The following is a 144179-nucleotide window of genomic DNA, read 5'->3' as shown; positions in this document are numbered from 1 at the left end:
ACTATATCCTTATGGCTGGACCAGACAAGAACAACTTTGTGTCCTTTGTTAAACATTTGGATGTTAATTTTTGCAAAGCTTGCCCAGTGCATAATTTCTTCCTCTTAAAGAAAAACCCCAACAAACCCAATACCTGGAGATTTCTCTGCATTACAGTATCTTGTCATCAATTTTGTTCTGCAGCACCCGAGTGACTCTTTTCTGGAGTATCCCAGTTACCACACAGACTGATTAAACTTTAGGTTCATTGTCCCTGCCCCTTTCCCTAACAAAACATATGGTAGCTGTAGGGTGGTGTTTCTCTGTGTGTGCAAAGCTCCACCTGCTTTGCTGAAGGTTTCCATATCTGTTTGCTGACAGTGGAAACTGAGATCTTAGATCCCATTCTTGATGCTGAAGGAGGTCCTGCAGCAACTGCAGACTTCTGCCTGGTTCTTATATGTTCCTAAATTTGGCTCTTCCACTTTGTCTCTTCTATTGCCATCACTTTTTTTGATTCCTTCTGTGAATAAGCATCTTCCTTCTTCTTGAATTCAAGAAAGTCGTGCTCCCTGACTTCAGCTCCAGCTCCCAGATCAAACAGAATGCAAGAGGAAAGCTTGCTGAGCCCCCGTTGCCTAGACATGGAGCAAGTTCATTTGTTCACTGATTCATATATACACATTAGTCACAGGAAGTAGCTGTGATGGGATGGAGCAAGTCTAAAGAAAATGCTCATGAGGGTTTTTTCCCCAAGGTCAGTCTTGAGTAGTTTTAGATAATTAAAATCAGAGCCCTGATTCCCAGTGTTTCCCCACCCAATTTTGATCCTTAGGTTGTCTGCTGTAACTCCCACATGAAACAGTTTCAAGAGTTTTCCTTTAGCAACAATAGCAAACACTGCATGTCTAGTCTCACTCTTCAAGAGACCTAAACTATTTTTGCCACAGCTATTAAAAATTTGGTTTAGCTGGCACCCAGGAAGCTAAGATACAATCCAGTGATGAATTTAGCATGGGTTATAAACAATGAAAAGCAACTGAGAACAGGGATTTATGATGGATGTTTCAGACAACAGATGCCAGATGGTTTTAATCGTTGAAAACATAAACACAGTCCGAAAGTGCATTCCTTCTTCAAAGAATTCAGAGTCAATGCTTCAGGTAGTGAGCTGACAAAATCTTTGCATGAATTTTCACAAATTAGGCAAAATAAACATCTAAAATGTGATAATATTCCCAGAGCTTTCTTTTGCTTTTAATAAGTCTAACACTATTAGAAATAATGTGATCTTGGTGATTAGGAAGAAACAAGGTTTTTCTGTGTTTATTCATTTCCAGTTAAAAAGTAAAAATAATACTGATTTTTAGAATTATTCATAATTTTTGTCAAGAAGAAGTTCACATGTATCAGCAGAGGCATCCTCAAAGGATGTTTTCATCCTTCTACTTTGTATAAAAGCCTGAACTTGACTGGGACAGGAGGTACATTCCACATCAGACTGTTTGCTAGAGTGAAAACAAGCTTTAGAATTTTGTAACTGAATAAGAGCTTCAGACAATCTAGTTGGACTCCAGTTATGGCTTAGGCCACTAGACTCTATCCACCAAACTGCTAATCTCAATCATTTACTTATTTATTGAGTTCCTCAAGCTGAGTTGACCAGATGCAGTCTGTTCGTGAAAAGACTTTAAAATGTATTTGAATAAACTGTCTGAACATAAAATTTTGTTACATTTAATTATGCCTTCCCAGTGTCAGGTTATGATGCTAGACTTCATAAATCATCTTAATAGCTTTTACTTACAGAGTATGTTAAAAGCCGTGAAGTTTTGTTCGAGGTACCGTACACCATATCTGGCAGATTAATCACTCTTTTGTCCTAGAAATCGACTTGCAAATTTGGAATAAATTTGACCCAGAATGCACCTTAAATTCTCAGAAGCCATCTGCTATATTTTCCCAGCACACTGCAAATTAAAATGAGAAGAGCACTTGTGTTTGCATTAGGAACACCAAATGTCAACAAGTACTGTCGACTGATGAATTTCAGAATTTAATTCTTTAAAGGACAGCAGGAAGCAGCTTTAATTTGCTTCTCCACAAACACCTGTTTTAAAGATCTATTCAAATATGTAATATTCTTTCAAGACCAAATCAAGATCACTTTAACTCTGCTGGAACAATTCTGATGGTTAATTACATCATTATCCAGATACAGCTTCACTGTAAGGCTCAGGTTTGCCAGTTTCCTTTGCTAAACATGCTTTTATTGCTGGGAAAGACTGGAGATCTAAAGGAGCTGTAAATCATAAAAGAATTTTTAGAGTTTTATTGCACAGATCACAAATGGGAAGAAACATGGTTAGCTAAGTAACAAACACAAATTTGGTAGATAAATCACTTCTAGTAAAACACATGGGTCTTTACTGAGAAACTTCAGCAAACTTATTTATCTGATAAAGAAAATGTATTTGATTTATATGGTCATACTGAGCTCAAACGCCAAACAGAAACATTCACTTTTTATGACAACTGATGTATCATCTTTTCTAATTATGATAGATTACTTTTAAACAGACTTTTACCCTAAATTACAAAAAAATGCATGTTACAGACACTACATAGCAATACATAAGACAGTAAATATATTCCCAGTTGGCAAAGAGTATTCTTTAACTGCAATGAAATGGGAAACTTACCAGGATGTTTGGTCTCCATGCAGTTTTCCAGAAGGTGACACCACATCCTCAAGAGTGCCATTTTGATATATGTTAGTGACAGCAGAGATAACATACTGCCTGTCCTCTTTGAGCACACTGCATCGTTGTGTCAGACTTTAAGTAGGTCATGTGAAAGAATGGCTGCTATTTTGAACAGCAGATCAGAGAAGAGAAACTTTATGACAGAACTCCTGAAATGGATATGAGAGCATGTATGTTCAGTTCAGCAGAGCTCATTTAGCATGGCCTCCCCCAGCCAGTACGAGAGATACCATCAGACAGTTCTATGAGTTCACACAGAGCTGAATGCTTTGAAGGGCGCAGTTTCTTCTACATAGCTCACACATGCTGACATTTTTTGTTTCAACATAGTTAAAATGAGTAATTACCTACTCATGTGTTTGTGTTGTCTTTGTGGAGTGCCTGACATTTGAAACATTGAACAGGTAAGCAAGCCCAAGCATCTTTTTTCTTGAGAATCACGTCACTATGATGCTTATTACTCTACTGAGATATCTTTACATTACTTACTGTATGTCAGCAAACGTAGCTAATGATACATCCCCTTCGCTTTGATTAATCAGAACTAGGAGCTTCTTAAATACATTGGGTAAAGGATGTCTCAGCACCTGAAACATGTACTTCTGTCAGTAATAATCATGAAGTTGTTCATTTTATACCAAACATTTCTTTTTCCTCAAGTACAAAAGCAAATTAATTGACAAAGTAGGAAATAATTTACACATCTTTTATAAAACTAATAACCTCCTATCAGAGGAAATCTGTGAGGATCCAAATCCAACAGCTGTATATGAACAACTCTAGCCATCAGCTTGCTAATCATCCCAGAAATAGTTGTTAGATGCATTAATGTCTCTTGCTGACTGCGATACAAAGTAATAATTTCTAAAACAGCAAATGACAAAAATATGCTTTCAGACACTTAAAGGCTAATAACAATTATGTTTAAAACATTTTATTGAAAATACAGACAAGCAGAGCTGTAAACAGATGTCTATGTATATGATATCCTAGACAGAGTGGAGCAGCACTATACCTTCTGCAGACTATGATTCTTGGCTTCACTAGACAGCTATTTCCACATGTACTGATAGGTGGGGAGGTGTAACTGGTGCTGCCCTGGATAAGACAGCACAGCCCTGCTGAATTTTTAATCACAGCAGAAAAATAAACATGCTACAACATGAACCCAATCGAGAACACTTAGCTTACCTCTTAAGATACATGAAGCACTAGAATTCTTTTCCTTCTACTGTGTGAAAAGAAGATGCAGAGGAAACTAGATTAGACCATATTCAGTCATGGGATAGTCTGAAGCACACACCTACCCCAAGTGAAAACACACCACTGAAATCCCTAAACTGAGGAGGGTCTGGAAAATGCAAGGATGCCTGATTTGAGATGGTCCCTGTTAAAATTCACTATCTTTCCCCCCTTTTTTAATGAAAAAGAAAGTATTTTTAAGGGAAGGACATTCCTATTCTGAGTTGTTCTGGCCTACTAAAATTTACTCATTAGAGAGGAAGGCTCCCTCTTTTTTTGTTTTTTTACTTCAAGACTATTTGAAAATTTTCCAGTACAAATGGTGATTTCTGTCAGGAAGCAGACTCAGCCAAGCTGTCAGTTTGTACTCCATCCTGGTTTGAAAGTTCAAACCTTGATGCAAGAGGTACAGTTATAAACCCCTGATCACGATTCTTGAGAATCCCTGCTGTACCTAATGTTTTTTGTCTAGATAACAGTCCGTTAGTTTTGATTGCCCACAATTCAAATCCCCTGTAACGAATAAAAAAAATCTTGCAATAAACTCAGCTTTAAAAAAGACAACTCAGCAGATTATTTAGATGGTGATGAGAGGACCTGTAACCGAGGTGACACCCAAAGCTGTGACCTGGAATGCCCCTGACCCCCTCTCCCAAAGAACACTGCCTGCTTCCCAGGTACGTGCGACAAGGTTCGCGAGCAATTCAGGAACCATTCACAGTTCCCTGATGCCTGCGGACACCTCACGGAAGTGGAAAAAAACCTCACCAAAGAGCAGCAAGAAGAAATAGCGTAGTTTTCTATATCAACTGTTAGCTTTACGCCTTTACTTCAGAGCCGGCCTCTTCCTTTCCAGGCACACTTAGAAACCCGGGCTCTAACCGGGCCTGTGCAGCCAGCTGCAGGCACGTATCGCGACCCACGCCCGTACCAAGGCCGGCGAGCTCCCGGCCCCACCGCGCCAGACCTGAGGCCGGCCTGAGGCGCGAGTTCCCCCCGCCCCGTCAGAGCTACAGCAGTGCTAGCTAGTTCCGCTCCCCCCAAGGCGGCTGGGCAAGGCTTCACCCCGGCTGACGGTAACACCAGCCATGCCGTCGCCAGCCCACCCCCGTCCACCACAAAACAAACGAGCGGAGCCCCGCTCCCGATCCCCCGGGAGAAAGCCCCGGAAACCCCCACCGCACCGCATCGCACCACCCCCTGAGGAGCTCGGCCCCCCAGGGCCCGTGACAGTCACAGCGCGCTTGCGCGGTGCAACCCCTGTGGTAACGGTGACGGGGGCGGGCCTGGGAGCTGCAGCGGGTGACGTCATCCCCCCTGTCCCGCCGTCCGCGCCGCCTCTGCCCGGCGAAAGAGGGCCGGGACTTGCCGGCTTGCAGGCGCCGCCATGGCTGCCATGTTGGGGAGGAAGTGAGAGCGGGAGGCGGCGGCGGTGGCCAGGAAGCAGGCCTTCCATTTTTCCTCCTGCTTCGGCGGACGCAGGCTTCCCGGGAACGGCGGTTTGTGAGAGCCCCGGAGCGGGCGGTGTAGAGGCGGCAGCGGGTGGTGGCGGAGTTGAGCGCCCCGGAGGCGGCGTTGGCCTAAGATGGCGGACCCGGCGGAGTGTAACATCAAAGTGATGTGTCGCTTCAGGCCCCTCAACGAGTCCGAAGTGACCCGTGGCGACAAGTACATCGCCAAGTTTCAGGGCGAAGACACCGTCGTCATCGCGGTGAGGGGCCGCCCCGGACGGGAAAGGCGGGGGAAACGCCGGGGGAGGGGGTGTCAGGGGTCGGCGGGGTCAGATACTGCGGGGATGGGTGCGGTGTGAGGAGAGAGGGCAGGGCTGAGGCTATCGGGAGCCCCCGCGGGCGGGGACGCCGCGGGAAGAGGGGTGGCCTTTTTAGAGGGGGCTGAGGGGGAAGGGAAGGAAAGGAGGGCAGGCAGAGGTGGGGATGAGGCCAGCCAGCCTGGATGGGGCAAAGAGCAGAGAGCTGGTGGGGGCAGAGGTCCCCGGGCAACAGGCGTTGGGTTGTGGGGGCACGTCAGAAGCACCAGATCAGGAAACCTCTGACAAAGGCTCTAGCGGAAGGCTTGCGACTTGCGGCGAAGCGTGAGGTTTCGGTGCCGAGCCCGAGCCACAGGGCACGTTTCAGTGTGCCCGCAGAAGACGCGTGAATTGCGAGGTGGAGAGTAGCAGCGGAGTCCTGCAGTGTGTCACCTGGCTGAGCTGTCTCTGATGTTGGCGGTGATGGGTTTGACCGCCTAAATACGGGCTCAAAATGCCTGCGCTGGGGCTACCATCGAAGTAATTGTCTACAGAGAGTTTTTTGGGACGAAACCGCAGAACTGTACTGCAGGCTTCGGTTCAATGGTGCTTGTGATCTGTAAATCAGTCTTCGGCTAATAACTTTGTTTTCAGTCAGAATAAACAATCAGTTTGGCTTATTACATGTTTGTAAATGTATTTTAACCGAAGTCACCTTGCAAAGTATGAGGCCTATTACAAAACAATCTGGATGTTACAGGGATAAGATAATCCTTTCCTTTTTGTTCAGTGTTTCATATTTAGCTACAAAGTGGAGCTGGAATATAAAATTGCAGTAGTTTATTGCCTGGTCTAGTCTGTATTGTGCAAGCACACTTCTTCCCAGTGTTTGTTTTATTCTTGCTGACTTCTAATTTGTGTTTTAATGTAAATACTTTTCTTTCTGGAGTCAGTGGTGGCTCTGCATTGCTGAAAGTAACTTAGATGTCAGTTATACATCTTCAAATTTTGTTTTTTATATTGTTTCTTGAGGCTACCAGTAAGAGCTTTTTCACACAGTATCTGAAGTTGAGGTGATTAAATAAAATACTTTTTTTTTAGTGTGACTTACTAAATAGTAGTACTCCAGCCTGTAATTCAGCTGACTTTGTCAATAAAATATGGAATTCCATTAGTCTGGAGCTGCAAGAACGATAGCATGCTTGTGAAATGAGCTAATTTGGGTTTATTTCATCTGGCAAGTGAGTATCTTGGAGTACACCTCTTCTTTCTGAGGCTGTACAGGTAAGCTCCTCAGAGTAAGTAACCAATTCTGGAACATGGAAAATTTAACCAGAACAAATGTGCTCACTTCCATCAGTGAATACCCATTCATTATGACGCTGCATATTCTGTTTAAAATACACAGTTAAGTTTAGAAACTTGATGTGTTTTTGCTTTTTAAAAAGAAATTTTTCACATAATCTTTCATTAATTCTAGTTAAAAAAAAGCCTTACATTGTTTAAATACTCGTTAAATACACTTAAAAATATCTAAAATGTAAATTGGGCTGAGGTGGTGCCATGTCTGAATATGACAGTCTGATGGCACCTCCTGTGGGATTATGGAGGGCTTGGGGTTAATATTTAGTGTTACAACTGTACTTTGGTGTTTTTTGCATTGGTAAAAATGACAACAAAAAGTCCTTCAGTGTTCCTAGGTCCAGGACTTGCTGTGTCTGGCTTTGGGAAAAATGGCCCCAGAAATTATATTGGGTAGCAGTGGCAGTAATTGTGTTCTGTTTCACAAAATCTTAAGAAAGGATTGATGTTCTGTGATCTTTGTTTTTATAACCATAGGTATATGACCAGATCGATGTTCTCGGTGTTATGATTTGATTCTCTAAAACTGTTGAGACAATTACTTTAATTTGATTGTTGGGGTTTTTTTGTTGTTGGCTTTGGGTTTGGGGTGGGTTTTTTTCCATTTTTATGTTTAGCAAGCTGAGTTTTTACAAAGTTGTGGACCTTCCAACCTGAAGATGTAGCCGGCCACCTCATGTGTTTGTGTGCATGTGTCTGTGTTGTAGAATTGTCCGAGGGAGGATAGAAGCAGAAACAGCCTGTCTCATGAAACAGTTTCTAAAAACATTCCCCAATAAGCTGTGTGTTTGGTTTCTTTCAGGTTTTTGATTTCTGCCTTTATTGCTGCATGTCATTCTGACTGCCTGTTGAACAGTAATTGAGGCACTTTTTTTTATAGCTGCTTTCCTCAGCTGCCTGCAAGGCTCACACCCTCTCTGTGTGCCTGGATCTGTGCTGAAACAGTGAAGGCGTCTTTAATAATACTTGGGAGTTGCCTGTAATGGTAGATATGTGAAAACTGGGAGAGGGTGGAAGCAAGGCTTATACCAGACTGCAGATTTGACTCTTCTGTGGAGGAGGGTGGGAAGGGAAGTCAATGACTGTAACCAAACCCTGCTTCTTCCTTGACTCCCCTGTCATCTCTAAGCTGTCTATCCTCCCTTCTTTTCCTGTCTCCTGTGTAGGAGGAGTCACTGGCATGATTGTCTTTCTGGACAAGTGAGTCCTTTTGATTTGTGTTAGAGAAAATACTTGTTTTGATTGTAGCTAGTGTGGAACAGCAGTTTGAGGGGATGTATAGTGCTGGTCTGTTTTAAAGAGCAGACTCTGAAAATGTATTGTACTTCCTCAGGACAAAACTTTTTTAACTTGTAAAGAGCTTTTAAATTATTAATTAATGGTAGCTTCTTTCCAGTTTAATATTTATTTCCTTTTCCCTAATGGTTCTTTCTGTCAAATAAAAATAAGGGGTTTACTAAAACAGATAATAGGATGACTTGTTATGAGTACATGGATTTTATGTTAAACATTATAAATGTACCTGTTTACAAAAATGAGTAGCAATTTGCTCATCGGTTTCAGGCTTTTGCAAAAGATGAAACGGGGAAGAATAGAAAGCTTATAATATATATATGTCCTTTATTTTTCCAGATATAAACCTGCTCGTAATTGAGTGGCTTTATAATTCTGCATAACATCTCTATACTTCTTTCTTAAAGACATTCCTATACCTAGTCTTCCTCATCTTAAAACTGTCCAAAAGATGAGGTAGATTACTGAATACAGTGGCACTCAAGGACTCCGGGCTGAAGCCTCAACTCTGAACAGTACTATCGAATGACTGAAATGGTGAGGTATTACGGCCATTCACACAAATTGGTAGTATTCCGCTGTTGTCCAAATCTTTCTAGTAGTTATCATAGTATATTCCTTAGCTCTATGGCTTTGAAGAGAAAATCGTGGCTACCTATTTCTATTTTCATATTGGTTTAGAGATTGGTTTTTTTGTTTGTTTTTTCTTTGTATGTAGGTGTAACCCCTGTGATCCTGGAAGTAACTTGAGACATTTAGCTTTCTTTTTCATCACCTTTTAAATTAGTATTTGATAGTAAATGAATGCAAGGTTGAAGTCACATTAGAGTCAGGTTAATGAAGATCACTTGTTAATGCAACTTTTGGCAGCAGGATATTGAAAAGGAAAACCTAATTCAAGTGTGTTGCTGAGAGACAGGCTGTGCTGGACTGTATGAATGCAAGAAGCAAGGTGCACTCTTAAAACAGCTTTAGGTATTATTTGCTAGTGAAGAAAAGCACTTTTTAAAATCAGAAACACAAGGGAAAATGCTTCATGGCTACAGTGGGACTTTAAACATGCATCAGAAATTGCAGTCTGTAGCTGAAACAATAGTCTTAATTCAGTGTTACTCTAATTTATATTATTTTACTTCATCCCATGATATGATAGGTAATAGGGACATTTTACAGGTGATACTGATAAAATGATTTTAAAGAAAGCAGCTATTCTAGTTTACAGTAATGCGTAAAGGGAAAACTGTACTCCTTGACTGCTGCACCCCTTGCTTAGAAGCGCCTCGATCATATTTGGCTTTTGTCTAAAATTCAATGACATTTTTTATGCCAGAAGTGCTTGCTTTTCTCTTTAGAAGAAATTCAGTAAGTAAGTAAATATTGGCTGAAACTCTTGTTCCAAAATTCCTCTCTTGTTTTGATGCTGGAAATGGAGTTTCTAGACACATTTTTTTGTTTGTTTTTTTATAAAATTGCAGGGTTTCTGTAACAGTAAATAACTGCTGTAAAAGTTGATACAGGAGTTGTAGTATTTGCACAGAAAAATATGACAGAGCTGCATTCTGCATTGGCTACAGTTTTGTGTGTGTAGAGATATGACAAGAAGAAAATCTGTTTTCATTATCCTAAAAATAAAATACTAATTTGGAAGAGTGCCTTTTCACTCACTCATGGTGTTGGAATCCATTAGGTGTGTCAAAGCAGCAATACCTTAGCTTACTAATAGGAAGAACTGAGTCAAGTATTTGACGTAATACTTTCCAGAGATTTTTTGGTGTGCAGTTTTTCTTTTAACATATTTCATGCTAATAGGAAGAATGCTCTTTAACAAAGATGCAGAACTTTAGAGAAAGATAAGCTCATTACTTACTACTTCAACCTCTCACCAGGAATAAGCTAACTTGGGTGGTGTAACACTGTTTTAACTGTCCATTCTAGCAATAAATAGCAAAGAGCATCTGGGTATGTTGTGGCAGGAAAACACACTACTGATTTTTCAAGTAAATTTTCATTACTGCCTTTGCTGCAGATACTAATGCATAAAAAAATAAGGGGAATGTAGGTAATGATAGAGATAACCAATTCTGTCATTTATGGAAACTTATAACAGTAAAATAAATAATTTCTGTGGAAATAACTTTAAGTGTTTCTTGGACTTCTGAGGTAGGATTTCAGTCTAGTTTTCATCACGGATTTTTGTGCAGAGATCCTTGAAGGTACTGTACAAAACCTAACTTTCACGAAGAAACTCATGCATGTTCCAGTTCTTGTATAATTTAGATGAATTGAGCATCCTTTTATATAAGGATAACTGGTAACTAGTATTCAAGTTCACTGCGGCACTGTGTTCTTGAACTTAAACACTTGATTAAGATTCAGTTTTGACTACTGAGAAATCATGTTGGCAGATGCCCTTTTTTGAGGGCTGTGAGAGTGATTGTAGTTTTTGCTGTGGGATCATATCCCTTCAGTACAAGCAAGTGTAGGAGCTGAAACTGTCTTGCAGTTGGTTACTGGCTACTCAAGGAGTGAATGTAAATGTGGAATTTTCTCTGTTTAGAGAGAGGAAGACAGGTTCTGCTTGTTCATTTGGTATTTTGTGTTGTTTATGTCATGTGTGTTAAATTGTCATTAAGATTTGAGCAATGCAGTAAACTTCTGGAGTGTCTTAGAGCAGCATCATGGTAGTGACACTTGCTACCACCGTCATAAACACTGTGTGGTAATGTTACTTGGACCTTTTGTGTTTTCAGTTCATAGTATCTGATTGTTTACTACTTGGGGAAGAAAAGGCATCTGGTATAGAAAAAATACCTGATGCTATAATCTTTCTTGATTAATCTCTTAAAGGTAATGAAGAGGCTTTCTAGGGCTGGGTAATCTGTAATACTGTTTTAGCTTTGTTTACAGCAGAAAGTAGACTGTAAAAAGAAGTGGTAAGACTTAGATGTTGTATGTCAGATGTGAAAGATGTGAAACCATGCTGAGTGGAAGTAACCTGTATTCTTAAAACATAATTATCTTGGAACCTGCTTGGCTAAACCTACTGATTCAGAGATGGTGGAGCAGGGACATGCCTCTAATGTGGGTTTTCATAGGTGTGATAAATGAACTGTGACCTGGGATGGGAGGGAGATACATAATTGGGTTTTTGAGTGCTTTGAAATTGTATTGTGGCTTCATCTAGGAAGGTATAATAAAAAGGGCATGTAAACAAATATTCTACTTTCCACCTGCAAGGGATGGGGAAGTGACAACTGGTGTAAACATGACCCCTCTGAGCATTCATTGGCCAGAATTACTAAGTTTTGTGGGTATGTTGATAGCAATTGTTAGCTTGAGGGAAATTGGAATTTGTCATGTGCCTAGCTGCTTTCACTGTATAAATAAACAAGATCAATTAAAGGCATTACTATATGAGTGAAGGCCTTGCAGCTTGGGTTTCTGTTTTTACTAGTCCAGGGCATTCTTCATATGTGCTATTCTTTATATTAACATTTTATAAAATGGGAGAGGCTATAATTATATGGGATACTGTATTTTGGCTCTTTTCTCTCATGAAGACATTTAAATGGTGAATGGCAAGTAGATAGTCTAAAAGTATTAGTTGTTTGTGGATTATTCTCAAATTAGTAAACAATTTTCTTTTAACACAGATAAAGAAGAACAGTTCAATTTGGGCAAGCTTTGCTTGGCAGAAAAAAAAAGAAATCCCAACCCTCTAAACAGTGTTTCATATTTTGGAGGAGGAAAACTTTTTGAGAACCTGCTGCAAATACCTGCAGATTGCAGGCTGTTGCAGGTTGAGCTTACAGTTCTTTCTAAACTGCTCTACCAGAAGCTAGGCCTTAATAATTGATTTATTTATTAAGTTGGATTTTGTAGAACAAATAAAAAAAATCTGCTGCCTGGCATCAGAAATATTCTGTAGTAATATATAAGTACAAAGCAATGTATGTATCTACACATTCAAACACATACATGATGCAAAATAAATTGTGTGTTTTAATGTACTTTTCTGTTGGGAACAGCGAAGATCAGATATGTGATCTGTGAGAAATAGAGAGTGTTGTTAATACTTGCTGCATAGACTGTCAGAAGAGCGTATCCAGGAACTTTCCCTAAGTCTTCAAAAATCAATTGAATTGTAATAATTGTAATCTGAAACAGTAATTTGGAGAAGATCTAAGTCTTGCAAGTATAAACACACAGATTGCTAATGCTACAGAGATTGTTTGGTGTGACTTTGACCGCTTGCTTTTCTTGCTGCATTTTTCCAATGTGTTATGGTAAATATGATCCTCCAAAATGGCATTATTTCAGTGCATGTAAATATGCACTTGAGCATGAAACAGATCTGATTAATGTTTAGTGATACAGAAGTTTCAGTGTGTAGCATAGCTGATTGGTATTTGTGAAGTTGGAAGCTTTTTGGAACTCCAGCTGCTAGTGAGAAAGAAAATGTATAGCTAGTGTTATCTTTTCTAGAATCACCTTTTTATGTAGCATGTTTTCAGTCTTTCATTTTCTTACCTCAGGTTTACTTGAACTTATTGGTTGTCTACTAGTGTATGTGATGGCTTCAGTTCTACCTGTAGAGCATAGGAATTTGAGGTGTATTTGAAGCTAACATGAGTAATCAAGAAGGCTTGTGATTTCCCTGCTCTGAAACAAGCATTCTGACAAACTTCAGCACCTTAGGGGTAGTTTCTGCCTACTGAGTCTTGTGGTTTCTTGAGTGTATTTACACAGTGAATGCTGTAATTATTTTTTTCCAGGAGGGAGCTCATCCACATGAATTCAAGCCCTCTCAGCAGATAGATATGTGTTGAATCTAAAAAGCTTTCTTCTGTGTTACACTAGACATTATTAAAAGACAAAGGGAAGGTCAAGCTGGGGAAGGGAATGTCGTGGGTGGATGAAAGATGGAAACTATACGTGCTTCTTTGCCAGAGAGGCAGTTCCAGAATATACTTGAGGGAGGATGATAATGAATTAAATTTAGGCAAAATAGAGCACTTAACAGTTGCAGTGAGTTTAGCTGTGGTAACTGACCTAGGTCCTGTGTAAACTTTGCCTATCTGCTTGCCTGCCTACTAAATCAAGCTCTGAAAATGCTACAAAAATTTGAACTTCATAAGATGACTGTAATAATTCATATCCTAATGGATGGTCAGCTGCTTAGAACTATTCTGGCCTGCATCAAAAGGAGTGTGACCAGCAGGTCGAAGGAGGTAGTCCTGCCCCTCTGCTCTGCTTTTGTGAGACTTCATGTGGAGTATTGTGTACAGTTCTGGTGTCCTCAACATAAAAAGGATATGGAACTGTTGGAACAAGTCCAGAGGAGGGAGATGAAGGTGTTCAGGGGGCTGGAGCACCTCCTGTATGAAGATAGGCTGAAAAGGTTGGGTCTTTGCAGCCTGAAGAAGAGAAGGCTGCGTGGAAACCTCATAGCAGCCTTCCAGTATCTGAAGGGGGCCTGTGAGGATGCTGGGGAGGGACTCTTCATTAGGGGCTGTAGCAACAGGACAAGGGGCATTGGGTTAAAACTTAAACAGGGGAAGTTTAGATTAGATATAAGGAAGAAGTTTTTTACTGTGAGAGTGGTTGCCCAAGGAGGTTGTGAATGCTTCATCGCTGGCTATGTTCAAGGCTGGGTTGAACAGAGCCTTGGGTGACATGGTTTAGTGTAAGGTGCCCCTGCCCATGGTAGGGGGTTGGAACTAGATGATCTTAAGGTCCTTTTCAACCCTAACTGTTCTGTGATTCTGACTACATTATGGAAATCTCTTCTATAAAGCAAAGCTGAATCTAACGTTCCTGTCAAAAGCTATATCAGAGCATTCTCTTACAGTGTCTCCAAAATGAGTCTTCTATGAAAGGTTTCCTTCTTCCAAAGTGGCCTTTTCCTTCTGCTCATGGAGCTTTATTTTAAGCATATCATGTATGGGGAAATGGTTCTTGTGCTGACTAGAGATGGTCTGAATGTTTTTTCTTGGTTCGAGGTTTTTAACAAGTATTACCAAGATAGTCTATGTGATGTAGTATGAGCTGGTTTTAATAATTTGGGTTGACCAGAGTAAACCTGCTGCTAGAGTAGAAGAGAAGAGCAGATTCTCAGATGTACAGATTTACTAGGCACTGGCTTGCCCTGTAAATCAAGTAAATTGAAGTCATGTGGCAGAGTAGTTTTGGAGAACTATTTAGATAACACTTTGAAAGCAAATATATTTAAGACCTTACTTATAGGCAAGCACGTGAAGATTTAGGCAACACTGTATAAGCTGATTTCCTTGCTGCGGTCTTCAAGTGCTTAAAATAAAACAAAAGATCGGGTTGAGATAGTATAGGCTACTTCTGTATGAACAAACACCTTCCAGTTCTACTTTTAACGTTTAGGTTTTTTAATAGCTCTTCTGCGTTTGTTTTTTTCCAGTCCAAGCCATATATATTTGACCGAGTATTCCAGTCAAACACATCACAGGAACAAGTATACAATGATTGTGCTAAGAAGATTGTCAAAGGTAAGATGAAGAAAAAACTTTAACAATAAGGAAATGTTTCCTATTCATATGGATTTCAGTGTTGAAAACTGATATGTCTATTGTTATCCTTTACCCTCTGAATGTTTAATAAGAGTCAACATGGATCATAGCACTATAAAATTATCCTGTAGTTGAGCTGATAAATTGTGCCAGATCTTAACAACTGTTCGTTGACTGAAAAAGCAAGTTTGACAGTATTTACCTGTCATGTCTTGGTTTTTTTTTTTTTTCAGTTCTCTGCAAAAGATTGTTTAGAACAGTTTGTCAGTAACAAATCAAAATAATTCTTATGAATGAATTTTTACTTCCCTCCCCCCAAATTTGTGGGTGAAAACATTCCACTTTAGTTTGTTTGGAGGACTATAAGAGGAGAGAGATCTTTTTATATCACGTATATGCTCTAGGTCTTTTCTACACTTGTTTATTTAATACACAGTTGAGGAATGTTTTAGTATGATTTTTAGTTTCACAATTAAAAGTTTAAATGTGAATTATCATTGTGCACATCACGTTGTGCTGTTTCTCCAAACCTGAATTGGCCTAGTAACTTTAAAAAAATCAAGTCTCATCATAAGGAAGGTTATTCCACTGTATGTTGCTGTAGTAAGCTGTTAGCTTGTTTCCTGAAGATAAAATTGATTAATTTCTGGAGTTCAGTTTTAAGTTCTAACTGACACAGCTTTCAAAACAGCTTTAACACAGCCTTGTCAGAACCCCCTGAAATATCAACTATTAGTGACAAGAGAAGATGAGATAAATGTAGGAGTCTTTTGATCATTATAAAAGTGAATTACTGTGTAAAATCCATGCTGCTGCAAGTGTTTAACCCTTTAGTGAGTTAAATAGTAATCTAGGATTAGAAGTTTGTTCCTTAAAAACAAGGAGGTAACTAAGAGTCGTAATGCTGCCCCCTTTCTCCATCTTAAAATCTGATCTCTCTTTCTCTGTGCAGTGTTTCTAGGCCATGCTGCATCAAGTGGCAAATGAGCTCTGATGGTAGAAATGGATGATGGGTGTGATGGGGTGGCAAAGACTTCCTCATTTGGAGTATCTCATGGTTATATTTGGAAAACAGAATTTTTGGTTGCAGGATGTGATTCTACAGTAACTGACTCCTAAACAAATCAACCCACCAGCCCCTCACCCCTTAATCTAGAATTTTGGGTTGGCTCTTTCATAATTTGAACTATAAGCTTATGGCCAAAAGTTTGCAGCTTGAAACTTACAGCATAGCCCATTCTCTTCACAATTAGATGATGAAACTTTCCCAAAGGCAGAAAATATTACTGCGTTCTTATGTATGGTTTGTGCTTAAGAGTTATCAAAGACTGCCTGTTCAGCCTTATATTGATTTCAGTTTTGTTCCTGAATTTGAAGTCCTGATTTTTCTGGTTGAAGGAACAGAAGCTTCTTATACAGTAAGCTTCTAAAACACAGTCAATGGTGCACTAAAAGGGGTAGGGAGGAACACCCTCCTCCCTCCCAGCTTTAGCACAGAGCTCCCAAACACTGAGTGATTTAACTTGCTGAACATTTTAGGAACTGCTTACTTGCATTCTATTTCATTTTACTTTCCTTTAGAAGAAGGAAATGAACTCTAATGAAAATACTCTTTCTCTTTAGATGTACTTGAGGGATACAATGGTACAATATTTGCTTATGGGCAGACATCGTCTGGAAAGACACACACTATGGAAGTAAGAAATCTTAAAATAATTTTCCTCTTCATGTCACTGTTACCTCTTTTTTTGTCACAGTAGTCTTATCTTTCTCAAAATAAAGATGTCTGCTTGATCTCATCTTGCATTTGTAATTTTCTTTCCCTTTCCATTGCAACATTTTGATACCCACAATGGTGTGGTTTTTTGGGACTGATAATGGCAATTATTGTACTTCTTCAGCCCTAGGATAAGAAATGGACCGGTAATGTTAATAGTACATTTTCACTTTTAGTAGTTCAGGGGATTTGTGAGGCAGTTCTTTTCACCCCTGGCAAATGCTGGGGCTAAATTGGTGGTCAGGTCTTCCTTTTATAAATAAAGTAAATTGCATTGTACCTGTCAGCATTTTAAAACTAATCTATCTATTAGCTGTTTGTTTTGCCTTTGTATACTGTTTGTGATGTTGGATTCACTATGAATGTTTTATTTTTATTGTATCCTTTTCTAATAAGGGGAAGCTTCATGACCCGGATGGAATGGGTATTATTCCAAGAATAGTGCAAGATATTTTTAATTACATTTACTCTATGGATGAGAATCTTGAGTTTCATATTAAGGTAAACTTTTCCTCATTATTACTTATTTAATCTATATTGAAACTGGATGTAGTCTGTGGTTAAATGGATGTTCTATATATGTTTCAAATGCCTGTAATTTGGAAATGTGATAATATGAATTATTTCTGATGTAACTCACTTTTCTTAAAGAAGAATTATGTGAACATTTTAATTGTATTTCTGTTAAACACTGATGCTAGCTATCTTGATAATCTGTAGCAGTGCTGATAGTGTTTGAAGCTTTTAATCAGAATTTTTTCTTATTAAGGGTGTACTTTAGTTCAGCACTAAGGGCTTGAGCTAGATGTGTTATTATGTGGGAGATCGTAGTAATCGTGCTGGATCCCTGTGATCGAAAAGCAAAGCAATTTTGCTTTCTGATGCTGTATCTTTATTCCTCTTTCCACTTGCAGGTGTCATATTTTGAAATATACTTGGATAAAATAAGGGACCTTTTGGATGGTAAGCCTTTTATCGATATTGAACATAGAAAACAAATTGTTTTGGAGAGAGATATTAAAAGCAAAAAAACGTTATCATGGTATTAAGATAGGTATGCAGTATGCTAATCCATAATAAGGGTACATCAAAATGGGAAAGCATGGAGGTAATCTATATGATACTGCTAAAGCTGCAGTAGTGGTTATTTCATGTATATTAGTATATACAAGAAAGTGTTGCTAAGAAATAATGTCTGTGACTTGGATATGTACTGTGCACAGCTCATTCATTTTGCAAAGAAATCATACATACCTTAGCTTTAGAACTTCTTCTCTTCCAGTTTCAAAGACCAATCTTTCTGTTCATGAGGACAAAAATAGAGTTCCTTATGTAAAGGTGAGCATCGATCTGTTATGCTTTCATCTTGTGCTTCTCTAGCATACACCATTTACTTCTGGCTTGTTGGTGTGGTGATGTTTTCCCTTTGCTTTTTTTTAAAGGGTTGCACAGAGCGTTTTGTATGTAGTCCAGAAGAAGTTATGGATACTATAGATGAAGGAAAATCAAACCGACATGTAGCAGTTACAAGTAAGTATTATCTTTCGTCACCTTTCATGCTTTATCAGCTTGTTTCTGGTATGCCTTAAAAAAAAAAAAAAAAGACATAAAAAGGAAAGATGAGGTGCATGCAAAAAATACTTCAGTTCTTGGCAACTGAATTGACTATCGGAAATCTCTGAGATTGTGAAACTTCACAATCTTCCAGTGTCTGCTTCTTTATTCAGGAAAAGAAACAATATACAGTCATCAGGAAAATAAAAGATTTTTCTTCTCGTTTGTTTGGTTAAGGATTGAAAAGAAAAATATGATGTTCCTTTTAAGGAATGACTGAGTCTTGTGCTTCCACTTCATTGCTCCTATATAGTAAGGTTCTGAAGTGGGAACCAGACTAATGGAGGAAATAGCAGAAATTTGGATGAAAGGATATTATTCTATATTGAGTTGCATTTGTGGCATCAAAGAGCTGGTCCTTTTAGGCTTGTGAGGGAATTATCATTAAAAGCAAGAAGAAATAGGCAGATGTTCTCAGTCAGCTTAAACTGCATTTAAAGAAAGATTTTAATTCAATGTCTTGTTTATTCTGCATGTTTCACAGCAGAAGGGATAGTAGGCATTTAAATGAAAAAGGGCTGAAAGTTTATGGCCATCTAGTTCAAGTTTTAACTGGAATAGGATAAAATGTATTGTAAATCTACCAAAAATATATATATATTCTGGTATCAGAATGTGAATGTACTTTCTATTCTGATAAAGTAAATTGTGAAATACATAGTTGACAGGCTAGCAAATCTTGTCAGTGCGCTTATGTGGTATCAGTAGAAGCCCAAGGGAAACTAGATCTTTATTACTCAATTAGACGATACTGTTGGGTTTGCTGTCTCTAATTTTATTGTCATTGAGAGATTACTCTATACCACTTCATTACCTTTAGATCTCTCTCTTCACTGTGGAAAGAGACATTGTTTTAATAATACATTTTAAAATACATTCAATAATTATTTTAAAAATAATGTACAATTATTTTTGACTATTTATATGTTTTGGATTATAGATATGAATGAACACAGCTCCCGAAGTCATAGTATTTTTCTCATTAATGTAAAACAAGAGAATACTCAAACAGAACAGAAACTAAGTGGAAAGCTTTACCTTGTGGACTTGGCAGGTAGTGAAAAGGTAATTCTAAATTTTCTTTTCTGCTCTGAAAAAACTTCAGTTATTATTTACAGTCAAGTATTTTACATTAATACTGATTGTCCAGTTGTCATCCCTGATGTGTTTTAATTTTGACTTTGGAATGTGGTTTCTGAATCCTAGTCTGGGTTGGCTGTTAGATACTACCTGTTTAAATGGCTCTGCATTTCTGCAGCGAGGGTTTGTAAATAGGGAATAGGGTGGGGAAGTAGGCTAGAGTTCAGTCAATGGTATCTGTGAGAGCAAAGCGTACAGGTATCTCAGCTACCCAGGTACTGGAATAGAGTGAGTTTTATGGATGTGGAATACCTGAATTTTTTTATGTAATGGTACCAAGTTTCTGAATTTGAAATTCTGAATAACATTGTTTAAAATGACAGCTTGTTTTCCTCTGTCAGTGACCTAAAGCAAGGAAGGAAAGATGTACTATTTTGCTTATTCTTGTATCACTTATATACTGCAGTTAGCCTTTTTAAGAGCTGCTTTTTTGACATTAATTTTCATCTTTGCTTCTGGGTTTATTCTTCTTTTTGTCTCCAGTTTTTTTCAGTCCTTTCTGCTTGCTGTTGTCTTTCCTTGCGTCATTGTTCTCTGGCCTACTGTTGTCTCTGTTCCTGTGTTTTTTCTGAAATGTGTTTCTTAGTAATGGTCTTTTTTTCTTCTTTAATGAGTATGAAACTAGAAGCATTAAAAGTCAGAAAAAAGTTAAAGGGCTGGGTTGCAGGTTTCCTTTCTCTGTAGTTTTTTTCCTTTCACTGTTTATTTCAAACTTCTGCTTCTGTGTTTCCCTAGTTTGGTTTGGTTTTGGTTTGGTTTGTTTTGGGTTTTTTTCTTTGAAATACATGAGGTTTCCTGATGCCTTGTTTTGGGTTGATTTAAACATAGGCAAATAGAATTGCTTAGCTGTAGTCATGAGCTCAGCTTGAGGAGAATAGTAGAGTTTATAAGTTTATAAGTCAAATTTAGCCCTTGAGGCAGAAGAGCTAAGGTAAACAGAATGGTGTCAGGGTAGATTTTTGTCACATTACTGCTGATATCTAAGTACATTTCTAGAGCATTCTTGTAGGTTAGATTCAGCCTCTAAAATCTGTTCTCACAAATTCTTGCCAATAAAGACTCTGGTATGTTTTTCTGAGCAGGCGGTGTGTCTTTTGGGTTTTGATATGGGGCATTTGAGACTACCTCAAAGTCAGGGAAACTGACTTGATTACTTAAGATTTATACTGAGTGTAGAAGGTGTCTTTTGAAGATGCATTTAGTAATTTACTGCAATATTGTGTAGGTTAGTAAAACTGGAGCAGAAGGTGCTGTGCTGGATGAGGCCAAGAACATCAATAAGTCATTGTCTGCTCTTGGAAATGTCATCTCAGCTTTGGCTGAAAGCAGTGTAAGTATTGTCTTTTGTATTTTTATACAAGGTTAAAGGCTTGCATCTCTGAATGTGATATTGCGCAGGAATACTGTACTGATCTCAGAGATACGCATGGAGTCCTTGAAAGTAATCCAGTTGCATCAACACATTGCAAACGGCCATTACTCTTATACTGTGTTGAAACTGATGGTCAGTAAAGTTACATTTAATGTTGAGTGACCTAAGCATCATACTGAAAGTTTTCTTGTTTTAAAAAGCTACCAGACCTAGAAGTACAATTTTATTTCATTCCATGTGTGTTCATTCTTATGATTTATAAACTAAAGTAGAATTTAATGTCTTTCTAATGAGGTTAAACCTAACAAAAGTTTAGTTCTTATTTCAACAAATTGAATGTGTCTGAAAAAATGTGACTGATTCATTTAACCATCTTCTTGATAGACTTATGTTCCATATCGTGATAGCAAAATGACCAGAATCCTTCAAGATTCACTAGGGGGTAATTGCAGAACCACTATTGTTATTTGCTGCTCTCCATCATCATACAATGAATCTGAAACTAAATCTACTCTTCTGTTTGGCCAAAGGTGAGTAAATGACATAGTATTTTGTACTTACTATGCTCAGAAATAAATGCAGAATGAGAAATAAGTTACAGTGTTAAGATTTTCAAACCAAATCAGAGTGTTTTTCTTTCTGTAATTCTTCTGTGTGTGTGTGTGTGGTGAAATGTTGTGATCTGTCCTATACTGTATAAAAAAAATTATTACATCATGTGGTCTGTTTCCTGTATCTAGCATTCCAGTACCATTTAAGCTAGTACTTCTACATTCCTGTGTCATTTGTAATTGAATTTATAAGTACGCATTTAAAATTGGGTATTTTGTTAGGTATCTCTTCTTTACCACTCTATTATTAGTGTTTCATCATAATACTCCAGTTCCTGACCACTAGGTCTAACCACTTAATTTACTGGAACACGTTACAGAGGCTGACAGCATTTTACTTGGTTCATCTGGTTATAGATGTTAGTATACCTAAATAACTGTTAGTGTAACTAACTAAGTGGAAGCACTATAGTTCAACAACATAGTTTTTTACTGGTCTTTCTGGATAAGTTGTTTATTATGGCAAGTAGACTAGGTGACTTCAGAAGTTCTTAAAAACCTGGCAGAATATGGGTAATTAGTGGGTGTGGAGTAACGACTGCATTCTGCAACAGTGGAGGTTTATTGGTCTCCTTTTAAAGTCTAGGTCTTTTCCTTTCCTTTAAGTATTTCTTGAATGAGCTGCTGAAAAATGTCTTCCAGCTGTAGCTCTGTAGTTTCACCGTCTCATGCTCTTGACTTCTTCAGGAGTTAACAGAGTGCTCTTCTATCTCAAGCACTGTAATTAGTCTACTGTATTAATTCAACCTTCTAGGGATGTTGAATTTATATTGAAACCCCCAGCTTGTAGTAACTGAAGCCTACGTAAATATCACATAACTTAGCAGAAAATCATGTGCCTTTTAGTAGTCATCAAGCCCAGTGAGGCTTTGCAGAAAGGTGCCTATAGGGGTCGTAATGGGGGGTGGGGGTGTGTGTGGATTTCAGACTGTCATTAAGCTTTTTACCCCTTCTAATCTTTCATGTGGGGTATTTGTTAGCTGGAGACTGTACAGAAAAATTACTGAGGTGAGGTATGACACTAAAGTAAGACCTATATGTTATCTTCAGGAATACATGTTCCTAGTGTCTGTAGTTTCATCTCCAAACCTAATGTCTTTGAATGAGATCCACCTGATTGAACGCAGACAGTCACATCTGAACTTTCTACCTTGTGACACCTTTTTGGTTAATGGAGATCTAGTAACTTCATGGATTTTTAGGTTAAAATGAGCAATTGTATCAGTCCAACAGAAAGAATAGTAAGTTGACAGGGAGTAGAAATAAGCCTTTTGGAAGAGGTGGGAATGTTTGCACTTTCACTGGTGCTCTCTAGAAACATTATTAAATAGACTTTACTTCGTTTTTTTAAAAATGAGGTTTCAGATCTTTTTGCTTTTTTCTGTGCAGAGCAAAGACTATTAAGAACACAGTCTGTGTCAATGTGGAGCTCACTGCAGAACAGTGGAAGAAAAAGTATGAGAAGGAAAAAGAGAAAAACAAGACTCTGCGTAACACTATACAGTGGCTAGAAAATGAACTCAACAGATGGCGGAACGGTAAGAAGCAATTCTGCTTTTCTTCTGCCAACTTTAAGCAGGGCAACAGGCACTGAATTAGTCTTCCGGGTACTAAAAGGACCATACAAGATAGTAATAAGAATATTAAGCCAGGATATTAAGTTGACATTGGAACTTCATATTTTTCACTACATTGCAACTGGAACAACTTCAGATAATCACTTAATGGCACAAATGTTTGCAAGTATATTTGTGTTAGGTTGATCAACGCTTGGTTTTCTAGCAGAGCTAGAGTTACATACATTATAAAAAAAATATTATTGGGGAGAAAGAATGATATTAATTGCAAATGCATAAAATATTTCCTCTTGTTCATTTTTCTAATTCAAATTAATATCATAAGATCTTGTCCTGGTTTAAAACTCAGACATGTTAGTGAGCAAAAAAACTCACCCAAACCCCCAAAAGCGCTGACAGCACAAAATGTGTGCCCGTTCTTTCTTTCTGAATAATTAATTTCTGATCGATTCAAGTGTCGGAGAAAATGCAAGTTAAATATGAAGCCTTAAATTCAGGGAAGGTGGAATGTAGGTCATTTTTACAGATGTATTCTGGAGTTTGGCAGCTGTAGAAAATGATCTTGCAGTCTTGCAGACAACTGCACATATCCTGATGTAAGGCTGAGAAAAATGGGCTTACTTAAACAAGTTTAATAGATGTGGGGTTCTGTTTTATTTGATTCTTCCTGTCTGGTTGGTTGGGTTTATGTTGGATTTTTGTGTGGTTTTATTTTTTTCTTTCTTTTTGGTTGGTTTTGGGTTTTTTTTTCCTGTTAGTTATTAAAAATCTTTTATGGAGATGGTGTGAGGCCACACCTGAAATGTTCAGTATCTTGTGTCAATACTCTAGAAGAACTACACTTGAGTGTTGGAATGAGCTCTAGAGGAGTGCATAAAATATTTTGTAATAAGGCGCTAAAGAATTTAGTTTCGTTTACCAGAGAAGTGCCCTGATAATCGTGTGGTATTTTTTCTATGTGAAGTTAGTAAAGTGTTCTCATCAGAAAAGGCTTAATGAATATAAATGGGTAAAAGTATAACTGAAAAAAAAATGAAATTAGAAGCAAAGCAGTTTAAAAGTAAATGTGATTACCTAGCAAAATAGACTACCAAGGGAAAAGAAAGGATTTTCTGTCTTCAGGGCAAGTTAGGTGCCTTTGTAGAAGATAGAGTTTGAAATTTAGAGCTCGTAGCAGAATAACTGTGTGAAATAAAATGTTCTGTGGTAAGCAGGAGATGACTTGGTGGTAGGGTTTTTATCATCTAATCACATGAAGTCAACTGCATGTTAAATGTGGAGCAGTACTGTTAGTAGGAACTATGTAATATTTCTCAAGGCTAATGTTGTGGAAGATGCTGCATGGCTGATCATACTAAAACTGAGTATGTTCGTTTCTTTAAGGGGAAACTGTACCAGTTGATGAACAGTTTGACAAGGAGAAGGCTAACTTGGAAGCTTTTGCAGTGGACAAAGATATTACTGTTGTTAATGATAAGCCAGCTACCACGATTGGAGTAACTGGCAATTTCACTGATGCTGAGAGAAGAAAATGTGAGGAAGAAATCGCCAAACTGTACAAACAACTGGATGACAAGGTATGTCATACTTATTTAATGTAAAACCTCTTGGAAATACATCTTGAACTACGTTATGTAATATTTAATTTGACAGTCTTCCATTTGTTAGTACAGCTTACTTAAGTATTTACTGGGAGTGCCTGCTCCAGTTCTGAAGCTCTGATTAAGAGAAATCAAAGTTGTCTTATCTGGCGCTACTAAAATAATGTCCTCAAAGCTAAAGTATCAGTACATTGGAAGAAAAGATAAAAATGAAAGTTAGGAAGGAAAAGCTAATGAGAATCTTGAATGGTATTTCTACTTTCTGGGTGTAGAACATTCTTGACTTTTGGAACAATACTTTACCAGAAAGGAAAGTAATGAGAAAGCAGGGACATATGTAATTTGAAAACAGCAGGTTTTTTCCTTCCACATTACACGTATTTTATTTGAACACAATTTTAAATTTAAGCAATGGTACTAAATTTGGAGGGGAAATGAATGTTTTAGTTATATCTTCATTCTTTCTTGGAAGTTAGAACAACTTGGAGAAAACTTGCAAAAGCACAGGTGTAAGAGTTCTCTGTCTTTGACGAGTTTTTGTCTTTGTTGAGACATGTGCCAGGTTAAGAACCTAATGGATTAGCCAGTGAAATCAAAAGGGTTTACTTTTATTGCTTTCAATTGTGTAATTGTCTCAGAATATGGAAAAGTTAGATGTCTAACATCTAGTGTCTCTTGGATTATTTTTCATGAGTGGTATTTGTTAGTTTATCGAACACAGTCTTACTTGAACTGCAGGATGAAGAAATTAATCAGCAGAGCCAGCTAGTAGAAAAACTGAAAACACAAATGTTGGATCAGGAAGAGGTAAGTTTCACTCTTGCATCCTTATTTGTCTTTCCTTTAAAGAAATTTGAGATGTTGTGAGTAGGTCACAGTTCATAACCAGGGAGTAGGATGATGGCTTACTACTGTACAATAGTTCTCTCTTATTCCTTATCTGAATGCTCTGCCTGTTAATTCTTCCCACTTACTCTGTGCTAATAGCTAAACTTACACCAGTTTTCTTGACCATGAAGACTGAGGGAATTTTAAGTGTTTTATGCAAAGATACCAGCAGTTCTTATTCCCTATGCAAAGTTAGCAGTTTGTCAAAACTGAATATACCTTGATTTACTATAAGAAATCCATTTCAGGTTTTACTTTTGGTCAGTTGCTGTACAGAGAGAAAGGAAATGTAATGGCCTATAAAGAAAAACAAAGTATTCATGTGTTATGTTAGACCATACTTGCTAAAATATTCAAATGATTTGTCTGCACGTGTTGTCAGTGATGTAACTTAATTAAATGGGGAAAATACCTATTAATAATGAAACTATTCATTTCCTTTAGCCAAGATACTAGAAAAAAATAATTCTGTCTAGCACAAACATTATAAAATTATGATCTTTTTGTGCATGGCAAGAAGAAAATGGGTTGAGGACTTGGGAAGTTGGACCTACTGTTTAATCTTATTTAAGTAAATTAATCTGCCTCTTTACCAGCTGTTCCCTTTGTCCAGATATTCTGGAGCATCTAGTAGTTAAAATGCTGAAAATTTAGTCCCTAGCCTGTTGACAATTTCAGCCTCATGAGTAGCATGGGTTTTTTTGAGAACTTGCAATATTGCATGTGCATTTCCAGTTGCTGTCCATATGTGTCTTGATTTTTTTAATCACTTTCATTTTGAAAATAGTTAATATAGATGATAAATTTAATTGTTTGTGATACTCACTTTACCTATCCTTGGCATCCTTACTGCATAATGCTAGACACTAAAAATGTAGATATAAGCTATTGTAGTAGCTACAAGCATTAATAAGATTCAACTTATACATAGGTTTTTCCTTATGGTTATTCATTGTTGTAATTTTAAATAAATCTCTCTCAATGTTGCAGCTGCTAGCATCTACCAGACGGGACCAAGACAACCTGCAAGCAGAGTTAAATCGCCTTCAGGCTGAAAATGATGCCTCTAAAGAGGAAGTGAAAGAGGTCTTACAAGCCCTTGAAGAATTAGCTGTCAATTATGATCAGAAGTCTCAGGAAGTAGAAGATAAGGCAAAGGAATACGAACTGCTTAGTGATGAGCTCAATCAAAAATCGGTATGAAATTGGCATAAGAAATTACTGACAGTCTCCAATATAGCTTTTCTTGCCTCACCTGTATTTCTTGCTTGAAGTCATTTAAAGATTTTTCACAAGGGGAAAAAGGGGAGCTGGAGTCTAAAACTCCTTTATTTTTAGTGAAGGATGCCGTTTTTCAAAACCAGTAAGCTTCAGAAGAATGCGCAGTGAATGTTGACCTTGATAGCTCTCATCTTTTTAGCACCTGTAGCATTTTACGACCTGAAGGGTATTCAGACAAATCCTAGATATCAGAAGTTAACTCTCTCATTTACATGCAGGTGATCTGACTCCATTTTTTTTTTTTTTTTTTTTTGTCTTTCTGGTGCAGGTGAGGTAATCCTCACTTAAGAATCTGCTCCTTCCAATCTTGAAATTGCAGTGAACATGCTACAGCTTTTCTTGAAAGGAATGTGTATTTGCATGCTGCATTTATGGCACCTAAAATACCTTAATCTTGATGCCTTCAAAAATAGGCTGTTTAGTCTATCCTCTGAAAGGAGTAGTCCTGAACATTGCAGATGTATTCAAAAAGATTGGTCAAAATACAGATGCAGCACCAGTCACACAGGGTGAATACCATATGCTTCCTTACATACCTGCATAGGTTCCGAATTTACTGACAGTTTTGGTAGCCAGTTATTTGGCAGACCTCAGTCAGTTTTAAACAGTTAATACTCTACCCACAATTCTAAAACTCTAAGTACTGGAAAGTATCAGTATAGTTATTGGTATTGCAGACAGAGTATGTGATGGCACAAACTTCTTGAACTCTGTTCTTGAAGATGAAAATTGAGTGAGTCTGGGTCTCCCTAGTGAGTGTGTCTTTCAGTTTTCAGTTAGTAAGATTTGACTAGACAGAACACTGGCATTAAAGCGATGTTCATGAGATCATGAACTTCTCTTTAAACTTCTAAGTATTTTGAGCTGTGTAATCTTCATTGGTAATTTACATCACTTGAAGGTTGGCTGAAAGTCAGATCGTCTCTGGTCTTACTGCGAGCAGCATTTAAAACTTGGTGGAGTAGGCTAGTGGTATGTGTGTATCATTCTGAAGTGTGATTTGTTTTTTCTTGGTGTTGGTTGTTTGTATGGTTGTTTTTAATTAGTTTATAGATAGTCAAGTGATTCTAGATACTACAACTAATGTCCACTGTGTGTCATGAGTAACTCAGTCCCCAAGAAAGCAACAGCTGTTCTGAGATGTAGTAAAATTAAGACATTTTTGTGTTCTCAGCCTGTCACAGCTAAACCATGCAGCAGTCATCCTTTGGTATCATCACTGGCTGAAACTTTTCTGCTGTAAAATTTCTGGCATGTTTTTAAAACTGGAGAACAAATACCAGACAACTTCTGAGTATGCAAACTGCTCAGCTAAAGCCGTTACAACCACAGCAGGTCAAATGAGTTGAAAAATTGCTCTAGAGTAAGTGTAGTGATTATGAATTCTTGGAACTGGATGCCTTTTTGTCATTTGAAATTAGGAGAGAATTAAAAGCGCTGCAGGAAAAGCTGATATGATTCTTCTTCACCAAAATACAGTGAAGAGTGTTGGACTTGCTATCCATGTACCTTTTGCCTAAAAAAATGCAGTTCTTCAATATTTAGCTGTATATAACTCTGCTGTTAAACAATGTTGACATGAATTTTGTTGCAGAGCAGTAAGATTATATTTCGTTAGCTGAAGGTCTCTGACTCCAGCACTTTTAGCAGTATTTCTTCTGAATGAAATGTAACTCCAAGACTGCTAAATTTTTACTATATGGTATGTTCACATACGTCGTTACCAGCCTGGGTTTAGGCATGAAAACGGGATATTTCAGTAGGCAACCATATGTTGCTATATTTAATTAAAAAATATGAAGCTAGTTCTAAAAACAAGAGCGTGTTTTGTTTATTGAAGTGTAATTTCTTTCTTTCTATAGGTTACTCTAGCCAGTATAGATGCAGAGCTTCAGAAACTTAAAGAAATGACCAACCATCAGAAGAAACGAGCTACAGAAATGATGGCCTCCTTACTGAAAGATCTTGCAGAGATAGGAATTGCAGTAGGAAATAATGATGTCAAGGTAAGGATTAGTCAGTGTAATTTTTAATGCCATATATTACACACATACATTATGGATATGTGGGGTCAGTTTTTTTAGTGTGGTAAAAACCACCATAGGAAGCCTGATGTATGTTAATGGTTTGAACATAAGCTTATCTGTTGCTTATGCTGTGACTTAATTCACGTATCAAGCAGACAAGAGCAGGTATGATTTTTTTTCTGAAGTAGTAGTTTTATTCATATTGTTAAATTGCTGCATGAAGTGGTCATAATCAACAGTATCATCTTGGAAACCTAATGCTGAGCTACAGTAGCAGAATAGGAAACTGAAATATAAGTTAAATCTAGATCACTGCAGGACAAGAATGTAAGCAATGTTAGAAAGCCGTAGTAAACAGTATTTCCCTCTTTACATGACTCATTACCTTTATGCAAACTTCTCAGTAATCAATCTGAAAATTACGTTTTTGTGTTTAAATGCTCTGTCAGTCAAGGTGGGGGATGTGTATTGGGTGCAAAGTTGCTTCAGCTCACCTTTGTTTTCATTATCTGATCTCTCTAAACGTGTCATCCCACACTTTTCAGCAGCCTGAGGGAACTGGCATGATAGATGAAGAATTCACAGTTGCAAGACTGTACATTAGCAAAATGAAATCAGAAGTAAAAACAATGGTTAAACGTTGTAAGCAGTTAGAAGGCACACAGACTGAAAGCAATAAGAAAATGGAAGAAAACGAAAAGGAGTTAGCTGCATGTCAGCTCCGTATCTCACAGGTAAATGTTTCTTTACAAGAGACTTTCTGAATGTCCTTAGGAATTCATTAACCTGCTGAGGAAAAGAAGAAAGTTGCAATTTCTTTTTGACACCTAACAAAGTATATTGTGATCAGCCATACATTCAGCTGTATTTTCAATACTCTTTTTGATTTGAATGCTTCTGAGTAATAGTGTGACAGGAGGTCAGAATTTCTGCAGTATGTCTGTAGCCTGATAATACTTTTGTAGCACTTGTATTAAATATTAGGGTCCACATGTTCTCCATCACAGGTTTCTTTACAAACACAAGTCTTACAGAAGCAGTGACTAGTGAGCACTCTGCCTACTAATACAGCAAGTTGGAAGTGGGAGAGATGGCAACAGCACAGTAACAGTAGTCTTGCATAGCACATTAAATTTACTTCTAGTGCAAGAAAGGCCTTTTTAATGTAATTGTTAGAAAAAATCGGTAATGTGACTTCTAACACCTCTGAAAATTGTGAGCTACATGTACTATTTAATTTTTCTGTATTTTGTTTTACATACAGATGGTCATCTCATTTTTCTAAATGAGGAGATGCATATTTCAGTGTCCTCTTCTGAATACAGTGGGCCTCTATTTAGCATTTAAAACAGTCAAAAATGTATTTCATTCCTATCCAGAATAAAGACATTGTCTTACAGGCTGCATTACAGATCTACTTGAGTAGGCATATACTTAAGGTTTAGTTGGTACCATTTTTGTTTTGAGATCAAGTTACTTGTTTAAAAATAAGTATGAACTGTTCATGCAGATGTAATTCTGTGATAACTACTTCCAAAGTAAATGAACGTTTCTGTTCTCCAGCATGAAGCCAAGATCAAGTCTTTGACTGAATATCTTCAGAATGTGGAACAGAAAAAGAGGCAACTGGAAGAGTCTGTGGATTCCCTTAGTGAAGAATTAGTTCAGCTCCGAGCACAGGGTAGGGATTACCTCCTTACACCACACCCACCACCATCTTTAAAGTATATAGTGGTAAATAGGCAGTTGTTCTATTTAGATTGAAGGGAATTAGTACAAAATGGCTTTTTGCTGCTGAACATGTAGAATTAATCAACAGGAAAATGCTGTTGGAAAGTACTGCTGTGGTTAGGGTTAAATTAAAGATGGTATTGATTTAATCGATCTTTGTAGTGGGAGAGGACTTTTCCCAATTTTAAGGCATTGGGAAGGGAGAATTAACTCCGTCTTCCCTGTGATAGCCTAACCTGTTTTCTCTCCTCTATCCCTACTAGAAAAAGTCCATGAGATGGAGAAAGAGCACTTAAATAAGGTTCAAACTGCAAATGAAGTCAAGGTAAGTTAATTTCATTGGGTTTTTAGGGTGGTTTTCATTCTTTTTTTTTTTTTTTATAGTTTTAAGTATGGCAACTTCTTAAAACATATAGCACATACTGGTTTTTTTCCAATAGCAAGCTGTGGAACAGCAAATTCAAAGCCATCGTGAGACACATCAGAAACAAATCAGTAGCCTAAGAGATGAAGTTGATGCAAAGGAGAAACTTATCACTGAACTTCAAGAGTAAGTAATTGTCTTTATTTTAGTAGTGCCACATGTCTTTGGACTCTGTCAGTATAGAAGCACAGTGTTGTGGGAAGGAGTATGGAAGGCACACTCCTCCAACAGTCTTTTTCTGACTTCTGTTGCTTTAGTGAATGTGATATCTGACAGGTTCAGCTGATTGATATATACATATATATAACATAATTTACTTTCTGTGTTCAGCCAAAACCAGAAGATGATGCTTGAACAGGAGCGTCTTAGAGTTGAGCATGAGAAGTTGAAAGCAACTGATCAGGAAAAAAGTAGAAAGCTGCATGAACTTACGTAAGTGAAAATGGTGCATAAAACAAGTGTGTGTGGGAACACTGACATTTTAAAAACTCGTAACCTAATAGGATGAAGTGGCTATCGCTGTATGATATACATATTAAAAAGAGAACCTTTACCCTGCCTTCATATTTAAAACTGGACGTAAAATTATGAGGTCTGGAAAGTTGATAGAATGCTGAGATATTCTTTAGAGTATTACCTTAAATATTTAATGATTTAGCTGTGATCTAATAGTGGAACTGGCCAAGTGAGGAGAAATTTCAAGAGGAAAAGAAGGCTTTTGGCTACTTAGCAGGAATGCTTCATTTTCATGCAGTGCCTGGCCCTCCTATTCCAACCTCGAGTCATAAAGAGTCCATTCTTTTTATGTATCTTGTCATCTGAGTAATTGCACTGCCTTATAATTCTAAGGGAGAACATCAGCAGTGCAGTAAATGCTTTCACAGTAGGAAGACAGCAGCTCTGTGAAGTGATCATTATTAAGGTTATATTCCTGTAAACTGAGATTTTTTTCATGATGCTAGCTTTGACAGCTGTGTTGGGGTGAGGTGGTAGAACAAAACAAAGGAAAGGTTCATAATCTGTCATGAGATGCTTGTCATCTCAGCTGGTCAAAGCTAAGACTTATATAGGGCAAGTTCTCCCACGTATTCACCTAGGACCTGCATCTGAGAGTCTTTCTTTACCTACTCTAGAAATTTAAAATTTATGCATCTGGAGGTACTTGTTTTTATTCCTTAAAAGTACACTTCCCTCTTTCTATCCTGCAGTTCCCTGACTTCTGCCCCAACTCCACATGGACTTCTGAGGGTCATATCGTCTATTGGCTACATCTTTAATTAAGGACTTCAACTAAAAAATATTTTTCATTTGTACCATATAGCATTCATCACTCTAGTCTCCTAAAACATTAAAACTTCCAGTTTTGTTCAAATGTTTCAGGATGAATTTATTCTCTTTTAGGGTTATGCAGGACAGACGGGAACAAGCAAGACAAGACTTAAAGGGTTTGGAAGAGACTGTGGTAAGATAGAATATATTCCAAAACAATATTTGTTTGGGTTGGTTTGGGTGTTTTTTGATTTGTTTTTTGCTTGTTTGTTTTTGTTTGCTTGGTTATTTTTCCTTCAAAGTTATTTTTTGGGTTTTTTTTTGGGGGGTGGAGGGGTTTGTTGTTTGTTTGGGTTTTTTGGGGGGTTTGGTTTTTTTTTGTGGGGTGGTCCTTTTTTTTTTTTTTTTTTTTTCCAATTCTTGTTTGTTTGGGTTTTTTTTTATTTCTTGTCCTTAACCGTAGGCAAAAGAACTTCAGACTCTTCACAATCTCCGGAAGCTGTTTGTTCAAGATCTGGCTACTAGAGTGAAAAAGGTAATGTGGTGCTGTAGTTAAACTTGGTGTTTCTGAGAATGCTACAGAAATTTTGGTGTGGAACTAAATTGGAATTGATATTTATGCAGTGTAATTTTTCTGGCTTGATCTTAATATGCAAGTTCAGATTTGTACTCAGCCTCCTCTCTCCCCATGTCTTTGTTACTGCAGAGTGCTGAGATTGACTCAGATGATACAGGAGGTAGTGCTGCACAAAAACAGAAGATCTCCTTCCTTGAGAATAATCTTGAACAGCTTACAAAGGTTCACAAGCAGGTACAATGAAGCTTAATTTCAAGTTTTAATTAAAAACAAACTACATAAGGTGCTTTATTATAAAGTGACCAAATACATATTGGTCATAAATTACCATTTATAATTAAATAGTTCTATGTCTTGAGTATGTCTCTTGATAAAAAAAACAATAGGCTGAAGTTTTCCTGTAAATTAGTAGCTAAAAGTACGTGTGGATATGTAACAAAATAGCTGCTTTTAAACTGAAGAAGATCCAAGTTAGCATTTAGAGCTAGTATCAGTCTTGGGGATGTCTGGTTGAAGAATGTAGACATTTATTGCCTATGTTGGCTAGCATATTCTTCCACAATAACTGATTTTCAAATTACAAACTTACTGGTGAACTATTAGATTTATTAAAAGCTTAGGCAAAAAAAATGCAGTAGCCCTACTGCTCTGCCTGCTTAAGTGTGGAAGGGTGTTTTGTTGAAGAGAGATACCAAGAAAATAATTCCGGTTTTGTAGCTGGTACGTGACAATGCAGATCTTCGCTGTGAACTTCCTAAACTGGAGAAGCGACTTAGAGCTACAGCTGAAAGAGTTAAAGCTTTGGAGTCTGCACTGAAGGAAGCCAAAGAGAATGCTTCACGTGATCGTAAACGGTATCAGCAAGAAGTAGATCGTATAAAGGAAGCTGTAAGATCCAAGAATATGGCCAGAAGGGGACATTCTGCACAAATTGGTTAGTAAAGAATCCCATGCCCCAAAAGTTTCATCTGTGTCCTTTTTTTTTTTTTCATCTTTATGCATGTGCGCATCTTTCAGTGTTAGTTGGAACTGCATGCATGAACATGATCTGTCTTCTGTCATAGAATCGGAGAATAGCTAGGATTGGAAAGAATCTTAAGATGATCTAGTTCCAACCCCACTGCCATGGGCAGGGACACCTCTGTGGGTCTGCAAAGAGCTGTTGCAGAATAAAGCTGTTAACGCTTTTCTTCTTGGTCATTTCAAGTGGTGGTTCAAAGACAACTATTTTCCTGTCTTATCTTTTTCGCAAGTGATCTCTAAGAAGACAAACAGAACTCTCTAGGGAGCTTACCACAGGCATAAAGCCTTTTGTACTTAAATATCTAGATGAACTACTTATGTCTTACTGGAGATCAGCTTTCCTATAAGGCAGAATTTGAGAAGTGTTTCTTTGGTGCAGTTGCTACCTGTAGGTACTTTATATCCCCTCTTACCTGCTGAAACTTTAAATGCTTGTAATATTACAGAACTTTGTAAAGTGATACTGTTGTGCATGTCCTGTTAAAGGCTAGTGCAAAATGGATTGATACATAGTTTGTTTATCAGAGTATATTGCAGCTTGTGAATTACTGTCAAAACTGGTTTTTTTTTAATTCTGTAATAGAGCAAGTTTTATTTTTATATGGTTGCAAGAAGTTGAGAAGCAGTGTTTTCTGTGGAGTAATCTGTATGCAGAGCTACTTACAGAGCAGAGTAACTAGTGGCTTATTGATCAACTAGATCTCGGAAATACTGCAGGATATAATGATTCCTTTATGGTGCTAGAGGAATATAAGCCTCATGAAACTTTGCCTAGCAATTGAGTTCTTACTTCCAAGAAACAGGACTGTCACAGGGAAATATATTAGGTGGGGTAGATAATACATGTGAAGATAGTGGCTATCTAAAGCTTTTCTAGCTTTAATTCTGGTAGGGACAATAAAACAAAAATATTGTCCATTCTTCAGGGCTTGTTATAGTTGACACTAATCTGTTACGCTCCCAGAATGCCATCTGCTAAACTTATTGAAAATGCATTCAACTTTTATTATTGCATTTGGGATACTGTAAAATAAAGTATTAGTTAATTTGAATAATCAAAGGTAAAATTGTGATGTATATATTTGTAAGTCATACTTCTTTTCATGCAGCTAAGCCTATCCGTCCTGGCCAGCATCCAGCAGCTTCTCCGACTCATCCAAGTGCAATTCGTGGTGGAGGTGCATTCACTCAGAACAGCCAGCCAGTTGCACTGCGTGGAGGTGGAGGACGGCAAGACAAAGTGTAAGTTTGTCTTGTAGGACAACTTTTAAATGTGTGATTAAACCACTTTGGTTTTATTACAGTTCATTCTGTGGCATAGAATTACTTGAATGATCAGATTAACTTTTCAAACTGAATTTTATAGTTACAGGAACAGTGTACATGTACATGTGACTAACACTGCTGCTTTTGTTATAAAACTGGTGTGTGTTGTGAAATGGTAGTTCTGGAGTTGTTCTGCTGGAGTAGAACAAAATGTGAAAACAGTCAATTGAAGGTAGTTACCAGTCACGGCCATTAGCTACTGTTTGGGAAAGGAGTAGGCATTTTAAATTCTTCTGGCTTGCTAGTAACTTTTTAATACGGTTTTCTTCAGAAAACATCTGGAAATTAAGTTCAAAAATTACCCTATTCTTAAATGTTCAGTAATTCAGAAGTATTTCATAGCATCTGAATCTCTGGTTAGAGAAGAACTTTTGGTACAATATGGAACATGAAGTACTGTTCTGCATATGGAGACCACCATTTAATGAATTATTCTGGAAACATTAAAGAAGTACAGATATGATAAATTGTTATTTCCCTGTGCAAATCAAAGTTTTCTAAGATGATGAATGCCATTCCAATTTCATCTTCCCAAAATAGCAAAGTTAAAACTTTGCAGCAGCTGGTAGGTGGTATCCAGACAGCTCTCACTGGCCTGGAAAAGTAGCAACACTCATGAGAGGTGGAGCTTGGTTGTAATTGTGTTGTTTGTAATGTTTACTCCATTAAGGCAATCAAGATTGGAAACCCAGTCAGTTTATTGTGCTGTACATTTTTTTTGCTGACAGACAGCATTGCTTAAATGCTTTGAATTGTGTAATTTCTTATTCTGAAGTAAATGTTTTATTAGCACTTAGATAAGTGGTCTAAGAACTGGGCTCTTAAAGGCTATGTAAATAGTGAATATGGTCTACTGTAAATGTAAATAACTTGGCTTTTTGGCTTATGAGGTACAAGCACTTAACTTTATTATTTTTCTCATTTACAGTTGCTGAGAAGTAAATGCAGTGTGAGGAGGATTGGATATCGTGTAGAGGGAGTCATTCCATGACAATAATCTTTCCCTTTGGGGACTGTAGGATTATTTTTTTGAAAATGTATAAATTATACCTGGCCTGTACAGCTCTTCCCCCGTCTACAAATTCTGCTATCTGATTCCCAAAAAAAAAAACCAACCTAGGGTGCAATTTTGGCGTCTTGAAAAATGACATGTTACTTAAAGTGTAGCTCGGCTCATTACACAGTTTGTCTTTCATGTCTTAAATTTAGTCTGCACTGTGCCAAGCTGAATGTACGTTAAGAAAATCTTAGTTCGAGTTTTCTAGCTTAATTTGTGTTCATCTTACTGTCTTAGGGAATGTGCAACAGTGTTTAAGTATGCTTTCATTTTTATCACTTCTTCACGTAACACTACATGTCCCACTGAATTAAAATGGCACTCTACATTACAGTTCTCTCTTGGACTGCTACATAGAGCATTGGAACTAAATCTGTACAGTTTAAGAATACTGAAGTGTGCTTACAACAACTGCCATAAGGCATTGTGATGGCTACACCACAGAACTATAGAGTTCAATATGAACTAGGCTGTTTAACTGTTATCTCATTAAATGCCCGTTTATTGGGTTATTTAGAATTAAATATTGTACAGTAAGAAGAGTAAACCTAAGTTTACTATAAAGACTTTGGCAATGGATTATCCCAGCTGTCCTGCTCCTGATTTTTGCACACAGTACAGTCTTCTGGAGTGAAAACATTCTGCTTCATTCTGATGAGCCTGTCTGTCCATTTATCTGTATCTGTCATGGTTCCCTTTTGCTACTTTACGATAGCGAAATGAGCATCATCTAAAATCTAACTTGATATTCCACTACATACACAGTACTGGAATTTTTGACTAAAATTTTAACTTTCAATTGAAACTATTTTTTTCAGCAACTGGCCGATGAATTCAGATCCACTAATAAAGGATACAGCTTTTAAAAACTGATATATCTGGAAATCCCAGGCACATGTGTTTAAAAAAAGATAATAAATAAAGTGCTACCCTGAATTGTTTTTGTAACCCATTTGTAAGTAGGTATATGAGATGTCCAAAGTAGCAGTTGTTGAATATTTTTCTTCTCTTTGCAATAAAGTCCTGTAAAGTGGCTAACAACAGGAAGCATGGTTGGTTTTTTGTTTGTTTTGAGCTCCAGTACTCCCACTTAGCTGAATTGGGGGGTTAAAATTTTATAGTATAATTTGCTTAACTTATTCATAGGGTTTAGCCACTACCATGTTTAGAACAGCTGCCTTCTGGTAGAAATTAGTTGCCAGGTCTTTGAGAAAGAAGGAACTTGGTGTTACTGAAAGCTTTTTGGTGAGCTTTACAGAACCAGTCAGTTAACACTTGGTGTTCCGGCTTGAATTTTTTGCTGGGAATTCACCGGTTATTGTAGGAACAGTAGATGGACTGTTCAGACAGCAAATCACTTCCAACTTTTATATTACAGATAGACAAAATATTTATATTATGGTGTAGTCAGATTTTAGACCTTGAACCACTTTTTTCTATGTCTACAGTAGTCTGAATTTTTAATAGTTTGATTTTTAAAGGTTGAGTGTGTCAGTTGGAAATCTAACTATTTTGGAGTTTTCAGCTTGTAAAACTGTTTTGTTCATTAAGGCTGCCAAGCGCTCCAAACCTACAGTGGTTTTAGGGCACGATTAAAGACAGCATACTAAGGAGAAAAAAAATAAAGGAATAGAAAATATTTTGAATGAAATGACTCATAATGGAAGTGGCACTGTACGTTATCTTCCTCAGTATTAACGACAGGTTTTCAGACCTTTGTTTGTTAATAAGCAATCATAAAAACAAAAAACCCCACTTTCTTTAACATGCATTCGGATGAAGCAGGATTTTTTTTTCTCATGCCTGTGAATGGGGGTTTCTTTCCTGTAGGTAATTATCATGGATTTTGGTGCTGAAAATTGCTGTGTTTAAAAAGTAACTTAAATGGTAACTAGCCTGTAGCTCAGTGTACATCACCTTTTTGTATTTAAACTTTTTTTATTTTAAACCTCTTACAAAGTTTACCAAGAACTGCCTCTTACTGTAAAAAAAGAAATAAGAAAAAAACCACAACTTCACAACTGTGTTTGCTTTCTGGTTTGGCTGTCATAGGTCAGCTGGACAGGACAATTACTGCTTTTTTGTAAATGCAAATCTTCAGTCTACACAGAAAATGTTCAACACTGCTGTTTCAACTTGCAGTCTTTGAATGGTTCTTATTTTTATGTTCCTCTAGATCATATTTTTTAAAAGATGGTTTAGGGTAGGAACTGGGTGAAATATTTATTTCTGGTGAACAACTAAATTATTTACATAATTTAAATGCTGACTTACTACTTTGTGTAACTCTAAGTTTGACATGAGGACAAGTCTACCTGTGTAATACGATTTAACTTCAGTACACTTCAGATGCATTACAATAATTGGTTTGGGGAAGACGCCATATAGTTTTATCTTACCTGCATGCTGTAAATGTATTTGTGTTTAAATAAAGAGAAGAAAAATCTTTGAACTTTGTGCATTTATGCAGTTTCCACACCTCCTTGTTAAATTGTCTCCGTATAATACCATTCACTTGATAGTTTTCATGACCAGTTACCTCTGTGTAAACGGTGATCACTTGATGTACCTAACCTCCTACTCCAGTGCTTGTTATAAGGCAAGCTTTTCCACACACAAATATGAATATTTAAGTCGTAGCCTTCAAAAGACTGTTTATGATAGAAAATGCATAAAAACAAAACCCCAAACCAAACAGAAAACCAAAAAACCTAACAGTTGATGCCTATAGAAATGCTAGACCTTGGTGATAGCCACAGTATATCAGAATTTGAACCCCTTCAGTCTGGGATTACTTGGACCTCTCCCAAGGGTGTACGCTTTGTGTAGTTCTTAAATATGCCAACTTCATAGCCATTTTTAATGGTGTCTCTTGGTTATATTTTTGTTTCTTCTTTATTTTTTTAAGCATCAACTTCCACCCTATCTATCTGGGATACAGTAAGTGACGCTTGAAAGAATTCTCCCTTGGCAAAGGGCGTAGACACAGGCATTCTTTTTGTTAAAGGAGAGATTTCCTCTTCCGCTAAAATCAGCTGTTCTGTTTCCAGACCACTGATCTCTGGCTTAGGATTCAGCTGCTTTTCAAAAACACCTGGAAAATAAACCCCCAAACCCTTGCCAACACACCCAGCCCTCCTCTCTGAAGCTATGTCTGTACATTTCTTACTGGTTTTGGTTTTGTTTTTGTTTTGTTTTTAATAGTTGTACTCCCCAGTAAACTGAAGTCAGACTGGAGACTGCTATACTTCTTTTAGTGTTTCATTATGAAAGCTGAAGGTGCAGAGGATCTCAGTCAGCTAAGCTATCCAGTGTACTAGGGAGAGGGAGGGCTACCTGAAGAAGAAAAATCCATGCAAATGAGACTACTGTAATAGAGCATATTTAGCCTACTTTTGAAAAGGAAAATAAGAGGCTATTATCTATAAAGGTGGAAAAAAGGGGTGCTGCACAGCATGGTGTGGCACATCTGCACCCTGAGTACCTTGCAAGTTCACCTTTCAGCAGTGTACTTCCTGCAGGGTCCGTTGTGCTCTACGCAGTTTAGGCACAGCGGTATTGCAGAAAGCACCTATACCCATCAGCCATCTTAACCTAAGGTACATAGGAAGTGTTGATACGCACCTCCAGCAAGTAAGGAGAGCAGCATCGCCCACATTCTTTACATTTCTAATCCACAAACCTGGGTGTGGAAATGACTCAGAGCTGCCCCCAGGTGTGTGTTTCAGCTATTTCCACGTGTGTCGTGTGAGTGACAAGTGCCTGGGAGCCCATGTCAATTTTAAGTCAATTCAAATTGTGTCCTGCAGTTGGAGACAAACACACTTCACAGCTGAAAGCACCACGTGGGGGATACCTAAGAAGCCACTTGCTGTTCCGGTAGATGCTTGGTTTGGCTTTTGTCAGCCAAAAAGACTTTCGGCCGACTGAAAAAGTTTGTTAAAAACTAAATTAGCTCAGCAAAGTGGTGTTCTCCTGCCAGCTTACCACCTCCATCAACATGGCCAGTTCCGACCAGCCCCTGGGAGTTGTGCTGCCAAGGCAGGTGTTCTACGTGACCAATCAGCATCCTATTAACAGGTATTTGCAGAGTATTTTGTGCCTATTTTTTTGTGAGAGGGTATAAATGATCCTTTAGTTTGCTGCCTAGGAAAGCTGGTTTCAACCACAGCTTACTGCAGGGCCTTTCTGTTTTTAGTGTCAGCCATGCACAGCAGCCTGGTTTGCACTGAGGATTTGCCAGCCCTGTGCTGGGTTGTGTTGAAAGAAGCATGACCAGCTGGTTGAGGGAGGTGATTCTCCCCCTCTGCTCTGCTCTCGTGAGACCCTGCTGAGAGTATGGCATTCAGGTCTGCGGCCCTCAACACAAGAGGGATGTGGTCCTGCTTGAGGGATTCCAGAGGAAGGCCATGAAGATGATCAGCAGGCTGGAGAACCTCTGCTATGAAGACAGGCTGAGAGAGTTGAGGTTGTTCAGCCTGGAGAAGAGAAGGCTCTGGGGACACCTTAGAGCAGCTTCCAGTGCCTAAAGGGGGCCTACAAGAACTCTGGAAAGGGACTATTTGCAAGGGCATGCAGTGACAGGACAATGGCTTTAAACTGGAAGAGGGTAGTTTTAGGTTCAACGTAAGGAAGAAATTGTTTGCTGTGAGGGGGGTGAGGCACTGGCACAGGTTGCCCAAAGAAGCTGTGGATGCCCCATCCCTGGCAGTGTGCAAGGCCGTATCATACTGGTGAGCCTACAAGGCCATGAAGAAGGGTGAGCCACACCTGCTGTGTCACTACCTGGGGCAGTAAAACCAGGATTGCCCAGCTAGGGTTAAATAACTATTTCAGACACGCAGAGCTAGTTATTAACAACCAGAAGCCAACCTGCCGCAAGCAAACCCTTTCTGTGGGTGCTTCATTTACCCCGGACCTCACGAAGGTGACAGAGAGCAGGGCTGCTGGGGCAGAAGGAACCCAGGGGTTGAAGCTGGGTCGTCAAGCCCCTGCTCTCTCCTTTGGTCTGTGCCTCCGATCCGCAGCGCCCAGCCGGCAGCGCTGCGCAGCCGCAGAGGGAGCAGCCCGCTGCGCTGTGAGCGCCCCTCTGCCGCGGGGAGTCAGGCCCCTGCTGACGGGCCGCCGCGGCAGGCAGGCGCCGCTAGGGGGCACCATGTGCTCGCGGGAGGGGTCAGGGTCAGGGTGCCTCGAAGGGCCGTGGCGTGGACCCCCGGCCTCGGTCACCTCGATGGGCGACCGCGCCGTTTGCGTTGAGCAGCTCGCTGTCGCTTGTGTTCCTGTGCCCCTCTGCCCCGCCGGGGAGCTGCGGTTCCTCCCACCCACCGCCTCGCAGGCCGGCAGCCGCCGGGCTGCAGGCAGCTGTCCCTTCGGAGGGCTGCAGCTTTGCCGGCTTCCTGCAAGCTGCCGGGTGGTTTTCTTCCTTTAAAAGTGTTTATGCTTTGTACAGCCCCTTCCCACCCCACAGACCTCTTCCCCATCCCGGATCTTGGAGAGGACACTTCCGCAGGTAACAGAGAAGCCAAGTACATAAGAACACTCATAATGGCTCTGGGCCTGCTGTCCCTGCTCTCCTGGTGTACCTCAGAGGGCAGTTAGCCTTTTCCTCGTGTTTTTGGCCTGTAGAGAGCCTCGTGTCCTCTGGAGCCCCCATGTCCTTTGTCGCAGAGCTCAGTGCAGAGGCTCACAGCCTGTTCTTGTACATCCGCCTGCCTACCTGTAGGGAGAAACCGGATGGATTTCCTTCAGGTGCAGTGTCACTGAGGACTCTGCTGATGTGTAACCTTCATGAAGTCACTTAAATAAAAACTGTGGAATTCATACTCATGCTAAACACACAATCAGCTCTACTGCTGCCATAGAATCATAGAATCACAGAATGGTAAGGGTTGAGAAGGACCTTAAGATCATCTACTTCCAACCCCCCGCCACTCAACCAGGTTGTTCAAAGCCCCATCCAACCTGGCCTTGAACACTGCCAGAGATGGAGAATTTACAGCCTCCCTGGGTAACCCATTCCAGTGCCGTCCCACCCTTACATTAAATAACTTCCTCCTGATACCCAATCCAAACTTCCCCCGTTAAAGTTTTAACCCATTACCCCTTGTCCTGTCACTGCAGTCCCTGATGAAGAGTCCCTCCCCAGCATCCCTATAGGCCCCCTTCAAATACTAGAAGGCTGCTATGAGGTCCCCACGCAGCCTTCTCTTCTCCAGGCTGAACAGCCCCAACTTTCTCAGCCTGTCTTCATACGGGAGGACCTCTGACCAGGGACTTTCTGAGCCTCATGCTCTGCCAGGGAGGCGGGAAATCTGGGAGGAAGCAGAGACAGGACACCTGACCCAAGCTAGCCAAAGGGGTATTCCATACCACAGCACGTCATGCCCAGGATGTAACGGGGAGTTACCCGGAAGGGCTGGGACTGCAGGGTTGGACGAGGTATCGGTCGGTGCTCGGTTGGGTGGGGTGGGGCGAGTTATCTGTCGGCCAGTGTTGAGGTGTTATATTCTTTCCTCTTGTTATTTCCTTTATCGTTATTATTATTGGTGGTAGCAGCAGTGATTTGTGTTATACCTTAGTTACTAAACTGTTCTTATCTCAACCCGTGGGAGTTGCATTCTTTTCGATTCTCCTCTCTGTCCCTCCGGGAGTAGGGGGAGGGCAAGAAGAGGGGGAGTGAGAGAGCGACTGCATGATTTATGGCTGACTTTGTTTAAACCACAACAGATGCAAAAGTCAGACCTGTGCAGTGGGTGAATCATTATCAAATCCATTCACTGGTGAAGCTTTGAGACGTTTTTGTATTTTTCTCTCATTTCCAGCTGACTTGTCTCCATCGATCTACAGACACTTGAGCAGCACGGGAGAGGCGGGAAGAGTCATTCCTGATGAGAAATGGATTTTTCCCCCCCACGCTCATTATTGTGGAGGACTGTCAGTTTCCCTTGGCACCCTGTAAAATGGGCTTGCTCTCTAATAAATGCAGATAGCATTAAATTAATGTTTCATTCCCATGGTGACAAAGAGTGGCATCCAGTTCCAGCACAGGATAATTCAGTGACAGTATGGCTACAAACAACTACCTCGCCTGTTACAGGCTAATCAGAGATGCAGGCTGTTTGAATTTGACTCAAAGCATCCACGTAGCTTAGAATGAGTTTATTAACCTGGAGACACACTGGTGAACCTGAGCTGGGAACCTGGAAATTGAGAGAATATGCATAAAAAAGAGCCAAAGCACATCAAAATAAGCATAAAAGTATGAGTCAGTTTTAATGAATATTTTCCCTCTATTCTTCATCCAGCTCTAACTGAAACCGGTGCAGGAGCTGTCAGGGTAGGAGACCTGCATCCACACCTACATGCAGGAGTGTAAGTACGTGTGGAGATGAAGAAGAGGATCCTTGTTTTGTATGCTTGGTTAACAAAGCTGGTAGAGATCGGGCTGCCAGGGAGGAAAATGGTGCAGTTTGGCTTTGTCATGCTCTTTGGGCAGTTTGGTCACATGTGTAAAAGCTGCAGAGAACCAGCCCCAGAGGTATTTGGGAACTGTTACATGAAAGAGCTCCAACAGACAAGCAGATCCACAGCAGAGAGATTCTAAAGGTTGTTGAAGGCTGAAGAGTGACCAGAGCCTTCCAGCACTCTGCCATGCTACTGGGAAGGGAGTTGCTGGCCCTCAGGCAAGACCTAGCTCTGGGGCTCCGCTCTGTTCTTCTCCTCTGCTGCTTTTGTCCCCTCTTGCTAGATGCGTAGCTGATGGGCTTTCATTAGGCCCAACAGTGAATGCATCTTTCTTTTGAATTTATAATACACATGGGTAGATACTCTGCAGGGGACAAGACACTGAGCTCTTTGAGGCAACTTGTAAAGGAGAGATTTTGCAAGGACAAGGAATTCAGCCTTCATTATTATGACTTGCCCCAGGGTTATGTCCTGCACATCAGCAGTTCTGCAGGAAGGGAAGGACCAGCAGCAGAGGGTTCCCCTTTTGCTTGTGTTCAGCCGTATGTGCTGCATGTTTCTGAATGGCTATTTTGCTGCATGTGTTCTCTGTGTGAGCTCGAGATAAAATTTCATATGTGCTAGTTGCTTTTTTCTTTTCATCAGATTAGTTATTTAAAAGCCTCTCATTCAAGTCCTCTAGAATTATTCTAAAGATTCTCATTACACTTGTTTTTTTCTTAATGAAAGCTCTTGGAGCCACATCTGGCATGTCTTATTGATCATAATCTCATGGCTGGAAACTCATCTTGGTAACTATAGCAACAGAATCTTTTATGTTTTTTTCTTCAAATGTCAACATAACTCCACCAAAACTGTAATAAGGGGGAGCAGATAATTTAAATTACTAAGTAGCCAATAACTTTTTTTCTGTAACCCATTCTGAGTTTGCTAATTTGATACAGTAAATAATGGATAGGAACAAAATCTTTTGACAGTTGTATCTGCTGTGGAAGCTCATGAAAGATAATGACATGGATGAAAAATGGTGTCTCGAGAGTCCTTTTTCCTGGCCGTGCATTGCTGCCACACTCCAGTGGGTTGCAGGTGTCACAGGCAGACTGGGGCATGAACCCCAGAGAAGGGGCACCTGGAAGCATGTATTTGCAGCCCTCCCTCTGCTAGACAGGCAGCCAGTCAGGGGTCTTAAACACTGCCCATGGCAGCTCTTGGGGGCTAGAGGCATTCCCAGAATGTGCCTAAGGGTTAAGGTGAATTGATATAGACAGAAATTATAACTTTCTGTAAGTGCATTCTGATGCCTAAAGACTCCTTTATGGAGGTTGGCACCAACATGTTGTTCTTATCAGGAATTTTCTCAGGCACAAATCACCTCTGAACCAGGAGACCTGCAGGAAACCTGGACTGCATTGCAAGACTGCTGTTCTCTCTGCTTCCAGCTCCCTTGTATAGCTCTGAGAGCATTTGGGTCAGTGCTTCTTCATCCTGCCTAATAGCGGCGTCCTGCTAGCACTTGAAAATGGTAATGCTGGGACAGTCAAATAAAGCAGTGGGTGGATGCTGTTGCCTCCCTTGCTTTCCTTAGGGCTTTTGAGCAAGGCAAGCTGAGAACCACCCTGAGCCTCCAGCCGGAGCAGAAAGTCAGATCCCACTGCAGCTGCCTGCCTTTTTCAGGTCTGCAAGAAACTACATATGGCTACAAACAGTATTTCTAAATAATTTCCAGAGTTTCAATCTTTGGCATCATCTTTTCAGCAGTTAAAAAAAAAAAAAAAATGTGGCCCTTTGGAAGTGCTGGAGAGCACAGCCCTGAGAAAACAGCAGAAGGCAAAGGGCTCCTTCCCTGGGGCCTGCCAGTGCTCCCCAGATAGGGGCTATAAACTGTTACCATCAGCTCCCCAGTTGGTAATCAGTGTAATATGCTTTGGTAGCCTTAACATGCTCCCCCAGATGGCACTGAGGTCCCACTCTGGGCATGGGAGGTGTCCCTGGGACATGCAGCCTAGGGCAGGGCTGAGGCTCTTGGCAGCACCCCACAAAAGGCCTATATTCATTATTGTTATTGAAATCAAGCTTGCAGCTGGAGGACAAGTCATTTGAGGGCTCTGCTGCTCTAAATATCACCTATTTGATCCCTACTTCTATGTAGTCCTCCTCCCCACAGCCCCACAGCAATGCAGTGCAAGGCTTTCCCTGCAGATGCCCTTTCCACCCAAGAAACCCCATAGAACAGCCTCTTTATCCTGCTCAAAACCCAGGCCGGGTTGGTGGTTTTTTCCAACATCTTCCCTGGGTTATGTTAAATGTCCATCCATCCCAGTGGATGGCTGTGGCTGGGTGCAAGTGGCCACTTACGCCCGGCTGCAGCCCTGGCATTTTTTCCCTGTGCAGATGATGCAGCCGCTCATGCATGTTAATGCCAGTGCCAGGCCAACAAGCGGGAACAAGGCAAGGATTGTTCCTCCAGAGTCTGGGGGAAAGCAGGAACACAAGGCTCAAAGAGGAGAGAGGAAAGATGCACCATCCCATCCCAGACAGCAGCAGAGGGTGTATTGTGTCTCCGTTTTACTGTGGGTGATACCAAGGTCTGATTGCTGGAAGAGATGCTTGTTGCTGCTGAGTAAAAGTGTGAGTTGGCACAGGCTGGCGCTGACTTGGTGAAACATGTTTCCCTGTGCTGCACCCAGAGAGCACCCTGGGAAAGGAGATAACCATCAGGAAAATATGCAGCTGTGGTGTTGCCAGGGATTTGATGCAGCAAAAATACTTCTGCTATTACCGGATTCTGCTAGTTGAAGTGTACCTCCCTGCTGGTGCAGGTCCCTTGCTGCTTTAACGCTTAGAAATTCAGGAGATGAGGTGGTGGGTACAACAGCAGTGGGAAGGACCAGTCTGCCATGTGGTTAAGGATGGGATCCATGGTGCTTTGCTTCGAGTTAAGCTGGTCAAGTGCATTGCTGTGAAGAGTCTGCAATTTTATATGGTGAGAGCAGAAACAGGAAAGTACAACCCTAAGAGCAGACAAAACAAATATGCCTGAAAAGAATGTCAAAGACAAAAGGTCTCCTGTGGTTGGAGGAATCCCAAGGGACTTCTTCAGAGAAGTGGGTGTTGTGTTGGGCTGGAAAAGACCAAATGTGTATCTAGCTTTTCTTTCCTCAATTTAATTTCTTCCCTTCTCCTACATTTCCTGAATGCTATCTCAGAAAAAGACTTTCACCTTAAGCATATATTTTATTGTATTAGCACATGTTAGGGCCTCTAACAGAGCAAAGCTGGAAGAGTTTGCCTGGTGCTGCTGCTAACAATAGGCAACGTCATTAGCAGGATCATCAACAGAAAATTCAGCATCTACTGGGAAGTTCTGAACTAATACAGACCTCAGAAAAGATTAATGAGGCTGCCTTTAATTTTAATCCCTGTTGTATCTTTACAGCAGTGCAGATTACACACCACCACACATATCTAAGAGGAGCCTCAGACATCGTAACCCAGCATTTATGTGTAGTCACAGCAACCTGGCCTGACCCTGTAAGGATCTAGTTCTGTTACCTCCTGCTTTTCCACACCCCCAGTCATCAAAGTCCCTACATGTCTGTCACCTGCCAGGCCACTGCAGCCATGGAGAAGGGAGGTGCTGACACCTCGTACACCCAGATTAAGAAGTCTTGGTGACAGCAAATGTGCTGCAGGAAATGTTTTGGCATTTGATATTCAATAATTATTGGAGTAAGGATGGGAAAGGCCTTTTTGACCTCTGCTGATACACAGTGACCTCTGAGGCCAGAGGCTCTTGCTGATTTGACCCAAGAAGAATTTATGGACTCGGTAGTAAAAAGGGAGAGTTTTTCACCTGTGGAGCTGAGAGGGCAGCGAGAGCCTGCAGCTGCCTCTGGGCACAGGAAGGGGCTGGATCAGGGCTTCCCACATCTTGGCTGACTATTTTGACCACTAAACCAGTGGGTGAAAGTAGCAGCAATGAAAACTAAACCCAACACCTTAATGAACCAAAAGAGAAAGTTGTGATTCATAAATGGGTCTACAGAGAGTATTCCCTACTCCCACTTCCTGTATACCTTCAAAGAACTGAAAAAAACCTCACCTTGGTTTTGGTTTTTGTTGGTTTTGGTTGGTTGGTTGGTTGGTTTGGTTTTTTTGGGGTTTTTTTTTGTTTTTTTTTTTAATGAGATTAGAAAGAATATTTGCAAAGAGTGTTTAAGCCCTCGTGGAAGCAGGCCTGCTCTCTGCCCTCCCCAGCAGTTTCCCCAACAGCTGCCTGGGGCAGGCTGCACTCCCTGAACTGGCTTTTCATCTTGCAGGGAGGTACCTGCCTCTTCTAGGTCCCCTGTGTAACTGGGGTGTTACAAATGCTAGCTGAAAAGTTAAATAAGTAACAGGGTGTAACAGCAGCCTAAATCATCCCTGTGACTCCAGTCCCTGTTTGTAGCTAGTAACCTGTGATGATTGTAGCAGGATTGTTTTCTAGGCTTGGAGGGTGAAAATGCCAGCTAGAGGAGAGCAGTGTATTTAGCTGAGGAGTTCGGTTTATCTGCTGAATATATTACTGATATGATCATTTGTATTTGACTCAGTCAGCATTCATTTAATACACATGTATTAACAAATACTCATTAAAGTCAGATAGACGCTGGCTGCTGTCTAATAGACCAAAAACTTCAGGCTACTCACATCACTATCCGATGTATGCAGTATTTAGGCATATATATATTATATAATATATATTCAGATATATACGTGTATAGAAGAAACCAAACCCATACATATTTACACATACATGTGTGAATGTATGCATGTATATATGTATGTATGTTTGGATTTCTTATTCCCCGAGACACTTAACGTTCTGCTGATCCTTTGATACAGAGACAGCCTTGTGGATGCTCTCCAGCTGAAATGACCTAATTCAGTTTACGCTGTGAGTGTGGGGTTGGGCAGGGCTGTTCTGTGCTGTGCGTGCAGCCCAAACGCACACAGCCTGAGGTCAGTGGCAGCCCCACCAGGGAGGCTGCGGCCAGAGTTCATCCCGCTCCAAAGAGCAGAGCAGCTGCAAGTGAGCATCCCTCTGGCCAGAGGGCAGGGAGCAGCTACTCTGCCCCAGGAGGGCATTAGCTGCATAAATCAGCTCCGTGTGTATCAGGCCTGGTGCCAAGTGTCAGACAAGCTCATGGTTTATTTAATACAGCTGCTTCTTAAGCAGAGCCTGAGTCCTGTGCTGTGGGATCCTTGCTGTGAACTTGCTGCCCACTCCATGGAGCGCAGTGAACATTTGTCAAGGAGTACACAGCACCCTGAAAGTGCGGAGTGTCGGGTTTTTTATGCATCAAAAGGAGCATGGCCAGCAGGTTGAGGGAGGTGATTCGCTTCTACTCTTCTCTCATGAGAACCCACCTGGAGTACTGCATTCAGCTCTGGGGCCCCCAATACAAGAGGGATGTGGAACTGCTTGAGGGAGTGAAGAGGAGGGCCATGAAGATTATTAGATGTTTGGAGTATGAGAGAGTTGGTCTTTTTCAGCCTGGAGAAGAGAAGGGTCAGGGGAGACCTTATAACAGTCTTCCAGTATCTAAAGGAGGGCCTACAGGAAATCTGGAGAGGGACTTTTTACAGAGGCATGTAGTGATAGGAAAAGGAGAATGGCTTTAAACTGAAAGAAAACAGATTTAGATTAGATATTTGTAAGAAATTCTTTACTGTGAGGGTGGTGAGGCACTGGAAAAGATTGCCCAGAGAGGCTGTAGCTGCTCCATCCCCGGCAGTGTGCAAGGCCAGGCTCATGGGGCTTTGAGAAATCTGGTCTAGTGGGAGATGTCCCTGCCCGTGTCAGGGAGGTTGGAACTGGATGATCTTTAAGGTCTCTTCCAACCCAAATTATTCTGTGATTCTATGATTCTAACACTGTGGCTGGTATATGGCATTGCTCACAGCAGCAACACACTGGCCGCTCATGCCATCAGAACAAGGGAGCAGCCAGTGGTTCAGGCACCTTGTTGTCAGGTAACATCAGTGGGTGCTGCCAGTTCTGCACCAGGGCAGATGGTGTAGGAAGCTGCTTGCTGTCATCTCACTTTCTGCACAAGTATCCCCAGAGCATCAGTAAAGTGTAAGATCTTGTCCTGTACTCAGATTTACTTGGAAAAATATATGTCACTTCATATTGGCTCACTCTGCAATGCAACTAATACTTTCCAAACAGCTGCAGGTCTCTCTTACCCTCTGAAATACTCTTGTGGGGGAGTGACATGGAATATGTTCTCCTCTAAAATATTATTTTCATTTTATGTGTGTACTAATGCATGTGCAATACTGTGACTGAGATTACCCCAGACTGTCACAAGTTGGAGACTATGTACCATTTGTTTCTACAATGGCATTTCTTACTGCTAGTATTTTAAACCATTTTTTAAAGATGAAAAGCAGAAATAAATATCGGGAAATTCTTGCTTGAGACAGGGAAAACAGCTTCTAAGGGAAAACCATTCTTACTGCTCTCAGTTTATGAAACACTTAAAGGAGGTCAGACTTCTTTCCTGCGTAAAGATCGCACATGGGGGTACAGAATGATTTTCTGAAAGTCTCACAGTATGTTACCTGCAGAGGTAGAATATCATTTATTAATTAAGCATTAAATAATTAATATTAACAACTAAGAGGTTGATGGAGGGAAGGGAGTGGTAGGGCTATGTTCAGACTAAAGCACCTTGCTGTTACTCTGCCTCTTAAACTGCCCTGAAACAGATTTGTACAACATCTTGCCTCTGCCTGTACAGCCCGTTCAGCTGCACTAGCTGGGCTCACAGAAAAAATGGATACTAAAAGGAAAAGAACACAACCCCCAAAACCTCAGGAGAGGGTACTGTGCTTTGAAGGCAGCCAGCCTGCTCACTCGCTCCCTGGTGATTCATGGCCTTGGTGGCTGTGAGCAGCATCCCTGGCATGAACCTGAAGCAGGATGTTGGTAGATGCCATGGGCAGCTGTGGACATGTTTAGACTAAATGGGAGGTTTGGGTCTCAAGTAGCGAGGCTGTGGCACACATTGCCATTCCTGCAGCAAAACAGGCATGTACCAGACTCACCAAGTAACAGGTACTCGACAGGAATGCTATGCTTGCTTTGCAGGCACGTCTTGGGTGCTCCTTGCTCTTGCTGACAGTGACCAGAGCATCAAGAGGCCCATAACCTTAGTTGCCTGACGGCTGGGTAACTCCAGAGGCGTGTGAGGCAGTGTTCAGCATGGAGGAGCCCGTGACAGTGGGGTGCTGCCAGGAGCAGTGACTCAGAGCAGAGTGCTAACATCCCCAAGGCCTCTGGCCATCACTGAGCTGCTGCATGCGGGCGTATACCAGCTGCCACACTCCTTCCTGAAGGAGCCTCTGCTGCTGTTCCTCTTTAAAAGTGATGAAATTAGCTGGTTGGAAGGAGTATTATTCATATTCATATTTCACTAGATAAGCCTTCAAGGTGAGTCTGATGCCAGGGAAAGTGCAAGGTTAATCAGTCAGGGTGCTGAAATCTGCTCTTTTTACCTGACAAAAGCATGTATGAATTTCACTCTTGTACTGTGACATGGGGATGTACTTCCAGCTGGCCCTCAGCCTTTTGTTGGCATCACCTGCCTAAGATTTGTTTCAATTTTATACTTCTTGAATGACTGTCTTGAACAGATCTTTGATGTGCTCCTACTAACCCTGTGTGTGTGAACAGAAGGAAGTACAGAAGCCTTGTCAGGACAACAGTAATTAGTTGCAACTTCCGAACTGAAACACACAATTAATACTGTGTCATATACCAAGTACCAGTCATGCAATGAGAGGGTTGTGATGGTAATTAGGAATTCCAGAGTTTTAGGGCAATTGCTGTGCCAGAAATCCTGCTCTGCTTGTACAAACTGTCCTGGGCAGTTGTGGTTTAAACCCAGCTGGTAACTCAGCACCAGCACCACACAGCTATTCACTCACACTCCTCCTTCCCCCCTCCCCAGGAGGAGTGGGGAGGAGAATTAAAATAATGTAAAACCCACAGGTTTAGATAAGAACAGTTTAATAACTAAAGTACAATATACTACAACTACTACTAATAATGGAAATAACAATGGGGGAGAGTATAAAAACCAAAAGGGGAAAGGGAAAAAAACAGGAAACACAAGTGGTGCACAATAAAATTACTCACAACCTGCTGACCAATACCCAGCCCAACCTAAGCAGCGATCTGCCCTTCTGGGTGACTCCTCTCAGTTTATATACTGGGCATGGTGAGCTGTGGTATGGAATACCCCTTTGGCTAGTTTGGGCCAGGTGTCCTGTCTCTGCTTCCTCTCAGCTTCTTGTGCCCCTGCTCACTGGCAGAGCATGAGACTGAAAAGTCCCCGATCAGGGTAAGCATTACTTAGCAACAACTAAAACATCAGTGTGTTATCAGCATTGTTCTCAGACTGAAGCCAAAACACAGCACTGCACCAGCTAATGGGAAGGAAATTAACTCTATCCTAGCCAAAACCAGGACAGTAGTATTAATTCACTTTATAGCATCAAGCACAGGGGCTGTTTGCATCTCACAGCGACCCTACCTCCAAAGAGGTGGCAATTCCTCTGTAACATGTCTCTAGCTGATAAAGTAACCCTGAGCCCAGCTGAAAGACAGCTCTCTCCCTGCAAAAAAAAAAAACAGTGAACATTGAAGGTCTTCTTGCTTATCTTTCTTTCCTTGAAGTCTTTACAAACTCCAAGAGCTCCCATCCTCCCTCATGAGTTTCTTGCATTCCACAGAGAGTGAGGAGCGGACATGCAAGAGGCAGACCCATCAAAGAGCAGTGACACAGTGATGGCAGTGCCGGAGCAGCACTTCCCTCCACCACAGACACCACCAGCTTATGTGGGCATTGCTCACACAAGACTGACAGTGACTGTCTCTCTCTGATGGCACTTGGGAAAGGATCTCCTCACCCGTCCTACAAACATAGAGCACGGCACATGGGGAGCACCACAAGTCTTGTGCTCTGCCAGAGGGACTCGAAGCCTGAGGGCTTCACAAAATTGTGTTTTCCTGCTCTTCGAAGCAAACATGCCAGTTTTACAATTGCCAGCAGCCTTTGCCTGCTGCCTACCAGTTTGGGGAAGAGATCTCAGACTTGCCCATGCCATCGGAGATGTGTGAACAAAAGAATCTGTGCCTGCCTTGGTGCCTGTGGCTCAACAATATATTCCACTGAAACCACCAGATTATGCAGCATGTCTGTGGGTATCCAAAATACCCGTCACAGATCTGAGACACGTTTGCAACGACTGAGCTCATGAGTCACTTCTCATGAACATTCACCATTGCAAAAGACATCTGGAAGGACAGCCCTTCCTGGCTGATGCCACTATGTTTGTTCTCTCCCGTAACACTGACGCACTGCCAGATGTGTTTGTTTTGGGGACCCAACTTGAGATTTTCCAGTGTTTGGGTTTTCTCAGTCATGGTGAACATTGGGGCATTTTCATGGTCACCTCCAAAAGGGAAAAGATGGACTAACTGCCTACTGAACAATGCAGGGACAAACTCAGCTGAGGCTAAAATTTAAATCACACTGTTTTTAATGTGCTAAGGCATTAGTTAATAAAAGAGGGAGCTTAGTGACTGTGCAGACAGCTCAGCACCCTGTGCCTGTCCGAGGGAGGAGAGAGAAGTGAACGCTGAGCTCCCAGCTCCCTCATTAGCACCACTCCTGCTCTTTCTTTTTGATTTCCAAGAAAGCAAACTTGGTTTTTCTCACCAAATGCCTCCCACCTCTATACCCCAAACTCTTCATGATCTGTTTCTGGTTTTCTAAAGCATTTTGAACTAATGCTGCTTTCAGACCTGTCCCCAAGCCCTACTGGTACCATACTGGATCAGCTTCTTTAACCTTTCACCCTTTAATGGTCCTCTTACAATATCTACTGCTTCCACTTTGAATAATGGGAGATTAATTCTGCATCTTTTCCACATAGTATTTGTTATTAAATCTCTGAATCCTGATGCGGTATTATCAAGCAGCTTCTACCAGCTGCTAGAATGGTAGGGCTGGATCCAAAGACCACTGGTTTATTTCATTTTGTGAAAGCCATATGGGACTTAAGAAGGACCAGGTACTATTGTCACTGCAGACTTTTCACAGGTCACTAAACCAACCCCTGCACTGCCATTATCATTCTGAACAGGGAGGCAGCCTCATCCCAGCATTATGAACTAGCTGAGAAAATTAGTGATTACCTTTTCAGTTAAGTAGCTGAACCAAAATGTTGATAAAAGAAACAAAGATAAAAGAGGAATGGGCAATAGGTGAATTTTGCAGGTGTTTCTTTTTGATCGAAAAAGATTTGTCCACATAAACCATCCCATCTGAGCAAAAGCAAAAAGTTTTTTTTTTCCTTGCATTTATAAGAACAAAAATAAGGAGAGGGTCCATACACAGATATGTTCCTACACATCCAAATTTATCTTTTACCAATAATACCTCACATAGCAGGTGGAAAAGATAGCAAAATAAAGGAAATTTAAACCTACACCTGCCATTTAGGATCAGTGGAGACTTCCTGGGAGTGGGCAGGGGAGTTGAGGCAGATATATATGCCAATATATATTGGCCAAATGCCTTGGGAGAGACAGTTGTTCCTCCAGCTCTTCTCCCCTCCATGAGGAAACCCAGAAAATCGTGTGAATAAAAGCCTCTGTGAGGATAAAGGAGAGAGGGTCATGGAGAAAAGCTGGAGAGGAGGATGCCAGCCAAGCCCTCCCTCAGAAAGCAGCTGTGCCCCCGTTGTGCTGGGTGAACGACAAGGCTCTGTAAGGCTATCATGCTGACCCAAAATGTTGTGGCTGTGTCTAATTGACCAATAAATCATGTCTTGTTTGCGGATGACTTCCTGAACAGTGGGGTAATCACTGCTCCTTGGGTAAACGCTCCTTACTGGGTGAGGTTTCTTTTGGAGTAGATGTGAGTCCCTGATGCCTAGAGGTGAGTGGTTTTCAGTGGTGCAAACTGGAAGAGTGGGTTTAAGAGCTAGCTCCCCTCTGCAGTGGGGAGAATTGTCACTAACAATTAATCATGGATTTGTTTGGTTGTTTTTTTCCTAGAAATAACTATCTGGGTTATATTTATGAACAGTTTTAAGATGACTGGATTACTTTTAGATGACAATTTGCAATTTCCTTCTGAGAAACTGCTGAGATCTACCTGTTAATTACTACTAGCAGCTCTTAGGATCCTTCTGGCAGGTGGAGATTGTATAGAAGAGACAGAAGTGAGACAAAACATTTTCCAAGCAAAGATATAATTAGGGATTAGAAAGACTGATCCTACTGCATAGTATAATTAGGAGATTATGGCGTGGCATTGGCCTGGATTAGTCTTGACAGAAAAAACTACCCTGCTATATAAAACCTTAGAAGTTTTGAAATGTAAGCCTGTAAAAAAATAGGTCTTCACTGTCTTAAACCCTTGTCCTGCAGCAGCCTTGTGCTGCTAAGTCTTGCCTGTTGAGGAGTGAATGGAAACTTGTGTGGTCTTCTGGGTTAGAGGTACAGAAACCCATGACAGGTGATGACCAGCATTTCCGCTCATGGAAACTGGTCCCATTTCAGCCTCCTCTGGTGTACCCAGCCCTCCCAGCCAAGCCCTTCTTTGCACCCTCCTGGGTGTAAGCAGCATGGGGCAGTGGGCTTGAGGACCTCCTGCTCTGGCTTCTGGTCAGGTTCCTGCTGGGATCTCCCTTAGGGTTTGGGAAAAGGCTTGAAGAGTACCCACCATCCACCCAGCCCTGGGCATCACATGGGAAGAGCGAACCATTCCCTGATGTGGTAAGGGTGGCCAGGGAAGGCACCCTATATGTCAGTAGGCAGGGAGAGAGGGAGAAACCCTCCTGTCATAGAGTTCTGCATCAGCCAGGCCAGGCCCTAAATCAAATGAAGACAGATACAACTGTGAGAATCAGCTGCACAGATTACATTTCCTTACCTCCTACCCTAAAGCAGTTCTAAAATCAGTAACTAAAAAAAAAAAATAAATCACCTCTACATGGACACCAGCAGGATAGGCTTGGTGTGCTCTTGGCACATTACTTGATTAATTCTTGCTAAAAACCAATAAAACACTCCAGTGAAGCATCCCTCAAATCAAGCAGTGCTACCAACACTGACATTCAACTGCAGTATTTTCTGTGGTCCTAAAGCCATAGATTCCTTGAAGAGAAGAGGGCAGTGAGGAAGCGTAGTGCCCTCCCACAGCTCCAGCACTTTGCCATGAGTTTCTTTGTCACACACTATGGTTGCAGCAGCAAGGCTGCCCACTTCCCACGGCATCTTCTTCTCTCCCTCTACCACTTCTTTCTTTTATCTAGTATTAATTCTCTGGCACAGAAGCCACATTTTTAATGTGTTAGATCTATTACTTGTTCACAGCAGTATAGATTGTGAATGTGAGCAAATCTGAGTACTACACTTTCCCCATATACTCCCCAGCACACAGATGGATAATTAGATCATAATAATCTGAAACTTACTATTAACAAGATTAAATTTAATTAACAAGAATGGATCTGTGGAAGAAATGCATGTGACAAAAGCCCCGTGTGAGAAGGCCCTGCAGCCTCCACAGATCCATTTCCTGTTTCTCTTTCTGCTGCTCAAAAATTGATGTACAATGAAGTTTCAACAGCCTTCACATGTAAATGCCAGATAACAAGGGAAGATCTTGACCAAATCAAAGGCTTCTTTTACTTTGGGGAGCACTGATTTTAACAAGGTCATTTGTCTTTCTCTTTCTGTTCAATCACAGAATGAAAAATTGCAGAATTTACAGAAAATAGAGAGTCATCAGCACATCATCTTGTCAGACAATTTGTCTGGAGACAAATAACTGTCAGGTTTTCTCAGCCTAATAAATTAATCTGAGCACTGTCTGTGGTCTAGTAATTTTGCTAAACTTCCCAGCGCTCACACCAAGCACAATGTTCAGATTACTAAAATGAAAGTATTTAAACATGTGATTTTAATTAAAAAATGTCTCAGAACAAGTGCTTGGATTCTCAGATACACCTCTTTTAGGGTGTTATTTGGAATTGTTCTGCAGTTATGTCTATAATATGAACTAAATCTTTGTGATACACCATAGGCTTGTCTAGTAAATGTAACTGTCTCCCCTCTACATTGCATTCTCTTTGGTTGAGATTATTACCCCCCCTTGAGTACCTTACTTAGCCTTTTGCTATCTGACAAGCCAATAAAAAAGTTATTTGAAGCTGTAAATAAAGAAGTAGAATATTTAGAACTATAAAAAGTAATCTTTATACGTCTATCAAAGCACCCATTTGGGAAAGATTAAATGACTGCAATGTATAGTCAGGAATAAAAAGTACCACAGCAAACTGGAACTGCCATTCCATCTCCCATTAAGAGATTACTTATTTTTCCTTTGGCAGTGATAGCAGTTGAGCTTAAACATAATGACACATGATACAAAAGCATCAAAGCTTCTTTTATAAGAGCATATTGATAGTCATCTGCCTGGGATCCTACAAAGTACCGTAGGAGTTTTTTCCTCCACATTTGACCCAGCAGGACTGTTAAGTGGTTTGTCAGAGGCTGCAGAAAGGCTCAGGAGCTCCTGAAATCAGAGTGAATCCCTATTTCCAGAGTGGGTTTTGTTTTTCAAGATGTTGAAGGTCTTACGGCTCCTAAAACATTTGCTTGCTTAAGGGATTTCTACATGTGAGATTTCTCAATTGTTTGAGATTCATTAACCCCTGGGAGAAGAAAGTCTTCCTGCATATCTAATACAATGACCTGAAAAGATCTGTATTTAAAAGGAAGCCTACCAATGGCATGACAGCATAGTTCTATGCAATAATCCTGTTGCTGCTGCATGGTGGCTGGTTTTGGGGTTCCCCCAATACCTCCAAAGATGTAACTTGAGCTGCAGCGAGCCCCAGTGCACAGCTCAGACACCTAGTTTAAGGGGCCTGATGACTTCCAGGAACTGGGATGAGTTTCTCAGGCTGTCCAGCCTGGTTTTCCAGCAGATGGCAATAACCCATAATGGGAGAACAGGAGCAGCCCTGCCAAATCCCGGTCGACCGTGAGAGGGGAAAAGCAGGGAAGAGAGAGCAAGACGATGAATAATAGATTACTAAAATCTAGCCAGCTAGAAAGTGCATACACAGGAGAGGGGAAGAGTGCATAATTCATCTATAATTGCTCGAGGAGGGGATTTAAAATAGAGAGACAGGTTGCACATTCACTTTGTTTCTTTAAATTTTCCAGTGGTGGAAATGTGTTTTTCTTCACCTATCTTTGCCTTAGGGCTCAAAGGTGACCCAGCTACCATCCTGCCACATCAGGTGATGCTGCTGGTCACACACAGGGTGCCAAGGCATGTCTGAAGCATGACCTAAAAATGAATGTTGTCTGTAATACTGCAGACATAAAGCGGTGAGCATAGAGCATGCATCTTAAAAAGACAGGGACAAAATCTTGATACGATGGCTACTTGATAGCTCCTGAAAATACTTATGAGGAATTTTTATCTTGTGATTCACCTTGAATCATCCTGCTCACTTTTCAAACCATCAAAATGAGTGAAGTTCGATTTTGTCACAGCAAACGGAAACCATTTAACTTTCTTGTGCTTCTCCAGAATAAATGAGGGAACAAGAGAGAACACAGGCTGGCTAACTTGGAGTCTGTAAAGGATATTTCCTTGGGAATTTAGTAGGTTTGTGTCTAAAAGTGATGATTTTGTGCAATAAACTTACTTGCATTTGTCAGTTTCAAATGTCTCAAAAATTGGCGTCACAGAAAGCAACACGCAGACCCATGCTCTCAGCTCACAGCTCTGCTTGTGCCAACATCCCATCCCTGAAAGTCAAAAACATCAAGCTCTTCTGGAGGAACAGCAAATGAGAGAACCTGCCCTGGTTTCCTGTTCACTGGGGGGAAGTACAAGAGGCTGGCCCATGCTGTAAAACCTGATCATTTATAACTGCTGCCGTTCCGTAGCTACCTGCGTAAAGCTCCTTTTGTTTTCCTGTCTTGCTATGGTCTTGACCTGAGCAAAAGACTTTGGCAACAAGTTCCATGTTCCAATTTGTGTGAAAATCTCTGTCAGTTTCTACCCTGTAACATTTCAGTATCACTGAATTTCCCCTTCTTTTTTCTTTTCTTTTTATAAAAGAAAGTTCAGAAACTGTAAATCTACTTTTTCCTTGCTGGGATGTCATATTTCTCTTACAGTGTTTCCTTGTGTTAGTCTCTTCCAAAGATAATTCATTTTCAATCTGATAAAAAAAGGCATACTAACGTGGGAAGAATGGGTATTGACCACTCATGCAGAAAAATACTGAGCTACTCTCACGAGAGAAGTCAATTTTTTCATTTTGGTGTCTCCCTTGCCCTTTTCCAAGAAGGAAACTAGAAGGGATGAGGAAGATAACTGTTTTGGGTGGGTATGTGATTGAGATTCTAATAATAATGTAATTGGAAGAGCAACAGTTGAAGGCTTTATATGTTAGAAACATAACTGTTTATTATTTACCTGCCACTGTATCAGCGGACCTGTTCTAACTTTTGCTGGCAAGACAGCTTCTCAGCCTCCACCACAACGTGTTTCATGCCTATTTTTTAACTATTATTTGTTCAGCACCTAATGAGACATTCAGTTTGCGGCTTGCATGGAGGATGTGGTCCAGATCACCAGCTCTGTGTTTATTTTACTGTTCTGCTATGAGAAAGCTGATGCAGGGAGGTGAATGCCAGCATTATCATTCAGTGCCAGATGGACTAGCACAGAAAACTGCAATTTGAGAGACCAGCTCAGAAGTAATTGTCATGTGCTTTGTTTTCTGACCAAGAGACAAGATGCCTACAGAAACTGTGTTTCTTTTAGTGATAACTTGTGGTTATTGATGCACTAAACAATTTCCATCAACCAAGAGTCGGAATGGATGATGTATTTTCCAGTAAATAGTAAATTCACTGGAAAAAACAAATACAGTCTCATTCATTCAAAAACTTCATAGGTTTGATCTGAATTCATTTGAACAATGCTGCCTAGGGAGAGCAAAGGAAGAGCGATGTCACTGTATTCCCATCACGGAGCTGGGGGAAGGGGCTGTCTCTTTTTGAACATTCACTCTCAGCATGAAAAACGCAGGTTCAGCGTCTGCTTGAGGGGATTTAAGCCCCCTCCACCACTTCTTTCTTAGTTCTTCATTGCTAACTGCCACACCATTGAATATTCTGGGGTGCCTACAATCCTGTTGCTGCTGTTCCATTTAGCATTAATAATTAAATCTGGACTGAGCTTCGGATATCTTCCATCCTTGAGGAGTGCTCCAGGCTGAGAAACATTCACATCCTTTGTTGAAATGACTGCTCATATATTTTCCACACACTAAGACTGTGCCAGGGAGAGGGACTGAAAGTGGCCCACTTTAGAGTGACTGTCTCATGGTAAGGATGCTAATCTAGAAGAGATGGTAAACATGACTTTAAATACAGTTTCTGCTTCATTTGCACTAAACTACAAGCTCTTTGTTTTACTCTAAAAACTAGCACATTTAAATTCGTTTTGACCCAAGTCAGGCCCTGGTTTTAATTCCTTCTCCTCCCTTTGCTTTTTTGTCTCAGCAGGAAGCTTGAGAACTCTCACTCCCTTTTCATTAGTTGCAAACATAATGATAACAGAACTCTGAGCCAATGAACACCTCTCACTTGGCTTTGGAGTTTATTCATCCCTAAGGTATAGCTATTATTTTGTAATTGGAAGCACCTTCTAGGTATTCTTTTATCAGTAGTATAATAGATACTTAGAGCTCTGCTACTACTTCCTTGTGAAGCTGCCTTAGCGTTAACAGCTTTTACCTTGGCTCAGCTGTTTGCAGGAGCCCTGGGGCCCCTCCCTTGCAGGACATAGTTTCATCCTGACAGAAACCAGCATCCTACACAGTGTTCACTCTGTCATTAGAGCAGACAGGTGCTGCACCATTTTTCTTCCCACTCTGCAGGAAGAGATCATGATCTCAGTTATGTAAAACAGTGGATGGATCATACATATCATGTACTGCTAAAGCCATGACATAGTATGTACAAGGCTTCGAGACTTTACAATTACAAAATGAGCTAATTAGAACTGGCTAATATATCCATGGCTTATTTCACAAGCTTCAAAAAAGGCTTTCCCCCTTTCAAAAGTCTTTGTATTTGCCATCAATTAGTTTAGCACTTATTAAATTGAAACCTGACTTTCCAAATGGAGTCTGTGACTACATGAATAAATGATTTTGATGAAAATAAGAGAGTCTGGGGATTGGCTTAATGACAGTGGTACAGGGAAGAAGTTTATCCAAATGCTTTAGGGCATGCCAGCACAGTGAGTGGCTGAGGTTGGGGGTAAAGGCATTGGACAACAGCTATGGTGAAGAGGTGCAATGCAGAGTCACAGCTAACATCCTCTTTCTAGCCCCCTTTACAGAAAAAGGAGCAATTGTAAAGTCAAGCTGTAATCTACCCAACGTGTGCCACAGGATCCTTCACATCATCTTGGGGTGTAAACCCATGCTGGTCCAGCTAAAATAGTACAAATTTCCATTCTTTTTAATGCCACATCACTTTCACTATTTAAAAAACACAGATAACAAAGACCTGGCCAATTGCTTTTGATTAGTTTCTCTCATGGTTTGTTCTCTAGTGAAAAACTTGAGTGACTCCTTCCTGGCTAGAAACAGCTGAGGCAGCAGAACTAACAGCAGCACTAACTGCATTACCTTCAACATTATTGCTATGCCAGCCTTAGAGCAATGAAATACTTCATAAGGGTTTCTTCTCCTTTTTCAATGGAAGATGATTAGGCAAACAGGAAGAGCAAGGAAAACAGCAGAGAAACTTGCAGGAAAGCAAACATAGGACCAAATGTGGGCTTGAGTTTCTGAAGATACCTTCATTTGAAGAAGGAGCAACAGGATTGGAAAGGGTTTGGTCTCTGAACTCCAGTGACTCCTTGGGGATGGCTATGATATGCTGAAATTACTAAGAACTGTGAGCCAGCACATAGTTTCCTTCATATCAGCCCACTCAGGGACTTGAAATAATGTTTTTCTCAGAAGCAAAGCAGAGAACTGGAAGAAAGAAACACAGTATGTCATGCAAATATCATAACCTTCTACCTGATTCTTTCTGCAGTAGCTGTTGGCACAGTTTTGTTTTCTCTGTTATGAAGCAGAATTAAATAGAGAAGAGTTGGTGCAGGGGGTATAATCAACAGAGGAACTGGAGTAGGAAGAATAAAAGGTGGCATCTGCACTTGTCCTGGGTTCAGCAGTAAGCAGTCATTTTTTCTCCTTCTTAGGAGCTAGTACAGTGCTGTGTTTTGTTCTTTTGGCCTGGGAACAGTGGTGATAACGCCAATGTTTTCAGTTGCTGCTCGAATGTTTGGTCTGGCCAAGGACTTTCTGAGCCTCGTGCTCTGCTAGGGAGGATGGGAGGAAGCAGAGACAGGACACCTGACCCAAACTGACCAAACAGGTATTCCATACTACAGCACGTCATGCCCAGGATGTAACGGAGAGTTACCCGGAAGGGCTGGGACTGCAGGGTTGGATGAGGTATCGGTTGGTGCTCGGCTGGGGGGAGTGGGGCGAGTTATCTGTTGGCTGGTGCTGAGGTGTTGTATTCTCTTCCCTTGTTATTTCCTTTAGCATTATTATTATTGGTGGTAGCAGCAGTGATTTGTGTTATACCTTAGTTACTAAACTGTTCTTATCTCAACCTGTGGGAGTTGCATTCTTTTCGATTCTCCTCTCTGTCCCTCCAGGAGCAGGGGGAGGGCAAGAAGGGGGGAAGTGAGTGAACCAGGTTTGTGGATGGGTTTAAACCACGACAGCACTAATAAATTAAACATGGTCACAGGCACTAGAACTTGATCATCAATACCGTGAAATTGTTAGAACAGTCCTTCCCATAGTTTTGGGCAGAGGCTATCTTGCCATCTCCCGCGCGTGTCCTGCAATTAGACCTTTCCCAACAGGTAGTCTAGATGCAACCTCCAGATTTTGAACAGTAAAAGCTCTATGGCTGTGGGGCCTCCTGGGCCAGTTGGCCTCACCATCTGAGAGCTGCTTGGGCCTGCTTAACTCACTGGTGTAGGCACAGCCACAGAGAATTCAGGGCCCTTCACATTCTTCCTTTGACATAAGCAATGAAGTCGCATCTTTTCTCTAAATGTATCTAACAGCATCTTGAAAGGAGTTATGATTTTTCCTGATTCTAGTTCTCTCTCTGAAGTAATTAAAAATCTCCACCCTCCTGATGACAAAGAGCTTTTAAAGAAAATAATAATAATAAAAAAAGCCATTTTGCATTCATTTCATTTAGAGAGAATAGCTTCTGTTGGTGTTTCCCCTGACATGTTTTCAGAGAGAAATCAAAATCCCTCTTCACCTTTGTTGTGTTCAACTAGAGAGAATGGAAATGGTTAGAGACCTCACAAAAGATGTTCATTTGAACAACATATTCAAATAGTATCTTCCATGCTAAATGATAGAAAAGTATTTTTTACTTTCCTACTACTGGCTATTCAAGTTCTCAGTTCTGCTATGCGTAGAAAGCACCTCCTAATTTCCAACTCACATACCTTCACAGCTCGAACAGGAAAGACACCCTGCACATACAGCATTTCATGCAGCAGCAGTTTGCCCAGTCACACAGATAGCTCTGGATGCTGCAGTTGTGTCTGTACTAGTAAATAGAACAGGCTAAGGCTGTCCTTTGGCCCTGGTGAGCTGGCAGCATCCATCAGCTAAACTCTTTCACCCTCAAAAGAAAGTAGGTACATCCAAAATGCCTAATTCCCTTTCCACAGTCTCTGGTCTGTGTTATTTCTCAAACTGCTTGAACATGGAAAGATGCAGTTAGACCAAAACCATGCCAGGGAGCATGCTAACAATTGAACACAGTGGGTGGCCTCATTTGTTTACCAGCACAGCCATAGCCTTGGACTGCAATTTGAAAGAATGTTTACTGAGTTGAACATCACAGTTACCAGATGAAATATTTTTCTGTGTCACTGGGATCCATAGAGTGAAACCTCTTCCATCAGGACTGCTCTTCTGCTCTAGCACTTTTCTTCAAGACCAACCCCACGGTGACCAAGCAACATCTGTAAAAGAAAATATCATGTTTATGGAACAAAAGATTTCAGAGAAAATCTGAAATATAACACATACATGTATATTTTTCTGAGAATAGGTAGGACTAAATTCACTTCAGGCAGCTGGAATTTAAAATTCTAATTAATTTTTTTCTCTGTGTAATTACTTTTGAACATGGTAAACTTTTGCCATACAGCAGTTCCAGCAGCAATGATTTCCACTGTTTAACTACGTCAACAGCCTCTAGAGTGCAGTTGTTCAGATCACATACAGGCATCTACTCTAGGATGAGACTAATTATTCTCCAGACCCCTTTGACTGTAACAAATACAACCCCACTGATTCTCACGGAAGTTTAGACACCTAACTGATGTAGATACGGACTAGTAGACACCCAAAACACTTCCCTGGCTTTACAATATGCCTGTTAAGCTGAGATTGAATCCCATCCAGTCTGTGGATTTCTGCTGTTCCTCAGAAACAGCATTCAGTATAAACTGGACAGCGTTATACAACTCCACTTTGACCATCCACTTGGAACTTCACTGGACCTTGAGAAGCTTCTGTGGGATTAGCAATGTGCAGTACAAGTTTGAACTTCCAGTTTCAGAGCACCCAGAAGCGAGTGTGCTGCTTGCTGGGCCATGCCAGGCCCTTGCACTGGAGCGAGTTCTGAACTTGTGTCATTTGGGGAACCTGAAACTCCCTTGTGTATCTCCTCTAAGTCTGAATTTCTTGCAATAATAAAAAGAACTTCAATACAAATAAAACATTTAACATACAAGGTTTTATTTCATCGTTTTTGCACAGCTCTGTAATATCTTCGTATTTATTTTGATTCAGCTTATCAGTGGTTCATAAACACAATTCCCTCTTTTCACTAGACAAAAAATAACCTACTTAGACATAAAAGACACTGGTGCAGGACTCTCCTTAATTCTCCAAGGTATAAATGCACACTTACATTGTGCTTTTTGAATATCAATGTCTTTCATTATGGGTTTATCCCAGGAAAGTGATACTACTATTTAAAGGATTGATTGTGTCTTCTCTGTATTTTTGCTTGTTAGCTCATACTATGGCTAGATCAAAACATGATTAGTGCAGAGCTGACTAAGATTTAGCTTAGCCAAAGGTCTTAAGTCAAGGTAGAACAAAGAAATGTCTTCTTTCACCCATTGTCTGCTTTAGCAATCCTGTCAGAAATACCTTTCTTTGCTTTTAATTCTGTGCTGTGACTCAGAGGTGTATTTTCATGCTCAACACAGAAGAGACACAGTTTGGAATGCTATGCTTAAGAAGAGAAAAGTGATAAACAGTTTAACTACACAGGTAAGTAGTGAGCCTGGTCTCAGCAAGAGCAGAATTAAAGGATCAGCTGGGCCAAAACAAACCTCGCTTTGTTCGTTAGCAATGCTGACAATCAGATAGTTGTAAAAAACGGTTCTTTGCCTGCAAACTGAGACTGAGAATACAAACAATAAGCACATTCGAATTTTTGTCACAGATTCTGTTGGATGATCTCAGGGAGAGATAAATACTCAACACCACCACAGTGACTATGCGGCCAATGAACAGAGAGGAGTAAAAAAGCATGTACTGACGCCAGGCCATTCTGGCTAATAGGATTTACAAAAATAATCTGCTGGCAAGATAGAAAAATCTTACAAATTCCTCTCTGCTTTTTTCACAGTAAACCAAATAATCTTCTCAGAACTGTGAATAGAAGTTCCTCCTTAAGGCAGAGAACATTCCTTTGCAGTGTCATGGTGAAAGAAGTTCTTCGCTGATCTTCTGAGAAATCTGGGTTCCTATTTCTCTGTTCTTTTATTTTCGTTGTTCCCTTGTCAATTGACTTGCCTTATAACGCACAGTTATATAAATAAAGGTGGCTCATCTGTTACTTGAGTCAGGAGATGGGGTGTAAATTGACAAGTTCATGCAAAAAGCCCACAGTATCTGCACTTTTCTGAAAGTGCTCTTGTAGTAGTGAGAAAGAACAAAAAGGAGGAATTGATTGTGTTTAGATGTGTAGGTGGGAAAAGTATTCTTAGACAGAGGTGAGAGGCTAGAAGCTGTCAAAAAACTGAGAGTAGGAGCAGATTAGACAGGAGATATGCCAGGTATCAAGGCAAGTTGAACCAATTTATAAAATACACTTGTAAGTACTATTTGAAGTAAACCAAAAATATTTTCTAGAACCAATATTTCACAACCATTTGCTTAATTAAGTGCATTTCTTTGACTAAGTTTAGGTTTCTCTAGTGCATATCACTACTGAGGTTATATAAGACCAAACAGAGAGACAAAGCCTCTGAAATAATGAACTGAAAACACAAGGAAACAGCAAAATGAGCAAGGTAGGTATCTGTAGTATCTGCCTGTGAGATGTGAGAGAGCTTTTTGTATTTACCTTCTCAGTAATTTCCGAAAGAAAGAATCAACATAGTTCATAATGAGATTAGTCTGTTTGGTAAGGGGGGTGGTGGCAAACAATGAATAAACAACCCAGATTTAATGCCAATCCCCCTTTAAGCAGCACATTTCTGTTGGTTACCTAACATCAGTCCTGGTATTATGAGTAACAGGACAGCAATGTCCAAGCTCAGATACGCATTTCAAATTAAATTAAAACATGATGTGCATCTAGAATTACTGCGACTGAGGCACAAAGCAAGGGACAGCTGAACTTGTAGAGGTTTGAAATAGAGGGCTCGGAAAAAAAATATAGCAAAAAATGGGAGTAAAATGGGAGTTTGCCATTCAAATTTAATAGGCTCTGATTTTATACCCATGACCTTGGTATTTCAGAACTTTGTATCTACGGAAAGGAAGCATCCTTTCTATGCCTAATTCAAACACCAAAAATGGATTCTTCCAAGACTGGATTTTCAGAACTATGAAACTTGTTTTCCATAGATTTGTGTTTTCTGACAGACTGTAAGTATTGGGTCAACCTTTTCTCCACAACCGTGTCATTTTCACTGTCAGTTTCTTAAGTGGCTTTTCCTGCCCCTCTATACAGCTGCCTGCTTTCAGAAAACTTGTGGGAGCTTAATTACTTGGAGACAACTCCCTTTTGGCAAACATAGTTAAATCTGGACAAAGGTTTTGAAAGTTAGGCGTAACAGGACAGACGGACACAGTCCAAACACTGACTTTTCATAAGGAATCAGCTTACAAAGGCAGAGACTGAGGAGTGTGTGCATGTGAGTTATTATACAAAGCATTCAAACACAACAGATACATGACTTAAGAGTCCTATAGTTTCTACTATAGCTCACAAATACCACATAAAGCAATTGTAGCTGGCAATTCTTTCAACCTGAAATTTGTGAGGTTACTACATGTACTAGATCTTTCCATATAACATATGGTCCCATCTGAGTTCTCAGTTTGACAGATGTAGCCATCCTACATCTCCAGGAAAACCAAGTCATGGTGAGTAAGGGTTGTGAACTCTAGCGCTTTCTACTCCAGTGAAATGGTAGAGAAATCCTCCACAGGCAGAATATGCAACAGATGCTAAAATTGGAACTTGGGCTGGACAGTTTATTTGTAATGAGGAATCTTTCATGACTGCATTTGGGCAGGGACTCAACATTAATATCTTCTGGCACCTACATCTCTATTATGCATGTTGATATTATGTGGGCCCATTGGTTCAACACTGACTCAGAGGGAAGAGTGCCTCAGTCTGAATCACTAATGCTATGTCCTGCAGCACTCCAGTGAAGCCTTGGCAGTGAGGAAGGATAATTACACTGTGGTTACTATGACTGATTTTTAAGACGGTTTTATGTATACCTCAGGCATGTCAGTAGGGAAAATGCAGTCAGCTTGCTTAGAAATACCCAAGTGTCCCAAATATACCATTTTCTACCACAAAATTGGGCATAGAGCTAAATCCTGTTAGGCAAAAAACATACCCTCGATTTATCTCTTTTCCCCATACATATAATTTACAAAAGAATAAGTATGACTACAAAACTACTGTCCTTTTACATGTTTCTTTTGCCTTTCAATGATAAATGGTGGATAGCTATATAGAGAATTTGCTTACAACAGAAATACTAGCCTCTGGTCTGTTTTTCCTGACTGTGAAAAGCTGCTGAACACAAAGGTGTGACAGTGGTATCAGCCTCACAACATCAACAGAATTTTAATAATGATGTTTTGTGGACAGACAGCCCAAGGTCAAACTGTCTTGGTGTTGAGGGGATATTTTCACAACGTATTCAGGCTAAGACACACCAAAGCAAAGCTTTAAGGTATTTGCAGTGTTTACTACTTGTCTTGCATGTTGTCACATGGCTCCTAATACAAGCCATCAAGGAAATATTGACGTTGGAAATATCATTCAATATGAATGTGTCCACGTGTTCAGCATCTTATCAATTTTTATCCCTTCCTCAAATAGAATCTCAGTTTTGTGTCTCTCTTTCTGTTCCTTGCACTCCTCAGGTCTCTTCCCATTGCCTTTCTCCTGTTCCTCCCACCTTTTGAGGATTTTACTGTCTTCTTCCTTCTGTGAGTTAAAATAATCAAAGAATGAGTTAGGGCCAACAGTAGTCTCGATTAGATTAATGGAGCACAGTTAGTTTACACATCTCAGTGCCATTGTGTCAGGATGTTTGCAGATTCATTCAGATACCACTGTATCAGTTACAGTCAGTTCATGCTTTCAAAGTTATCTTTGCAACTATGAGGACTAGATACCATTTTTGCTTTTTAAAAGGGAAAGATAAGATTACTTACAATGTGAAAATGCTGTGAAGGCCACATAAGTATGCCCAAACTGGATGCTTGGCTACTTTTACTAATATGAGATAGCAAGCAAATTAACTCAGAACAGCTGAATAGGACTGTATCTTACTGTTTCTTTTTTGTCAGACTATTTAGGAATTATGGTTTCTTCAGTTTTCAACTATTCATCACTCAAACCCCCGTTTGCAACGAGAAAGGGTTGTGGTTTTTGCTTTCCATCTGTTCTTTTTACTACGGCAGAAAGGCCTAGATATTCCACATTACCATGTGAATTAGAAAGTGATCTTATCGCTCTGGCACTGGATTACTTTAGCAGGCTCTAACAAAGACGGACAGCACAACAGACGACTAACCTGGGTCACGCTCATCGACCTGAAATTACAAGCAACCCGCTCTCCGGCGGCCGGAACCCGCAGTAGCCGCCCCTGGAGCTCTTGCTCCTGTGAGAGGGCGGCAGCACCAGCCCCCGGCCCCAGCCATGCCCCCCGCTGCCCGGGGCCCCAGAGCTCAGCTCTGGAGCCGACCTGGGGCCGGGGCTCAGTCACCCGCCGATGCTCTCCCCACAGCAGCCTCAGGGGCCGCTAAGCAACACCAGGCCCCGGTACACCGCCCACCGAGGCGACAGCGCTGCGCAGAGGGGCGCTGGCACCGCCGCGGGCGGGCCGGGCCGGCGGGGCTCGGTGCGCGCTGCGCCCGCCTCCCCCCGCCACACCCCCCACCTCCGCCGCGCCCCGCCCCCAGCACGTGACGGGGAGCGGTGACGCCGCCGTGCCCCGGAGCTGACACTCGGCGCGGCGCTGGGCAGGCGGGGAGCGGGAGTAGTCGGAGCAACAAGCGCAAACGGGAGCGGGCCCCGGGCCTGGCTGCGCCGTCGGAGCAGGTGAGGGGCCGTGCCGTGTGTCTGGGCTCCGCGGCGGGGAGCAGGAGGAGGTCGTCGTCGAGGTCGGCGGGCTCGGGGAGGAGCGTGGCGGCGGCGGCGCTGGGACAATCGGGCAGCGAAGCGCAGGGAGTCTCTGCGGAGGGCACGACCTCGCCGGCTCCCGACGGCCCTGGCCCCCCCGGCACCGCCCGCCCGCAGCCTCCCGGGGATCGTCCCCAGCGCCGCGCCTCCGGTGGGGGTCTGGGCGGTGCCGCCCCGCGGTGCCCCCCGCGGCGGTTTCGCTCCGCAGTCGCCGCCGGGAGCGCCGGGTTGGCGGCGGCACCGGGAGGCCGGTCTGCACCTGGGCGCTGCCGGGGCCGGGCTGGGCCGCGCGACCTGCCGGGTGTGCGCAGCGCCGCTCACCTGTGGGGCCGGTGTGGAACAAAGGGGGGCGGCGCGGCCTTCGCCGGGCGGCCCCGGTGAGCGGTGTGGGGGCAGCCGTGGGTTATCGTGGCGGGGGGTTTGGGTGCGGCGGGTGGCACGGGTTTGCTGCCCTCCGTAGAGCCTAAGACTCGATAGAAGCCCGCCGCGGGGAGCGGGTGGGCTGGTGATGTGCCGGGGGCTCATCAAGTTGCGGGAGCTGCGGCGTGGCTGGAGAAGTTGTCCCGACAGCTGTGTTTGAAAGGCATAGCTTGTTCAGTGCTCTGAGTCATAGGCAATTATGAAGTGGTTACTTATTATGCCTTTAATTTTTAAAGGACGTGTGATCCGGGGGAAGCCAGTTTATTTGGAACTGGTGCTCGATTTCTAACCTGTGTTAGTAATCTCTGAGGAAGCAGTAAAGTATTAAGCTTGTTTTCATAAAGCTGAGACATTGCGCTTTGTCTCTATCTGTTGTTTGCATTTGCATCTTTGCATCTATTTTTACACAACTTTTGCATGCTTTAGATGCATGATTTGCAGACGGCGGTGAGGGCTGGTTGTCTGTGCGAAAGTATTAGCTGAGAAGTTAGTTGTGCTGAACAAAGGGGAGTGCTCCTAATGAAGGAAGGTAGGAACAGAGTCGAATTTTGGCAAGGTTATGGTGGGACCACTCTCTCAATTAGTGGTCATGCAATGCAGCTTGAACCCCTAAAACACTGCCCAGGGAGAAGCAGAATCACAGAATGCAGTGAGCTGCAGTCAGGGTGTCTCATCTGCCCTGAACTGTTAAGAATTTATCCTCATTTAGCTTCAGTAATAGAGTTTATTTCTGTATCAGCACTGCGGAAGGGTTCATTTCAGTGGTGAGTGGAGTTTGATGCTGAAAATGGAAAAAGATTACACAAGTCAATTGCTGCTGCTTTGTAGGACACCGTGAACAAGGTCACACGAAGAATTTTAAGGCTATTGGTTAATATCCTTGGTGGCATTTTTAATAGCTTATCATCTGTTTGTATGTTAAGTAACAATTTTATAGCCATGGTAAGGATTTTTCCGAGAGGAAAATAAAAGAAATAGCAAAATGTCTTTTAGTACATCTCAAGTTTCGATTACCTGGTTCTAGATCAGAAGAAAACACTGAGTCTCATAGTTTGAAAACAGAGATACCAAGCACCTGTTGTGTGCCTCCTGATATTTATTTTTGGTCTTGAATTCTAGGATAATGTTGAAGTTGAAGCTAGGGGTGATTTTATCTAATATGACATGTATGTATTAGATTAGATATTAGGAAGAAATATTTTACTATAAGGGTGGTGAGACACTGGCACAGGTTGCCCAGACAAGCTGTGGCTGCCCCATCCCTGGCAGTGTTCAAGGCCAGGTTGGAAGGGGCCTTGAGCAACCTGGTCTAGAGGAAGGTGTCCATGGCAGAGGGTTGGAACTAGATGATCCTTTCCAGCATTAACTACTCTGTGGTTCTGTATCACCTTTGGCCGTACTTGTGATTCGATGGTTGTATGTGCTAGGGATATGCTTCTGGAAGACCATTTCAGGGTCAGTTCAGCACATGGTTGTGCAGCTCAGGGGAGTGCTGTCAGGCAGTGATGTGCTGTTGGAGGAGATCACAATTAGCTGTCCCGTGAGCTGTGCTTAGGGTACAGGCAGTCTACCTTCTGTGGCACAATGGCTGAGTTTAAAGAATTCAAACCAGCTAAAACTTAATGGGTTTGGATCTGTGGAATCAAGGCCGTGGTAGCTGTTTGCAGACCTGCAGGGTTAATGTTGACTTGCTGAGAGGTTCCACAGCTATACCATAGGTATCTCTTGCTTCTCTCTGCTGAGGCAGAGAATTAGAGCCTTGCTTGATCCTGATGATGTGATCTGTTTATAAAACTGTTTTAGTGTTCAGGCCAAATACAGAACACAGCCTGTCTCTTTTTGATCATACGCTCAACATTACCAAATGTTTGCTATTGACTTGATAATTTTGCAGCTTGGATGAAAGAACAAAAATTGTGCAGCTTATTTTTGTTGTTTCATTCTTTCGTTTTGTTTTGGAAAGGGATGAGGTTGCAAAACTGACTTCAAAAGTGGCTAGAAGCATTTTTGTAGCTACTGTATTTTATTTGACTTGTATTTATAAAAATTCTGGGATTTTTTTTTTAAGCATAAAGTGCAACTTATGACATCTATCTTGAAGCTATGTTAAACATGCTTTCTCAATAAATAGTTATATGGAATTGGCAAAAGAGAAATGAAAAAGCCAAGCTTTTAAACACTTGGTATCCCTGTGGGAAACCACAGGCTTTTGTTCTCTTTTTGGTTTCTGTATGGGAGAAGGAAAAAAAGAGTGTAAATGGGTCCTCGTCCTACATTTCATTTTCCAATGTAACAAACATTAGAGGTATACTGAAACTCCGAAACACTTACATTTTTCTGGTATATGACCTTGAAGCTGTGAAAGGGGCTGGTAGCAGCTTTTGAAGACTTGTTGGAAGGAGTCGGGTTTAGTAACAAGGAAGAAAATAACATTTACATGGCAGAGGTTCCAAAACTAGGAAAAGAATGGGAATAGCTACCATTTGTTCATGTTTACCTTCTGTGACAATTGCTAAACAACTGCAGGACTGTGCTTAAAATACCTATTTATGTAGAACAGTAGGCAAGCAAGTTGTTTTTGTACTGAGGCTGTAAATAGACTATAATGCTGTGAATTTTGATGTGCCATTTTATGGTAGAGAGAGTAAACACCAAAAAGGAGCAGCAGAATTCTTTTCTGCTGCTTTGTCTTCCTACTGTCAGCTTTGCTGAATGTGTTATCATCATTCCTCCTGACAAGTCCTTGATTAAATTGTAAGTCCGACCTTGTGATTGCATTTGGAGTCTTGTAAATGAGGGTAGCTTTCAAGTTACCTGTAGGAAATGCTTCTTGGAAGAAAAAGAAGATGAGACTGTGGGAGAGAGACACAGTTTTAAGATAAGGACTTCTGTCTTGGCATCATACTTGAGCTTTTTGCTTCTTTTTCTAACAAGTTATGTGGGAAATGCATTTTTTTTTATAAGACTCAAACTAAATAGCAGAAATAGTGAAGGAAAAATTGGAGAACTGTTAGGCTTTCTGCTTCAGCTCTCCCCAGAAGTCCTTTTTTGTTGTGGTTTCTGTCCATAGCCCTGTTGAGGGTAGCTGAGTTCACTTGCATGTATGTGCCTGCATGGAATTGCATTAGTTCCACTCTGTGGCAGGGTAAATGCTACAGATCTCATCACAAAGTCTTAACTTGCAGAGCTGCAAGTTCCTACATATTTTTTTCTCATTCATGAAGCATGCATTAAAAAAAAAATAAATTTGTTGATCTTTGTAAGATTAAATATGGCAGCATTTTACTTGAATTCTCCCAGGTTCTGTTTGAATGCTAGAGATTTTTCCCTTTACTTGCATGCTTTTTCAAGATCAAGAAATCGTATCTTTCATGATAATGTACTGTGTTGTGTTTAGCTTAAGTTGGCAAGACTGATGCTTATGCACTCATGAATTGTGACATTGATGCTATATGTTTAGCGAGAACTTGTAGTTCACAGGTGCAGATACAGTGGTGGTTGTCTGAATTATAAGATGCTGAAATTATATTTCAAAATGTTAATGTATTATTTATTAATCACTTTTGGTTTTGGTTCATAGTCCTGTTTCATTATTGTTGGTTGGTTTTTTTTTTTTTTGTTTTCTGTTGTAGCCCTTAAAGTCTTGGTTAGTTCAGGTTTTCTGTAAGGTAAACACCTCCAAAAGCTCACTTAAAAGCAAAGTAAATATGCAGAATTTAAATCACTGAAACCAAAGTATCTTGGAAGCATTGAGTGTTTTTATCTCATGATACTAGGGTTATAGATAAAATTTTATGTTGTAGTTATACTAGCAATTTAAAGAAATAAATTAGAAAGTTATTATACCACCTGTTTTGTAGACAACAGCTAGATGCAGAGGCAACATGATCTGCAGCCTCTGACAGCATGGGTCAGGTACCTCCCTAGTCAGCTCCTTCTCTGGCTTGGTGAAGGTCAGCAGGCTCTGTAGGGCATGCAGCACATGCACCTGGGCCAAAGACTGTCAGCCTGTGCTAAACCTGATTATTGTGGTGTAGCATTGGAGTAAGATTTAAAGGATTTTATGTGGAATTTTGAGCGCTCTGGAGGGACTCTTTAACTGAAAGAAGAATCAAAATAAGCAAATAATAATATTCTTCTTGTAAATATTTTGATTAAAACCAATGTAGTAACACAGTTCTGTGAGGAAATTAAGCCTGTGGGTAAGTAGGAGATAGATTTAGACTAGTCACCCCCTCCCTCCAAGCCCGTGATGATCAATCAGTGTTATTTAGTAGCAGAAACAAGCTTAATGAGCCACTGGATAGCAGGAAAAATGTGTGAAAAGGAGGGTTAAATCAGTGACTGAATTGTTCTACTGACTTTCTGTTTTATTGATGAGAAAAGTATCTGAAAATCTTGCAGTTTCCATTGATTAATTAGTCTCATGTTGGTGTAAATTGAATAGGCAAGGTTACAAGTTTATTTTTTAAATTATTTTCATCTAAAGGGCTCTTAAGCTATTACTATATTACATATATATATGCTTCTTTTTTTTCAGCTCTGATTGTTAACAGGAAAATAACGCTTCTGAAACAGAATGTGGCTTACCTTTTGCCTGAGAAGGTGAAATATTTTCAAATAGAAATGGCTGATAAAGGTGGGAAGATCCTTCCGGGACAGCTGTACATTGAAGTGGAGTATGACTATGAATATGAGGCCAAGGACAAGAAAATTGTGATTAAGCAAGGGGAGAAATACATCTTGGTGAAAAAGACTAATGATGATTGGTGGCAAGTCAAAAGAGATGAAAATTCCAAACCCTTTTATGTGCCAGCACAGTATGTGAAGGAAATACCACGGAAAGCACTGATGCCACCAGTTAAACAGGCAAGCATTCTGCCAAATAACGCTTTGAAGTTGACACATGGATTACAGAGATCAACAGAAAATGTGAATAAGTCACCAGAGCTTTCTAGTTTTGGAAAATCTTCTCCAGTTCAAGTGTCTTGCTTAGTTCGAGATGCCAATCAAAATCTGGGACCAAACAATAGTCAAACTCTTGGTTTGAGTCTGGACCTTACCCAAAACAATGGAAAACTTAACAATGAGTTGCAATCTCCCAAGGTTTCTAATCAGTTTAGAACCATCTCCATGGGTCATTTCCCATGTCCAGAGTTTTTGGAAATAGAGAAGACCAGCTTTTTGCATGAACAATCTTGTGATTCAGCAGGAGAAGGCTCAGAAAAAATTCACCAAGATTCAGAGTCTGGAGATGAACTCAGTAGTAGCTCCACAGAACAAGTGCAGGTAAGCTAAAAATCCAAAATACTGTGTGTAAATTTGTGTGTGTGGTTTTTTGTTTTCCTCCCCTTTTTGTGACCTTATTGCCATAATTGCTTGCTACTGTTTTCAGAATTATTCCTAATAAAATCAACTTGTTTAAGAAAAAATGTCTTATCAGCCTGAACTGGTTATAGAAGTCTAAATAGTTGATGTTCATAACTCTATTTCTTGCGGAAATACTTTGCTTTGGGGATTAATTCCATTTATGTTATCCTGTGATTGAATGTTACAAAAATGCTTTTCTTCATTCTTTATTGTTTTGAGATGTCACTGAATTTGGGTTATATTTTTTTTTCCAGAGTAGGGGAACCTACTTCTGTAACTCCTCACTTCCTGCTTGTTGAGATAATACTGCTAGTTACTGTCAGCTTTTCCTATGTGTGTGTATAGATAGCTTGAGAGTTGCAAATTGATGTATTAGTGGGTTTAATAGTTTAAAAACGGTACTTAAGATTTATATGGAGTTTAATTTCTGGCTTGGGTATTTTATTTGTAAACTCTTCTTGTAATCAGTCAGCCTTGCCAGTGCTGCTTCTCGTGATTTTACTCTGGATTAAAACTCAAAACATGTGAGTTTGTTAATTAGTATGGGAAAATCTCAGGAATGATGTACTCCCACTTTAGGCTCAAACTGAGCATTGATGGCCTTTTTCCTTAGTAAGGAGATTTCTCTCACTTCTTTAATTTTTTTTTCTTATTCTTTTACAGGCCTCCCCCACCCCCAGTGAAAGATTAGCACTCTGCCTTAGATAATTAGGTAATTTCTGGTAATTAGTCTATTGTAATCCAGTTTGGTTCTTGAACCAGTAATGTATGTGTACATATACACATAATGATATTGTATGTGTGTATACAGATAATGTCCCCCACTGAGACACCCCCACTCCCCATCTTTGTCTAGGGAGATACTAAATTAGTTAAGTTCTAAGGTTAAAAGCTCCCTAGGCTTGAACTTTTTTACTCTGTAATGTGAAACTGTTGTTTCTTGGGTACAAACTGATCCTAAAAGTAAAATCCCACTTGTCAGCATGTGTTCAGAGTGTCAAAGGCACTCACTCAAGTGTGCTATTCAAATAAAAGTTGATGCTAACTTTAGAAATAAAACTTATCATGGAGACCTGTGAATCAGTACTTTGCTTATAAGGCACAATTAAGACAAAGCTGCTTAGTTAATGAGTGAGTGGGGGAAGATCTTAAAGATACAATATTGATTGGGTGATTTATGTAGTCTTGAACTGTATGAGCTCATATGTTTTTATTTAAATACTCGGAATCAGTAGTTTTTTCAATATCTGCTCTAACCTTGGCCTTATTCTGGAAATTCAGAGTTTCTTTAGCTATAGGACTTCATAGAATCATAGAACAGAATCATAGAATAGTTAGGGTTGGAAAGGACCTTAAGATCACCTAGTTCCAACCCCACTGACATGGGCAGGGGAACACCTCCCACTAAAGCATGCCATCCAAGGCTCTCCAGCCTGGCCTTGAACACAGGTAGGGATGGAGCATTCACAACTTCCCTGGGCAACACATTCCAATGCTTCACCACCCTAATAATAAACAATATCCAACCTAAACTTCCGCTGTTTAAGTTTGAACCCATTACCCCTTGTCCTATTACTACAGCCCTAATGAAGAGTCCCTCCCCAGCATCCTTATAGGCCCCCTTCAGATACTGGAAGGCTGCTATGAGGTCTCCATGCAGCCTTCTCTTCTCCAGGCTGAACAGCCCCAACTTCCTCAGCCTGTCTTCATAGGGGAGGTGCTCCAGTCCCCTGATCATCCTCATGGGCCTCCTCTGGACTTGTTCCAGGAGTTCCATGTCCTTTTTATGTTGAGGACACCAGAACTGCACACAATACTCCAGGTGAGGTCTCATGAAAGCAGAGTAGAGGGGCAGGATCGCCTCCTTTGACCTGCTGGTCACGCTCCTTTTGATGGATCCAGGATCTGGTTGGCTTTCTGGGTTGCGAGCACACACTGAAGCTGGCTTGTGTTCTTTTTCTCATCGACCAACACCCCCAGGTCCTTCTCCGCAGGGCTGCTCTGGATCTCTTCTCTGCCCAACCTGTAGCTGTGCCTGGGATTGCTCCAACCCAGGTGTAGGACCTTGCACTTGTCATGGTTAAACTTCATAAGGCTGGCATCAGCCCACCTTACAAGTGTGTCAAGGTCCCTCTGGATGGCATTCCTTCCCTCCAGTGTATCAACTGAACCACACAGCTTGGTCACAGCTCAATCCCACTGTCCACATCACCGACAAATGTTGAACAAGACCTGTCCCAACACTGATCCCTGAGGGACACCACTCATTACTTGTCTCCAGCTGGACATTGAGCCATTGACCGCAACTGTTTGTGTGCGGCCATCCAGGCAGCTCTTTATCCACCAAGTGGTCCACCTATCAAATTCTGTGTCTCTCCAATTTAGAGACAAGGATGTCATGTGGGACAGTGTCGAATGCTGACTCGCTCATGTGTCTTAATATTTGCATTTTTATGTCAATAACCCTCCCAAATAATAAGGAATAAATAGGATTACTGAATTTATTTAATTTTATAATTTATTTCTTATGCAGTATGAAGATTGATCAATTTTCTTGCACCTTTTGTATAGTCATCTACTATCTCACTGTAGTAGATATGAGCTACTTGAAACTTGGAAGGATAAAATCATTATTAGGTTTTTTTTTAGTAGCGTGTAATAGCCAATCTATGCCATGCTAATCAATTGCCGCACAAATCGTGAAAATACTAAGAAATGTTTAGAATGTATCCTACTTGAAACAGTTCACCACACTAGAGTTTATATTGTATGTTAAGATGGTTCCTTCTGTTGTGTTCAGTATAGGTCAATGCATCTCCTTCTGTAAAGTAGGTGAAATTAATGTTACATGGGTGTCTTTTGTCAAACAGTAAGAAATAGATGGCCTGCTGCTCAGTTTCCACTGGACTTTGTGACTGCTGTCACAGTGACATTTAGTCTTTTCACCTTTCTCTTTCCTCCCACCCTCCCAAATATATTGACTCAATGCTACAGTTCACAAATAAGTTTGTATTTGTGTGGGGCAGTGATGCACATATCTGTAGGCTTCACTGGGTTATGGAAGGTCTGAAGATGGGAGTTTTCACAGTGCTTAAAAATTCCAGATCCTAAAAATGCTCCATTTCAGCTGCGGAAAAAGCATGGCAGTTTGACTGATGTCACTGAATAATTTGCCATTATTGTGGCCTTGGGTGACAAGAGTGCAGGCGCTCACTGTGCCTTGCAGTTGTCTTATTTTAAAACTGTGAAGTAACTTCATGCCATCATGCGCAATCACAGGCTCTTTAAATACAATGAAAATGTTTGACATTTAGTAACCACAGGGATTAGAGCTGTAGTAGCACTGATGTCACCGTTAGCTCAGTCTAGATATTTGGAGTGCCAGCCTTCTCACTGGAACAGCCTTGTGGGGTTTTTAGAATTCTTTCAATAATGAGCATTGTTTAGTAGAAATCAGCTGTGCAGAAATTAATGGCTCAGAAAGCTGTTTTTATTGCTCTTAGTCTGTAGTGAGAACATCAAGTTCCTGGCTTTCACGCATAAACAGGATTTCACTTCACAAGGCTGACTGTGGTTCTCCCTCCGCTGCCTGCTGTGGAGATCAGTTTATGCACTCTGCATTATAATAAACTCTAAGCTACAGGTGTTTTCCCTTAAATTTGTAAGATTAGAAGCTAGGATAACCTTAATAATAATGTCTTTGTGTATGTGATTCTGGGGAGGGGGGGGTTAGAGCTGCAAGCCCAACCTTCAGTGTATTTTCAGTATCCTGAATAGAAATAGATGAAAAGAAGTGTTTCTGTGATGAGGTTCTTCTACGAGAAGGCTACATTATTTATTCTCTGAAGATTATCTTCCTTCTCTTTTCCAGTAATGAAGTGCAGGTTCTGCAACTGTACAGTTTCTAGCTCAGGCTAACTGTCTGTGGAAATACTGGAAGATCCAGAGCTTCCAAAGTACTGCATAAAGGAAGAATATTTTTAGCAGCTGAAATATTATATGAAAGAGAGGTGACAGTGTGAGATGAAGAATTTGCTAGTGAAGATGTAAACAAATGATCTGGTCAAGGGAAAAGTCAGGACTGGATAATGAGTATTGTTGACATTTTATGCAAAAATATTCCAACTATTGGGTGCAACTCTTGTGCATAAGGCATTGTAAGAATCAGGTGACAGTTTATGGACTTGAACTGTAGGAAGGTTGGAGGTAATTGGAGGAAGTAGGGCTTGAGAGGAAACAAGCTCCAATTTAACCGGATTTCAGTCTCTGGTGGAGACAGTAACTGCATGTAGAATTGGAATTGAATGTTCAAGAGTGTGCAGCTGGGCATAAGAATTACCTGAACAGGAAGGAAAAGTTGGAGTAAAAGTGGAAGACATTAAAAGTGGACTTGAAAAGGAGCTTTGGGCAGTGTTTGCAGGTAAAATCTACTAATGAGTTTTGAGAAAGAAGGTGTGCAGATGGGGGAAGAATTGGGTAAGTTCAGAGATCACATCAAGAATGGTTAGGTGTCACCTTTACGAATATGGTGCTTTGGAATGAAGTTTTTACAGACAGAAATTAAAATTAGCTTTCAGCAATGCTTATGTATTTCACCTATGTGAAATAACTTTTTTTTCTGATGAGTGTAACTTATTCTGTCATTGTAGACATGGAATGTGTTTAAGAATAAAATACATGCACTGTCTTAATGTTACTATTTATGCTTATGAAAAGTTACTTTTAATAGCAGGCTAGTTTTAATCATTATAAATATAGACAGTGACCTATTTGCAAAGATTGTTCTTTCTTTCATCCTCTTTAGTAATTGACTATTGCATAAACTGTGAAGCACTAAAGGGGATTATCACTAGGATGGCTTTTTTGCTTTGATTAATTGAGGAGCAGAGATCTTGCAAAGAGATCTTTCTGCCTTACCTCTGCAGTTTCTGTGGGATTGCCATAACCTTAACTGAGTAAACTCTTTTTACTTTGTGTTTCTGTAGAAGATGTGAGGGCATGTCTTGTGGAGGTTTTGGTGCTCTTGACACTGTCACTTAGGTGAAGGGCTGGTGGCAAATTATTAGTGTTAGACTGCCTTGCTGGTCAAACATTAAACTTCTAAAATAAATGGCTTTTACATTACTTCTATTATAAGAAATTTCATATTTTTTTTTTTATTTTTTTTGCTCTTCTCTTTTCATTCATTTGCCCAACAAACCTGCGTCTTTCATCCTGGTAGAACCTCTTACTAGCTCAAGCAAAGCTCAAGCTTAGTGCTTAAGGAATAATGGAATTGTTTTTTCTTTCTTTTCATCTAGAAAAGTACAGTTTCTAATGTGCAGTATGATTTTTGGGGTCTGCTGTCCCACCTGCCTTTTCTTCTGAAGTAGTATAAAATACCACCCTTAGTAGAATCTTTAGGGATGGTGGAGTGAATGCTTAAATAGAAGAGCAGCCGTTGGAAAAGGAATGGATGTTTTGTCTGACTGCTGCCTAAACTGAAAGCAGCTGGAGATACTGGGGGCTTGCTTGTTCTCTGTTGGCAGTGCTTCTGTTGGTTTTCAGTCTGGAACCTCCAGACACAGAACAAACTTAAATTGCTTTGTAATAATAAATTTGAGAATATTTGATCATATCTTGTTCTTCCTCATAGCTCTGAATATAAACAACTGCATTTGGTATGTCTTAGTTACTATCTAGGCAGTTGTTTAACACTGCAGTGCTTGCCTATGGAATAAATGGGCTGTTCTTTTGTAGAATTCTAAAGAAAGTATCATTTGTTTCACAGCAGTGTGACAAAACAGTAGGGAACGTATGACTCGGTAGAATAAAATGCAGAACGCTTTCTTTTTTTTAGGCAGCTCTCTCTGGAATAGTAGACATTTGTTCTTAAAAAATGAAAGCAAAATCTATGTGTATCTAGCACCTAAACAGCTGATATTTCTCTGACGTGCCTCACCAGACACGTTTGATTTAAAAACCCGAGAGAAATGGGTTTTTCCCTTACCTGGGGGTTTGTTCCAATACTAAAAGACAATAATTTTTGGGCAAAACAATCTCTCAAGATAATAAGAATTAGTGATATTCAAAAGACTTTTGTGATGGTGAGTAATTTGGCAATATAGTGTTAAATTACATTTATCGATTCTTATCTTAATATGGCTTCTGAGCTAATTCTTGGGATAGACAGTAACTTTTTAGTTGATTGTTTTATGAAAGTGCTAGATTAATGCAGAGAAGCAATCAAGAATAGAGAATATTAGGAAATTGAGCAAAACAAAAATCAGAACTCCAAGCCCATTGTATTCCTGTGTTTTTAAGTAGCGTGCAGTTGCTGGCCTCTCATCTTGAAAAGGAGGTAATAGTGCTCAAAGTAGCGTAGAAGAGATGAAAAGTATGAGCAGAGACATGGAATAATTCCTGTGTGAAGGCTTTACATAAACCTTACATGCTAGTGGGTGCACATTTAGTACTGCATGCAGAAGACTCCTGATTTTTAAGTTACTGTTGTAATTATTGATGCTGAAATGGCTGAGAGATTGTTGAGAAGTAAAGCAACCTTAATTCCTCCCCTAGTTTTTATCTGCTTTTCCTGCCTTTTCTTTTGTAAAGTCTTTTGACGGAGGCTTAGAGCTTGTGTACAGTGATGCTCTGAAGACTGGCATAGGTGTTTGGAGTATATATTTCAGTTAATTCTAGTTCTCTGTCTGCTAGAACTTTTGTAAATGAAAAGTAGAAATTGAGCTGTCTGAATGAATTGAGCTTATTGCCTATGTTAGGTTTTAATGTTGCGTTATATGGCTTCATGTTCTATTTGTAATCAAATTCATCATTAGAACTTACTGGCCCCTATCTTAAATCTCAAATTGCATGTTAAATTCTGAATTTAATTAACATAGTGTTAATTGTTCCCTTTTTTAATGCTTTGCTTGGGGTTTCTGGATGATCTTTGGTTCATCCAGTTAAATTAAGTAACTTCCCTGTGTTCTGTTTTGATACGTTGCTTAAAGAGTAGAGTTCTGTTTCCTGGCTCTATCTGGCATACACACTTGCCATCTTTCTTGTGCCTTTGTGGATTATCATTCAGTTGAATCAGTTTGCTCTAGTTGCCACCTGTCTTGACAAATTTCTTGTCAGTACAGCACTGAGATGGAGTGGTGCTGTCTTAAGTGGTATTGGGATGAAGTATGTCAATAGCCAGTATACACTCCTTTATCGCAACTTGAGTAGTCGTAAATAGTTTAGTGCAAAGTCTGCAAATCTGATGGATTGAAGGACACACTTACCTATTTAGTGCTATTGATGTGATGGGATGTATGCAACAAATTTGCCAATGTAAAGAAATAATATTATGTCTGATAAAAACAAAGATGCTGTTAACAAACTTTCTGGACACTCAACTGGTTGTTAACTGCTCTAGTAGTGTTGCATACACATTTACTTTCTAGACAGTTTAGCAGATTGCCAGGATATTGTTTAGAAACGATTCATGCTCCAACAGAAGCTTTGTATCATGTTGCACATAATCATTGTTTGTTCTTTAAGTATTTAGAAGAAATTTTACCCTGTGGTACAGTGTTGTAACACTAAATATAAGGTTCTTGAGCGACTTTGGTTTGACTGCTTTTCCTGTTGAGCTTGGATAAAGGTGCTTTCCTGCCCTGCTTGTGGTCTGTCAACATGCTTGACACTATGCATATCATAGAATGGTTTGGGTTTGAAGGGGACCTTAAAGATCATCTAGTGGGTTTATTGTGTGGGGTGGTGTGCGTTTGTTTTTGGTGTTAAATCCTCCAAACAAGTCCTTTTATCCTGGCTGTGACTTTGTCCTTATTCTTGCTCCGAGGTGCTGCATTCTAACTTTTAATAGCATCTTCATGCTACCCCAAGGCCCTGAACTTTACAAACCATGATGTGTGTTACTCCTTAGTGCTTGTGCCCAGAAGCTATGCTGGAGGTCTTCATTGCTTCCTCCCAGGCATGGTTTCACAGCTGGGCTCTGTGGCTGCCTTGCTTTAGGTTGGGAGCTGGAGCCAGAGCTCTTACAGAAGACACAGTGTAGCCTCCTAGTCCTTCAGACCCTTCACTCATTGCTCATTCACTTGCTGAGCTCAGCTTCTTGCTTGTGCTAGTGCCCGTGGGAGATCCTAATCTGCTATCCACAGCAGCCTTCACACTAGCAAGCTGCAGCCTTCAGCCTTGCTTGCTTTTCTTCCTCTTGCCTTTGCCGGCGTGAAGGGTTATGTTCTTCATGTGACTGCCTGAGAAGGGAGGACATTTAGGGTGGGGGAAGTAAAATTTTAAGAGATATTTTTGCTTGTTCTTCCATGCTGCTCTCACAAGGAAAGACCTCTCAGTTCCTTCTTTTTCCAAGTGTGAGACGACTTGTTCCTAGAGCAAGTTGCGGGTTGTGATGCACCAAGGTGCAAATTTTCCTTTAAGTTTGTTTACTTTTTGTTAATAGTATGTGTAAAAACTATTGATCCTTTTTTGCCTTTTCCTACTCCAAAGTTGCCATAGTAACCATTGGTTGAGCAGAACTTGGGTATGCGCTTGTGCTCAATTATATTTATTTATTTATATCCCCTCCCCCTGTATGTAAAACCTTAACCTGGCTTTTGTCTTAAGTCATCTGAAAAACCCCAGACTTGTTTAATATCTGTTTTTATTGAAGTAAAGTGGTAGTTACAAACTTGCTTTAACATCTGTTTTAATGTTAAAACACATTAAGCAGCAAAAGTAGACCTATTAGCTCTGGATACCGAATTGCAGAAATAGTTGTTCTTAAAAATGAAAGCAATTCTTGCTAGTGTAAGGAAAATAAATGGGAAGAAAGGGTGCAGAAATGCATGGCTGTTTCGTGCTTTCTGCCCTGAAACTGAGTGCCAGCAAACTGTCTCCAAGTAGAGAGAAACAGGCTAGAAATACAGTCAGAGGACAAATATATCTATTTTTAGTTAAGGGAGGGGAAAGATGCAACCTGTTTGAGATTCCCATGAGAATTTTATTGCTTTGCTTAGTTCTGCTGTAAGCAGTATATGTAGCCCATTGCTGAGTATTTCTGGGGTTTTAAGGTTGTCATTAACAGTGCAATTGTATACTTCTAGCATGAAAAAAAATAATTTAAGAATTTTTTTTTTTTTGTAAGATCACTTTTAAATTAGGCATGGGGGGTTGGGTCTATTGCTAAAAACATTCATCATAGTATTTGGTACGCTTCTGCAAAATATGTTAAAACTGGAGTGATTGCAGCCTATTGTAGCTCAGATAAAAGCTGAGAATTAAAAAAGACCTTAGAAGCACCATGACATAATTACTTACAGGGTTTTTCTGGTGTGGTCTTGAAGAGCTACTAAAGGCAATATTCCTACTTTGCTCAAATGTTGAAATAACTCTTGTATAATATGCAAACTACTAATGTTTGCTGTTCATCTTATTATGCTTTTTAAACCAGAATTTAAAACCAAAGTCTTGAATTAAACTGCTGTGTGTATATCTTGTCTGGCATGAGATTTGGATTTCTCCTTTATCCTTCATTACCAGGAAGAAGAAAAAGATGGTGCATAATGTAATAGTAGATGTTCTTTGTCTTAAGTCATTAAAATATATGAGTTTGAGGGGGTTCAAGCAGCCCTAACAAAACTTCAGAGTTTTGTGCTGGAACATACATATCGTGAGAGGCAGTGTCTTCTGAATTTTGAAGTACTTGCGACATTTTGTCTTAATTCTTCATGTCTGTCTCTCCCTCCAATATAAATGATGGGTGTTAATATATGTGGGATTTTTATGGTTTATTTGGAAACTTTAACACACAAACTAAACAGCTGAGTAGGTAAGTATAGTGGAGGTAACAATACATAGACATCTTCTGGACCTATTAAGAGCTCAACTTATAATGGGAATTTGATCTTAGAATACTTTTCCGGTGGAGCTGTGAACTTCATTTCCCTAAGTGCCAGAATCAGAAGGGTTTTTTTCCTAGTAAGAGGGGTTTACAAGCACAAAACACATGAAAAATATTGAAAAAACTAATATATTCATTTTAATGCCACACATTTGTTTTTCCCTCTTTTGCTTTTTGCTCTACAGTTTGTTTGCTCCAGTCAGGCTGGTGAATATCCCATTCCAACATACTGTGAGACAGCAAGGATGTCAAAGAAGTGCAGTATTGTAAAACAGCAAAGACTTCTCTCAAAATGAAATTGCAGTCTTGGCTCAAAGTTGTTGTAGGGTGACTTTGTCTTGCACCTTATACAAAATCTTGCTCTCTGTCATGGAGCCCACTAATTACATTCAGTGTTACACAGTAAACGTGAGAAAATACTGTATCTGAATGCAGATTTAGTAAAGGATAATCCACTACAGGGACTTGTGGTTTTTAAAGATAGGGAAGTCTAATCTGTTCACCACTCTGTTTGAAACTTGCCAGGTTAATAGGAGTTTTGTTGTTAAAATAACAAAATTTTAGATAATCTGTTTTAATGGTGAGTTAAATAAGAGCTTAACATGTAATCTTTTAAATAGTTAAAATAAAATTATTTGTTAGTCGAAGTCACGTTTATGTGTGTGAAAATGGCTTCGGTGATGCTTGATGCTTACGTGGAGAAAGAAGCCTACAGAAGCAATCTGTCAAAACATACCAAACAGCTTCTTGTTCCAAATACTTCTCAAGCTGCAGGATCTTTTCCTGTTAATTTTTTACACTAAGCATCTCAATAAAGGCATACTTTAGGACAAGTGCCTTTTTTTTAATTGGTATTTGTAACTTCTTCCAGCTGCTAGATCCATTTTGTTTTGATATGCCAACATGGCCAAAAGCTTTGTGCTGCCTTTTGCAAAAGCTGGTCTAAAATGTCAGTTTTTGCTCAATACTCTGTATGTTAAAATGTTAAGTATGCACATGTGGTTTTAGCAGAGTTTATCAGTTTAATATCTTCCTGTAACTCTTATCCTGTATTCCTTCTGAGAGAATGATGGCTGTGAGGCTCATTGTACATTGAGGCTTTGTTGCAGGTTTTATGGTTGCTGTACTGTCAGTGCCAGATTGCTTGCCCATCCTCTAATCCCCCATTTCAGTGGCAATCCAAAAAGCACAGCTCTTAATACTTCCAGTAAGTGTTACTTAGAAGATGTAGTTAATCACCCTACATAATTGAGTTGCTGCTCTTGTGAAGGCAAAAGCATTTTGAGTAATGTTACTAAAGCCTGTTCAGGTATTCAAATTTTTCAATTTTTTCCAGTAAGTATTTTTAATACAGCTGTTGTACTAGATATGACTGAATAGCAAAGTCTTAACAGTCATCAAGCAGAATGAGCTATTTGTTGACAGTGGTGTTGCGGAAAGCTATCTGGGCAGTGGGCTGGTCAGTTTCCAGCAGTGTAACTTTACAGACCATGTGGACCATGTGAGACCCGGAACCTGGAGCTCCTACAATGCCTGCACCTTTTAATAGAAGCTCAATGGAAATGTCTCTAGAAAACAGCATAGAAATTGATGGCAAAGTATTCTTGTATACATTAGTTTTAAATACACTTGTTTTTCTGCTTGCTTTATTCATGGCAAATTATTGTGGCTTTTTTTTTTTCCCAGAAATAGTAGTGCTTTAACTGTCACTAGTTTGTGATAGTCTGCTTTAGCTAAATAGTGAAACAAATGCAACAGACATCTAAAGGTACATGATTTACTGATGACCATAGTAGAAAAATAGCATGCCTTTTTCCCTAGTATATGTTTTTCTTTGAGACTCCCAGAAAGTTCAGCTTCCATTCAACCTGTTTTCTGTAGTTGAGCAGCTGCTTTCTGTCAGCTCTCAAGAACAGCTTTATGTGCTGAGCCTTGCTATATACTTCAGCATAGACTTTTAATGCCTACGTGTCCTTAAAAGCATTTTTTAATTTTCCTCCTCCCCAGTAGCTTGTCAGATAGTGCTGCAATACTTTGTTATACTTGTAGTTTGAATGAGAATATTCTCTAAAGGCTGGTGGCTCCAGCTGATCCGCTGAGTGCTGAGCACAGAATTGTAATTCAGCTGCATGGGGGAGGGCCGTAGCGAGCTCAGGGCACTGCTTACTGTATGTTGCTTAATCAGCCTGAAGCTGTTAGCAAATTCTTGCCAGCTCAGCTATAACCTACTGCTAATAGGTCTGCTTTACTGATTAGGATGGGTAGTCAAAAAAGCCTGAAATGTTTTAGTAATTTTGAAGTAGCATATCGTTTCTCTTAATGAAGTATGACAGCATTTTCAAAACTCCCTCACACTGTGTAATGAGTACTGTAAATGAATTCCTGTGTACTAAGTGCTGGTACTCACCTGTGTATTTTCCTAATGAAAGTTTTCTTATGTGAAATTTTTTGTTACAATTTTAAGTTCAAATGTTATATAAAATGGATTTCTGGCAACAAAAGTACCTGTATAATTAATCCATTTTAATGCACTTTCTTAATTTTGTCAGTTTTAGATCTGTCAGATGATTTTGTAAAACTTCAGTCAAAAAAACCAAACAAGTTTTGTTTTTTTTTTTTTAATTTTATTTTTTAAATTACCCCTCAACCCCAGTGTTTTAGAACGTGTTTTGTAATCTGAGGTACACAGTGCACGGGGGTTAATGTGGTATCTCTCATTCAGACCATCAGCAGCAAGTTCCAGAGAGGGCTAGTGGCAGATACCTGAGTCTGTCATTTTCTTTTTCCTCTCCGCTGTTTGCTTTAGAGGTAAGATTGATTTAATTTTTTTAGTGGCAGTTTAATAACTTCTTCATTTCACTGATAAATCGGGATGGATGTCTGATATCTAGGGACTACAGCAATTTTAATTTTTGGTTGTCAGCAGAGAAAAATGGTGTTGCATGGCAGAAAGCCCATTCAAGTATGTAAATTTATTTTAGTACTTTTAATAATCTGTGAATGTCTTACAATCATGGGAGAAGTGGGAAGGGTCGCTGTGTTTCCCCACTTCCCACCTTGGTACTAGGCAGACAGCATGTCTGTGGGGGCAAGCATGTAGAGAAGAACGCAGCTTCCTGTGTTTATTGCAGGGTCTGGTTCATTTCCAGCCACGTTCACTCGTTTTTCTCTTATATCTAAGCGTCTTATCTCACTCCTGGAGCTTGACTTCGAGAGCATTTTTTACAGTCTTAATCCAGCAGCGCTGCTTGTAGTAAGAATGGCTCTAGTTTGTAGTACCATATGTGGGAGGACCAGATGCTATCTTTATATTAAGTGCATCCTTAGCAGGCCCTGTCTGGAACTGTGACAGCAGGCTTTTGGAGATGGAGGCTGTACCTGAAATACCAAAATATTTGACCTCCCCCCTTATTTGTGGCAAGCTGTACTTTTTTGTTCTAACTCCTCATATAAGAGGTCTTTCATCCTAGGAAAGCTGTGTTTGAGAAGGATCTGCAAACAAACAGGGGGATTTCTGTTAAGCATATAATTACGATTTGCTGTTGATGCTTGTCTGAAGGAATGAAACCGTTGCAGAAAGCTGGAATAAGATAGTTTGTGTATGTGGGCGCTGTTACTTACACAGTTTGCTTCTACAGCAAACATGGCATTTTACATTGAACGGATCTTTCCAGGCCTTTAATTGAGAATTTTCAACTTAGGATGTGAAATGTTCAGTAGCAGGAAAAGTTGATTTCCTTTTCTTCATTAGTTATCAAAGGACTTGGCTGCAGCAGTCAGGGATAATCATGGTGACTTCATAGTCTGATATATAGCAAAACTAGTAGAAAAAAGTATGGTGAAACAGGAAATGTACCTGTGTACCATGTTAACTGTCAGTCCAATCTATAATGATCAATCCAATCTATAAATGTTTTCACCTCAATATAACCTCTCTAAAATGAGTGTTTAAAAATAATAATATCCTGAACTGTGTTATGGGGAGCTTGGCTGATATGCTGTACTGTTTAACTTTTGTTCGTTTCAGTTTTCCTTCCACTGTACAGTTAGAAGTACTGAAGTGGAGCTGCTTCCTATTAAGTAGATTGGAAGAGTGAGAAAATAAAGTATATATTTTGATTTGGTTACTGAAAAGCTGATGAGGTGGTAATTCTCAAAATACCTAATTTCGTATTTAAAATCAGGTAGTTTTTCTATGGAGTGGGCCTTTAACCTCTTGATTCTCATGGTGCTTGACCACTGATCCATATGGCTTTCTATCCAGCAGTAGTCATACAAGCCTGGAAGGGGAGATGCTTTCAGTGGGTTTTTAGTTGATTTTTTTCTCCTTTGTCATATAGTCGAATCCTTTGTCTTCAGTTGAATAATAAGGTTTGATTTGGTTTTATTTATTTATTTTACTTGAATTGCTCAGTGGCTCATGTAGGGCATAAAGGACAATTAGAACCTGTTCTGACACCTCTTTTGTAACACATACTAGCAAACATAGTACAATATTTTTTGTGCGACACCTGTAGCTGTGTTAAATAACATTTAAGGAAGATTGTTGGAGGAGGGAAGATGCTCAGATTTAGTTTTGGCTCTTGAGGGTGGGTGGCTGTGCCAAGCTTCTGGAGATAGGCTTAGTCTGTTGCTGAGGAGCAGATTATCATTTGAATATCCTAGCATACACTTAAAAGTAAGTTTCTAGACCATTTGACGCTGCTATAGTTCCTTCATCAATTCTTTTATTGAAGATATAATAGATATACGAGAAGCTGTATGCACTGATGCTATTTTGTGGTTCTCTATCCATTATGGTAGCATGCATTCTACAGAATTTCTTTTTATCCTAATGGCCACATTGAGATTATATTTGAACTGCAACAGTTGCAACTAACTGCTTTCAAACAGATGGATATTGAAGCTTAGATTACACTACAGTTACTCAGAAGCTTTGTGCTGAGCAAAAGCCCCTATGCCCAGTTCACTTAGTTTACAAGACCTCTACTTTGTATTACAAAATGCAGCTTGTTTCGTCATTTGCTTATTTGCAACTTCTTAGGCAAGAGAAGTGACTTGAATCACAGAATCACAGAATCACAGAATCCCAAGGGTTGGAAGGGACCTAAAAAGATCATCTAGTCCAACCCCCCTGCAAGAGCAGGGAAACTTGAAGTTTTCTGTCAGTGCTGCAGCTGTGAAAGCAAACCAGGGGAAATGGCCACAGGTCTCAATAAAACTGCCCTTCATTAAATGTGTAGAGTTTGCCATCTAAACAGTAACATTTTGGGTTTTTTTTCCTTCAAGTTGTAGCTGGGAATTGACTTGCCCACTCCATTTCTGAGGGCTGTGAAGTGATAATTCATAGTCAAGGAAGACTTTCCAGTCATCAGGCTCATTTCAGGATATTGTTTCAGATGACTGAAATTCTGTGCTGGAAAGCTGCTTGGTATAGAGATGATTTCATTGCCTTTGTGGTTATCTCTAAACACAGAAGTGGGTTTATCATTATTGAACTTATATAGGTTTTTCAGAGCAGGTATTAATCCCACAAAGTACAGCGCTGTGTATGTTTTTCCTGTCTGGTTTGATTTGCCTCTTACTAAAATTTTGGGCTAACCATGTTAAGTGAATGGGTCAGGAGCCACTATGGGATTGATGTGACTGTGAGTGAATGGGTGCATGTCCTTATTTTTCTGAAATTTGAGGTGCTTGATTCTCCAGTACTCATCTCACATATCTGTGAGAATGTCTGAAATCAGAAGCATGTCTAGCGCTGGCGGAAACTTCTTTATCCGTGTCGGTTTTGCTACAGGCTGAAGAAAATTGTTCTCAGCTGCCTTTTCTTCCCTGAGTGATGGGGTGGTGGTGTTTCTCCCTTTCATTACTGGTGTATTTCTGGATGTTTTATAACTCTTCTGGGCTGTAACTTATTTTGGGTATTGATATACCCTGAAGGTTTGCAGAGGAGAGGAAAACATAGCACCTTTTCTTGCTTAAATTGATTAAGATATTCCCATCATGCCTGACCTAGGTTTTTCTATTAAAAATTAGTATTAGCAATTTTTTAATTTTGCAGGAAGTGACTATGACTGTAAGTACTCTGAACAATGTACTGTTCTTCTTAAAGAAAAATAAAATGAAAATTGACAGACATATCCGTCCAACATAGACTATATACTCGTTCTTTGCTTCACTACACTTTCCATTCCATCTCATTTGGTGACAGCTGTGGTGAGAGTATCTTTTTTCTGTCTAATTCTGTAAGGTAGTTTATTAGATGGCAGTGTGATAGGCATTTTGTTGAGCTTGTCCACGCAAACTGGTGGAAGACCTTCAGCATTGCCAGACTGGGTGAATGGCTCCCTGGTCAGTGAGCAGCTCACACTGTAGTATGTGCAAGTACCTTGGTTTACATGTTGCTTGAGATAGTCAGAACAAGTAAAGCTTATCATCAGGTTTTTTCTTACAGGCACATCAATCGTCAGTATGATACCCTTTTTCCTGTGGTTGGAAGGGCTTGGGTGACTGCGAGAAAAAGACTTTATTTTATGCTGCATGTATAAAGTGTTGTGTGTGATATTTTCTGTTAAAATAGGTATTTCTCAAAATACTAACAAAACCACTTTCTTCAGAGATTTTTATCTTTTTATTTTTTATTTTTTTCTCCACTACAAGTGGAGGACTTAAGCTGGTGAGCAGATCTGCAGTTCTGTCTTCATTCTTGTTATTCATACTACTACTGTGTTCTGTACTCTGAGGTGACCGGAAGACCTGTCCTTAATCAGCTTAAAAATCTTTGTTATTCTTTGTCTGAGCTACTTTGGGTCCCTATTTCTTCCTTTGATGATGGCATGAGGCCTCTTCTGCTTTACGCTTGTTCTTTAATGCTTGGATCCCTGTGGTACTATATTGATTGTTCATATAGGCTCTTGATTTTTCTTAGGAAAAGGGTCTTCAGTTGAACATTCCAGGTGTTCATTCATACTTCTACAATGAAACAGCTTCTAACTGCACATTTTTAATAGTTTGCTCTCTTTGTTTCTAACTTCAGATGTGAATGTGCTGCCTTTCAGGATGAGGGTTACAAATGTGTGCAGCTATATAAAACCTTGTGAGAGTAATAAACCCAGAGAGAAATCCCAGCGTGGTTCTTTCTCACTGCACAGGGACAGAGGCAAGAATACCGAAAGTGCCATTGAAAGTTCTTGACTAACCTGCACTTCAGCCTGCTAGGAAAGTTCCTTATTTTCTCAAGTCTGTTTTAGATTTTCCGAACTAACCATTCTGTGATTCTATGTTTGAAGATAATTCCTTCCTCCCAGCCACCTACGGGGTTTAATGAAGCAGCTAAACCTCCTTAAGAGCTAGCAGGTCTTGAGGTCCTCCTTTCCTGTCTCCTAAGACACTTTAAAGGCATTTCTGACTGACCTTACAGCTACCTGCAAACACCTAAAGGGTCTAAATATGGTGGGGTTTGTTTGTTTGGTTGGTTTGTTTTCTGTTTTAGAGTCTCAACGGGTTCAATTTACTGCCATTCTAGGTTTTTTTTATGTAAACTGCTACAGGGTCACATCAGCACCAGAGGCAGGGGGGGAGGAGATGGGGTTGCTCCCCTTAGTAGTGGGTGGCCAGCAGACCAGCTTAGCTAAGTCTTAAAGCTGTATCAGTAGTCTCCCATTTTCTGAAATAAATTTTGTGGTGGTTCTTGTTTTCTAAACGTTGAGTGTTGGCCAAGTCCTTTGAACCGTGTGTTTTATTAATTTGGTGATATGAACAGAGTTAGCAAAAGCATTTGCTGGACTTCTCGTGCAAGCAGAAGTGTCAGTGTGGCTTCTGCCTTTCTGCACAAAGGAAATTCTTTCCTTGTGTGCATGGGGAGTTAGGGTAACTAACTCATTTAATACGGCAGATTACTTTTGGCTTTCTTTTCTGCTAAGATGAGCAGATCAGTTTTTCTGAAAGGAAAAAGAGCAAAAAAGATAGATTTTTATTCTGTGTTAAAAAGGATAGCCGTTGAAAAATATTCCTGAAATTTTTAAATATGGAAACAGTCAAACTTAAGAACATCCCAACATTTGTGTTTCCCTACCTTAGGTCTGTTTTTGTGATAGAGTATGAATAAATTACTTGGACAGACTTAGTCATAATTTTTCTAGACTTTGGGTATATAATTTGATTTTTTTTATTTGTAGAGGTATAGAGCCAGCATGACACTATGTAAAATGTGGTTCTTCAAATCGTGTATTTTGAATTGTGGCCAGTCAGGATCCCTAGAATGTACTTTTCAGATGTTGTTTTCCGTTTATAAACTGGGCAGTATTGAGACTTGTTTGTCAGGTTTTTTTATGTAATGTTTATGGAAGGTTATGTCAATAGCTACACTGGCTGTTTTCTGAAGGGGTTGCCTGTTTATTCCTAAGTGGGACATTCTAATCGAGGGAGCTGCCCACTAGTGATCTGGGGCACATGAGTAGCGCAGTCATAAACACAGGGAAAGCTCTGAGAAGCAGATGTGAAGGGTAGCAGCTGCCTGGGTGGATGTTCAGGAAAGGGTAGAGCCTAGCAATTGCACTGCAGTATATATCCTTACTAATAAATTGGTAAGGCAAGTCAACAGAAATTATTCTGATTTCATACTATGCTGTGGTTTCTTCCTAGGCCACTTAGCTGTGTTATTCATGAGAGTTTGCCACCTTTATTTATTCCCATATTATATTTCCAGTATACCAGTAAGTGTGATGATACTTCAGCATTGTGCATACTGTTAGAATGCTGGTAAAGCTCTGCAGCTGTGTATGTTGTTAAAATCTTTTAAGTGTTGCAGTTCATAAGCTCAAGAAGATATTTTGTAATTATTCTGTTACCTAACAAAGAAATACTAGCATAACAAATGCTTGCAGAATTTGCTGCCACAAGCAACATTTAGTGAAGCAGAGTTTCACACAAGTGAAATCTGCTTTTACAGCAGACTAAAAGGACAACAGCTGTAAATGGTGTGGGAGTTAGGCATTTTCTTGTCAAGTGTTTGGAAATAAATAGCCTTTCTGACAGAATGCAGAGTTGATGACTGCTGTGTTTTAGAACTTTCTCTTGCAAATTGTTCTTTTCTCTATTTACCCCCATCAACTTAATGTTTGTAAAGTGAGCCACTAATATGCACATATATAGGTTTTAAATTCTTAATGGCTCTGGATTTTTCCTTCTCTTTCAAAGACTGGGAAATTACAGCTTTTGCTCTACTGAGTATCACTTTTTGCTAACTTGCACGGTAGTAATTAGATTACATTCTGTTTGACCAAGTGGTACTCAAATTGAGGTTTTTTTAGGCTTTTGAGCTTGCCCAGTAATACAAATTCAGTAACTTTTGAGTAGCTTGGGAATCTCATCAGAGGTGATGCTTACTTTCCCATCTGCACTTTCCGTGGTTGCCCAGATTTGGACTGCTTTGTGTAAGCACTGGACCCTCACTAAGTATGCTTAAATGCTATGGGATCTGTACTTTAGAAAATGTAAAGTGTAGGAAAAATTGCTATTCAGTTTGAAGTGACTTACGCTAATAGAAACTTCTTCTTGACCCTTAAGTTATTAGGAGTTCAAGTAGCACCATTCTACCTCCTACTTACTTTTCATAGGAGCTAGCATTTTAGATGTGCTATGGTACTGTAATGGTGAGAGCATAGAAGATGCCAACAATCTGTCTTAAAAACTTTTGTCTTTTATGAGGCAAATGAGATGTCTAGCTATACCTTAAAATAGTGAATGGCTCATTAAGTGAGGGCTCTCCAGCCCTCCTGTATGGGTTATTCTGCTGTAACACTTCCAAAAAGGACTCATACTTTTGTGATACTGTCCTTAAAAGCAGTAATTGTTGGCATATTACAGGACAGTTTTCTACTCTGGAAAGCAGCCTAGGTTTTTCTGATGTTTTCTTCGTGTAATTAGTTTTTTTTAATAGAAAATAATCACTGAGAGACATCCCAAATTATTCCCAACAGCTTTGTTCTTCATAAATCTGCATTTGAACATTTACTGTGGGCTCCCCAGAAGTCACAATTTAACAACAGCTAAACTAAAATACAGAATAAACTTGGTGTTTTGACTAATATTGTTGAAACATCCTTTATTATGGAATCAGCTTCATACCACTTCCATGAAGGTGGAGAAAAAATATAAATGTGTAAACCTACTACTGCACGACATGTCCAGGTTGTTCAAGATGTCGGCTAAATTTCTGTATGTTGAACTTACCAGTAGTTTTCATGGTGGACAGGAGTAAAAAGGAGTGAAGGACATTTACTGGCTGACTTTTCAATATTATTAGATTCGGCCACTTTTACCCAATTGAAGTAAGCTTGCTGTGTGAGCATTTATGAAGTGTTTCATATGGTATTTAGATTTTCTACTATAGGAAAAGCAGCTTTGTCTATATCCTTGGACAAAAGCTTTTTTATGGAAGGGAGAAGCTAGATTGTGCAAGTGGCAAAGTACAAGTACGGTAAACACTGTCATCTTTGTGCATGTTTTACAAAGGATCCCATTGTAAGATCTTATTTCCACTTTTTAAAATATTTGACGTTACTGGTGCAGTACTTCAATCAATCATATACTTTCTTTTCTTGCTATAAACTGCTTAAGTTCATATGTGATAGTTTTGCTTACTGAGATGGTCATGAGCACTGCAAAGTGTGAATGGGAAATCTGTAGACTGTACAGGGATAAAAGATTTTCCATCAGTTTTCTTTGATTAGTCACTTACGATGGATGATCTCTGCTCCTCAGAGACCCAGCCATCTACTCCCCTCTGTAGCAGGCAAAGGCGTACCAGAGAGCCCTGCTGCCACAGCCACTTTCCACTTCTGTTCGTAAGAGCTTGTGAATGTGATCAGAGAAGCCACGTCTTGGCTTTCCATGCTGTAGGATTTTTGCAGTGTCATTTAGTAAATCATTGTCTTGATGAGCATGAAAGTAATTAAAGTCACTTCCTTTGGGCTGCCAAGAATAGGGAATGCATTTAGTTTGAGGCTTTTTGCTACACATCTAGAATTTTAGTTGTGTTTTTTTTTTTTTTTTTAATTGATAGGGTTTACAATATCACCAGATAAACATTTATATTTTTGGCAACTCTGGGAATTTTATTTTTTGCCTGTGTTACAGGAGAGCTGAAGCAGAAGGGAACTTAAATAGCTGAAATAACACAAGCACGTTCTGGCAGAACACTATGTCCTATGTACTAAGACTCTTTGTTTCGTAAAACAAAGTATTAATAGATGCATTTATATTAAAAAGAATTATATGTAAATGTCTCCAGAAATAGAAGTAATAGCTCAGCCTGTAATTCAGTCTAAGTAAAAAGCAAAATTGACTAAAGTTAGAACTAGCAAACTAGATCAGATGCCTAATTTTACTGGTTTTGATGTAACAAAGTTACTAGCTAGCATTAATAAAAGTTATTTTGAATGTGTCTGCTTAATTTTTAAATGTGGCATTTAAAATACTTAACTGGTGAGCAGCCTTTATGAAGCCATATTTGAATAATTTGTACAGGTGTTTTTAATTTTGCATTGCTTTGAATGCCATTTATTTTTAGTTCTCACTTTGTAATGGTATAACAACTGAATGTGAGAACTTTGGTGCAGCTAAATAGTATTTATGGCTTGTCTGACATTTATAATCAAATATTAACAGGTTTATAATATTCACTGTCATTTTTTTTTATGTACTCCTTAGGCTTAGTGAATTATCCAGTTAAGGTTGGAAAACGTTAGTGCATAAAAAATTGTTTGGGTTCCCATTTCAATTTGGCTGGTTAAATTAGTTGCTGTCCTCACCTCTGAGGTAGTAGAGGACTTGCTGAAAAATCCCTCGCATGGATTTTTGGGTATTACAGAATATTTTAAATGTGCCTGAATATGTTAGAAAGAAAGTAGGGTTCAGAACATGTTTGTAAAAACGTAAGCCAGCAGCAGAAAGAGGAAGGAGGGGATGAGCTAATTCTTCCAGTTGAAGCTGTCACTTTGTGAAAATGAAACTGTAGATTTTTTGAGGTTTCTTTTAGATCATTCCTGTTGAATAAAGCTGGTATTGAAGTCCCAGGCCTTCCTAAAAGGACATTGGCAATTCCTTGGCAAGAAGCTTGGTTGTTGAGGGAACTGGGATGCTTCATTCCCTGTCTTGGGATGCTGTGGGATGTGCCTGTTTGCCTTTCTTAGGTTTGCTGCTGTGAAGAGCTAGTATTCCCTCGTTTTCCTTCAGTGTAATTCTGATATTTCACATGAATGTGGGCAATCTGTTTCTTGTACATAAGAGAATTAAGATGAGATTTGTGGTGTTGTTTTTTTTGTTTTGGGTTTTTGTTTTTTTCTTTCCCCATTTTTAGCAGCTAGTTTCAGCAATCCAAATGCTGTTACTGTAATGGAAGCTTTTAATTTCAAATTCATTACACTAAGAAAAGCTGCAAACAGAGGCACAACAGCTAAAGCAATTTCCTTGTAAAGGAGGAATAATGATGTGTGTGGTAGGTCATGTTTTGCAGGCTAGCACTGCAGTTCCTTAAACAGAATATTTTGTCTTGAATTTAAGTGCTGTAAAAGGAAAAAAGTAATTGTCAGTTTCAAGGAAAGTTTGTTTTCTGGCTTTTAATTGCTGGCATCCTCAGTGCAGTAATGTTCTCATTGCATGAAAATAAACCAAAAACATTTTTAGGTGTTGGATAGGGGAGAGATCGGTTGTCTTTGTTTCTCCCAGAGCAAAATGTTCAATGTGCTGAACCTTTTTAAAGTTTGCTTTGGTTTCGAATGCTTAAACAAATACTGCCATCTGAAAAAAGCCATTTGTGTAAGGTAACAGTGAAATTTAAGGTATCCTCTGAGAAGCTGATATGCATTTTGGTGATGAAAAGTGCCTCGTGAAGTATACTAAGTTTGCTTTTCATTGCACTGAGCTCAAGTGTTAAGAGGCCTGATAGAGTATTTGTGGCCTTTGTTGAAAATGCTGACTGTTCATTCATGAATGATTAACAGGCTGTTTTATTTAAAGGCACGTATCTGCTTCCTCCTGTGCCAGTGTAAAAAACAGCTTCTGAAAAAGCTGTGTGTACAGTCCCTATTTGAAGAATGTTGTGTGTTCATCCAGAAAACTTTGCCCTGCCTGCAGGAAACTCTTCCTGGTCGATTTGCAAGGATTTAGAGCTAGCAAACTTTTCTGTGAGACTGAACTTAAATATGGCAGATTTCGAAAGTGTTAATACAGAGCATTATTGAGCTCAGAAAGAGGTCCTTATGTTAATAAAGTTGTCATAATGCTTAATGCCTGTACAGTTTTCATTCAAGTTGCAGCACCATAGAAGTATTTCTTTCTAGTTTATCACTTTTTTTAGTAAGAGTCCTTCCCTGTTCTTAGCAGGAGAAAGCAACTCGAAAAAGTCTGAAAAGCATATCAAATAACAAATGAATGTTGAAATGTTTTGAGTATAAGGCATTTTGTGTGTGCATGCATGGGCATGTTGAAGGATGTGTTCTTGTGATTCTGATAGTAAGAAGACAGAGTCTCTTTTAGTAGATTTATTTCCATGTTTATGAGCATTCAGAGCTTGTTAGTGCAAAAACAAAACTCAGGGAATGAAGTTCTAGATGGAAGTTCTTATGTGCATACTAGCTGTTTTAATGATTAGCATATATTTAAGTTTCCCTTAACCTCATATATCTGGTTTTGGGAAAACAGCCATGGAAGTAGTCAGAAGCTACTTTGATATAGATAATGCTTTACATACTCTGATTTATACCTTGGTAATGAGTAATTGGTTTTGTAAATGAAGGGAATGTAGTTAAATGCTTTTTGGCTTGAAACTATTAAAGGTTTTTACAGAACAAAGTCTTGAACTTAAAACAGTCATCTGAAATGAAACGGTGAGGCATTGCAGGGCCTGGGAGCTCTACAGGGACATCTGATGTGACCTGCCTTTGCAGGGCTCTCCTTCTCAGGCTGGGGGGGAGACTATTGACCTTCCTGCCAATGCTGATGTAAAAAGTATGCCAAAGTTAATTTTAGGAAACGCTGAGCTTTCTAAAAGCTGGTTTCCTCCTCCGTAAATGAGAAATTCTTCAAAATTAGCCTTGATGAGGTTGGGTGCTTTTGAACTGAATGTTATAGACACAGTAACATAACTTAGTTGCGTGGCTTGAGGTATGAGGAAGTATTACTGTGTGCTCTGTGGTTGTTTAAAACAGCTCCTGATAAGAAAGTCTCTGATACCTCAGAGACGTACTTATGAGCTAAGCTGGGTGTTGTAGATAGATTAATGGCTTTGCATTTTTTTTTAATGCTTTGCTGAAAGCAGTAACCTACAGGTGCCTTTCGGACATATTGTAATTCTCCCTGAAAAGTCTGTCAGAAGAGAGAGCAACAGGGATTGAGTAGCTGGAGGCTTGGTTGGCAGGACAGTTAGCTGTCTTTTTTGCTTTTGAGAACAAAAGTTGTGGCTTTCCCTTGAAAACTGGAAATCAGTATATTGAGTTTGGAAGTAAAAAGCATTCGGAAGAAAACCCCTGATTACATATTATAGTTCAAAACTCAATTAGTATGAGTTACATGGTGGTATCTTGGCTGTGGGCTTCCAGTATTGGCTTAGTACATACATGTCCTGCGGTTTTATCTGAAGTTGTTCTGCTTATAATGCTGAAAATGTTGAAAAACTCAGTGTGAAACCTATGAGCCATACTCCTATGTGTTTAAGGTTTAAGAAAATGTTCAAAGAACTGTATTGAGTATTCTTTTTCATAGGCTTTCTATTTGGAAAACACTTTTATTCGTACACAGATTTTAATAATGGCACCTCATTGTCTGTCTTAAAAAAGCAATTGGCAGATGTAGGCCAGATAGCAAAGCATTCTTACTGTCTTTTGGGGAAGAGCAGCTTTAGGAGAACAGGAGTATTGTGCAAACCACCAGCTTCCTGCCACAGCAGCCAGGCTCTTGATGGAGCTGCTTTTGACACTTCCTTGAAATAGAGGAAGAACTTGAGGCTTTGTGCATTCCCCAGTGCAGGTGTGTGTTGTAGATTCAAATGACAAGCCCAGTGGTTTAATGGTAGGATGATTTGTGTGGGAAATGCAGTTCTGCAGGCTGGTGGGACAAAGGGAAATGGCTTTAAACTGAAAGGGGGTAGATTTAGATTAGATATTAAGAAGAAAATCTTTACTGTGAGGGTGGTGAGGCACTGGAAAGGGCTGCCCTGAGAAGCTGTGGCTGCCTCATCCATGGCAGTGTTCAAGGTCAGGTTGGATGGGGCTTTGAGCAACTTGGTGTAGTGGGATGTGTCCCTGCCTATGGCCGGAGGTTGGAACTGGGTGATCTTTAAGGTCCCTTATAACTCAAACCTTTTTATGATTCCCTAATCAGGCAACCAAGGCAGAAACTGTGATCCTGAATGGGGAGACCTCAAAATTGCTCTCCTTGCATCCCAGGAAATTGATATTCATCCTCAAAGACAGTGAAGTCATGTTTTGTTTGTAGTAGAATTCTCTCAAGGGCAGCCATTCTACCCTCATCAAAAAAACAAGGAGGGATGAGGGGGAGAAGTCTTGGGTAGCAGAAAAATAGTTTTTTACTGCTCATCAAGTTTTGTTACAGATTTTTATTTCTTTGAATTAGGTAGAGGAGGATACTAATTGGTTTTGGCTCCACGATTTTGGCAGTGCTGAAGCTTTTTTTTTTCTTTGTGGTTTGCCTTAAACATACTGTACTTGCTATATCTAGTAAGCTGTGTTTTCTGTTTCAAAGGCATAGAAAACAAGTCTGTGCCTGTTTTAATCTTAAGTTCCCCTCTAGCTGTTTCCCCTTTTGGTTGGGGATATTGCCCATATTTGGTTCTAGCTCTGGTGCAATCAGTTTATATCTGATTGTGTGGTATGGTATGCTGCCTTGCCTGAGCAAACCCTGGTCTAATTTATGAATAGATGTGGCCTAGATTAGCAGCTTTTGATTTTAATGTTTAAAAGTACATTATAAAAGATCTTTTATGTAATGCAATGTTATTTTTTTTCCTGTGAAAGATGCAACAAGAGGCACAAGGACTTGCCTGCAGCAAAGCTACTGAATTAAAACCAAGCAGGGGGAAGGGATGGTATAAATTACAGCTCCTTCCTTTAGAGTGCCTAAATAATACGGCCTAAAATAGAGATGGCAGTGCATTACCAGGAAATTATTCAATTTGCTTTAATAGCAAGCTGCTTTCATGATCTCTTATATTCTGCATGGTGTGTTTTGTATATGTGTATTATGCTTCAAAAACTGAATGTGTGAAAGTGTATTTCTCTAACATTTTAGTGGCTTATTTGAAAGTACTCATGGTTTCAGTGAGTGCCATGGACTTTTAACTATGCTTTCTGCTTGTCGCTGTTAGCAGATTATTTATTAATAAGAAACTGTCATTGATGTTTTGTTTTTGTTGCAGTTATTTGTTGTTCTGCTTTGGTGTATGTATATAGATAAAATTAGGTGAATAAGATTGCCCACTTCTGTTAGAGGAGTGGTAATCAGAACACTCGGTGTTATTGCCTAAATATTTTTAAACAAGCACCTGTTTGGAAAAGCTTATAGGTAAACCATCCAGGTGTTTTCCAGGGTTAGTCCCAACCCTGCGCTCATCTTTCCAGCTGAACTCTCTGCTTTGGTCTTGCTGAGAAGATAAAAAGTGCTGCTTTACATTCCACATCTGTACTAGAAGTGAGGGGGAAAGGCTGGAGAACCATAGAATCATAGAATAGTTAGGGTTTGAAGGGACCTTAAGATCATCTAGTTCCAACCCCCCTGCCATGCGCAGGGACACCTCACACTAAACCGTGTCACCCAAGGCTGTGTCCAACCTGGCCTTGAACACTGCCAGGGATGCAGCATTCACAACCTCTCTGGGCAACCCATTCCAGTGTCTCACCACCCTCACAGTAAAGAATTTCCTCCTTATATCCAATCTAAAGTTCCGCTGTTTAAATTTGCACCCGTTACCCCTTGTCCTATTACTACAGCCCTAATGAAGAGTCCCTCCCCAGCATCCTTATAGGCCCCCTTCAGGTACTGGAAGGCTGCTATGAGGTCTCCATGCAGCCTTCTCTTCTCCAGGCTGAACAGCCCCAACTTCCTCAGCCTGTCTTCATACGGGAGGTGCTCCATTCCCCTGATCATCCTCGTGGCCCTCCTCTGGACTTGTTCCAACAGTTCCATGTCCTTTTTATGTTGAGGACACCAGAACTGCACACAATACTCCACGTGAGGTCTCGCAAGAGCAGAGTAGAGGGGCAGGATCACCTCCTTCAACCTGCTGGTCACGCTCCTTTTGATGCAGCCCAGGATACGGTTGGCTTTCTGGGCTGCAAGCGCACACTGAAGCTGGCTCATGCTCAGTTTCTCATCGACCAACACCCCCAAGTCCTTCTCTGCAGGGCTGCTCTGAATCTCTTCTCTGCCCAACCTGTAGCTATGCCTGGGATTGCTCCGACCCAGGTGTAGGACCTTGCGCTTGTCATGGTTGAACTTCATAAGGTTGGCATCAGCCCACCTCACAAGTGTGTTTGGCTGAGAAGTGGCATCTCAGAAACGCTATGTCTTGTCTTGAACAGGATCACATTGTTTATGGTTCCTGAGCAATACTTGCATTGTAAAGTTGAAGGTTTTCTTCAAGGCAAGCATATAATTACTTTTATGATGATTCCAGTGTATTTCAAGTCCACTGTAAGACATAATAATCAGCTGTCATCTTGAGAGGTGCTGAAAAATCGTTTCAGTAATAAATAAATGTCTTGTTAACTGTAAGGTAGATATCACAATTTAATGTTTTTCACACCCCAGCATCTCGTGGCTGTCCTTTGTGCTTTTGTACCTAACAACAAAAAAGGGAGTTTGTTGGTTTGTTTTACTACTGTAATATATTCTGATTTGTAAGGGAGCATTCTAAAATTGTTTGCTCTTTAACAATACGTATTTTCTCTCAATAGCCAACTACTCCACCAAGCCAAGGGAGGCCTGATTCACCAGTTTATGCTAATTTACAAGAACTGAAAATATCTCAGTCTGCACTTCCACCACTACCTACAAGTGCTCCGGTCCAAATAAATGGGGAATGGGAAACCCATAAAGATACAACAGGACGCTGTTATTACTACAACAGAGGATCACAGGAACGAACCTGGAAACCTCCACGGTGGGGCCGAGATGCAAGCATTAATAAAGGGGATACCCAGAGCCATGCAGATCATGAGGTAGTTGTTCTGAGACCACAAGCAGTGAGATTGTAATGCACGTGAATGCTGTTTTGCTGTGGAATTTGGTATTGCTGAGTTTTGGGGTGTCAAGGAATGTCTTCATTTGTCTTCTTGGTCATGTGTCTTGGTATGAAGTTGTAAACAGTTTAGCTCTTTAATTGCTTTTGTGTGCAAGAATGAGTACATGAATTGTTTATGAGAGTAATAAGTAGTGAACAGGTACTGCAGCTTTTCCTTTAAAGATAAAGGAAAACAAAGGAAAACTAATATATTTTGAAACTTAATAGGACTATAAATGACAGTAGAATAAGACAACATTTGTAACTTCTATGTCAGAGAATGTGTTCTCTTTCCCAGTGTATTTGGCACATTTTGAGGGGGAGGAGGGGAAATGTGACAGTGCTTCTAGAGCGGGATTTATGGGGACATGTTGAAAAAGGCAAGGGGAATTGTTTGTTTTTTATCAAGATCAGTCAAATAAATGGTAAAACAAAGGCAAGGGATATACAGGTGTTTGCTACTGCTGGGTTATTGCTGTGGCAGTTAATTTTAAGTATGATATATTTTTCTTAGAGGAAAGCATTTTTGTAGAGGGGAATTAAGATGGATTTAGAGATCAAGATAGATGTAGAGAACTCCAGAGTTCTGGAGTCAAAATCAGACTTTAGAGTTTGACAGCACTTTGCTCCCACATAAAAAGACATAATTGAGGCTTCTATCAAATTAAAATAGATTTTTTTTTTATTTTTGTATTTAGATTTATACATATATTAATAATATGTTCTATAATGCTTTTAAAACTTTTTTAAATATGACTTCAAATTCTATCTAATGGATTATTAAAAAGGTGTAATAATAATATAAACCAAGCTTAATTGGATACCTTGTTGTAGCTTTTTTTTTTGACCATTTGCTTAGGAGATTTGAATTTACTCACTTGTCAATGGTTTCTGCCTTGGATAGCTGTAGACCAAACTGCGAGAAAGGGCAGTTAAGGGAGCAGTATTTTGTTGTCAGATTGTGTTAACTCTGAGAAAATGCATTTCTTCATTCTGTGAATGACACCCTAGAGAACAGAAGACAAGATCATTAAAATTGCCATGCTAGAAGCTCTGCCTAGGCAAGTGTCTAGGTCCAAGGCAGCAAATGCTGGTGGGGGGAGGATATCCCCCCCAGCTTTTGGAAATGGCCATGGAAGCTTTTGACTGTATTACATTCAGGCCATGGACATGTTCTGTAGACGTATTAATGGGGGTATTTTTCATTATGCAAACCTTTTGCAAAACCTTTGGGCAAAGCTTTGCCACAGACCTTGCTTAAGAGAGTTGAAGTGTACCATGAAGTTATTTATGTTAAAATCAGATTTCGGCTAATATTTTGAGGTGCAGATATATTCTGTGCAGCCAGTTGCTAGGGAGAGCCATGCATTGGTGTGTGTTTTATCTGAACTGCAGTGGTTCAGATAAAGCAAAGGAATAGTTGGGAGATGGATTTTACTATTTAAAGATGCTTAAAATTGTGCTCTTGTGTTTAAACAGTACTTAGGTTAATCAGTTTTCTGATTGGAAAAAAAAGCAAACATCAAGAAATCTACATATTTCACTTTTACATACCTTTTCAAATATGAATAGTTTAGGTGGATTTCCTCTGGAGCCTGTTACAGTATTTAGTTTTAAAATTTAATTGTGCAGTGCTCAAAGATTTTAGATTGCTGGAAGCTCTGTCGTAGGTGTCTGCCTCTGGAATGGTAGTGCCAGAAACAGGAGAGAAAGGAAAAAGGGACCCTTCTGTTGCCTTTAGCAATGCCCTTCATAGCAGCCCTGACATCTGCAAGCATTTGAACAGCCAAATTTTCTTGCCACAGGCTAGTGGCAGCAACAGGTAAACTGATAAAATGTTTGTGGCTGTTGCTTTGGTATCTCTGACGACGGTCTGTTAATTTATCACTGTCTGTCGTTTTGCCGGATAAAACTCCTGTTTTTAGTATGGATAAGGTGATAGCTTTTTTGAGTATTTACTCTCCTTGTAGTAAGTGTAACTGGCTTTCTGTTGTTATCATTCTTCCTCCTTTTCATGAAAGGACTTCCAGTAAATCTTCCTCATCTGCAGATGATTCCTCCAACTTGTACTCATACATTAATACCATGACTTCAATATTTAAGTAGTGTGATTTCTGAATAGCAGGATGTGTTCCATCTGAAATGTTATGCCTTCTACCAGCCAAAGATCCAAGATAGTGTGAAAGCCTGTGTGCACAGAATTCCTCAGGAGTCTGTGGCACAGATATTGTTTTGGGAAATGAATGCAGGGAGATTGATTTTTGGTTTTGTTTTCTTTCGTGTGTGTTTTTTTTTCTCTTTGGTGCATGGAATGGATGCTTTGAATAATACTACAATGTCAGCAAGGAGATGAATAAGCTGTACGAGGAAACAAATTGTTTGACATGTCTGTGCAAAAATCTTTTCTACTCTACACACCAAACTTATTCCTTATGTTATAATTCACTTCTACTTTCAGAAAATAATCTTAAACCTCAGCTAACTGTGCCTGGTAGAAAGCCTTGCTTTTGCATTGCTTATTGTGACATGCATCAGAGTTAGAAGGAGGAGAGCAAGTGGAAATTTGTAATATTTCAGGAGGCATTCAGAGAATAATAGAATGGTTTGGTTTGGAAAGGACCTTAAGATTACGTAGTTCCAACCCCCCTGCCATGGGCAGGGATGCCTTACACTAGACAGTGTTGCTGAAGGTCTTGTCCAGCCTGGTCTTGAGCACTGCCAGGGATGGATCATTCACCACTTCCTTGGGCAGCCTGTTCCAGTGCCTCACCACCCTCACAGTAAGGAACTTCTTCCTTGAATCTAATCTGAACTTCCCCTGTGTAAGTTTAAGACCATTACCCCTTGTCCTATCACTACAGTCCCTGTTGTACAAAACCTGTTGTATAAATACTGTGAAATACTGGGCTCTACAAAGGTGCAGTTGGAGTTTCAAGTTGTTCTTAATGATTATTGTGTTTCCAGATACTATTTGGGAATGGAAGAAAAGGGTTTAGGTATAAAGTTATGATGTTGGCAGAAAACCAAGGTAGCATGTCTCCCCAAGATTTTTGAGGCAATCCAGATTACTAAAGCCAAGTCTCTTCATTCAGTAATGTAAATTTGTGGGAATAAAATTTAGATCAGAGTTTAAAGTTGAGTAGCTGAAATCTGGTATAGTAGAATTAAAAATTTTATCAGTATAAGCCAGTTGTTCTGAAAATACTTTGAATTGCCTAGCAATTATCAAATATATGAAGATAGGCTGAGAAAGTTGGGACTGTTCAGCCTGGAGAAGAGAAGGCTGCGTGGAGACCTCATAGCAGCCTTCTGGTATCTGAATGGGGCTTATAAGGATGCTGGGGAGGGACTCTTCATCAGGGACTGTAGTGACAGGACAAGGGGTAATGGGTTAAAACTTAAACAGGGGAAGTTTAGACTGGATATAAGGAAGAAGCTCTTTCCTGTGAGGGTGGTGAGGCACTGGAATGGGTTGCCTAGGGAAGTTGTGAATGCTGCATCCCTGGCAGTGTTCAAGGCCAGGTTGGACGAAGCTTTGGGTGACATGGTTTAGTGTGAGGTGTCCCTGCACATGGTGGGGGGGTTGGAACTAGATGATCTTGAGGTCCTTTCCAACCCTAACTATTCTATGATTCTATTTCTGTACTGTAAAAATGCATCTCTTGCTCTCTGATGTAAGGTATAAAAATGTGAACTCCCTGAGTTTATTGCTGTTCTCTTTCTAGTCAAATAACCTTTGATCTTTCAGATTTTAAACACTTTTATTCTCAAAATTGCCTTGTATGTTTCCGACTACTTGTAGCATCTTTCATCAGAAGAAAACGACCACAGTTCTTGTTACAGCCAGTCAGATAGTCAGTATGGTTCTCCTCCAAAGGGTTGGTCAGAAGAGTTGGATGAACATGGTCAAACCTTATATACCAATGACTATACTAATGAAAAGGTACTTTTTCCTTCTTCTCATCATGTGTTCTAAATTTTTTCCACTAATTCACTGTTAGAAATACAGATTTCTTTCCCAGAAGTGCATACCTCAGCAGTATCCTCTTGTTTTTTAAAAAATGCATGAAACATTAGCAACTGAGCTGACTTTTTTTTCATGTATGTTCTTTACTACTTAGAAAAAGTTTTCTTATTTTCAGCTGGGTATTAGATTACATTAAATGAACATATTATGTATATATATATATTTTTAATTCCTGCCCTCCCTCATCTTAGTTACACTTCAGGAATGAACTTCATATGAATATGTTTTTCTTAGTGTCTTATAAATGTTGTTCTTGTCTACATACGCCTTCCAGTTAGCATGGTTTCGAGCTGAAAATAGTACTGCTTTATCAGTTTCATCCTTTACCAAAGATTTTCAGTACTGCTTTCAGATGTAGGCAAACGTCTTAATTGAACTACAGCTGTATCAGCAGATCTGTTCTAATTATCTAATTGCTGTTGACAACTTAGTGCGATTCTGGGTATGGCATAAAAATCTGCTCCGCATAGGATAAATGTCTCCTTGTTTATATTTGTAAGCAGTCAGTTTTTTGTAACTGTTCACCAAAGTTGCATTTAGTTTTGTTTTTTTAACTTCAAAAAGTGGTCACTGAAACAGTAGTTTATTGTATTGTAGCACCACCTCTTCTGCAGTTGATGTATGCAAGTTTGTTTTGAAGTCTTTAAAGAATTGAGTTTTATGTCCATTTGGGAATCTTATCCTGCTTAATCTACTGCTAAATATCTGTAGGGCACTTTCCTATGTTTCAGCAAGCATGCAAACATTTTTTTTTTTTTAATTGCACTGGGATTGATAGAAAATAACGTTTCCTGTCACAGCTTATTGGAAGGCAGTCTTGTGAAATCTGCATGACCCAAGAGCCTTGTTGTGTTTCTGTGCATATTTTTGTGTAATGTTCTTGTAGATGTTTGCGCATTACAGTTTTTCCCTTTCTGCATAACTAGTCACAGTTTCCATAGTTTTACCTCTCTAATTGTGGGAGCTGCCTATAGAGGTTAAGTAAATAATCTTTTTCATGATTTATTTAGGAACTGCATCTCATGTTCCTGTTGATGTATTAAAAATTGAGTTGTTCACAAAGTGAACAACTTGGATTATCTTAAATTTCAGCAGTTGCTGGTTGAGCTTCTTGCAATTCCGTAATTTGATGCATAAAATCCTTGTGCAGATCTGATGCAAAGATTGTGCCTCCGTATAAGAGTGAGATAATGGCATCTTCAAAAATACCTATTTATCACAATCTCTTGGGTGATATTGCAGGACTATTTTCTGAAGAGTTACAGAGAAAAATTATTAGTGAAACCAATTCAGGAAGCTGAAAATTGTGTTGCTGTCACTGCTAACTAACCTTGGTTAGCTACTGGAGGTTGTGCACTAGATGCTGCTGAAGTGGATGGCACTTCTTTGAAAATTAACTTTAAATCTCAAGCGTCAGAAATTTACTGTGTTACGACTGTCATGCTGATTACATTTCCTGTTGTACATTTTCTTTTTTCTTCTACAGTGGATAAAACATGCAGATGAACAAGGTCGACCATACTACTACAGTGCTGATGGTTCCCGATCAGAATGGGAATTACCTAAGGTGAGTGACTTAAGGAACTTTGACACCTTGGGACTTTCAGCTCCTCTTCAGTAAATGCTCTATAGGGCCTTTAATGTGAGTTATTCACAAGAAGAGGTCTTACATATTGTACTTGGTTATTTCTTGCATTATTTGTGGAATTTCTGATACAGAGAAAAAAATATTCTCAAGGACCATGAAAAGTGGATGTATGTAACTATTCAGATGTCAAAGAAGATCTTATGTTTGCTGAACTGAACTTTTCATGCAAGGCTGCAAAATAATGTATGTGATCTTGCTGTGGTAAAGTTCTGTAGGAAAAAAGATTACTATTCTTTTTTTAATACAAAATGTTCCTGAGAAACTGTAGTCTATTTTTGTTCATGTTTATATAGGCAGGTGTTGAAAACCAAAACTTTCAGTAGAGTTTTGTGGTATTTTTGAGGGTGACACAGTTTCACCAGAAATGTGTTCTGGTATTTATTAATTATACAAGTAAACCAGGAATTTGTAGGAAAATAACAGAGCTAGGGACACTTGGTATGTGAGGATGTACCTAATATGGTTTAGTTCTCATTTTGACTTTGAAAAACTACTGGATGTTTTTTATAATGATGTAACTGTGTTTTCCTGCCACTAGGCTGTTAGTTCAGTCCTACATAGTAAGATGACTATTAAAAAGAAAGCTTCATGCACAATGTGTGTCTAAGTATACAAAAGAGCATGTTTCTCAATTACTGCTCCTTCAGTCCAAGAATTGGTGTCCTAAGTGGCTTTCACTTAGAAAGGACCCACCTCAGTGGACAGTGCTTTCATAATATTTTTGAGAAAATACTTACAGTTGAAATTTGTGAATGAAGCTGTAAGCTAGACTGTTCTATTATGTCAGTAAGAGAATTTGTATTGGAGTCACTGAAGAGCTGAGTTAGGTTCGTGAATTCTCCTGTGTTAATCGGATGTGTTAAGTAACTTAAGTTTTGTAAGATGCATAAGCCTAACAATTTAATCTATAACTATTGGTTTTAAAAGCTCCTTATTTATTGATTAGCTGTTAGATTAAAAGTCTGAAAAATCTGCTAAACCAGGTTTTACCAGAAGCAATTGTTTGTTCTGTCTGTATAACTGCAGTTAATTTTGGTGAATAATGTTTTGGCTACTTCATTCTGTGACTTCTGCAATGTAGGAAATTTTGACTGTGAAGTTGCTTTCCATGAAAATAGATTGGATTGGATTTGAACTAAACAGCAAATTAAGTTGGCTTTAATCCAACTACAGTAAGACATAAAGGTAATCCAGAACTGCTACTTGAGGCACATTAGCATAAAGGCATGGGGGGGGGTGTCTAGTATTTGTGTGTTAGTACATGAAATTCTAACTGAACAGTGGTTCTAAACAAACATCTGAGCTCCACTGTATTAATAGCTACTTAAAGAATGAAGCATAATGTCTGTTTTGGAGTTCTGATATAGTTCTTGCTTATATGAAAATCATCACATATTGCTGTTATAAATTTTCATTGAAAATTACTTCTCATGAGCTATGTGGGCAGAGTGTACTTCTTGAAACGAGTAAATCTTGTGTGGCAAAAAAGAAAAGTATCTGTATCTGAAGAACATCCAGCAGAACTGTTACACTTCTAACTGAAGCATGATTGAAGATTAGTATCTCAAATCTTGCTGAAGCCGGTTCCAAAAGTGCTTAGGAACAAGTGAATTGAAAAGACAATGTAGACCACAGAAAAGTTATTAAGAAAAAATAATCCATATTGAGAAGTCATGAGTGGTGAAAGAAAACTGTAGGAAGACTTCATCTTTTGTTTAAATGAAAATTAAGTTACCAAGTGTCCTGGTTTCAGATGTAACAGTTTTGTGGGTTGTGTTTTTTGTTTGTTTGGGTTTTTTTTGTTGTTTTGGTTTTTGTTTGTTTTTTGTTTTGTTGTTGTTTGGGGTTTTTTGTGTGTTTTTTGTTTTGGTTTTTTTTTTCCTAGCAGCTGGTGCAGTGCTGTGTTTTGGCTTTAGTCTGACAGCAATGCTGATAACACATCAGTGTTTTTATTGTTGCTAAGTAATGCTTACCCTGATTAAGGGCTTTTCAGTCTCATGCTCTACAAGTGAGGAGGGGCACAGGAAGCTGGGAGGAAGCAGGGACAGGACACCTGACCCAAACTAGCCAAAGGGATATTCCATACCACAACTTGCCATGCCCAGTATATAAACTGAGGGGAGTCACCTGGAAGGGCAGATAGCTGCTTAGGTTGGACTGCTTGAGTTGGGCTGGGTGTCAGTTGGTGGGTGGTGAGCAATTGTATTGTGCATCACTTGTGTTTACTGGAGTTTTTCCCTTTCCTCTTCTAGTTTTATATTCTCTCTCCATGTCATTTCTATTATTATTAGTAGTACTATTTTGTACTTTAGTTATTAAACTGTTCTTATCTCAACCCATGGGGGTTTACATTCTTTTAATTCTCCTCCCCATCCTGCATGGAGGAGGGGAGGTGTGTGAGGTAGGTAAGCAAATGGCTGCATGATGCTGAGTTACCAGCTGGGTCTAAACAAGGATACTAGAGAAAAAACCCTACTTTTGGTCAGTTTCTTCCCCGGTGATTTAGTTCAAATACTGCCTTCCAAAACTTGTTGTGAAATAAAGTGATGGAATAGCATGGTCATGCAGTGCTGTTAAACCAGCAAAAGAAGATAATAATTTTGTTAGATGATTCTTCATAATTTAGACTTTGTTAGAACTAAAAATTTGAAGTAGCATGTTAACTGAGCTAATACTAAAACATTAACTGTAGCAGCATTAACTGTAAATGTGAACATGCTTTGGAAAAACATTTCTGGTATTCCTCAACATGTCTTAAAAATGTGAGGTGATATACCGGGCATTGGGCACAGTTGCAAAACAAATTATTGTAGACGGTCTCATAGAAAGCTCTCTAGTCATGTATATTTAAGTAACATCTAGGGATAGCTGAATGCTTCTGGCTAAAAATAATGTCTCAGATGGAGTAGCTTTAACAACTGCTAGAAAGTCTATTAAGGTTCATAAGGAGTGTGACACAGAGAACAACATACTGAAAATGGATAATAATTTAAATAATGGATAATACTTTAAAATGGATAATAATCTTTAACCATAATTTGTACTATATCTTGCAAAAGACTTTGAGTTTTCTCCTATGTCTGTGCATTCTGCTACATTCAGTTGTTGGTTCTTGCCAATTATTTAAAAAAGAAAAAAAAATAAACCAGCAAATAGAAGTTCATTCCTGCATATGTCACTATGATAAATTATATTTATTTCCTGTGTAGTGAATTAATAATACCTAAATCATGTTGAGAAAGGCTACCGCCCTATTCTAGAAACCTACTTTTTTCTGATGAGAGTTTTATAATTTAAGCGAAGGAGGAATCTGTATTAAGGGGTGGGAAGAAAGTTAAATTGACCTCAGGAATGAGACCTCTCTAACATCTAAAGAAGGTAATATATCAAGATGACCAAAAAAGTGAGGAAAACTATGTAGTAAGTATTGAATTAAATAGCTCAAAGGGGAGATAAACAGGACAAGCTAATAAAAACCAGAAATTAAGTATTTCAGTTTTTCAAAATGTGTTCCTAGGCTGATATCTAGCATGATGTTTTGCCATCACTGGGCTGGGCTCTCTGATTCAAGAGGAGACTTTGAAAGAAAATGCCTATACTCTTAAGCCTCTGGACTGAACTCATAGTTTTGGTGTTAATATTTATGTAGTGTTATATTGCAATTACGCTTTCTCTTCTCAGAAGTTCCTGTGGCATTAGCTCTCCTTGCTGTATTCACAGAGAAAGATAGAAGAGCTTAATTTTTGGCAGTCCTAATAGATCAGCAGTCTGTTAATTCGCTCTGCACTGTCAATATTGAATATGAGCTCAGGGCCTCAGTTCTGATATTCAGGTGAATGATTTTCCTGCTAGCGACCTGAATGCTGTCAAACACAGCATGCTATCTGAAAAATTTCAATAAGACACGAAAACATGATGCAGGTAATACCAGGAAGATATCATGCAATCAAATAGGAAAAGAAAATAAAGATGAAAACATGTAAATGGGGCCTAGTTGTCTTACAGTAAATTTGTCTTGTTCTGAGCTGTGCTACTTGGTTTGGAGGTAACATACTGTGTGTTGGCATTCATATCCACTGTAAGTCTATGCACTAAACAGTATCATTAGCAATAGTGAATCCTGTTCACATTTTTGTCATAAAATTTGGGATTGCTTGGTGAAAGTTGAGAGAGTCTCAGCCGATGCGAGGATCTATATGGTTTTTAAGGACAAAAGTGCAAGTGATATGACAAACCTACTTGTCCCAGTGGTCTCCTCATTCTGCATGTGTTCTGTTTAGGTTCTATTCCTTCAGCGCAGCTGACTCCTCCAGCTGCTGCCAGCAGACATCCCGTGGCAGAGAATGAGGAGTTTTCTTCCCCTAGAGAAAAAAGGGAATGAAGTCCTTAGACAAAAATGACTGTTTTGTTGTTGTTGTTTGTTTATGTAGGTGTAAGATAAGTGTTATTGATCTAGTTGGTAAGAAAAGCAGAAGCTGTGACATTGGTGTTGGGTCCATCACAGCACCAAGAAAGTTTATTCAGAGCCAGTAACAGCAGTAGCACTGAAGAATGGTTTTGTTTTGAAGCCAACATGTAAATTTTTTTTTTTCCTTCTAAATCTTTTGGTTTCAAGCAGTTTGTTGGGACAGCTGCAAATAACATGTTAGAGTGTACAAGGTGCTAAAAATACTCTGGTATCGTAGTACCTTTAAATGCTGCTCTTTCAATCTTTGATCGCAAGAACGTAAAATGCTTTACAAACTTTCACTGTGTATCAGTTGCTTCCCACTCTTTTCTCCCTTCACCCACCCATTTCCTTTCATCTGGCTGAGCATGGTGTTAATGCAAACCAAGAAGAATCTTTTTCTGTTTCTTAAAGCTGACAGATCTGTGTCATCTCTGTAAGAATGGGGACAACTGCTAGAAATAACTTGGGGCTGTTACATTTACTTCAGACACAATTGGGCTAGGACAGAGCCTTGAGCCATCCACAAATGAGGTTAAAATTAAATATAAATCACTCGGCCAGTTGAGAGGGTTAGAAAATTTTATACCAAGGCAAACAAAGCTTTTAAGTAGCCGGTGAAGGCATTGGACAAATTCAGCAATGAAAATAACCCCGTGTAACCTAAGTTTATCCCACCGGTGTCCTTACCCTACACCAAGAGCTGTTGTACCAAGAATTCTCTGTAACTTGATGTATGCAGTCAGGGTATGAACATCTGGCTTATGTCCTCCCTTCCTGACAGGAGATGCTCCCAGTGAAATGAGGAACAAACTGAAGGGATGTGCCAGTAATGGGTTCATGTGATGGGACAAATTTGAGTTTGTGGAGGATTTTCAAGGAGCGGTAGCGTGTATGTTTGGAGTTTCATGCTGCAGTATCAAAAGCTTTAGAATTAAGAAAACGATGCCATACCCTTAGAAGGTGCTGTTAACATTCATGGTGTAGCAGATGTGATGTTAAGGTACATGGTGTAGTAGAGATAGTTCTATCAGGCAGTGCGTAGTCTTGAACAGGTCAGTTCTATTGCAGTATACAGCCCTTGCCTGATCTCTGTTTTCAAGACTGCACGAAGGCTTAGGCACAGAAAGCCTGCTTGGAGTTATGAAAACCAAGATTTTTTTGTGTGAGGGAAGAAGAGCCCAACCTAGTTGTTTATCGTTACTGATAAACAGTGGGAAATATTGCAAATGCCTGTAGCAGAGGCAACAGCTCTGCAGGTGGAGTCGTATAGAGTGTCAGTAAGTCAACCTGATTTGAAACTGTTCGAAAGGCTTTTTGAACCAAGATGATTGGGGGCGACAGACCGAAGAGTAGCAGGGGCGGTGTCATCTAACTTGGCTGGGCTACTGGTGTTGGCTGCTTCTTATTACCCAGCAGACTCTACCTGATCTAGAGGATGGCTAGTTCGGTTGGATAATGCAGAGCCTGCAACAGTGTTTGTGTCTCACTGTGATTCTCTTTGATGATCACAGATCAGTCCATTTACTTTAAAAGTGGAGACTTCTCTTGAGCCCAGAAATATATAAGCTTTGTCTTCCCCCCCTGCTTAGTACAGTTTTACTATTTGCAATGAATAAAACAAAACCCCCCAAAATACCCTCATAAACACCTGAGTGAAAGATGTTTACTTTACACCTCTGTGGTGAAAAACAGGGCAAAAATGTCAAATGTTTGCTTTAAAAACTCATCAGTTTACTAATGCTGTTTATGTTGCCAATGCAAATTATTTAAACTGCTAAGATATATATAGCTTAGTGTTCCGAAGTTGTTAGCAGTGCTTTGTTAATAAGCTCTATACACTGTTGCTTTGTTTTCTTGTTAAATATGCTTTGTAAAACTAGAATTTTGTATTACTTTATAGGTCCTTTCCCCTTCAAGATGGGGTTGTCGTTGTCTATTAGATACGTTAACTCTGACAGCTTGTGATGTTATCACAGGCACCTTTTAAATAGAGATCACCTGTAATTAGGCCTGTGTCAATATCCTAACTCTTAACACAGATTTAAATTCAAGGCAAGTCTTTGACTATGTAAACTTCAATTCCTTCAGTTACTCAAATGAAAAGTGCATAGAGGATTTTCGTAAATAATACTCACTGGTGTCACTAAAGTGTAAGTCTTTTTCTGAAATAAGTGGTTCTATTTCATAGCAAGAAATTGGTTTGAAATGCCCACTTAAATATGTTAGAACTGCTGCAAGGAACACTGTGGCAACCTTCTGTGATTTAGATACAGTTTCACTGAAAATTGTTTAGATTTAGTTGTAATACCAGTGGGCAGTTCTGCTGCATATTGCTTAGCTTTCTGCCACAGTTTCGAGTTGCAGGAGCGTCTGCAGAGTGGATGTTTCCATAACCAGAAAGTAAGCTAGTATTGTATTGCTTGCGGCATGAATGATGGTTCAGCTTTTGCTATAAGAAGGGGACAAAGAGAGAGTTACTAATCCTCACCACTGTAAGGAAGCAGTTGTCATGTGGGTGTAGATGTGCTGAGCCCAATACGAAGTCAGTACAATCTCAGAAGTGAATTTCTGCAACGATAACCAATACGTTTCTGTATGTACAAGAACTACCAGGTTTTATTCTCAGTACTGCTTGATTCATTCACCTAGGAATATTTTACTACACTTGTGCATATTGAAATAATTCAATGAAATGCTAAAGTTACTTAATTTTTCAGCATCTTATGATGCTGAAAAACTATGCTTAGTACTGGAGCATTAACTTTGCTCACAGCAAAATACAAACCTAACACAAGCATAGTTACGTAGTAGTGCAAGTGTACTACTGCCATGGTAGTAATGGTTCTTTATTTGGGCAATAAATATAACTGTGTTCTGCAACTTAGCTTACGTTTAGCATTTTTGTTAATTAGGTTAAACCTTGCCAGGCTTTGGTATGTGTAAGTATAGGCAAGGGTTGTCTTTAAAGACCTGAGGCTCTGAGTTTATGGTAGGAATCAGCAACAAAACTATGGAGTTCAGTGTGTTTGCAAAGACTGTTGCTTTAGCCTTTTTAAGTAAAAAGGACACCTGACTTTTCTTTGTTACTTCTCACCTGGTGGATTCTCGTCCTTTACATGACTCTACAAATGCTGCCTTATGTTTCTCTTTTTGTGCAGATTTTAGTCTTCTGTTGCTAAGTAGAAAGAATTTCTGATGACTTGAAAAAGCCATATACTGATATTGTCTTTTCTTGTTTGTATTTTTAGTATTAAACTTTGTTAGCAAAGAGTTGTTAAAAATTAATTCTTTTATTGTGTAATTCATTGTAATTGTATATAATTTAGAATGGCAATGCTGCTAATGAGTATGCTGCAATGCTGGTATCTAATCAAATGTTGGGTCCTTCTTGTGACCTCATTCACATTTTCTCAGCCTGTACTTTGGATGTTCCTCTGTTATTAGAAAACCTATGTTATCATAAATCCGTTCTCTCCTTGGCTATTACAGCTCTGCTGAGTCTTAAACTTGATCTAAACACCTCGCTGCAGGATAGTGGGGTTTTCCTTTTCTTGCACAAGAGCTGGACAGGTGGTATGGTACTGTCAGTGCAACAGGAAGAACAAGTATTAAAGTATTTTATTTATTCTAAATCTTTGGTAGTTCTTAATACACTGGTTGGTTGCAAATCCAGCAGTAAGCTGTTGCACAAAGAAATCAAACTTCCATCTGCCAATGGACAGTATTATCTGAATAGGCCAGTCTTGGTTACTGTATTGGAGAGGACTACAGCAGAAAGAACAATTCTTGGAAGACTAAATGCAAAATTCAGTGGCCTTCAAACCAAAGCCATTTTCACAGCCTTGAGTGACATCAGGAATCTGAAAGTTGGCAGTGTTAAGATGTATGAATGGTATGTTCAAATCTTGTTTACATGAATTAGATTCTACTTATAGTTTGATTTTTCTTTTTTCTCTTATTTAGTATAATGCTTCACCACAGCAGCAGAGAGATATAATAAAGAGTAGGAGTCTGGACAGGAGGCTACAAGAACCAATAGTTTTAACAAAATGGAGGCACAGCACAATTGTGTTGGATACCAACGATAAGGTAGGAGCAAGTTAAACAGCATCCTGGAATACCAACTGCTTTTGATGTGTGAAATATTTATATATATATATTTATATATATATATACAGAAATGAGTATGCATGAATTTCTGAAATACCATTTTTCTTCTGTTGTATCATTATGTATAATATTCACTGCAACCAAGTGCTGTTCAACAACTTTACTACTATTAATTTGTGAGTAGTAGCTCTCTTCTTGTTATTGTTCAAGTATGTTAAGTGGTGTTAGTTCAGGGTTTGGTGTGTACAGCTGTTTTACTTCTAATTTGGGATTTCATAATTGCGTTTAGGCTATGGAGTGTAATTAGTATTTGAATTCAAGAGTTATGGATGTGGGCGAGGTGTCATGTAAAGTATGCTGAAATGTCGTGCCTCAATGTTTCAGTTATAGGAAACACCAAGTAGGAATACACTCGAAAGACTGCAGATGAATAACTGAAATAGTCATAGAATTGAAATAAAAGTTGCACTTGCTAAACTAAAAACTATGCCTAAAAGATGAAAGTATTAGTATTATATACTGGATTTATCCTATTAATGACTGTTTCATTGACCTCCACTGTAATATCTTAAGGAAAGAAGAAAAGCTCTGTGTGGTTACAGCAGAGTTGTAATATTGTTTTTGAAGGACACACAAGAGTACTGAAAGTGCTGAAGCACTTGGCTTTGTTCCTGTTCAGAGCTGAGCTGGAAGTTTAGTCTGAAAAGAGCTGTTGGTTAGTAACAACAAAAGCTGTTTTCTGCCTATTCTTGGGGCATGTTCTTGATAGTCTGTACAGTAATAGATACTGTTTAGGCCAACAAGAAGACACAGCCTCTCCCTTGCTTTCTCTCTGCCTGTTTCTCTCCAGTTTGATTTTTGTCTGCTGTTTCTGCTTCTGCTGAGACATTCAGCCTAGGGGTGGGGAGGGTCCATGTGAGCTGAGTGGGGAGGAACTGAGATGGGTTATTGTAGGGCGGTAACTTGATGGCTTCTGCAACTTCTCAGCAATACATCCCAAGTTTCTTGGAAACAAATACTTTGTAGTGCTGAAATCATATCACAGACTACTCAGAATGAGATACCAGGAAACAGCATTGCAGCTCCCCTTTTCTAAAGATACAGGGGGAAATGAGATGCGCATGGATTTGGGAGTATGAAGAAAAGCCTAGAAGTGGGACAGTATGATTGCAGATGTCAAAGAAAACTTAAATGGGCAAAACACTGTACTTGTAATGAAAATGGATCTGCTGCCCAGAATATTACATGCTTGACCTGTTGCTTCTGGTCTGTTTTAGGGGCTTTCCTTGCTGAAATAGAGTATAGGAGAGCGGGTTGTCATGAGCTGACTTAATTCCTAGAATAGGATTTATTGGATTTGATCTTAAGCTTTTGAGCTGTCTGTTTAGAATATATCAAATGTGATGTTGAGGAGCAGTGGACCATGCTTGTCTTGGGCTTTGCACCTGTACAAATAAGTTTAACTTGAGTGATTCTGAGATCCCTATACGGCTTCTTTCCCCTCCCTACTCTTCCTTACGTATCCTGTATTGAGTGTGTTGTGATATTGCATGAGAGACAGTGTAGATGGAGGAGTCCTGATAAATCAAAGCTGGGTAAACACTTCCAGCCTGGTGCAGCTTACTCTTCATAGGTGTGAGGAGTAAGTAAGAAAGAGAATGAACAATTCTGTTTTGGAGATGGCTTAAAGTTTTGGCCTCACTTCTAAAGACTTACCTTCTTATTTTTTGGCTTAAAGTTGACTTCTATTCTGGAACAACCTTTATGTAGTTCTGCACTGAATTAAGAAGCTCTTTTAAAACTGAATATGTTGGTTTACTTTTCTCCAAGACTCAGTGTTCAGACACTGACACCTTAAACCTAGTGAAGTAAACATGAAAGTGTACAAATGCCTAGTGTAATAACCAAAACAAACTGTATATATGAGCCACATTTGTTAATTCTAAATCAGTAGCTTAAAGTTACTTTTAACAGCGTCAAAATGTGCAGGCAGCATGCATTTTTTTTTTTTAATAGTAAAGATACTATATATAGTTCATATAACAGCACAGTGTTAATGCTTTGAAAAAATACTAAAGATATATAGAGGAACAATAAACTAGTGTTCTGTGGGAAGATAGGATTTGTTTAGTGCATTGATGCACCTGTTTTATTACCACTGGCAGGCACACTGTTACACATCCTGCTTTAAATTAGTATGTGGAAAGGGAATAATTCATGACCAGAAATAGTGGACTTCTTATTTCAGAGTTGCACAGTGTATGAAAGGTATCTCAAATTGAGAATGAGACAGAAAGAAAAACAAGCGGGATTGTCAGGATAGGTACATCAGCCCTACGTTAGTTTTTTATCTGGCTCCTAGGAAAGCTATTTTGTTTATATTTACTTGTTTGTTTTTCCTGGAAAATCAACACCGTTCTATGAAAACCGGCCAGTCAAAATGGTGCTTGAAATGTGTCAAAGTATGAGCTTCCATGGCTGATCAGAATTTGATGATATCAAGTGTACTTGTTAACTGTTTATTGGCTATGGCTGTATATAGCCGTCAGCTAAAAATCTGGAAAAAAATACCTTCCTGGGAGGACAATGTTGGTTTCCTTAATTTGAACTTTTAAAATTATTACAGACATATGAAGCATTTAGGCTGTTCTTAGGACTGCTAATGTTCTCTGCTATTTTGCTACTAAAAGGAACTATTGGGCCACTTCTGTAGGGAGGTATATAAGTGTATGTTAAAGCATGGGTGCATAGAGTGTCATGTAATGCTGGAAAAGCAAACTGAATTTGGGACAGCTACAAAGGGAATTCAGAAGAAAGAGGGAGAGAAATGCTTTATCAGTTAACAGGGAACAAGTGATGTTTTTATTCTGCTTTAAATTCTTTACTGGATTTTTAAGTGTGTATTTGTGCAAAGCAATCATTACTTGAGAGGAAATGCACATGCCTTTCCAAGATGAGCAATTTTTCCTAGTTTTCAGAGATTTAGTGCTTTTTCTGGGGGTCTGTAGTTAGTCTAGTTTAAAAGAAATACGTGAATCTCTAGAAATGTTCAGTGTTTAATTTTAAGGAAACTAATGATCATGACTCACAAAAATTAATAGAGCTGGTATATGCTTTTCTACATATAAACCAATTTATTGTACTAATCTTATTTACTAACCACACAGACAAATAATCTATTTTTAAAATTTCTTGTTTATTTTTAGTATTTCTTGCATGGTGCCCTGTATTAAGTTAGTATTAGCTATGTGTTTCATAATTTGCTAGCAATGTCATAAAAAAAATCTGCCTCTTAATGAAGGTAATTATCTTACATTAATGCATAAAACCACTGTTCAGCAGGTTTATGATATAACTATCTAAGTATATAACAAATGCTTGATAAAAGTAGTACGTTATTTTTGTAATGTGCGAGTGTTTATAAAGAGAAATATCTTTAGGGTTAAAATAAAAAATAAATCGTAAGAAAGACAATAACTTACGTTGCCTATTTGAATTTCACAGGAATCATCAACTGCTTCTAAGGCCAGTTTTCCTGAAAATGAGACCTCTCCTTCTTCACCAAAGCATCAAGCCACGGTCAGTATGCAAAGTGTTTGAATAGATAAGTAGGTGTTGTAGAAAGTAGGCTATTCATGATCAGAGAATTGAGGGTAAGCCTGCTTGGTATTGAGAAAAATAATGGGATAAAGCTATTTGAAGGCTTTACATTTTAAAAGGAATGCATTGCATCCAGCTGTGCTTTCAGAAAAAAGTTAAATGTCTTTGGTTTAGATACAGCTTGGTGATAGGAAATTAAGTAAAAATTCATTGTAGAATAAAGTTACATCAGATTATTTAGAACTCAGTTTACTTCTTCCAACAGCCATGTCTTCTCATCTAGCAACTTGGAAGGTCAGTGCAGAAATAAACTCCCCGTTTCTATAGAATCTCTCACTGTCAATAATCAGTAATAGTTTCTAGAACTTGATACCTCTATTTTTCTCTTGTGTTTCAGTTTCCTTAAAGAAGCATAGGGAACCTAGCATTAATAAACAGACTTTTTTTGATTCACTAGAATAACTATTGAGAGAAAAACTTAAGCTTGGTAAAGTTGCTGTGAACTTTTCATAGACTTTCTTGCTTCAGTTTATATTTTAAATGTGATTATTGCTTTTTAAACAGTGGGAAATAGTTAAATAGTTTTTATATTTAAAAAGAAAATTTGGAAGTGTACAATACTACAGTAGCATTGAAATATGTGCCTTGATCAATTTTAGCAACCGTTTAGTAGGTAGCTCAGGGCATTAAAGGCACAACTTCCATTTCATGCTTACTCTGCATGCAGAGGAATCTTTGTCTGGCTTATTCATGCTAATCCATCTTTACAGCATTTCAAACAGTTTTCCACAATAAAACAAACATCGTTTATTAAGCGAGCATAGTTGATAGCCTTATACACAAGCAGTTATTGCTGCATATATTCTAATTTCTTTAAATATGGTTCAGACCTTGAATTATTAAAATTGTATTTTTCAGAAGAAATAACTGCTGCTTTTGATAATAGAAAAAAATAATCTGTTTTCTTTAGCTGTCCCCTGGGATTTAAATACTACAAAGCAAGCTGGTGAATTGTTGTGTCTTTTTGATCCTTAACTTGCTTTCTACTTACATTTCCCTGATTACAGTAATTTTCCTGTTAGTACCCCCTAGTGTCGCTGCGAAGTAGGGCATTATGATACTTTTTTCTGAATAATTCTTTATTGGAGCATTTGCACAGTTTCCACCATGAGAAATTTATTAAAACCATAATTTCTTTGAGAAGGTGGGCATGAGTTGCTCAGTCACTGTGAAAGGTGGTGACAGGCTGCTCCACTTACTAAAGTCAAAGGTTGTTGGAAGTGTGCAGTGCATAGGATTGCTAGTGGTGATTGCATGGATCACAAATGAAGTAATATAAAGAACAGGCTAGGGGTTTTGGGGGTGTGGGGGAAGAAAGTGACTAATTTCTTCTATTAAAAGTATCATTTTGGGAAAATAATATATATATATTGCTGGCTTTGGGCAAGTATGACAGCCCAATGCAGATACTAGATGGAGTAAGAGCAGCAGTTACCACTGGAGTAAATAACATCTGAATCACCAGCTAAACACTGTTATCCTTGAAACATGTTTGTCTTTTTTGTATTTTGTGTTGTGCTTGAAACGTGGGCAAAATTCTTAAGGTTCATGAAAACCAGATCTCTGTCTTTGGTAAGAATGTTGTCAAGTATTACAGAAACAAAATTCTCTTCTATATCGTATTCTGCAGTTATGGTCCAGTTAAATTTGAGATTGAGGAGAATGCTGAAGAGAATACATCTTCTATTTTCATTGGATCTAGAATCGAGGACATTTTTGTTATGATAAAACTAATTTGGTTCCTTTCCCTAGTTGACTGTTTAAAGTAATGGCTTAGTTCTTAAATTGGGAGCTCTGTTACAAGCTGTTACTGAAAAGGAATTGATTGGAAAAATAACTTAATACTCTTTCAACACTAGTCATTGGTATGACAAGGCTGAGGTGACAGGAGCAAATGATAGAATTTGTTACCTCATCCTGAGATTCACAAATGTGTAAATTGATGGTTTTCCCATATTTGAAACTTGCAAATAACACCTTGTTCATCAGTTGTCTTTTACCACTGTTCACTGACTGATCACCAAATTTGTACAGAGGCACACTAATATAAATGACTTTTATCAACAGGACATAATGAAGTCGTTTAAAATTCTAGCATTTTACTTGGGGATAGAAAAACATAGGACATCAAAGAAACATTTCACTCATCTGTTTTTAAAATGAATATGTTAATATTTTTATGCATTTCAACCATGTTTTATTTAAAGTATGCAATTTTGTTAAAATAACTTGGAAGGATTTTGTCAGAGAATTTAGGCTGTATGTTTGTTGGCCATCTCCTTTTTCAGTAAAACACACAAACATAAACGTGCTGTTACACAAATCAGTATCATTTATGTTGTGAAATTTCCACTGTCTAGTACCACAGATGATTTAGTTAGGCTTGTCCAAATAACCTAGGCCTTGAAGGAAACTTTTTTTTACCCTCTGAATGGTAATGAGTGCTTCCCCCGAGGAATTTTGATTTTGCTGATGTCTGCATATTTACATATACGTAAGAAAATTTCTTGAGGTTATAACAGACAGAGACTGTTCATTGCCAGAAACTTATTATTTGTGGGATTGCTTCAGTGCCGTGATGGCAATAGAAGCAGATTTTCTTTTGTATTTGTTATGTCTTACTCTTACCTTACAGGGTCAAGAGAAGTACGGGCTACTGAATGTGACAAAAATTACAGAAAATGGGAAGAAAGTTCGGTAAGTCTGGACTTCCAGAAATACGTGTGCATAAGGGTTTGTGTAAGGTATCTGACTTCTGTATTAGGTTAGCGTACTGGGTTTTGCAGTTTCTTACTTTTTGTCTTAATTTGCCTTAAAGGTTTTCCTGTAGGGCATAATGTTTCCTTATCCCAAAGTATGTGTCTCTCCTGGTGAGCAAAAGATAATTGACTTCAGAGAGCCAGAGGCTCATGTATGCCAGGGTTCAACACAGGGTAGTGATTTCATGAAGGTGTACTGGTGAGAGGCAGCTTTTTAAAATGGGATTGACTGATTTATTGAAGAGATCTGTATAGGTGATAGTCTGTCTTGTTCCTTGGACAGAATCAGTGTAGGAGGGGCTTTCATTTGATCTCATTTGATTTCCAAGGAGTGTACATGTCACATACTCTGTAGTTTTAACTTTACTCTGCTTGTGAAAGGTTTAAAGCAGAATGTATTGACCAATCTGGGTCTCCCTATAGGTGTGACCTTATGTCCAACTTTTCCTTTCTCTGCTTCACAGGCAGGCATTTACATTATATATCGTAGCATGTAATCAAGGAATGGTGTCTAACTTAGATTTCTGGTATTTTGCAAAGAGTCAGTGTTAAATACTGTGCAAGAGTGGCATATCCTCAGATTTAATTTAGGTTTTTCACTTTTTAAAGATTTAATATTTTGGATCTAATACTGTGTTACATTTATCTAGTTCAGCGTTTCCCACATATGAAGCATTTTCCCTGAGGCTTTAATAGTCAGCACCTAGCTGGTACTCCAGACCCCCTTGACCTAGGCCAGTGCAGCTGGGCAGCACATCTGACCACCAGCTTGGTTTCTTACTGCTGCTTCTAAGAGCCTGGTAGGAAAGGGTAGACAGTGGCTCATGTAAGTTGCTACTGGTACAGTATGCTTTCACCATTTATGCTGCATCTGTTGGAGTCATTGATCTGGATTACTGCGCTGCTGTACAGAAAGATGCAACATGGCCATCCTGTCACTTTTAGAGCTGTTGAATAATAGTTCATGTTTGGGCAATGGAAATTGTCAGAGCTTGTGAAGACTTATGTTTTTAACCTCAGGAGGACAGGTACTCAGACATAAAATCAAATACTCAGACAGCTGGAACAACTTATTTGTTCTTTCTGCAAATTTTTGATGTGTAGCAAATATTTTATTGCCAGTGTAAATGAGCTTATTCTGTAGATGTGGGACACTTGCATCCCAGCTAGATGTGAACAGTCAGTTTTAGAATTATGCAGTACTTTGGCATAATTTACTAAGTACACAGTAGGCTGAGCATTCCAGATTAGCCCCTTTGAAATTGTAATTGTACTGTGTTTCTCCTTGTGAACTGCTTCCACTACTAATTAGCTTTGTTTGATTTAGACTGTGATGGTCAGGCTGGGACTGGTAACGTGTGTCTCTTCTACAAATATAATAGCTATTAAGACTTACTCATGACACAAATGACTGTATATATGGCTAAGTATATTAACATACAGGTCAGCTGGGGAACAGTGATTGACAGTTTAAATATCTGCTTTCAAAGTCTATTTATCTTATTTTTATTTACCAATATTAACAGAAAGAATTGGATGTCATCATGGGCAGTGTTACAAGGTTCATCACTGCTGTTCACTAAAACCCAAGGAAGTGGAACTGGCTGGGTAAGCACAGGAACAACTCCCCATCCTCATTTAAGTGTTAATCACATAAAATACAATAAAATGAAGTCCTTTTATTTATAGGGCATAAATATTGATATGCATGCATAATTTAGAAAAAATAAGTGTAAGTTTTCAAGAAAAAAGTTTAATGTAACAGTTATGATGTACAATGAGAAGAAGCCCTGTAAGTTTTAAGTTTTTGCTCCAACCTGAATATTTATGTTCCTCAGTAATATTTTTGTCTAAAACATTTGTTTCACTGTTCTTGCATTTTTTTATTTTTTAATTTTTTTCATACACTCCAGATAATTTTGAATGTAATACATATAATGAAGAAAACAGCCTGACGCTTGCCTAGTTGCATTAGACTATTTGAATAATCCAGTATTATTGTCTTAGTCTTTGCCTTGCTGGATTCCTTACTTTGTTTTATGTCTGCATAGTGCTTAACAAGTATTTTGTATCTATTTTGGTGTCTAATGAAACTCTCAAGGGAAGCATGACACTGAAGATAATGATTGTTCAATTTTTATATCACCTCTAGTTTAATAGCACTGTAACTAAATGTGCTATATTTATCCAGCTATTTATAGATTAATGGGTATAGAAATGGTTCTTTATCTACTGCTTGCTTAATTTTGGAGGTCTGACTTTAAACTGTGTGGATCTCCTATAATAACTGGAGATGTCAAAATCAGTATTCATTATTCCAGTGTATTATGTGAATTCCAGCAAAATTGCATCTTACAGATATATGCTATCTTGCTGTGCTTTGCTGGTCTTTCTACTTGGCTCACTTTTTCCTGCTGTGCTTCTTTTTGTGTAGTGAATTGGTATTGACAGTTCTTTTCTAAAGCTTTGAGTCTATTTCAGAGCTGTAAACAATTTTTTTTTTTTTTGCCTTACTGTTGCTGTGGAAGGGGTGGTTGGGAAAAAAATGGATGAGGATGAGTAAATAACATTTGGGGTAGAAGAGAATGAGAGAGTGAAGTTAGGCAAGATGGTCAAGCAGAAGGAAAAGAGAAGGGAAGGAAAAAGAATAAAGATCAAAGGCGTGAGGTAAGGTAAATTAAGCTGTCTGGTAGGAAATGGACTTGGTGACTTCTGCTATTTACTTTCATAGCTGTGGATCCAAAACATACTTTAGTTTTATAGGCATAAGTACTGGGGAATATTGGAGGAAGGTTAGAAAAATATCAACAATATGGACAGAATAAAGTGAAGCTGGATATACTAAGGGAGAATCTCTTTCAAGGACTTTGTGTTGTATACCTGCATACTTGCAGTTAGCTTTGGAAATACGTAACATCTAGCACACACTCTTCTCGCTGTCTGTATAGGATTTTTTTTTCTTTTTTTTTTTTTGTGGGCTTAGGTCTCAAAAATTCCTCTTCACCTCAAACATTGATCTGTGTCAGTATTTTAGTAAGGTGATTTCAAGTCTAACAGTTTGACACGTGGTAAGCAATACATTTCTTCATCTTAAGAGAAGAATGTGTTTAGCATTCGTCTAGTGATTGATATAACCATATCTTCTTTATTTTTGTGCATTGTTTTGTGACTTCATCACTTCTTTTCCTTTTTCTCATCAAGTCATTTTGCCAAGGGAGCTCAATTCCTGAGCTCTTGCTCTCGCTGCTTTCTTCTTGGAAATATGCTCTCAGTCGTCGACCTGCTGTCACCTATGTAAACTCTGACCAAGTTTCAGCTATCACTGTATGTGTTCTTGTTGCATGCCTCTTGTCACTGTAAGGCTATTTGCCACTAATCTTGAAAGTCAATCTGAATTTTTCCAAGGTTCATGTTTTGTCATTTTCTATAACAACTTGCGTATCCTGTTTGCCATTTGAAGTCATCCGAGATGCAGATTAACATAAGTGTAGTGCAATAATTGTGTAATTGTTCTAATGGAACAAAGCAGAAAGAGTATCTGGTTCATCAGTGCCAGATTTATAATCCCAAATTTGCCTTCTATTTGAGCCACTAGTGCCTTGACTAATAAACGGCATGGTATGGTCATTTTTTTAACAGATATTTATGTCTAATTGTTTCTAACACAACTAATTTGGGATGTTTATAAGGTGCAAATGATACTTCTGATACAATGATGTACATGTCGTTAATTCTAGCTATAATTTAAATATCTAAAAATGTAAATGTTATGCATAAAAAGCTGAAAGGAAAAGAGCTTCAGGATGTTCTGGCTATATGCCATAAACAGAAAGCTGATGTAACTTTGTAGGACTCTTTGTAAATAATTTAAGCGTCTGTTGTTAGTCATGTTTTGAAGTGTAGATGCCAAGCATGGAAGTGCTGCTTATCAGAAACTGATAAAAACGTTAGTAGCTAATATGGTAGCTTGCTGCTCAAGGAGGAGGAATTCAGATCATGATACTGGTGTTAGAAGAAACAAACAGGCTTGACTGGTTGTCTAACTGGTTTTTAGTACTGCTTTTTTGGAACTCTTGTCAGAATCAAACTAAAGATTTCATGGAAAAAAATCATATGCTGAACATACTAAAAGCAATGTTTCAATGATTTAACTTCTGGATTTTAGTATGTTAGTGATGTTTAAAACTATGTTGATGTCTTGGCTTGTATTTCCTGAAAAGTGGTGGGAGAGCTGTATGTTTTGAGTTTATTTATTGTTCCTAAGAATTCTAGAATGACCGTTTTGATGACCAGTTTTGTTTGGTTTTTTTTGTTTTGTTTTTTTTTTTAAGGGAAGTAATTGTAGGCTTATTCAGTTGACCTTGTGCTAAAAATGATGCAACTGCCTTTGTCAAATTCATTGCTATGTATGTGGAAGCCTAAACCAGGCAATTTATACATAGTTTGGTTGCCTTTACAGGGCTGCTTTCTGTAAGGAAATATAGATTTATTTTCTTTAAATATCCCTTTTCACAAAAATTTGCTTTTTTGACTGTTGAAAGAAAGTGTTTCTCATTTTGATACGAATGAGTCGCAATAGCGATTGCCAAATTTAAGCTGCAGGACTTCATAAAAAACAGCAAATGGTGATACAACAGCTTTGTATCTAGGGCAGCTTCAAATCTAGGGCAGCTGGCAGCACCATGTATAGACCTTTCCTTCTTTCCATCTCACACTGCTGCCCTTTCCAAACTTCCCAGAGAGCTCAAAAGAGAAATCCAGTAAAAATAAGGTGTCTACTCACTGAGACCTAAATTTAACCTGAGTAGTGCTGACTCTGTAGCTCACTCTTGTTTGGAGAAGGCAGACACTGCCAAAGTGAAAGGTTTTCCTTTTGCTGCTCTCAACAGAATCTGCTTGCTTCAGGAGGGTTTGATTGCCTTTGTGTGCAGTGTCTCAGCAGCCCTGTACAGGACTTGCTCCTGGCTGCTGGCATCTTGTTTCATACATCTTTCTTTCAGGAGCAGAAAAGAACCTTGACAGGAAAGCTTATAGGACAGCCAGCATTGCTAAACTTAGATTTTTCCTTGAATAAAGAAATTTAAGTTTGTGATCATCATATTGGTATATCAGTGAAGCTTTACAGAGAGTCTGGATTATTAGTGTGAGTTTCCCCATCTGGCACAGAAACTTGGGCTCTATTTGTGTGAAGGAGCTAAGGAAGATGTTTTCCCTTCTGAAGAATTTAGCTTCTAGTTTCTTGTTTGTTCTGTGCTTCTCTGAAATGCTGAAGGAAGTCAGGCCAAAAAGATGGTTAGAGCGCAGAGGTGTTTGGGGTAGTTCTGTGATCTGTAAGGTGAAGAGTTCAGCAAGCTAATGTGTTGGAGGGCTTTCCTTTTGCTCAGAACAGCAGTGACTTAAATTTAATAGTGGGTTTTTTTTGTCATTGTTAGATGATTTCACCTGTAGTGGGTCTTCTGTGCTTCTCAGCATCATCTGAGTTGTGTTTTTAATGAATCCCCCTGGATCCTGCAGAGGACTTAAAGGGCTTGATTTTGGCACTAGTCTTGCAACTCTTTCCAGTGCCAAACCCTAGAAACGTAGAGTGATTTATTTAATTTTTTTTAAATTTATTTATTTTTCATCTTTTTTCCTCCTCCCAACATGCAGCAAGATTGACCCAGGCTGTCAGGAAGTGTGCGGCTGGGGCACTTTAGCTGTATGTGAAGTAGTTACATGAATATCTCTTAAATAGGCATAGCCACCTGCAACTGTAAGAGCCATAGTGGCCCAAGAGATTGTTCCTGTGGTCTCCACTGCTAAGCTGGGGCTCTCAAAAGCTCTGGTATAATTAATAGGAAATGTTCTTCGATGATATATCTGAGAATTAAGTTAGAAAGCCAGAAGGTTGTGGGGTTTTGGTTTTGGTGGTGGTGGTTTGGTTTTTGGGTTTGTGTTTGTTTTTTTTTCATCTCTTCCCCCTTCTCTGTCCCTCAAGTGCTAGTTGGCATTAGGTAAATTAGAGATATTTCCCAATTCTGATATTTCTTGGGCAAAATAACTTAAGATGCTACTTTCCATTCAGCATTTAATTGCCCTTAGACTCAAGGCAGGAAGATTTTCCAGTGGTAAACAGCCTTTCTAAAACACAGTTAGCATTAATTAACACACATGCTGGCAATTTAATCAGAAGCAGCAGATTAGTTCTGTTTTCTCCCCTTGGATATGGATGTTCTTGTACAGGCTGGAAACTTGTGTTCGCAGCAAGGAGCTTGTCCTGGGGCCCAGGTCCCCCAGAGCTGTCACATGAACAGCATTTGCACATCAAAGACACTTTAAAGAAATAGAAAAGAACCTTTCTGGTGGATCTGATGCTTACAAGCTTCCCCTAGAACTACAACATTAAATTTCTGTGCCTACATCCAAGTGATTTACAGCTTTTCCTGTTCTGTGTTTTACTCATTTTACTCACAATTACAGCTTTTTGTTTGTATTGGTCACTGAACTGGTTTCCTTGAGGAATGATTTCAGAGCTCTGTGGTGTAGGTAGAAACCCTAATACAAGTACTTTGTGATACCTAGTATAAATGTAAAAGTAATAGGTAAAAATAGCTCCCAGGTGTCTTCCTCCACATTGTTTGAAGGGTTACTTGTGGGCTAGATGCTTTATTTAGTTACTTGCTTTTTCATTTAGTAGCTAGACTGAGATTGAGTTCTGTTTACTTGGTAGGCTGTGCTCCAGTATTGCAGTAGAAGAACCACAGAAAAGTACAAAATAACATGGAAAGCATTATTGGAAATACATATACATGCACAAAATATATAGATATTACAAAAATGTAAAACCTGAAAGTGCTCTTCCAGTGCAGGAGGGATGTGATTCGTCTCTAGCAAAGATACAATTTCTGGTTGGTTTTGTGGGTTTTTTTTTGTGTTTGTTTTTGTTTTGGTTTGGTTTGGTTTTTTTGGTTGGTTTTTTTTTGTCTATATAGAACCATTGATTAACTGACAGAATGGGGTTGTTTTGTGCAGGTACTTCTGAGCCAGTTTTGTTTAAAGCTTGGGACTATCTTGACTAAAATCAAGCTACAGTCAAATGCTGTATGGACTTCTACCATTCATGATAGAAAAAAAGCTTTGCTGCAACTTGGCATGTAATGTTACGGATTTTTAAGGCCTTTAAGCTGCGCAGGTTTTAATAGGCATGCTTAAAGGGTGTTTTTGTGGTTTCTGTTTGGATTTTCTTTTCCTTGTATCATGCCTGTTGATTTGTGGCGAAGTATTGTATTTGGGTTAAGTTGTATGGACTGTCAATAAGGTATGTTATAACTAGAGGACTGCAAGACTTGTGTACCTGTTAGGAGTTTCTTTGCTTGTTTTAAGTTTGTCATCATTGTTCCTTTTTTTTCCAGAAGTTTGGTGTCAATCAGTCTAAGCCAGAATTTACAGTGGATCTCAAAGGAGCATTGATTGACTGGGCCTCAAAGGACAAATCCAGCAAAAAGAATGTTATTGAGGTGAATTATGTGATTTACATGCAGAATTATCTCTGTCTCTGCCTGTCTCTCTCTCTCTCCGTCTCTCCCTCTCTCTCTCCCTCTCTCTCTCTCTCTCTCTCTCTCTCTCTCTCTCTCTCTCTCTCTCCCCCTCTCTCTCTCTCTGCCTCCCCTTCTGGTGCTCTGTGTGTGTGTGTGTGTATATATATATATATATATATATATATATATATATATATATATATAAAATCTATCTAAAAGCTTTCAAGTTGTCTACATTTCTTCCTGCTGAAATGTAGATGTATCTTAGTACCTGCAAGAAATGTCCATTTTTATGTCTGCCTGCATTGGATATGTTTTTAAATTTTAAGCAGACTGTTATTTACTGTTTTCAGTGGGAAGTGTTCCTGAGTGGCTATATATTACCTAAGAGTTATGCCAGGGAGAGATTTAATTTGATTTAGGTAATTTAACTTTTTAATTCTAGTGTGTTTATCAATTCTGATGATCATCTGTTTTTATTTCTTTAAAGCTAAAAACCCGCCAAGGAACTGAGCTCTTAATTCAGTCTGATAATGACAGCTTTATTAATGAATGGTATAAAGTTCTTAACTATACCATCAACAATCAGGTATGTGTTTGACTTGTGAAGGCTCTATTTTCAGGGTAATGTTATTTAGGAAAATAATTGTGTGACAACTCCTAGTGCTTTGCATACATCTTAATTTTCTGAGTTTCTTGGGTGCAGCAGGGGGGTGAGGATATGACTGTTTCTGGTGGTGACAAGTGAAATATAATTATATAACGTCAAAGGAAAAAGGATGGTGCACTGCATTAAGAACCAGGAGATGTGGGCTGACCTCCAGCTTGGAAATGAGTTTCCTTCTGTGGCCAAATATTTGTTCTGTCTCAGTGACCTGAAAGAGATAGGAGGATCCTCTCTATCTCTGACAAAGAAGGAGGAAGAGGGGGAGGATGGCCAAGGGAGTGCTTCATGACATGTGTTAATCAGCATTTAATACTGGTGTTCACTTAATAAGGCTGCACTGAAGTGCAAATTAGAAGCCCTGGCAAAACGCTGTATTATCTCTTCTTATCAGGCCGTATAATGCCAACTATTTAATCAACAGAAAAGTGTTCAAGCATTTGCTTTTGATACTGCCAAACAGGATTTACCATCTTTGAATTCAGAAGGAGTTGGAGGAGATCTTGGAGAAAATACTCCTGTCATACCAAGTTGACTTCACGTATATTCTTAGTTTTTATAGTCACAAGCCTGGTTACTGCTCATATGCTGCATTTATGTTGCTTTTGGTGTAGTGACCTTCATTTCTGTTGGCTCTGATAGTGTTTTCCACATATGGGTGTTTTCCACCCAAACAGAGGCAGCTAATATGGATGTTTTGGTTTATTTGAGTGCTCATGGTTTAGGCTCCCAATCTTCTGCCCTTTCCTGGTATGAAAATGTCATGACCCTTAATAACCAGGCAAGGCAGTGACTCAGCAGTACCCTCTTGCTGTCTGTGCTGTGTAAGGCAATTGAGGCCACTTCTTCCCTGCTTAAATACAAACAAAGTTAGAAAGGTTGAGATATGTTGAGATGAAAGTGAGGCGTTGCATGTTAGGTTGAGGAAGTAAATGGTGGAGTGGGGAGAGTTTGTCAACATTCTGGAGGAAGTGGTATTGTTGCTGGGAGCTGATAGCCATGAGACCCAGGATGACAAGGAAAGTGTTAAATAAGTACATTATCAGACCATCTGGTAAGCTGGAGCACTGAAGCTTTGGATAGGAAAGTCCATCAGATCTGAATCAAGCTTTTAATTTTGGGATCTTTATGGTAACAGGGGTATGAATCTCTTTCCCAGGACACATTCAGTAGTTGTAGTGTGATGAGATCTTCCTCAAAAGAATGTACAGATTAGATTCTGATCTCTGTTCCTTCAGGCTGCTCTTGTGGCAATATGCTGTACAAGGGGAATAGCTATCTGAGAACAATGTGGCTGCTCTTTTTTGCATGCAGAAGGTCCAAATTACTAGATTAGACTTGTTCTGTGATGCAGACTAGATTCCAGATTATTTTTTTTCCAAAGCAGTGAATGGTTTTGAGATTTATCAGTCTGAAAAAGCTTTGAGGCCTCTTAAGAGAGCACTGTCCAAATGGTCTCAGCTGCAGAGGGGCCCTTAGAGGGGATGTTAACTTTGCAGTTGAATATCTTGATCTTTGATGTGTAAAAAGGCTATCCAATACATTTGAAAAGCAACAGAGAATGAGTTGATGAAGTCATGCTTCTGCTTGTTCAGTGCTCTGGAATACACAACCTTGCCTTGTCTTTAAAATGTCTTCCTTGTAAGAGAACACCTGTATAGTCAGCTTTTTGTAACTGCATAAAGTCAAGTTTATTTTAGAAGAAGTAAAGTAAGAAATATGCAGTTTTGGAAGGGAATATGTTGCAGTGAGACCAGAAGAAGTTTCTTTTCCTATTTTCTGATATGCCTGCAGTCATGCGTGTAGCACAGGTATGAGCCTGCAGGTGGGGAGTTTTAACAGTCTCTGATAGCTGCCATCGCACTACCACATGATCTACATTTTCACTTGACTGCGTTGAATGACAGTATGCTGACAGCAATTACATAGGGCAAGAATTTCAGGCGATAGTGTATCTACTTTCTCAGAGTGAATTCATTGTATGTTTTGACAGTGGTGAAATTTTGCAGCTGATGGTTCTATTTTCTGTTAAGAAAATTCGAATTACAGAGATCGGAAATAGCGTAAATGCTCTAGAAGTGAGGTGGGGTTTTTTTAGACTGTTACCACTCATGTGATTCTTTAGCGAACTCTGGATTTAGGAAAAATATGTTGTTTATTGGTTGATGTAATTAAGTGATATTTTAAAAGGCTGGTTGTACTTTGTTCGGTGTTGAGAAAACCTTACTTTATTGGGTCTTATGATCAAATAGTGTTTGTCAAAGTTATTTACTCTGCCAGTGAGAACTGGTATAATTTCTGAAGATACTTTTAGCCATCTAGAGTTCAGGAAAGAACCAGCTGAATATCATTATAGGGTAAAAAATATATTTTAGAACTGCCTGTTCTGTTAAAATAACTGTTTGTTATTGCTCTATTTTGTGAATTGAGAAACTGATCACTCTGTATCTCCTTAAATCTAATAGGTAGTGGAGTCTGATGAAGCATTAGAAGATGAAATTCCAGATTCCCCAGGGGTGGAAAAACAAGACAAAGAGAAAGAGAATAAAGACTCTAAGAAACTTCGTTGTGAGTTGAAAATTTTCTATGAATTGTTTTAGCAATGCCCACTTTCATTTTTTTGCATCTTCATTATTATGTGTCAGTAGAGAAGAATTCAAAAGGATAGCTAGAAATGAAACTACTCCAGTTTTGGGACAGGGTTTTATATAGTTTATTCTAGGTCTTGATGCCAGTTAGTAGGTTTTCTTTCATGTTTTAATAATCATTTAAAAAAAAAAGGAAATAGAAAGGAAAAAATGTACACGTCTTTAGCTCCTACTGCATGATGCATAAAAAGAGGAGAAAATAAGCAGCAGTGAAATAGATTATTTTTGAGGTGTTGTCAAATGCACAGAAGTAAGTAGACATTTGTTTTTTCTGACTTCTGTGGTTTTCATTAAGAATTGTTTAGCCCTTTTGCATGTTCAAAATGGAACATGTGAAAGGATTACTTGGGTTTTTTTCTGAGGTACAATGTCTGTAAATGTTTGCACTATTAACATGAACTGCAATTTTGCTGAATTGCTAATGATGTTATATTGGCTTGCTTAGAGAAGCTAAGCATTTTTAATTGCACCTTCAGAGTTTTAGAGCTTAGTTAAGCTTACCCACAGTAATTTCTTCCTATGCGCAGAAATATATTAATCAGACCATTTTTCTGTCTTTTACTTCCAGGCCTCATATGTAGTTTGCAAGAAAGTGTTCATTTCTTCCAAAATAGCTAACTTAAGGAAAGGCAGGACTGGATCTGAAACATAGCTATGTTTTAAAAATTCCACATCAATTCCAGATGTCAGCTACCATTTACTTAGTTTCATAGGCAGCACTCAGTTTTGCAAGTTTCTTTGTGAGAGAGTTGTCTTTTGGTGGTTTGAAAAATGGATGCTATTTACTTGGAGTTCTAAAAGGAAAAAAAAAAGTGGATGTATTGCAAATTTGAATAGGGTTTTTTATGCAGTTTTGAGCTTAATTTTTTGATGTTGGTTCCTTGACAGATAAATGCAGTGTTGATTCTTTGGATGTTCAAGCTAAATGTGTTTCTCTTTTCAGCAGTGAAAGTACCTAGCAATATAGATTCCACAGATCAGAAAAAGACCAAAACGAAGCTCAAGAAGTTCCTTACACGGCGCCCTACATTACAAGCTGTCCGTGAAAAAGGCTACATTAAGGGTAAATGAACCTTTTTAACAAAGGAAAAAATTTGGAAAACTGGATTTAGGAGTGTCTGTGTAGAATGGGGCTGAAATGGTCTAGTCTTAGAGTAAAACACATGTACATAGCAGGTTTAACAAAAATCTTGGATGTACAGTGGAACTGGTGTTTTATTGTGATAATCATGTGTCCATACAAGGGAAAGCGCAGTCCTTTGGGTACAAAGCTGAATGTGCTCACCTGTTTCACAACGATGTTTTTGTCAGATTGGAACCAGACAATCATGTGCCATCTCATAAGAAAGGAAATATTTAGGCAAACCAGCATAAGGATAAAGGACTCTTAACTTGAACATCTTTCTCCCCTAACCTTTTCTTAATGTATACCTTTTTTCATTGTTTCACAATGAGTCTTAGAGATATTCTTGAATCAAACTTATGAAAGAATTGATTTCCATTTGTCACACTTGTTAAAATTTTGAGGGAACAGTATTTGCACAGGTTTAAGTTAATGTATTTGTGTAAATTATTGGCTTGGTACTCATTGTAAAGCTTTATTTATTTATTTGTATGCCTTGACAGGAGTTGTAGGTGGTGCTCTACTAGGGTCAGAATAGTGTATTGGTAGGCAAATATCAGACCAAATCCTACTGTGATTTGCCTAACTGCATACTTTAACAGGTGTGCTTCTGTTGCATGTGGCATTTGATATATTTGTGTATCTGCAAATATAATTTAACTGTAAATGATGGAATTCTTGTTTTGGATAAGGAAGTATTATTTCAAGACTTTGTTTTGCTCTGCTTTACAGCTTGATGTTCATGTCATTGCTTAGTGACATAACTTCTGACATAAGCAACAGTGAACACAAAGCCAAGTTTAATTTGTACACGTGCGTGCTGATGATTGGATTTTTTAAATAAAGACATTAAGGAATTAAGAGTTTGTTTTTATTTAAAAGCATGGTGTAGATTTAAAAAGTTGGATCTGTGCTGTACAGTTTTACTGTATGAATGAAAAATTCATTCAGAATTATTTTATTTGAAAGCCCAGTGTACTTTTGTGGCTGCTACAGAAAAAGCTTAGTACACAGAAAACTTGGCTAAACCCAGTCTGAGCATAAAAAATAATGAAAAAAAGCCCCACTTGAAAGAGCATGCACTAAGCAGAGAAGTAACTGTGGTGAAGTTTTGTGGAAAAACAGAATTACAAAGGTTACTTTAAAATGAGGGATAAAAGTATGATTCTTTACATGGAAATTATTAAAGTTGGAAGTAATTGTAGCAAATCAGTTTGCTACTACCTGGTATTTTCTTGTGCTGTCTAACCTGCCTTGCTTTATCTGCTATGGCTGCATGCTAGCCTTGCTTTCTACTGTGTGGGCTTTTTCAGTCCTTTGCTACTGATTCTGCTGGAGTAGCAACAGCAGGACTGAGGTGTTTTGGGTCACCAGCCTTGTACGCATACAGCTAATAATGCCATTATGTGCCAGTTTTCATACTGTATATTGGTTTGGTGTGCTGTTTGCATTTCCCAAAGCAGTAGTCAGATGCAAGTGTTGTTAATGAATCTACTTAGATTACTAAGCGTGAAAAATGGGCTAGATGCTACGCATGATGCAAATGCAAGAACAGTTCTATCTTGCATAAGCTCTGAAGTAAGATCCACTAGATACTGTGAAGACTGCCACTTATTTACCCGCTACCTTATTTAACGTATTAAAATAAGGTAAAAACTTTCTTCCGTTTAGGAGTGTGAGCTATTTCAGTCTCATGAATCTGAACAGGGGAGGCCATCTATTATTTGGTAATCTTTGATGACAAACTATAGAAATGGGTCTTGGAAGTACTTTGGTGATAACAAAATGTGAACATGAGGAGTTAACATGTTACTGAAATAGACTGAAATGCTGCAAGAATCTGTTCTCTGCCCAAGCTGAGTTTTATATTTGCTCCACTTTATGATAGAAAACACTCCCACTGGATTATGTAGTTTTGCAAACAAGACTCAAAGCTACTTTTGTCCATAAATATCTGTATTGACATTCCAACCTTGAGGCCAGGGTGCCTGTGCATAGTCGTACTTTCCTCCATTCAGAACTTTTTGATATAAAGGTCTGTCATTTACAAATCCATGTCAGAACTTCCATTAGTTAAAGATTATGTTGAAGTAAATATGTAATGCTGGGTTAAACAGCAGGTGCAATGAAAGATGAAATTTTACAGGGTTTTCCACCAAACAATGCCAACAGCTTTCACTTTGGTTAAAGTTTATTGTCTCTGTTCAGATTTTGAACAAAGGTTACAGTAAATATATTTTGAACTTGGAAGAGGAATGGAGTGTAACAAGGCTTTTGAATCCATTATATTTCCTATTACTGTAATGACTGTATGACTCTTACAGGTGTCTTCTGCTGGATTAAAATAATTTCAGTAGCAGAAGTTCCTCACTCAGAGACTCATGTTTGTGTAACTGCTGACACTCTTTCTTACTGGGAGCTTTTTCTTGCTGGGAACTGCTGGGAGCTCTTTTCAGAACTTTCCTACTTTCACTCTAATACTGCGACAATTGTATCCAGTAGTCTTTGCCCTGTGTAGAGGTTTGTTCTAATCTGAACTAGTTCTGTCACTTGAGTCTTGTTCCACTGTAAATCAGTCTCTTTACTTGGTTCCAGATCAAGTGTTTGGTTCCAATCTCACCAGCTTGTGTCAAAGAGAAAACAGCACGGTGCCAAAGTTCGTGAAGCTGTGTATTGAGCATGTTGAGGAACATGGTATGGCTGAAGTTTTTTGTTTCCAAATCTCTCTTACTCACCACACTATCTAATCCTGAATGTTTCAGTCCTTAAAATGCTGTAGATTTATTTGGGGAAAATAATCTGAAATTTGCATCTGTAGTTAGCAATGAGGTTTCCGGGGAGGGGAGGGATGTCTGTGTGGTCCAAAATGGAGAGAGGGGAAGGAAATCTTATTTTGGAGAAATTGATCCTCTTCAGTATATTTCAAGCTCAGGAGAAGGCAGGACAGCCTCCTGGCAGCAAGTATCTAAAGAAAGAGGGATTACAAGAAGTAATAGAAGAGCTCAGCCCATCAAGGTGCTTTTCCAGATGAAAAGAGAGAGACTGTCAGAACACAACCATTCATTTTTGGAAGGTTTAAGCATACTAACAGTCTTTCATTTGAAAACTTCCTTGAAACAAACTTCTAGGAAAAAGTTGTATTCCTGCTCTGTATATGCCCTGAAGAAGACAAATCTATTGGTTTGATGCCCTTCAGCCAGTTACACCGATTGCTATGTGAAGTTTTGTGCAATTCTGGACATTATCAGTATCCACATATTTACTCAATTTTTGTTTGCTTGCATTGAAAATAAGTCAGTCCTACTTAATAACTGAGAAAATTGTTTGAAAGTTACATGTGATTTTCGAGGTTGTCCGATACAAGTGACATTGCCACATTTTTGTTGAAAATATGTTGGTTATGGCTCCTGACATGGCTGTACTCTGTGCTGGTCTTCTTGCTTCTTTCTTGCTGTTGTCATTGACCTGTGTCTTGGAAAAGATGACTGAGAGGCGATTATGGAATCTCCATAATCATCATTCAGATATATACCAGTCTTTTAATGTGAAAACATTGTCTTGAGAATCAGGGTAAGTGTTACAGGGGAATACTACATGAGAATTTTAAGGCATCTTCCATGGGAACTTCATTTAGAATTTTGTTGCAGCCCATAGTCCTCTTTCTCAATGCTGCTGTCTTATGGCGTGGGAGGGAAAAATAACTGCTTCTGTTGCCATACCCCAGTTCAACAAACTGCCCCCTTGTTTGTAACAGCAGGCTTTATTCCATTTGTGATCTGCAGTTTATGAGAAAGGGGTTATTTTGCTTTGTTCTTTTTTTATTTCTTTTTTATTTTAAAGGCAGGACTGCAGTGAAGATAGTGGTGAAGTTTTCCTTTTTTAAATACCTCAGGGGAAGCTGACAGAAATGAACAGCTTTACCCCCCTGCTTCTCCAACTCTTCTTCCTACTGCCAATACACTTCAAATCAGTTCTTTCTGTAAAGGAGTGACTAGTGGATTATGGGGAAAAGGGATATGTCAGATGGTGCTGGTAACTGTGCTGTGTTGCATCAGACAACTCCTTGAGGAGCAACAGGGACTTGCAGGTATTCTGGCAACACTCACCCTCTCAGTGGCACTGACTCACATGCTGCATTCAAGTGGCATTTCAGTTATTTACCTCCTAATCACTTCTGAGTAACTGCAGTAGCAACCACAGACACAGTTTTCTTTTCTGGTAGAGTGTGCAATACTGTAAAGGCAAAGGACTATCCATTTTATTTTGCAGGCTGTTGGGTATTGATGAGTGTGCATGCACATCATTACTTTTCTGTGCAGACCAGTCACTTGGCAACTTTGAGATGCTCTCTATGCATGACTTGATTTTTCTTAACCATACATTAAAAAACTGAATATCCACAAAATACTTGGTTCTTGCATGTTGGAGCCCCATATATTCCTTGCCCACCCACCAAGAGCATCTTAAGAGACCCCTAGTCTCATTGGGGAAACTTAGAGCTGTTGGCTCATTACTACTGTTCTACTGTGTAGGAAGTTTCAGAAATTACTTTGAGCTTGATGCTGCCAGACCTGTGCAGGCAAACTAAACCTCCTCTGATATTCCCTCCCCATTAAAAAAGCTAGTTTAACTTTATTCTTTTGTCATTGAACTGAGTGTTCTTTGTTACAAGATAGGTTTCTTTTAATTTTAATGGGTAGACCTATAAAGAAGCAGCATAATGATTCCAGAATTCATGCATGGGCAAGATATTGAAACAGATTTAATCCCTTTGTTTTAGGATTAGATGTTGATGGCTTATACAGAGTTAGTGGCAATCTTGCAGTGATACAGAAGCTAAGATTTGCAGTCAATCATGGTAAGTTTCCTTCAATTATATTACAATTGCATATGCTTTTGGATTATTGAATTTCATAGAAAGTTCAGGAAAAAGTTTTCTTAATGTGTAACTGCAGTCTTTCATGAGAAGTGATTGTCATCTTTAAATTACTTCAGAATTGCAGAATTTAGTGTGTAATACACATCATTTGAAAAATCTTGCATCCTGGAGGTTTAGTGTCCTATGGAGCGTAGGGGCGTTTCTAGAACATGATTCTAAAGGAAGATGCTAATAGAACTCTAATCAGAATGGTTTGAGTTGGAAGGGGTGTTGAAGACCACCTAATTTCAGCCCCTTTCAGTGGGCAGGAGCACCTTCCACTAGACCAGGTTGCTCAAAGCCACTTCCAGCCTGACGTTGAACACTGCCAGGGATGGGGCAGCCACAGCTTCTCTGGGCAACCTGTGCCAGTGCCTCACCACCCTCTCACAGTGAGGAACTTCTTCCTAATATTTGAATTTGAAGGGAAGGGATTATTTTTAAGTGACTGGAAAAACAGTAAGCACATTAAACATCCACTAGCATTTAAATTTTAAGTTAATGCTTTGTACCAAGGTTTGCTACTCCTTTTTAGTGTGTGGGTGTTTAGCTCCTCTGCCATACTCTGTATAAAACCCTTTCATATGGCTGTATTTCAGTGTTCAGTGAGAATCAATAGGCAACTTGCAATTAGGAAGAGGAGAGTAGCCCATCTACAATCTGACCTCTCATTTCCTGATTAACAGGATCTAACAGTAAATTTTGTGTTGCATCAGCAGCTTCTATTCCCCTCTGAAAAATGCTGTTCGTGTAGGGGAGCTGCATGCAGTGCAGTAGGCAGAGTTTGGCCGTCTATGCCTGTAGTGGCTGAGCTTTTGTGTATCTCCTTTTACACTGCAGCAGGGCTGTGACTGTTCACTGCCATAAGAACAGAAGAGAGTTTCAGTTTATTTGTAAAAAAGCTTTTATAGCTAAATTGTTAACGTTAACACTATTCATGTTTTCTCTTTTAGATGAGAAGCTAGACTTGAATGACAGTAAATGGGAAGACATACATGTCATCACAGGAGCTCTAAAGATGTTTTTCAGAGAATTGCCGGAGCCGCTGTTCACTTACAATCACTTCAATGACTTTGTCAATGCAATTAGTAAGTCTGGAAAACCTGTGTGTGCTTGATTTCTGTATAAGTTCCTCTCAATACATGTAATTTTCAACAATAAAAAGAATGTTTTGGTTATGAACATCTGTCAGGTTTCCCTAAAATTGCCTGTCAGTAATGCACGGTCCTGCCAGGAGGTGTCAGTATTTTATCTCGTATTAGCACTGCAACACGTTTGCTTTTATTCTCCATCTGTTAAATTTTATGCTGAAGTTTTAAACAAAAAAACTGAATCTTTGTTTCTGCACATCATCCTTTTGCAGAACAGGAACCAAGGCAGCGTGTCCATGCTGTTAAAGATTTAATCAAACAGTTGCCAAAACCAAATCAGGACACCATGCAGGTACTCTTTAGACATCTGAAGAGGTAAGTAGCAGATAGAAGGAAAGGCATTGTATTGTGGAGCATCTCTTAAAGCTAACTAGTCCAATTAAAAGTACTAGGTGACTGTTCCTACTGCATATTTCTTACCTATATTTGATTTGATGAAACCAGTATATCAGCCTGAACTTATACAAGCTTGCAGAGCCCTAAACAGACTTCAGAGAAAATGTCGTAGTTGTGGGGTTCACTGCCAAGCCCTTGTATTTGAGGGATTGTGAGAGGATCAGGAATAGTATTTCAAAATAAAACTTTTCCATAGAGGAAATCACAGCAGCTGTAGGTCTTGATAACAAGACTACTCATTAAATAAATACTGTGAATATTCATTTGCTTAGGACTGTGTCTTTTCCTATTGTCCTTTTACTCTAGCACTGATAAGTCCCTCTTTATGTATCTTTTTTTTCTCTTTCAGAGTTGTAGAAAATGGAGAAAAGAACCGAATGACATATCAAAGTGTAGCAATAGTTTTTGGTCCAACCTTATTAAAACCAGAGAAAGAGACTGGTAACATAGCAGTCCACACAGTATACCAGAATCAGATTGTAGAGTTAATTCTGCTGGAATTGAATTCCATCTTTGGACGCTGACGTTTTTCTTGGAGTAGAAACTGGAAGTGATGGATTGGCAGCAGTACTCCATCAGAAGGAAAATCTCTCGCTGTACATGATGTATTATGTTTGTGGACCAAGCAGCAACTTGTTTTTTGCACTTTTGGGAGGGGAGAAACAGGAGAAATGTTTGACCACTTTAATGCGAATTAAAGACATCACTTTGGTTTTCTTTGAAAAGTTCAATGTAAAAAGTGAATAGAAAAGTTTATAGTTTGCCTTTTTTACAGTAGCATTGGAAAAATGTAATATAGTTCATACACTGGATTTCTTGGAGAGTAAAGCTATTAAACTGGATAATCTGGAATTTAATCTTAAAATTCTTCCACTTTGTAGGGAAAATTCCTACCAACTGGTATGGAAGAACTCAGTGAAGTTACATCTTAACCTTGTGTATTACAGCCTAGTCAGATCTGCATAACACTTTTCCAAGGGGTTTCTGCATGCAGTGACTGTCTTAAACTTGTGCTAACAGTTTGGTTTAGTTATTCAAATCTAATTCTTCACTTGATATCTGCTGTCTTCCCCCACCCCCTGTTTTTCTTTTCTTCCTTTTATTCCCCAGCAAACTTTCTGAAATTTCTTAGTTTCTTTATAAAACAGCACACTATTTCAAACACTGAACTTGTAAGAATATCCAGCAATGGATATTTGTTTTGTGGCATAATAGAAGTCATATTTAATAAACATGTTCATTTTTTCAGGGTGTTTCCTGATCTTAGTTTTGTGTGATTTAAAGCTAAAATCCTAAGTAAATACGGACTGTAACAGTGTTGAGTTCTTGGTATAATGCCGTGGTAGTGGAAGTTTCTTGATGTAAATACAGGCTGTCCTTTTGATTCTTGTATATAATTCAGGTCCTGTATAGTTTAAGAACACTTCAGTCGCACATTTCTAATCATGGATAGATTAGCTACAGTAGCATAATGTTACCAGTGGATGTCTGGGTTTCAGCAGGGAAACAGGTTTTGGGGAGGGAGGGAGGGGGCTA

General features: G+C 39.3%; 2 protein-coding genes and 2 long non-coding RNA genes across 15 annotated transcripts in view; 2 read left to right on the top strand and 2 right to left on the bottom strand.

The window, feature by feature from the left end:
• The window catches only part of LOC136008022 (uncharacterized), an 11289-nt gene extending 6143 nt beyond the window's left edge, over positions 1–5146 (bottom strand). For 2 of the 6 annotated variants that reach the window (XR_010609951.1, XR_010609953.1), the window contains exons 1-5: positions 4755–5146; positions 3936–3975; positions 3234–3331; positions 2682–2893; positions 1787–1949 (exon numbers count right to left, since the gene is read on the bottom strand). This is a non-coding gene — a long non-coding RNA (uncharacterized LOC136008022). Of the gene's footprint in view, positions 1–1786; positions 1950–2681; positions 2894–3233; positions 3332–3467; positions 3602–3759; positions 3843–3935; positions 3976–4754 lie in introns of those variants that run through there. The other 4 variants (XR_010609950.1, XR_010609949.1, XR_010609954.1 and 1 more) reach the window with 4 other exon arrangements.
• A 155-nt stretch (positions 5147–5301) lies between these two features.
• Positions 5302–38677, top strand: KIF5B (kinesin family member 5B). Of its 2 annotated transcripts, none has more exons than XM_065666698.1 (26): positions 5302–5697; positions 14822–14909; positions 16554–16627; positions 17104–17208; positions 17622–17670; positions 17990–18045; positions 18150–18237; positions 19262–19386; positions 20687–20791; positions 21218–21363; positions 22834–22982; positions 24405–24598; positions 25361–25429; positions 26501–26707; positions 28654–28797; positions 29367–29552; positions 30382–30499; positions 30813–30874; positions 30990–31099; positions 31304–31405; positions 32375–32435; positions 32706–32777; positions 32949–33053; positions 33537–33753; positions 34952–35084; positions 36097–38677. In XM_065666698.1, exons 1-26 carry the CDS (start codon positions 5572–5574, stop codon positions 36101–36103), a joined length of 2898 nt encoding a protein of 965 aa, XP_065522770.1. In that variant the 5' UTR covers positions 5302–5571; the 3' UTR covers positions 36104–38677. The 2 variants fall into 2 exon arrangements, with proteins under 2 accessions (XP_065522770.1, XP_065522769.1); XM_065666697.1 differs by having other exon boundaries at positions 29364–29552.
• A 25041-nt stretch (positions 38678–63718) lies between these two features.
• LOC136008020 (uncharacterized) lies at positions 63719–69394 on the bottom strand. Its single transcript, XR_010609948.1, has 2 exons — positions 68991–69394; positions 63719–63878 (listed from the first exon to the last, which is right to left on the bottom strand). It is a non-coding gene; the product is annotated as an uncharacterized LOC136008020 (long non-coding RNA).
• On the top strand, positions 69375–143891 carry ARHGAP12 (Rho GTPase activating protein 12). 6 transcript variants are annotated; one of them, XM_065666691.1, is made up of 18 exons: positions 69375–69517; positions 74559–75307; positions 103247–103510; positions 107375–107515; positions 109086–109166; positions 117661–117786; positions 121312–121386; positions 124103–124164; positions 125753–125834; positions 131621–131722; positions 132234–132332; positions 134873–134975; positions 135999–136118; positions 138774–138872; positions 140959–141036; positions 142050–142184; positions 142460–142562; positions 142993–143891. In XM_065666691.1, exons 2-18 carry the CDS (start codon positions 74645–74647, stop codon positions 143165–143167), a joined length of 2508 nt encoding a protein of 835 aa, XP_065522763.1. In that variant the 5' UTR covers positions 69375–69517; positions 74559–74644; the 3' UTR covers positions 143168–143891. The 6 variants fall into 6 exon arrangements, with proteins under 6 accessions (XP_065522763.1, XP_065522765.1, XP_065522762.1 ...); XM_065666693.1 differs by having other exon boundaries at positions 131618–131722; positions 136002–136118; XM_065666690.1 differs by having other exon boundaries at positions 131618–131722.
• The last annotated feature ends 288 nt before the right edge of the window (positions 143892–144179 follow it).

This window comes from Lathamus discolor, chromosome 2 (genome assembly GCF_037157495.1).
Source record: "Lathamus discolor isolate bLatDis1 chromosome 2, bLatDis1.hap1, whole genome shotgun sequence".
Lineage (NCBI taxonomy): Eukaryota > Metazoa > Chordata > Aves > Psittaciformes > Psittacidae > Lathamus > Lathamus discolor.
This window is presented reverse-complemented; position numbering and strand designations above follow the sequence as displayed.

What these genes read in the sequence shown, in the direction of transcription:
- KIF5B (XM_065666697.1), top strand. Translation starts at nt 5,572, where the DNA reads ATGGCGGACCCGGCGGAGTGTAACATCAAAGTGATGTGTCGCTTCAGG. An exon ending in AAGACACCGTCGTCATCGCG is followed by an intron (nt 5,698 to 14,821) that starts GTGAGGGGCCGC and finishes GTTTTTTTCCAG; the next exon opens with TCCAAGCCATATATATTTGA. An exon ending in CTTATCACTGAACTTCAAGA is followed by an intron (nt 31,100 to 31,303) that starts GTAAGTAATTGT and finishes TTCTGTGTTCAG; the next exon opens with CCAAAACCAGAAGATGATGC.
- ARHGAP12 (XM_065666690.1), top strand. Translation starts at nt 74,645, where the DNA reads ATGGCTGATAAAGGTGGGAAGATCCTTCCGGGACAGCTGTACATTGAA. An exon ending in CAGAATGGGAATTACCTAAG is followed by an intron (nt 109,167 to 117,660) that starts GTGAGTGACTTA and finishes TCTCTTATTTAG; the next exon opens with TATAATGCTTCACCACAGCA. An exon ending in TGAGCATGTTGAGGAACATG is followed by an intron (nt 138,873 to 140,958) that starts GTATGGCTGAAG and finishes CCTTTGTTTTAG; the next exon opens with GATTAGATGTTGATGGCTTA.